The 116136-nt window shown below is 35.0% G+C and overlaps 3 protein-coding genes and 1 pseudogene across 11 annotated transcripts; 1 reads left to right on the forward strand and 3 right to left on the reverse strand.

The window, feature by feature from the left end:
- Positions 1-5829: 5829 nt before the first annotated feature.
- Positions 5830-13160, reverse strand: LOC120085519 (annotated as a pseudogene).
- A 2494-nt stretch (positions 13161-15654) lies between these two features.
- On the reverse strand, positions 15655-36170 carry LOC120085990. The gene is made up of 3 exons (XM_039042359.1): positions 35808-36170; positions 25387-25467; positions 15655-16415 (listed from the first exon to the last, which is right to left on the reverse strand). Exons 1-3 carry the CDS (start codon positions 35964-35966, stop codon positions 16002-16004), a joined length of 654 nt encoding a protein of 217 aa, XP_038898287.1. The 5' UTR covers positions 35967-36170; the 3' UTR covers positions 15655-16001.
- Positions 36171-44559: 8389 nt separating this feature from the next.
- On the reverse strand, positions 44560-92053 carry LOC120087297. Of its 9 annotated transcripts, XM_039044248.1 has the most exons (4): positions 91853-92053; positions 61819-61921; positions 61564-61704; positions 49873-50114 (listed from the first exon to the last, which is right to left on the reverse strand). In XM_039044248.1, exons 1-4 carry the CDS (start codon positions 91870-91872, stop codon positions 50052-50054), a joined length of 327 nt encoding a protein of 108 aa, XP_038900176.1. In that variant the 5' UTR covers positions 91873-92053; the 3' UTR covers positions 49873-50051. The 9 variants fall into 9 exon arrangements, 1 of the variants encoding a protein (XP_038900176.1); XR_005484476.1 differs by lacking the exons at positions 49873-50114; positions 61564-61704; positions 61819-61921 and adding exons at positions 44560-45021; positions 68999-69071; XR_005484473.1 differs by lacking the exons at positions 61564-61704; positions 61819-61921 and adding an exon at positions 68999-69071.
- A 2478-nt stretch (positions 92054-94531) lies between these two features.
- LOC120084902 (40S ribosomal protein S18) lies at positions 94532-97372 on the forward strand. The gene is made up of 4 exons (XM_039040712.1): positions 94532-94690; positions 94841-95001; positions 96631-96819; positions 97005-97372. The coding sequence occupies exons 1-4, from the start codon at positions 94688-94690 to the stop codon at positions 97108-97110; spliced, it is 459 nt and encodes a 152-aa protein (XP_038896640.1). The 5' UTR covers positions 94532-94687; the 3' UTR covers positions 97111-97372.
- The last annotated feature ends 18764 nt before the right edge of the window (positions 97373-116136 follow it).

The raw sequence follows: 116136 nt of genomic DNA on the forward strand, positions 1-116136 counted from the left end.
ACCCATACAAATCAAAGAACTGCCTTTATAGGCAGGGGTTCACAACTCACTCAGGATTCAAGTCATATCACCTATGGTCATCTTGGTGAAATGTAAGTCTACTATTAACGGTGTTATATAATGAGACTATCCATTTCATGGTCTGATCTTATACAAACCTATTTTATAAAGAATACCTCTACTCACATGTCTCTACATGAATGATCAGGATCAGATCATTTGTAGAAGTTTACAACAATTGTAACATCTACAAAGTGGATTGTATTCGTAGTGTCACTAGGATAAGGTACCCACCCTTATCCGTCTACTACAGACCATTCAGGTTATCACTTAAATACAATTCAATCCACTTGTATGTCTCCACATACATGTTTAAGCTAAAGAAGATAATCTTGGGTGTTTGTTTATCGGATTTGTGTGTTAGTGCTACTAAATGTCAAATAAAATATCTCAGTTTTTTTTTTAAATAAATAAACTATTTGTACAATACAATTGCAAACTACAGGACCCACGAGATTTAGGGCATCAATCTCAACAGGTTGCATTGAGTCATTTCGATCTTTATCCTCAAGCTTAAACATCTCTATTAATTTCATTTCTATCTTTACTTTCTTGCATTTTACTTTTATGCAAATTCAAATCTTTATCCACACCAACTCTCTCTCCCTCCATCCCAATTTATCACTTTAACTAAAAATGGACTTTGAAGGACTAATCTTCATGCTTTCTTGTTGTTCGACCCGGACTTGTCACTTGTGCTACCTAGTAGTATAAGTAGTTAGTTCGTGAATTATAAAATTTTATTTGATTTGAATCGAAAAGTGTTTACAATGTCCTTTCAATCTCAATCACTAGTAGAGACGGTTTGATGACATAGACCAAAGTTAGCCTAGAGCACATGGTTGAGATCCTAAACAAAAACATATTGAGTTGGTTTGAGATCCTACCAAGGGAAAAGTCCCATTGAAGGCGCAATCAAACACTTATGATTCTAAAAAACGACAAGCCTTAGAAGAAAAGGATTAAATGAAGTAGTAGAAGAGCCACACTAGGAATCTTGTAAAGCCCAAGTCCATTATGTGCACTATGTGCACCCTGATGAAGGCTCAAGGTTCAACCTTGTTGATGGAAAGTGAACCCATTGTCAAAGGTTCACATGGAGCAACCTGCAATGCTTGATTGAGTAGAAACAGAAGGAAAGACTTTATAACAACCGTATATTACCTAACTCCCTCAATATTAGACTCAACATGGTATGCTAACCTAGATGATCAATCTAATTTATCAATGAGTAATGAAATCAGTAAAAGCAAATGATTTACTATGTGTTGAGCAAACTAAAGGGGACACAAGTGGAACTTTTATTCTTAGCTTCCATAGACTATATATAACGACCCAAGTTTAGGAAGGGTACATGAATGAACCGATATCACGATATCACATCCGAATGAGAGGGATCCTGAGGACATGAAAGTATGGTTAAGAAAGGCTTAAAAGAATTGAAAGTTACTACATATACCAACAAGGTGCACCGTTCTTTTCGATGGCTCAATCATAAGAACTTCAAAGTTAACTGTGCTTAGCTTGGAGTAATTCTATGTTGGGTGACCTCCTGGGAAGTTTCCTCGTTTGAAAAGACTCGTGTTGGCTTATAGGGACATGAATCCTAAGCAAAGTTTTAGCTTATAGTGGAAAATAAGGAACACAAAATAGAAAGAAAAACGTAACTCAAACTAATATGAAATTGAAGAAGTACAAAAATTGTTCTGAGATATATAAATGTAAAGCAATAAGTATAAAAATATAAACTAAAACTTCAAAGAAAAAGAAAAACAACTCTCTAAGTTGCACTCCATAATCTTGCTAGGTTCAATCTCTTTCAAGATGGACAAAGTACTTGCATTTTTTTTTCCGAAGTAGGTGCCCAAAAAAGGGTATACAAATTGTGAAGAGGATCAAAGCAGCAGTTCTCCAAGGATATCAAACAAAAGATGAAGAATGTGCTGGAAATTTTCGAAAATTTCTTTAAGGAGGTGAGACTTAATGATTTGGGAAAGATTTTGTCACTTTTTATTGACCTCTAAGAGTTAGGGTTACCTCCAAATCCACTTGGAGATCTTTCCATATCAACCCTAGTGAAAAAATGGGAGATTTGATCTGATTTGATTTGATTTTGATAAGAAATCTTAAATCCTAAGATTTCTGCAATCTGTTTTTCCAAGGTTGGGTTGCACCTGCAACTTGGCGCATTTTGGGTGCAATGTTGACTCTTTCCAAATGCTCTGCATTTTATACTATCTAATGGATTACAATCGGTGCAACTTTAGCACAACTTTCTACTAATGACATAAAAACATTAATAACAACTACTTTTTACTTTATTTTACTAGTCATTATTAAGAATACGTGCTCGACTTGTTTTTACATAAAACCACTCATAAAGTTGTAGAATATATGTGGCGTCAACCTCATACTTTTCACTCAATAATTTAAACTTTTAGACTAAATAACTCACCTAAGGGAGAGTCATTGTAGAACTTTTTCATTCACCCCACTAGGTCAACTAGAGAAGGTCCATTGGGTTGTTCAAACAACTCACCAGAGCCTTCATAACACAAATTTTGGGAGGGAGAGACAAGAACAAACCCTAGGAGCATATTCTCACCATAAAGCAAAAGCTAGGAGAAACCTTTAGGGAATATATCTTCTGCTTTAATGATGAAGCCTTGCAGGTTGAAAGCTACACACAGATGACACAACATTAATTGTGGTTGTTGCAGGACTTAATGATGAAAGACTCTTGAAATCCATCGACAAAAAAGAACTAACATCTGTGGGGGGAGAGGAAGGAACTTGACAAAGAAAGCCCAACAAAGATATGAAATGACTGTTGGAAAATATATATAGTGTTCTGAAAATATATTATAGCTTATAGATTTCGTTCTTTTATACTCTCGTTCTAAATCCCTCACCAGTCTTCACAGAGTTTGAAATGACTCTTAGAAACGTAAAAAATATTTTGAATCCATTCAAAATACTTTTCAAATTTTGTAGCTTCTAAGTAAATAATCAAAACTAATTTTAAAAATTTCAAGTTAAAGAAACACTTAAATTGTACATCTTACTCAAATGATCATCTCATCTCTAATGAGCCTTAAAAAGTTTTCCCTTTCACTAATGAAAATCAACATCCACATAATTAACTCAAATCAAAATGGATAAAATAGGAGGGGAAATAAGGGAAAGAAAAAGCGGGAAAGAAAAAGAACATCAAGAGAAAGCATGTGTTTTTTAGTATCTCTTACCTGAGTAATAAGCTCACTTCAGCAAAAAGAAGTGTGTTAAACAAGAAAAATAACAAAGTACACGTTATAGATGATACCATACTCGTTTAGTTAGAAAGACTCTTATGATGCTAGTGGGGATTAAGTGGAACAGAATTGACTGGGTGGTAGAGTCGTGAAAATACCTGTTTCTTCCATATTTGTGACCTGAGCTCCCCTTCCAATGATCAATAAACTATTGTTGCAACATGGAAGAATTGAAACCAAGTTATGTATGGATGATATGAATTGCGTAAACAAAGAGATGTCCACGGGGCGGGACAGGGACGGGGAAGCCTTCCCTGTCCCCATCCTCGCCCCCCTATTCCATTCCTCGTCCCCGCAAATTTCTCCCCGGGGATTCCACGGGGATTGGGTTCCCGTGGGGAAAAATTCTCCGCCCTTATTTTTCTCTAACATTTTTTTTAATTTCAATTAAATATATTTTTTTCAATTCTTTAAGCATTTTCAATGAAATTTTCATTTAAATGAAATATTATCAATTTTACTAATTAAAACAATAATACACATGCAATTTTAAAAATATAATTCAAATGTTAAATTCTCATAATTTGTAAAAATTAAAATTTAACATTTAAAGCATCTTATCTTAAATATTAAATATTTAAAGAATTAAAGTAATAAAAATCTTGAACTTAAATAATTAAAACATCCATAATTATCTTCATAAAGTCTACAATATTAATATAAATATATATATATACAAAGTCGGGGTGGGGTGGGAAAACAGGGTGGGTCGGGGACGGGGAATATATTCCCGGTCTCCGGCCCCGAATTGTAAATGGAAAAAGAAATTCTCGACTCCCTCCCTCATTCCACGTGTATTCGGGGATTTTCCATCCCGTTCGGGGCGGGTCCCCGTGGGACCCGACCCCACGGCGAATAACCAGAGTTATTACTCACTACATTAATCAATTTCCATTACCAAGTGGCTTCAAAAAAAATTTCCTTGGGCTAAATTACAAGTTTAAGCTCCAATCTATACAGGTCTTGAACTTTAAAAAATATTTAATAGATTGTTGACTTTTAACTTTGTGTTTAATACTCGAAAATTTAAAAAGAAATGTTTAGTAAACCTTTAAATTTTCAATTTTTCATCCAATATGTTTTTGGATTTTTAATTTTATGTCTAGAAAGTCTTTCGACCAATTTTAGTCTTTTAAACTTTATGGATCTACTAGACATAAAGTTGAAAGTTTATGACTTTATTAAACATAAAATTCGATTTTATATTTAATTAACTGTTTAAATTTTAAAAATTTTAAATACGTCAAAGACCAAATAGACACACGAAATAAAAAGTTTAGGGGAATATTAGACTACAAGTTCAAAAAGCTATCAGATACAATTGAATGTTGAAATACTTATCAGGTACTTTTAAGGTTGAGGAACCTTTTAGACACAAGCTTGGGATTTAACATTTTTTTTTTTCCTTTTTAAATTAAAGAGGAGCCTTTCTTAGGGCAAAAATCTATAAAAATTTTAAAATATTTAGGGTGTTTCGGACGCTAGGTTGGTTATTATAATCTATGAGTTATAATATTATGTAGGTTATAGTAGTATGTGTGTTTAGAGTGTTTTAGTCTAGATTATAATACTATATATTTGAGGTGTAGACTATTTTCGTTTGGGTAGGAAATAGTAAATACTATTACAAATAGAATTTGAAATAGTAATAATGTAGTTAATTGTAGGCTATAATAGTTGAAAGATACAAACTAATTGGAGCCCCAAACATAGAGTGGGATATAATAGTTCACTCCACCTACTTGAAGTTGATAGTCCAAACACCCCTTAAATATGATATAATGAAACAAAATAAATGTAAGGTATTACTCACTAGTTCAATTTGAGGGATTAATTCTATCTACAGTCTAGACACTCTTTATGAACATTATAGTATTGCACAAAAGCCTTTTCTAACTAGATCAAGTTTATTATAAAGTCATAATTCATTTTCTAAGTTATAAAAAAAATAAAAAAAAAAAATAGAATACTCCATTGAGTATTCTCAAATATTATAAGAATATTAAAAATGATAGCCTAACTAACTTGACTCAACTTTTTTATGCATATACCATCAACCAAAAAATTAAAAGTTTGAATATTCACTTTGTAGGATTGTATCAACAGCAGCGGAAGCACAATGATAAGCGCCCACGATGCTTGTTGGATGCAAAGCTAGAGGTCCTTCTAGGATCCTTGCAAACACTCACAAAGAAAGCTACTTAGATCGAACTTAGAATCTATGATGGTCACTCTTAGATCCTAAGACAACTCACTCCAGAATTAGGTTGATCAAGACTAAACTAATGAATTGATTTAAATATCAAATCTAAAGCAAGATTTGAAAGAAAAAGACAACACAGAGGGTTGAATAAGCACAAGTTTTTTACTATTGATAATCTGAGTTTTGAAGAACATTACAAGCCATTTTATAGGCCAAATGGTCGTGGATAGACCAAGAAACTCAAAAGTCATTCAAAGACAATTAATTGCAAATTGTAGAAAATAACACCTAGAAACTTGAAATTTAATTGCATACTAAATTATAAGCCAAAATGCAAAACTAGAAATGTAGAAAGTCTTCAAATTGCCTTAAATATCTCCTCTAGAAGGCGGCAAAGTAGTTATGCACATCACATTTCCCCATGCAGTGCACACTTGACAGCATTTTCTTCACAAAATCTGCACACTTTTTTTTACCACCGTATCATCTTCCAAACTATAGGACTTTTCCCATGTCATCTTCATGTCATTCTCTTCTTGACTCATCGAACTAACATTATATAAGACTTTGGTCTCAAAATTATTTGTTTGTTCTTGTGAATTTGCTAGTTTTTGAAGATGTAGTATGAATGCCTCTTGAATCTTCTTTGCCTTGCTTCTTGTAATTGGTCCTTTAGGTACATGCAATGGTTCAAAGGTTGAATTCACATCATCCCCCCTTTCTTTAAAAAGATTTGTCCTCAAATTAAGGTCTTCATTCCCTACATCAAAAGGAGTCAAATCAGCCACATTGAAAGTAGAACTTACGTTGTACTCACCTCGAAGATCCAATTTATAGGCATTATCATTGATCCGCTCTATCACTTGAAATGGACCATCTCCTTTTGGTTGAAGTTTAGACATCCTTTGATCTAGAAACCTTTGCTTTCGTAGATGAACCCAAACCCAATCACCAGGTTTAAAAATCATTTTCTTTCTCCCTTGGTTCTTACTATTGATAAGCTTTTGATTCTTCTTTTCAATCCTTTCTTTGACTTCTTTATGCAAATTTTTATGTATTCTGCTCTTGAAACAGCTGCATCACTAGTAAACATATTAGGTGGCAAGGGTGACAAATCTAACAGAGTTAATGGATTAAAGGCATACACAACCTCAAAAGGTGAAGAATGAGTGATGTTATGTATTGCCTATTGTAAGCAAATACTACAAAAAGTAGAGTATCCTCCCAAGACTTGAGATTTTTAGACATTAATGACCTAAGCAAAGTTCCCAATGTTCTATTAACCACCTCAGTTTGCCCATCGGTTTGTGGGTGACAAGTTGTTGAAAACAAAAGCTTAGTTCCCAATTTACCCCACAAAACTTTCCAAAAATGACTTAAAAATTTTGCATCTCTATCACTAACAACAGTCTTAGGAATTCCATGCAATCTAACCACTTCCCTAAAGAAAAGATTAACTATATTAGTAGCATCATCTGTTTTATTACATGGTATGAAATGTGCCATTTTACTAAACCTATCAACTACCACAAAAATGCTATCATGATGTCTCCTAGTCTTTGGTAGTTCTAAAACAAAATTCATGCTAATATCAACCCAAGGTTCACTAGAAACATCTAAAGGTGTGTAAAGACCATGTGGTTGTGTCTTAGACTTAGCCTCTTACATTTGAAACATTGTTTGCACACTTTATTCACGTCTTTTCTCATTTTCAACCAATAAAAATGTTCAGCCAATATATTATATGTTTTAAATTCCCCAAAATGTCCCATTAATCCTTCTCCATGAGCTTCCTTCACAAGCAACTCTCGAATGGAACACTTAGGAATATAAAGTTTTCCTTTCCTAAAAAGCATTTCATCAAACACAATATATTCATGCACGTTTTTCCCTTCTAAACATTGAATATACACATCATGAAATTCAAATGTCCCTACTTTGTACAAATCAATCATGTGTTTAAAACCAAGAATTTTTGCACTAAGGGAAGAAAACAATGCATACCTTCTTGATAAAGCATCACCCACCACATTATCCTTACCTTTCTTGTAATGAATGACATATGGAAATGTCTCAATGAACTCTACCCATTTAACATGCTTCTTGTTCAACTTTGTTTGACTTTTGAGGTACTTCAAACTTTCATGATCCGTATGGATAAACTCTTTTGGCCACAAGTAATGTTGCCAAACTTGCAAAGCCCTTACAAGTGCATGTAATTCCTTATCATATGTGGGGTAGCTAAGTTGTGCTCCATTTAGCTTCTCACTAAAGAACATGATTGGCCTCTTTTCTTGCATCAAAACAGCTTCAATCCCTATCCCACTTGTATCACNTAAATTATAAGCCAAAATGCAAAACTAGAAATGTAGAAAGTCTTCAAATTGCCTTAAATATCTCCTCTAGAAGGCGGCAAAGTAGTTATGCACATCACATTTCCCCATGCAGTGCACACTTGACAGCATTTTCTTCACAAAATCTGCACACTTTTTTTTACCACCGTATCATCTTCCAAACTATAGGACTTTTCCCATGTCATCTTCATGTCATTCTCTTCTTGACTCATCGAACTAACATTATATAAGACTTTGGTCTCAAAATTATTTGTTTGTTCTTGTGAATTTGCTAGTTTTTGAAGATGTAGTATGAATGCCTCTTGAATCTTCTTTGCCTTGCTTCTTGTAATTGGTCCTTTAGGTACATGCAATGGTTCAAAGGTTGAATTCACATCATCCCCCCTTTCTTTAAAAAGATTTGTCCTCAAATTAAGGTCTTCATTCCCTACATCAAAAGGAGTCAAATCAGCCACATTGAAAGTAGAACTTACGTTGTACTCACCTCGAAGATCCAATTTATAGGCATTATCATTGATCCGCTCTATCACTTGAAATGGACCATCTCCTTTTGGTTGAAGTTTAGACATCCTTTGATCTAGAAACCTTTGCTTTCGTAGATGAACCCAAACCCAATCACCAGGTTTAAAAATCATTTTCTTTCTCCCTTGGTTCTTACTATTGATAAGCTTTTGATTCTTCTTTTCAATCCTTTCTTTGACTTCTTTATGCAAATTTTTATGTATTCTGCTCTTGAAACAGCTGCATCACTAGTAAACATATTAGGTGGCAAGGGTGACAAATCTAACAGAGTTAATGGATTAAAGGCATACACAACCTCAAAAGGTGAAGAATGAGTGATGTTATGTATTGCCTATTGTAAGCAAATACTACAAAAAGTAGAGTATCCTCCCAAGACTTGAGATTTTTAGACATTAATGACCTAAGCAAAGTTCCCAATGTTCTATTAACCACCTCAGTTTGCCCATCGGTTTGTGGGTGACAAGTTGTTGAAAACAAAAGCTTAGTTCCCAATTTACCCCACAAAACTTTCCAAAAATGACTTAAAAATTTTGCATCTCTATCACTAACAACAGTCTTAGGAATTCCATGCAATCTAACCACTTCCCTAAAGAAAAGATTAACTATATTAGTAGCATCATCTGTTTTATTACATGGTATGAAATGTGCCATTTTACTAAACCTATCAACTACCACAAAAATGCTATCATGATGTCTCCTAGTCTTTGGTAGTTCTAAAACAAAATTCATGCTAATATCAACCCAAGGTTCACTAGAAACATCTAAAGGTGTGTAAAGACCATGTGGTTGTGTCTTAGACTTAGCCTCTTACATTTGAAACATTGTTTGCACACTTTATTCACGTCTTTTCTCATTTTCAACCAATAAAAATGTTCAGCCAATATATTATATGTTTTAAATTCCCCAAAATGTCCCATTAATCCTTCTCCATGAGCTTCCTTCACAAGCAACTCTCGAATGGAACACTTAGGAATATAAAGTTTTCCTTTCCTAAAAAGCATTTCATCAAACACAATATATTCATGCACGTTTTTCCCTTCTAAACATTGAATATACACATCATGAAATTCAAATGTCCCTACTTTGTACAAATCAATCATGTGTTTAAAACCAAGAATTTTTGCACTAAGGGAAGAAAACAATGCATACCTTCTTGATAATGCATCAGCCACCACATTATCCTTACCTTTCTTGTAATGAATGACATATGGAAATGTCTCAATGAACTCTACCCATTTAACATGCTTCTTGTTCAACTTTGTTTGACTTTTGAGGTACTTCAAACTTTCATGATCCGTATGGATAAACTCTTTTGGCCACAAGTAATGTTGCCAAACTTGCAAAGCCCTTACAAGTGCATGTAATTCCTTATCATATGTGGGGTAGCTAAGTTGTGCTCCATTTAGCTTCTCACTAAAGAACATGATTGGCCTCTTTTCTTGCATCAAAACAGCTTCAATCCCTATCCCACTTGTATCACATTCAATTTCAAAAGATTGGTCAAAGTTAGGTCAAGCAAGACAATGTGCATTAGTCAATTTATCTTTCAATTCATTGAATGCATTTTCTTGCTTTTCTTTCCATTCAAATTTCACATTATTTTTAATAAGTTCATTCAAGAGGCTATGCTACTGAAATCCTTTATAAACCTTCTATAAAAACTAGCCAAACCATGAAAAGATCTCACCTTGGTTGCATTAGTGGGTGTTGGTCACTCTCGAATAGCCTTGACCTTTTCTTCATCAACTTTCACCCCATCCTTTCCAACAATGAATCCTAAGAAATTGACTTGGTCTAGACAAAAACTACACTTTTTGAAATTGGCATAAAGCTTTTCTTCTCGAAGTTTAAGCAAAATTGTCTTGAAATGCAATATATGTTCATTCAAATTTTTAGAGTAAATAAGAATATCATCAAAGTATACCACAACAAATTTTCTAATGTATTCTCTCAAAACATGATTCATTAGCCTCATAAAAATACTTGGTGCATTGGTAAGACTAAATGGAATAACAAGCCACTCATAAAGACCAAATTTTGTTTTGAAAGCCGTTTTCCACTCATCTCCCACATGCATTCAAATTTTATGGTAACCACTTTTAAGATCAATTTTTGAAAACAAGTTTGCACCATGTAATTCATCTAGCATGTCATCCAATCTAGGAATAGGATGTCGATACTTTACCGATATTTTGTTGATGGCTTGACAATCAACACACATCCTCCATGTTCCATCTTTCTTGGGTACTAAAATGACTGGAACCGAACAAGGACTCATGCTTTCTCGAACATAACATTTATCCATGAGTTCTTCTACTTGCCTTTGGATTTCCTTGGCCTTGATTGAATTGGTCCTATAGGCTACCATATTTGGAAGCATTGCCCGGGTATGAAGTCAATTTTGTGTTCAATTCCTCTTAAAGGAGGTAGACCCATAGGTACATCTTCATGTGGAAACATGTCATTAAATTCCTGCAAAAGAGATTTAAATGTACTAGGCAAACCATCATTAGAGTTAGGTTCAGTTACTAAACACATTCCTTTGCATATAAGTGCAAAGTTTGGTGCTTCGAATGAAAACATATTCCTTTCTTCCCCCTTTCTCATAACCAAACTCACACTCTTTCTTTTTTCTTGAAAGTCACTATTTTTTCTCTCTTGGTTTTCACTCACCTTTTGCCCCTCACTTTTCTCCTTTTTTTGCTCTTCTCCTTTAACTTACTTTCTTCTCTCCTCTCTTGATCCTCAAATTCTTTTCTTTTCTTTTCTAATTTCACTTTATCGCATTATACATCATATAGAGATAATAGAAGCAAAGTAAACTTCTTCCCATTCAAAGTAAATGTGTACTTGTTCAACAAACCATAATATATGACTTCTCTATCATATTGCCAAGGTCGACCCAATAACATATCACCCGCATGCATAGGTACTACATCGCAAGGAACCTCATCCTTATATCTTCCCAAAGTAAAAGAAATAAGAACTTGGGAGTTTACCTTCAATTCTCCTTTATTTGTTAACCATTGAAGTTTATATGGTTTTGGATGTGGACGAGTAGTGAGCTGCATTCTTTTTACAAGAAAGCTACTTACTATATTTGTGCAACTTCCACTATCAATCACCAAGCTACATGGGGTTCCTTCAATCAAGCATCTTGTGTGAAATAAGTTCTCCCTTTGATCTTCAACTTTCTCTTCCTTGATCTGCACATTAAGTACTCTTCTTGCAACTAAGGATATGGAGTTACCTTCTTCAATGTACTCATCATCAAAGGCTTCGGATTCTTCCTCAAATTGGCCACCTTGTTCATCACATTCATCTTCTGAATCAATAATTCCATTTCTTATGACCATGACTTTTTTATTGACACAATCTTTGCTCATGTGCCTAAATCCTTTGCACTTCCAACATTGAATGGAACTAGATTTCTCTCTTTCCTCCTTTAAAGCTTCATTCTTTTTAGTATAGGTGCTCCCGCTTCCACTCTTTTAGGAGCCACAAACTTCCCTTTTGCTTCATCCCTATTCACAGAACCATCCTTGTTCCAAACATTAGAATTTGAAAAGGTATTAGCTTTAGAATTATACATCTTGGAATATTCCTTTTCTTCTCTCAATTGTTCTTCAATTTTGATTGCATAATGATACATATCTTCCAAGTATAGTTGTGGATATCTATCAACGATATGAGCAATTTCTCGATTTAAACCTCCAAGGAATCTATACATGGTGTCTTCTTCTTCTTCTCGAATATTTGCTCTTTCTATCAAAATTTCCATCTCTTGATAATATTCAGCTACACTTTTTGTTTCCTGCCTCAAAACTTGCAATTTAGTTCTCAAATCTCTTTCATAAAGTTTTGGAACATACCTCTTTCTCATGGCTTCTTTAAGTTCTTCCCAAATTTCAATGGGATCCTCCTCTTTCCTTCTTCTCTCGGATTTGAGATGTTGATACCAATTTCCCGCATGGTTAGTGAATTCGGCAATGCCAAGTCTCATCTTCTTATTCTCCCTGAATGTATTGCAATCAAACACATGTTCTATCTTCCTTTCCCATTCCAAGTATGCCTCTACATCCGACGTTCCACAAAATGGTGGAATTTTGAGCTTGACTCCACTATCTCTATCTTCATGGATTCTTTCTCCTCGTCTAGGGTGCATATTATTTCTTCCTCTTCCTCTCATGTTTCCTCTTCCTCTATTTTTCTTTCTTGTTCAACTAAGTCAATTACTCCCTCGTCTTCTTGTAAGACTCTTTGTTGTTGTGTCCTTCTTTCTTGCCTATCTTCACTCATCATTTCCATCATGCCTTGAATGGCTTGAAGAATAGCCATATTAGTATCTTGTACTTGTGGTACTCTCACCCTGTGACATTTTAAAGTTAGTAATAAAAAGGACCTCACCACACTTCTCACCAATTTCACTCAAGAACACTCGTGTTTATCACTCAAGGGTAGGCTTTTGGTACTAGGTCAAAGATGTAAGGGTTGGCTTATATTTTTAGTGCAATCTCACTAAAAGTTTGATAAAAACCAATTCAAAATGATCAACTCTCACAAGCTAAGACTGGAGTAACTAAACTTAGGCTAAAAATAAAACAAATCAGGATTTTTTTTTCAAATGAATGACAAGAAACTTTCATGTGCTTTGGATTTTTTATTTCTTTTCTTCTTCTTTTTTTTTTTTTTTTTTTTTTTTTCCTAAATTTTTTTCCTTTGATCCAAGAGCTGATTTGAAGAAGTTTTCAAGACAAGTTGTAGTATGTCTTGTTAAAGATGTAAGCAATTACTTTTGGAAAAAAAATTGAAATAAAATTAAATTGAAATAAAGTAAAGATAACATCTTCTAAAGTCGGCCAAGAACGATGAACAAATTGCTCGTATATACAAATGATAAGCGCCCACTGCTTTGTGGATGCAAAGCTTAATCACGTCCTTCTAGGATCCTTGCAAACACTCACAAAGAAAGCTACTTAGATCGAACTTAGAATCTATGATGGTCACTCTTAGATCCTAAGACAACTCACTCCAGAATTAGGTAGATCAAGACTAAACTAATGAATTGATTTAAATATCAAATCTAAAGCAAGATTTGAAAGAAAAAGACAACACCAAAGGGTTGAATAAGCACAAGTTTTTTACTATCGATAATCTGAGTTTTGAAGAACATTATAAGCCATTTTATAGGTCAAATGGTCGTAGATAGACCAAGAAACTCAAAAGTCATTCAAATACAATTAATTGCAAATTGTAGAAAATAACACCTAGAAACTTGAAATTTAATTGCATACTAAATTATAAGTCAAAATGCAAAACTAGAAATGTAGAAAGTCTTCAAATTGCCTTAAATATCTCCTCTAGAAGGCGGCAAAGTAGTTATGCACATTTGACAATGTTTGACATCACATTTTCACATGCATTGCACACTTGACAGCATTTTCTTCACAAAATCTGCACACTTTTTTTTACCACCGTATCATCTTCCAAACTATAGGACTTTTCACGTGCCATCTTCATGTCATTCTCTTCTTAACTCATCGAACTAACATTATATAAAACTTTGGTCTCATTCATGTACCATAGATCATTTTGACTATTTCCATACAATGTGATCCTAATTCATATTATGACATGAGGAGTGGGGACGTCCTATGCAATGAGTTTGCATAAGATCAGGATCAAGAAATAAGTCACTCTTATGTCACTCAGTTTCCAAAGTACCCAACCTCATTCATGTATCATAGATCATTTTGACTATTTACTCGAACCCGATCCACTCTTATGTCCTCACATAAAATTCAAGTACTCATACAATAGTCATAGGTCTTAGTTTATTGGATTTAGACTTTCATACAATTTATATATTTATAATAGAAAATGTTTATCATTTTACAAACTACGAGTTTTAGGACATAAAACTCAACACACTTAACAAGTCAAACTAAATAATAATTAATAAGAGAATTTTTTGTAGATAGAAAAAATGTCAAACTATTTACAGAAATAGCAAAAAGAATACTAATAGATATTGATGAACTTCTATCAATCTCTATTAATGATAGACTTGTATTAGTTTCTATCACTGATAGTATCAATGATAGACTTCTATCAGTTTCCATCACTGATAGTATCAATGATAGACTTCTATCAGTTTCCATCACTGATAGACACGAGTAGACTTTTATTAGCCTCTATCAATGATAGATTTCTATCCGTGATAGACTTGTATCAGTTTCTATCACTGATAGACGTTGATAGACTTCTATCTGCATCTATCCGTGATAGACAACTACCAACCACTAGCAATAACAAAATGATTAATTATTGATAGGCAATTGATAGTAGTTTATCATTGTCTATGATAGACAGTGATAGACTACTATCAATGCCTATCTGTGATTGATAGTAATAAGAATGTATATCACAACTGTCTCAAAGCAACAAAATTTTTATATTCAATGACAATATCTAGTGTATAGTTGATGGTAACAAAATTATTAACTAAATCATTACCTATTGATAGATCATTGATAATAGTCTATCATCACTAATAGACAGTGATAAAAAACTATTATTGTATATCACAAATAGACTTATAGACAATTATTAATGTCTATCTGTGATAGATAACTATAGTATTCTATCACCTGATCCATCACTTGACCTTCAATTGTCTATATTTATCATTCTAATTACTATTTTAATACTAGCAACAAAACTACAAATAATTACTATTTATAATTTAGTCTTCCAACATCTATTATTGTCAATCTAATTAACATTTTTGAACTTAACAACAAAACTATAAATAGTGAAGAAGATTTATAATTAAACTAATTAACATGTTTGAACTAGCAATAAAACTAGAAGAAGAAAGAGGAGAAGAGGAAGGAGATGCCGGAAGATGGAGAAGGAGAAAATAATTAATTTTGCTATTTATGTAAATATTTTTCCTTATTTTTCAACTTTTGAAAATCTTTCTTATAATAATAATAATAAATAAAATAAAGAAAGGGACTTCCAATCCAAAATGGAAGGAGAAAAGCGATTTCCAGAAAGAAAATTTCTTAAAATCTAGGACCATAAATCCCTACTTCCAAAAAAAGAAAAAAGAAAAAAAAAAATGCATCTTCAAAAATGAGAGTTTTGCTGAGAAACTTGAAATAGTGGACTATGGGTTTTGACAATATGAGAGAGCAAATGAAACCTGAACCATATTCTATATTTTCTCATTCAGCAGATCCACACACTTTGCCAATCTACAGAGATAATATTCAGTTCTAAAAAAAGTGGGGAAACAAAGCACTGTTTGAAGCAGCATAATAAATGACAAAAACAACGGTATTGGCAACTTAAAGTTTTCTTTCTTTTTTTTTCTTTTTTTCTTCCTTTTTTTTCCCTTCCAGGTTCTGTTATAAAAGAAACCCTTTACAGATAGAAGACCTAACGAAATTTCCAACAAAGAAAGTAAACGCCATTGGTAGCCAGGAACTTGAGCATGTTTTCACAGGCTAATAAAACTTAGAAACGATTGACGATTCCCTGAAATCAGTAATGTGAATCATGTGCAGGACTGTCGGCATGCATGTCCATCGACGAATCATTAGAGCTGACTGAATTAGGGTCAGCGTTTTGATGCTGAAGAAAGTTGGGTTCATTGTTTCGAGTGACTCCATTTCCTCCCGACATCCCACTGTTTGGGTAGTGAGCTTCCTGAGCAATGTGATACTGTTGCAAACTCCGGCGAACAGGGCTAGACAGAGCATTTGAGAAGACTGAACTTTTGGAATGATTATCAGAGTGCTCGGTTCGACTTCCTTGTCCAGCAGTTGCTTGACCAGAAAGACCCGAGGCTGGAAAGCTTGAGTTTGTGAACTGCATCGTTGGTTGAGCATGTTGATGTTGGTGAACTGCTGGTCTAGGGGACATTGACGGTTCCTCTCCACAGTAATCCAACTCGTTCTGCAGAGTCAGACTAGAATTCAGAAAACTCATACAGCTAAAGATAAAATCAAGCAAAACCCCTCGCTAAATTCATTGAACCCTAGGCAAAATTACAGTTCTATTTTAAAAAAGCAAAACTTTAACACCCATTCAAGACATCTTTTATTAGTTGTGTCCCTCTATATTCCTCCATGAAGGGGGGTTGTTTTTAAGCAACCATAAGATTAGAACTTCTACTAGGTAAAGTAATACTGTTCTTTCAGAATTTTAACACTACTCATTTCTCAGAGTTGAGTTTCGGAAGAATAGGGTTTCGACTTCATACTTTCCTTTTGGTAATGGCCTTTGGGTTTCCCTTTTTGTGCTCGGCTTCAGATAAATTTGATTAAAATTCCCGTGTCTTGTGGCATATCCATCAAATATCCACGTATAAAAAGTTGAGGGGGAAAAACATAAAAGACACATGCAAATTTCATTTCGGACACATGTTTAACACTGATTCTTCCCTTTTAAGTAGAGCATCCATGATTCATAGATAGTAGCCTTAAAAACCAATAGGAAATACAGTGGGAGGCTTGCAAGAACATCCTTAGCCAATGTACTACACCCTTTAGAGTTCTATGATTCATACTCTCTTACATTTCCTTGGGGTTTTTTTTTAAAAAAAAAAAAAAAAAAAAACGAAGCTTCTTAATGAATAAAGGAAAAGAGACTTATGTTCAACTCATACAAGCTCAATCTATGAGGGGGTGAAAGAACTAGTAAAAATAACAAAAGGAAAAAGAAAACAATCCAGCTAGATCCATGCAAGGGCAAGGAAAAAGAAATCCCTCTGAAAATTGGGGAGCTTCCATAAGGCAGCTCCCATATGAAAAAGCAGATTAAAGTCTTAGAGAACAACCAGCAAACAGAAAAACCATGCAATAAAATATGTTTCAACGAGAACTTAAGAAAACCATGAGAAACTGCAGCTCTTCTAGCCACACCCATGGAGCCAATTTTGCAATCACCTCTTAAGCAACCTCCATTATTAATACCAAAACCAACTAATGAAGCAACTTTTTCTTTAAAACGGAAACAGGCCATTTCATTAATATATTGTAACACAAGCCAAGGGAACCAACTTCAGCAATAATGCTAAAGCCAAGAACGCAAATGCCCCAGATCACTAGTCTTTGAAGAATTATAATACTACTGAGGTCATGCATGGCTTTTCTTTGATCCCCTACCAGCCACAAGCTTCTATAAGAGCCAAGAATTTTTCAGATACACGGATGGAGGGGAAGGAATCATGTCCAAATGTAGGTTAGAAGGAGAAGTCCCCTTTCCAGTCTCTTTTTTATCATCTACTTGAGAGATGCCATTGTTGATTAGAATCTTGTGATTATCTGCCATAGAGCGAGGGAGAAAAATTGTATATAAAATAGGACACCCACATCCTCTAGATATGCATCTTCTTCAGGAGTAACATTCTCATATCAATGTGATTAATTGGATCCTCCTTCCTAACTACTCAAACTAATAACAGACCTTATCCAAATCCTCTCAATCACACTAGAATTCATTTCAAATCCTTTAATCGAATTAATAATACCAAAGGATAAGTTAGGAAGCAAAAAAGGAGCATCTTTCTTCAGAAGATTTGAATTGAAAGACTCGCGATCTTGTTTCAAAATTTCCATAAAAGTTGGAGAATTTTTTTTGCAAAAGAACTCAAATAACTCGTGTATGTTTCTTCAAGTCTAAATTTGGAGTTTGCAAGTCTTCTAGAATTGAATTCACAACTCTTTTCACGAGTGTAGAAAAATAGTTAAGCTTTATTATATGATGAATTCTTCCTATCCATAACACTTGAGAATTCAGCCTAATTGTTCTCCAAAGGATGCTTTTCTTGAGCCTTGAAAGCCACCTTATCCTTCTCGTAATTGTTTAGCGAACATCCTTATTCTTCCCACAATAGTTCAATGTTTTTTTTAAAAAAAAAAAAAGGAAACGAGCCTCTTCATTAAGGTAATGAAATGAGACAATATTAAGTGAGTGAAATAGTACAATGAAGAGACAAAACTGAATCCTAAGGATCAACGAGTGCATTAGGACATCTCAACTAGTTTGACACCTCCGTAGCACTCTCATCATATCCGTTACAAGCAAGACCATCCAAAAACTGGGATTCAAGATAAGATAGGATCCGTTACAAGCAACAAGAACAGAAACCAACAGAACAAAACTCATAAACTAAGTCCAACATAACTACAACAGCCAATCCTGTAAAAAAACAAAATTGATCGATAATACTAAGGTGAAGGGAAGATGAAAGCCTTCAAATTGAGGCTGATGTCTTGGATGGAGAAGTCTTTGAAGGTTTTAGCAAGAGAACAACATGGAGAAGCGTTGAGTTGAGCAGCCTCGAAGCGGGACATCCAAGGTGAAGCATTGTCATGAAAAAATGCGCTGATTTCTTTCAAACCACAATTCTGCTAGCAAAGCTTTCACTGCATTGGTCCATATCAATCTTGGTTTTTCTTTGAAAGTGGGGCCGATGAGAAGCTGTTCCATGTTAGCCTTGAATATATTACCAAAACTCCAACTAATATTGAAAAAATCAAATAAGAGATACCAACAGTTTTGAGCATATCGGCAGTTGAAGAAAAGGTGCTGTAGGTCTTCTGAATCTGCCAAACAAATGGGTCAAACATATGGAGAGAGGCAGTGAGAGAAGCTTCGATTGCAGTACAGCTGCACAGTTGAGGAGACCATTAAGCATAATCCAGATTGTGATGTTAATCCTCCTCAGGCTTTTGGTTTTCCATAGTGCAGAATCCAATCTTTTCCCAATAGGGGAAGCTTTAGAGAGATGGTTTACAAAGGATTTCACCGTGAAAATTCCATTATTTTCTAACTCCCAACTTCGCCTATCAGCAATTTGTGTAATTGATTTTGCTGCAACAACTCCAATTAGAGATTGAAATTCAATGCATTCTTCCTCCTTTAACAGCCTTCTGAAATTAATTGACCAAGAAGCGATTAAGGAATCTCAAGAATCGGAGACAGGACCATTAGGATTCGGGGATAAACTAAATAGTCTTGGAAATAGACTCTTTAAAAACAATTCTTGAATGAGGTATTCAACTCCAGGGATGAATCGAAAAAGAAATATTTATTGGTTCTACCTCCTATTTTTTATGAAGAGAATGAATCTTTTTATCGAAGGATCAGAAAAAAATGGGTCCGGACCTCCCCCGGGAATGATTTGTTTTGCCTCCTTTATGTCCTTCCCAAAAAAGTACCTTAATAACCTTTCCACAATTAGGGCTACCTTTTCCGGCATCAAGAAAATTGACATATTAATAAGTAGGGATATGAGAAAGGATGGACTTACAAAGAGTGGCACGGCCACCTCTAGAGAGGGTGTATCTCTACCATTTTTCCAATTTTCCTTGAATTTTTTCAACCACCGGAAGCCAAAAATTATCTTGTTTTGGAAAACCACCTAGAGGTAACCCAAGTACATAAAAGGGAGGTGAATAGCCTTGCAATTTAACTTGGACGCCACTGCATACAGCTTGCTGTCATCAATGTTGATACCACATAAAGCAGATTTTTCCCAATTAACCTTTTGCCCCGCGCACCACTCAAAGAAATCAATAGTCTTTCTTAAAGATTCTAATATTTCATCTTCATATTTACAAAAAATAAGGTATCATTGGCAAATTGAAGGATGGAGACATGAACTCTATCTTTCCCTACCACAAAACCTTCAAATTTGCCTTTTTCATGAACTCTGGCCAATAAAGAACTCAAAACCTCACTGACTAACAGAAAGAGAAAAGGTGAGAGAGGGTCCCCTTGTCTAATGCCCCTTGTAGCTTTGATTCTTCCCCTTGGTCTTCCATTAATAAAAATTGAAAATAATGGACCAGAAACGCATCCCATTATCCATGAAATCCATCTAGGATCAAAGTTTTTTCCAGCAAGAACTTTTTCGAGGACGACCCAATCAATCCGATCAAAGGCTTTTTCTAGATCAAGTTTAAGAATTCATCCTTTTTTTCTTCTTGGAACAATATTCCTCAACCACTTCGTTGGCTACAAGGATTGGATCTAGTATTTCTCTCTCCCCAATGAAATTGAAAGCACTCTATGTAGGAGCAATTATGCTTGGCATAAATATCTTTAAACGCTCGGCTAACATTTTCGCTATAATTTTGTAAGATATTGTGGTTAGACTGATTGGTCTAAAATCCCTTACAAAGATAGTGTCTTCCTTTTTTTAATCAAACAAATGAAGTTCTCCTTAATACAAGAATTTAATCTACCGTAGACATAAAAAATCTCAAAAAATTCCACAAAATTATCTTTGAAGTATTCTCAGAATTTTAGGAAAAAATCTGCCGTAAAACCATCTGGCTGGAAGCTTTATTCTTTCCAAACTTCAGAGCATTTCTGATTTCCACCTGGGTAAATCTAGCAACCAGCAAAGTGTTCTGGATTCAAGAGACAGTGGACCAATTCAGATTGAGGGGAAGAACTCTAATGCCTGGATCTTTAGAGTATAATGAAGCATAAAAGCCCAGAATGAAGTCTTCAACTTCCTTGAATGAATTTGTTGGTAGCCTTTGGTCATTAATCAATTCTGAAATCAGATTCCTCCTCTTCTTTGCTAAAAACTTAGAGTTTTCGTCTCCCAAACTCAACCAATTTAGTTTACTTTTATGTCTTAAATTCCTTTCATCCATACGATAAAGTGATAACAAATCAGCTTTCAAGAAAACTCTCATCACTAGTTCAATTGAACTGCTATAATCTTTTCACAAAATTCTCAGTCATATTAAGTTTATCACAAAGGCAAAGGGTAGAATAGTTTGATTGAAGATCATTAAATTCTGAATACTAACACCTTAAATATCATCTGCCAATTGACCAGTGAGAGAAGAATGTCCACGATCATTTAATTTTTTTTAATCCGGTTGACCTTCTTTGTTTAACGGTTAAAAAGGAGAAATGGGCAACTATTCATCTTCCAAAATTCCTGAGTCGAAGATAGTCCAAATAGTTAAAATCCTTATTTAAATCCAGATCAGAGGAAGTTAAGGACAAAAGTGAAGGCACGTACGAACAAAAACACTCTATCTGTAATTTCAATAAAAGCTGGAAATAAACAGCAAACATTTCCTCTAACTGCATTCCTTTAAGGCTGCCACAATGATAACCAATGGCTTCAAAACATCCACGAGTCCAAAAATCTAGAGGTAAGTCCGGAATTTCAACCCAACCCCCAAAACTGATAGGAAATGAAGGCCTACCATGCTTCTCAACAGCCCATCTTGAATTTTCTCGTGGAAAGATCCAAATTTCTTCTATTGTCCAATATCTCTAATAATCCTCATATCTTCCTTTCAAAGTAAGGATATTATCATCCATAAGATTGATCAAGTTCCACATCAAAGGATTTTTCTAATTCCAAAGTGACTTTTTTTTGTAATCATCATGTAAGAAACCATTATAGACCTCCTTTTTTTCTTTTCTTTTTTTTTTTCTTTTCCCTTTTTTGACAAGAAACAACACTTGTCATTGAATAAATGAAAAAAAAGACTAAAAAACCAAGCTTCCATAGAGAAGAGAAGAGAAGAGAAAAGAAAAAGAAAATATATGTACATATATACAAACAAGGGTATAAAAGAGATTTTCCTTTTCTATTGATAGTATAAAAGAGATTTTCCTTTTCTATTGATAGCATACAAAAAATGCTCCACAAAAGACGAAGGCAGCCTAAAGGAATAACCTCAAAATCAAGCAAAATAATACCAAACAAGTAATTACAAAAAGGACAGTAATTGAAGCGCACAATGAAACATGGAACCTAGCAAAGGACCAAAAATCGTTAGGATGATCCTTCATTCCTCCAAACGTTCTATAGTTCCTCTCTCCTCAAAGCCCCAACAAAATAGCACACACAACCATTGCCCAGAAAAATTTCCTCTCCTTTCTTTTGCCACATCAATGTAAAAATCTAAATCCATAATAATTTTTTGACAAATCCCATCAACACGATGTTTAATCAAAGCATCATGAATCATATCCCAAAATACAGTCCATCCCCATACCAATTAGAACCAATAAAAAGTTTCTCTTACCAAAAGAACTAATGGAAATACATTAAAAAGGCCAACCAAACAGATTCCACTTCTTCATTAATCTACAAATCCCAAATTCTCCATTAGCTTGTCTAAAAAATGATCTCGCATAGGATACTCCATAAGGTCAACTAAATCTTCTTCGAACCAAGCAAGTTGCCAACAATGGACAGAAATGGACAAGAAGCGACAACCAACCTTTTATTTGATCTGGAAAAAAAAAAAAAAAAATCCTTGTCTAATCTAATCAAAAAAGTAGGGAAAAAACCTTTTCCCCACACATCTACTTAACACATACCTCAGATGGGACACCGAACACCAAGAATTAACAATGAAAAAATGAGCTTTACAATAACCAAACAATTGATCAACAATGAAAACCAAAACATAAACGTGAGTGGACAGTATACGGCACCCTGGAAGCTCAAAAAATTGAGAACACAATGCCACAGGATGGTGAAGGGACCAAGTAGACAATGGACACCCTGAGGCTGCAAAACTTGAGCGACAGAGGCGGAGACTCTAAGCAATGTGTTGACATCAGTGAAAAATGTTGTGACAATGATGATGATGACGATGGCGGCTAAGAGGGCACACAACAACGCTGACGAATAATATGACTGACGGCTGAAGGCCAGTTAGGTTTCGAGTTGGGGGTTTTGGGGACTAACCGAGTGACAGCGAACGAACAGTAGCAACAACATCAAAGACGACTAGGTTGAGGTTGAAGAGAGGAGAAGAGATGTGAGGAGTTGATCAACTCCAAGTGTGCGGTTCTTGTATATTGCACAAATTTATGCCCCTTGTTAATTTATTAAGTTCTCGACAATGGGTCTTATTGTTAATTTGTTATGCAAAACTTAAGTCCCATATAGGTTGCAAGCCAAGCTCCCACTTTACAACTAGCTAGGCCCACAAAACACGTTGATGAACAATACCTCCTAAAACCTAATTTAGTGAAGTTAGCAAGCCTAGTCAATTCAAAACTTTGCCCACATACGAGGAAGCTGCTAATGACAAAGTGTCATCCATTGAAGATGCATTAAAGGGGCATAAATTTGTGCAATATACAAGAACTTAATAAACGAATATTGTAGCCTTTTATCTAAAAAAACCACCAAAACGATCTTCTACTAACATCAATAGTCTTCTATCATAGCCATTTTGTTGGTTTGGGCTCCTTGCATCCATCTGATGTTATATTTCTAAACCCTTCAGTAATTATGATATTGTTCATATTAGACCAACTGGGAGTCCTCTTTATAACCCTTTAGAGCTTGAAGGGATATCTCATCCCCTTGTTTGTTTTGATTAATCTGCATTAATATATTCTAAAGTTTCCTTTAAAAAAGTTCTTTTACAAGACACAAACTTCTTATTGATATAATAAAAAGATATCACAAATGTTCAAAGAAATTCCTGAACGAATGAAATAAAGCAAAGAAAAAAAACAAAGAAAGGCTACAACTCTAGGAAGGGGAACACAAACTTCTTATTGATATAATAAAAAGATACCACAAATGTTCAAAGAAATTCCTGAAGGAATGAAATAAAGCAAAGAAAAAAAAAAACAAAGTAAGGCTACAACTCTAGGAAGGAGAAACAAAAGCAATCTAAATCATACAAAGATTGCTTGGAGAATAATGAATACACAAATTACAAAGAGGACATCACTTTGAAGCTGAAAAGAATTCAGTTAGTGATATATAATTAAATTGGCCTTTACCCACCAGCTTAGGCTTTTGGGTCAATTGGTGATTTAAGATTTTTCTTTTCTACTTAATTGACCCAAAAGCTTAAGCGAGTGGGTAAAGGCAAATTTAATCATATATCATTAACAAATTCATTTGAGAAAAATACATCTAATTTGGGAGGATGTGAACCAAAAAGGGAGCTTACCTCAGTGGTCACGGGATTGAACTTAAGTATCCAGGCGACCAGAGTTCGATTCCTAGAACACAGGTTTGTTTTTTTAAAAAAACTTGGGAGTAAAGCGGATCATCAAATAGTTTATGACATTTTTGGTCTACATTCTCTAAATTGTGTTAGACTTATGTTATCAATTCTAGTTGAGGTGCCTTTTAGTTATTTTCTATTCAAGTTCTATTGAGCTTCTAAAGGGAGGATGTGATTTTTTTCTATAAGAAACTAGATTACACGTTAACAAAAAAGTGGGAAAAGCTTAAGGGCTGGGGAAAAGGGAGGATGTAATAGAAGAACCTTTGAAGATACGTCCCTGCTCTTTGTTAATAGTTGTAATATTGTACAAATTAGTTCCTCTTTATGGACTCCTAGACACAAGGTTCCTTTTTTGTAATCAGTGTTGCTCAAATCCTCTACAATTGGGGGGCTTTGTTAGTTCTTTTGAGAAGGGGCTTCTAGCCTCTCAGCCCTAAGCTGTTCCTTTTGTGATTAATACATCACTTTCTGTTTCTTGTCAAACAAACAAACAAAAAGTTTCCAGTCTTGTTTAAAGAAAACTTTAAATATATGTTAAATTACCGATTAACCCAAAAGCATAAGCTGATGGCTAGAGGTGAATTTAATATAATATCAACACTCTAGCACTCCTCACTTGTGGATTTGAAATATGTAGAAGACTCAACAAGTGGGAATTAATATTAATTAGGGAAGAAATAACATTGTAGGGGTTTGAACACATGACCTCCTTCTCTGTTTTTTTTTTTTTTCAAAAACACATATCTCAAAACCAATCGGTAATAAGAGGAGTAGTTCATATATCTTATAAACATAAGGAGGACCTTTGATTTTTTCAATGTGGGATCCTCGACATGAAGATAAACTAACTCAAATGTTCAAACAAAGACGAAAACAAAAGAAAAATGCAAACCAACCCGTATGTAATTCAGTACATCAGCGGTTGTCACTCTAGATCCACCTTCTTGTTGTCTAAACATCCACTGATAAAGCTTTTCCTGAAAACAGCATCAGGTAAGGTTACAAATGTTTATAAAGCAGATTAACGACCTAATTTGTATAGATATTATCACACTAACAAAACTAGAACTAAAGAAGACAATGCAATTTTGTAAATTCCTTTAAACAAGAAACAACCTTTTCATTGTAGATAAAAAGAAGCAAATGCTCAAGAATAAAACTCCCCAAAGGAAGAGAGAATAGTAAAGCAAATAAAACAAGGGAGATAAAACATCCCAATAAATCCAGAAGACATGGCCCATGATAAACCCAAACTAAAAAGAAAAGAAAATAAATAAGGCCATATAGCCACCAAGAGCCTCAAGACCAAATTTTGACGAGAGCACATCTCCACCAACAAAACAACAAACCAGCCTACGAATAAAAGTGCTAATCCCAGCACTTGGTCCGCACTAGTCCACTTACAACTAATAAGTAACTACGGGGATTCCCAATTGAGAAACATGAAAGAAGATATGAGGATATACAAAAAAACAGCTCAACAAGGAGTCTAAACCTACAAAAATGGGTTCCACTCCAGACGAATAACACCTACCTGATAATTACAAAAAATCTTAAAGAAGCAAAAACTCACAAAGAGGTGTTGAATCCAATATCCAAAGTTACTTCCAAGACCTCTCAAGGCTCAACCCCCTAAAAATTAAATTTTCTATTGCTTCTCTCAAGCCAAATACCCCATAAAAACGCATAGAAACAAGCATTCCAAAAAACTTTTCCCTTAGCTCATAAGGGAGGGAACAACACAACCTCCTCCATCAAATCTTTGTTCTGAGCCAAAGAAACCTCAAAGGACTCCAAATAGTGAACCCAAATGGATGGCAGGGATTGACATCTCCAAATGGTACAAGGCAGACCAAATAAGGGTAAAAAACATTATAGCCACTTAGACAAACATCTACGAACATTGAAGACTTTCATCTTTCACAATCAATCAACTTTGTTCTGATTTCTACATCTAAACAAAGATTTGTGGTCTACATCTAAACAAAGATTTGTCCACATGAAATAGGCTAAGCGTATGTTTCTCATCAATTACATCCCTTGAAGCATCAACAATTGCAATTCAATTTATCATAAAGATTCATTCTAGAAATTATTAACAAGTTTTTCCAACACCCCCTTTTTCAATCCCAATGTTAAACATTTTTTTAAAAAAAAATAATAATAACTTTTATTGAGAAAAAATGAAAGAATACACGAGCATACAAAAACCATGCACACAAAAAAGAGGGACTCCTATTACAAGAAAGGACTCCAACTATGCAAAATCACACCTATAGAATAATTACAAAAGGTCTTCAAAGTAGGGAAACATGAAAACGGATAAGGGACCAAAGTTCCCTATGATCCCTCTCCACTCCCCCTAAACACCCTATTGTTCCGCTCACCCCACAAAATCAATAAAACCGCACACACTCCAACAAGCCAAAGAAATCAACCTTTCTCACCAAATGGCGGATTGAGGAGGAACTACTCAATCATAGCACTGATATCTCTATGACAAACACTCATCATACCAACATTCCAAACGTCTGGAAAAAGGAATCCCAGATACCACTCACAAAGTCACAGTGTCAAAGAACATGGTCCAGGTCTTCCTCCATCTTCTGACAAAGAATACAACAAAAAGACCCAAAAAGCAAAGGCATCTTCCCGACAAGCCTGTCCAATGTATTAGCATGGCCGTAAAGAACCTGCCAAGTAAAGAACCTAACCTTTCTAGGGATATTAATCCTCCAAAGCACCGAAAAGACCGACTCACCTAAGGGTGAAGGATCAACCAAACAATGAAAGAAAGACTTGCATTAGATCTCTTCCAAAGGATTGGGGCTCCAAAATTTGACATCCCTTCTCCCCAACCTAAATGGCTCTATCAGAAAGAGAATACAGAACCCAAAAGAAAAGGAACAAGAGCTCCCATACCACACTAAAAATTGACAACAAAATGATTTTTGAGAGACGACAAGTGATACAATCGAGGAAACATAACACAAAAAGGTCTCTCCTCCACCCAATGATCTTCCCAAAAGTAAGTATTGCTCCCATCCCCCACCACACAACGAACCAAATGAATAAAAGAAGGGAGCTCTTTCGAAATATCTTTCCATAAACTCCGACGTGTACTTTAATCCCTTTAGACAACCACCCAAAAAAAATGAGGAAGCGATAGAATCACTTGAACCATAGGGAGCCTAAGAGAGTCTCTCTAAGTTAAATAAATCTTTGGAAAGTAGTAAAAACGGGGAGTTTTAATTGGTTTGGTTTGACAGGAAAACTAAATGCAAGATTTTAAAATGCGGAAAGTAAAATAGATTGAGAAAGAGAGAAAGCGAACATGAGATTACCTTCACCAATTAAGAGATCGTTGAGCTATCTATGGACCAATTCATTGATTAATCATGTAAATATTCATGGGTTATCTACTTCTCAAGACCAATCGAATGTACAGAAATTCAGACAAACTCCCTAAGGGAAACCAACATGATATTGATTCCTAAATTAACTAAGTAGTCACACAAGTCTATTTACTTAGCTAATCGCATTAAGCTCTTGGATTGATTAGTGTTAAATTGGTCAAATCTAACCTAACATATTTTCATTCCTTAGATTTCGTTATCTTTTGCTACCAAGTGATCCTAGAATCCTAGCAATCGAACCATAGCATAACTAAAACCTATTGCTACTCAAATTAAGCATGCTTCAGATGTAATTACGGATATCTAAAACATACATAGCATGGGCGAACGAACATACAAGTATTAATGATTAAGTCGTCAATTTAATCTACCCGCATGCTCATTCTAGATATTCAAATGAGGAAGAGAAAAGAAGAAACAGAAAAACCCAAAAAGATACATCAAAATCTCATAAAATCCATAGAAAATGCCCAACAAACCTCAAATGACGTTTGGGCCTTCAACCATCCATTGATGCCAAAATATACAACATCCATTGAATCAAGCTTGGAGCTTTCAAAATTGGCTCTCTCCTCCTCTCTAACCTAGAAACTAAAATTCGCTTATATACAATCGCGGCAGCGCCGCAAGGGACAGCGTCATAGCGCTCATGGCCCTTGCCACAGTGCAGGACTCACACGCAACGGCGCTAACACACGGGCACCTTTCTCTTCCATCAAAATTTGGAGCGCTGCAGTGCTACACCGAAATTGATGCTTCTGGAAAAAGCGTTGGTCGTTGGCACTACTGCGCCTCCAAGGGCATTTTCATCACTTTTGCTCCTTTGAAGCCCAGTTGCTCATTCGCTCCTAATTGCTCCAAATTAGTCCTGAATGGCTCATAATGGTCGATTCTACCTTCTAGGTGCCCGAAACCTATAAAAACACTAAATAAATACATTAAACACACTAACAACTTAAGCAGAGCGAGATAGCACATTTTTTGGGCTATCATACCTTTAATCTCTTTAGACAACCACTCAAAAAAATGAGGGCCACGTTTACTTGCAATGATCCTACGCTACAGAGAATTGGGCTCACAGGAAAACTGCCATAACCATTTGACTAAAAGGGTTTTGTTATGCATACTAAGATTCCCAATTTCTAAACCCCCCAAGGAAACCAATCTCTCGATAATCTCCCACCCAATCAAGTGCAAACCTTCGCCTTTACCTTCATCAACCCCTTCCCAGAGGAAGTCACGCATCAACCTCTCCAAACCCTAACACACCTCGCATGGGGCCCTGAAAGGGAAAAGTAATAAATAGGAATACCACTTAAGACAGATATGATCCAGGTAAGTTTGTCTGCTTTAGGGGGGAAAACTACTAACATCACACCCAACCCACTCGGCCCATCTCCTAAGCTTTTACCCCTCTCAGTTGATTTCCATAAAACCACATTTCCGTCTATTGATGTTTATTCTTTTTGAAAGGGAAACAAGCCTTTATTATTCATTAAAAGAGAGTACAGGCTTGCTCCACAAACCATTTTAGTTGCATTCTTGAGAGGGGAAGGATCATACGAGCCTCCAAATCCTCAATGTAGAACTGACCGGATTCAGATCAAATACAAAAGAAATATCCATTCACTTTACAGCTTTCAACTTCCATGGAATGGCACTAATGGTAGTAAATTTCCAGAGGATGGCAGGGTAGGGGGAAGGCCACCGGAGAGTGGTCGGAGCGAGGAGGGAAGAGGGGAGAGAGGAGGGAGGAGAGAGAGTGGAGAGAGACTTACCTCGAGTAGTTTCCTCCCCTCTATTGATGTTGAACCCCAACATTTCCTTGAAAAAGGCAAGGATATGATTCAACAATAAGAACGAGCTCTTCTTACCAAAGCGAAAGAAGAGCGTATCATCAGCAAATTGAAGATGGGAAAGGGGAACCTTATCCACCCCCACCTTAAAGGCTCAATGACCTTGCCTTCGATGCACTTACTCACAATCCTACTTAGGACTATGGTACAAAGGATTTTCTCCCAGTTTTGTTTGGTTTTTTTTCCAGATCTCAACTTTGTCACTATGAAAACGAGAAGTTGTTGCATTTGAAACATCTTCTACAGTATTTAGGGTGATAATGGCATAATTTTTATGGAAGAGATGGAAAATAACATGTTCCTATTTCAATTCCTCTTCTTTGTAGGTTGGTATGTGCTATGGTTGAATTACTTCATCTTCCCGTTCATGGCTCCTTTCAAAAAGAAATTTAAGGATGATTTCAATGTCATTCACTAGTCCAAATATAAATCATCTTCTGACTGACATTTTGAATGCTCTATTTGGCCTTCCACGGGAGGAAGAAAGACTGGGCAAGTTCCTGCTAGCATCAATAAAATAAAAGGTTGAATGGTTTTAGGGAAATGATAAATGACAATGACTTTCTCCCAACTCTTCAGAACAAGATGCATCCAGACTCCAGAGTTCATAAGTTGAAAGTAGTAGAAAATTCTCAAGATCCTTTCTTCTTTTGGATATGAAAAGACAGTGATGTTATTGATCTGAATTTTCAGCCACTTTTTGTGACTTCTAGATTGTTAGCTCATTATGGATGATAAAGCATTATTGAAACAGAAGGATGAACTTCTAGATTTGGAGTTTGATGGTAAGTGGAGACAAAGTGGGAATTTTCACCTAAAATTTGAAAATTGGTCTCAAGAAGAGCCTTCTCGCCTGAAGCTAATTGAAGGATATGGTGGATGAATTTCTTTGAAAAATTTTCTTTTGCCTTATTGGAAAAGATCTTGCTTTGAAGCTATTGGCCAACATTAAGGATAGGTTCACATTTCTTCCAATACCTCAATTTCGTTGACTATCACATGACTAAAATTGAAGTTAAAAATTTGTGGGTTTATAATTTATTTCACCTGAAGTTGAGATTTTTTATGCAAAGTTTGGTGATTTTTCTCTTCTTTTTGGTGTTATATCTTCATTAGATCCTCCAAATATTATTCAAGGTGATTTATCTGCTTCACATTTTTTAAAACCCTATGGATTTAAAAAGGATAAATCAGGTCATAGAAGATGAAGGGTTCAATTTGTTCACTGCCAAGTATTTGAAGGATGTTACTTTTCATTGATAAAATGAAAAGAGACAAATGCTCAAAGATACAATAATCTTCAAGAGGATAGAAAAATACAGAGAAACAAAAGGAGTAAAAATACTATTGAGATACAAAGAGGAGAAGATATCAAAAAGCTAACTCTTAAAACTTAACAAACCAGCTCCAAAAAGGAAAGCAAAACTAGAGAGCACATAAATTGAAAAGCCAAAGCTGACAAAAGTCTGATGAGCGAACGAGGTAAGATGTCCAATAAGGCCAGAAGTGCAAGGCTCAAACCACAAAACAAACCAACTTTTAAACTGTCGGTTCCAAGAATACAACTACTAGGAGAAAAAACGCAACTTTCTTAAGGACAAAACAATAAGGCTTGGGCACATAAACACGAGAAATCCACAAAAATAGTTCAGTTTTTTTTTTTAAAAAAAAAAAAGGAAACGAGCATCTTCATTGAGATAATGAAATGAGACAATACATAGTGAACAATAATACAATGAAGAGACAAATCTAAAATGAAAGGATGAATGAGTGTACCCGAACATCTCAACTAGGTTGACACACCTTTAGAACTCGTCATTTCCAATAAAGTAAAGAACTAACCAAGACCAAGGTTCCAAGAACAACTAGGAACCAGTACAAAGCCAGTACAAAGCCAAAATCAAAACAATATAAGAGCTTGAACTAATACAGGATAACTACAACTGAGTACAACCAGCAATAAAAAGACTATACAAGACTTCAATGGAGGGAAGATGAAGGCCTTCCAATTAAGACTGATGTCTTGGATGAGAAATCTTCAAAGGCTTTGGAAAGGGAACACAAAAATAGTTCAATTCCTAGACAAAACCACCAAGCTATGCTTTAGCTGAAGGAGAACGAGGAGGAATTGATTCCATCCGAAAACCACATCTTTCAATCAAAGCGGAGAACTTGGCTGGAATTAAGCATGACAATTCGGCTTGAAATTTTCACCCTTGATGTTCTTTTATCTCCTAATCCAGCTTTTCAGCACAATGACCAGCCAACAAGTGGTGAAGATATGGATTTTATACAGCCTGCTGATTTGAATTCCAGTGTTCTACATGCTTCTATTAATGAGTTTGTTGCATCAAATGAGGTTTTTGATAATTTGCCAGCCAAACAGTCTTTGTCAAACAAGCAATCTCAACCTTTAATTCCCAATGCCCCTCGGGTTTCCATAGTTTCTCATAAGGTTGAACCATTTCCTCTTTTTCATGCACAAAATAGGGTTCCCTCTCTACTTCATGAAAACTTGGATTTTAATGTTGATATTTTGGAAGAATCTTGTGTAAGATTGTCAGTGTCTTTGAAGCAAGAGATATTGTCACGAGACCATGAGTCGAATCAACAAGCATTTTGTTCCTCTCAATCCTTCCATCAGCCTGTTCTAACGTTAACTTGATTGTAGGCGTTATTAGCTCTCCTCCTATGGAAGTTATTCCTTCTACATTACATGTACTCACGTTGTTTATTCCAAAGGAGATTCTAAAATTAGTACGAGTAATTTGGAGCCTAAAGCTTTTTTGGAGTGTTTGAAGATCTTTATATGGTGGACTCATTTACTAAGCTTTTACGGCATTATTTAAGGATGATGTCCAAGATTCAACCATTACTCTCAGATATAATGCTTTCCCAGTTCCTCCAAAGTTTTCATCTTTAATTAAGGTTTGTGGAATACAACTCAAAGAGATTCATCCTTTATCCCCTTTAGTAAGATCTAAGAGGTTGTGGCAATTTGATGACTAGTCAGAGTTGGAATGTTTTCTTCAATCACTAAAGATCTTGGGGGGTCATTCCAAAGGGTGTCTTTTTTTTTAATAGACAAGACTTTCATTGAGATAAAAGTGAAAGAATATAAAGGCATACAAAAAACCAAGTCAACAAAAGAGAGAGAGGAATCCCTCCAAAGGAAGAGACTCCAACTATGCAAAATAAAACCTATAGAATAGTTATAAAGGTCACTGAAATTGAAGCCTAGAGAGAAACATGATATCTAACAAGGGATCAAACATCAAAAGAGTCCCACACTTACCTCTTAAACACCCTGTTATTACATTCTCCCAACAAGACCCAAAGAACAACACACACCCTAGCCATCCATAAAAAGTAACCATGCAAGACTTGTCAAGTAAAAAACTTCACTTTTCTCAAGATCTTAATCCTCCAAGGTATTGAAAAGACTGACTGACCTAGGGGAGATGGGTCAAACAAACAACGAGAAAAAGAATTGCACGAGAATCCTCCAAAGGATTGGGATTCCAGACCCTTAAATCCCTTCTCCCACACCTAAAAGAGTGGCGCTCAAGCAAAGACAAGAAAAAAGGCCACAGAGCCACTTCCTTATCAGAAAGAGAACGACTAAACCCGAAATAAAACAAACAAGAGCTCCCATACCAAACCAAGAAATAAGACACAAGACAGTTGTTAAGAGAAGATAAATGGTAAAGATGAGAAAATAGAGAGTTAAGGGGTCTACCCCCTGATCTTCTCAAAAATTCATGTCATTCTCTCCCCCCACCACATAATGGACCAAGTGAACAAAAGATGGGAGCTTCTTAGAAATATTCTTCCACAAAATGTGGTTGGTGCCTTTAACCTCCTTTTCATCAACAATTTAAATGGATGGGGTCCATGTTTACTAGCAATGATCCTATGCCAAAGGGAATTAGAATCAAGGTGGAACTTCTCCAACCATTTGGCTAACAAAACCTTAAATTCCTAATTTGTAGCCACCACCCCAAAATCAGCATCACAATGATCTCCCACCTAACCAGATGGGACCCGACCCCTTACCTTTTCCTTCCTCCTCACCTTCCAAAAGGAAATTCCACATCATCCTCTCCAAAAGCTTGCAAACCTCCCTCAGAGCTCTGAAGAGAGAAAAATAATAAACTACAATGCCACTCAACACAGACCTGATTAAGGTAAGTCTACCAGCTTTAGAAAAGAAACCTTTCTTCCAAGAGGCAAGTCTTCATTTTACTTTATCCACTGCCTGATTCCAAAAAGATAAGGACTTAGGATTACTTCTCAGAAGAAGACCAACATAGGATGCAGGGAGGCAACCAACGCCACAACCCACCATCTCCGCCCACCTCTTAAGCTTTTCGGCCTCACAGTTGAGCCACATAACACAACATTTGCTCCTATTGATCTCAACCTAGACATATCTTTAGAAAAGCCTAAGGTGTGGTTTAAGATTAAGAAAGAATCCTCTTTACCAAAGCAGAAAAACATCAAATCATCGGCAAATTGAAGGTGGGATAAGGCCACCCTGTCCTTCCCCACCTTGAAGGGCTCAAAAATATTACCATCAACACAGTTATAAACGAATCTACGAAGGACATCCACCACCAGAAGGAATAGAAAGAGGGATAGAGGGTCTCCCTGTCTAAGACCTCTTGAGGCCACCACTTTACTCGAATAATGTTGTCATACTCTTGTTCCTTCTCATTCAATATCTTGTAATGCTTCTCAATCATTAGCCAAAGCCTTCAAAATATTGATCTGAAGAACCTTGGCATTGAGAATGTCAAAGGTAGAAAAGTAAGAGAGAAAAGCTATAGGAAATCCATTTATGTTCTCTTAATTTGATCCTCTCATAACAAAAAGCCAAACAAGTTCATCAACTATGGTTTTTTCCTGGTATTCCTATGATATTCAATCCCATTGTCTTTGGTTGTTTGACTTATCTTTTTTTTCCCTTATAAGAAACGACCTTTCATTGATTGTTTGTATCTTCCTAAAGTACTTCCATTAAAAGGACTAGAATCACCGTCACACAGAAAGACAAAAAATAACCAAACCAGAAAAAATCCAATGCACAAAATACTAAGTTCAATTTTTTGTAGGGTTTCTAAGAAAGTTGAGAATATGGTTTTAAAAACTATAAAATGTTTGTTTTTCTTAGGTAAAAGAAACATTTCATTGGAAAATGAAATTAGGAGAGAACCCTAAACACCAAAAGGTGATCACATGAGCGAGCACCAATTACTGACGAGAAAAGATAAGCTAAACTGAATGAAAAGGTGCTTTGTTTTATACCAAGAAAAAGCAGTAGACAACCAATGCCATAAAACGATTAAAAGAGGAAAAAAAGTCAAACTATTATCCCCCATAAGTTCGTTGATCAGGAGATGTCAATTCACCCATTCAACTATAAGCATTAGTAGTAGCAATTATCCCCCATAAGTTTTCTAAACAGACCTTGATTTTTCTTTACATGAAATCAAAGTTTGGTTTTATTTCACATTATATAATCATCCAACAATGTCTTGCTCTTGCATCCATAAGAGTGTATACAATAGCATCCCTGTTCTGCTAGCCTAACCATCAAACATCCTTAAAAACAAAGGATAAATGCAAAACATTCAAATTTGAAATAAAAGGACAGCATAGAACATTCGATTCTAGCCATCCCTTTAGCAAAGTTAATCATAAACAGACCCCCTCATCGCAATGCACAAGCGATATAAATTCTCCATCGAGAATCAAATTGTACAAGGCAGAACAAATAACGATAAAAAAAAATTAGTGTAGCCAAATAGACAGACAAATACGGGCATTCTATACTTCCATCGTATTTCACGATTTAAATTATATAAATTCTCAGACTGCATGAAACCCAGAATCGTCAAAACAATAACTCATAACAAATAGAGATGGAAGAACGAACAACCAAAAACCACGTCTAAAAAAATCAATTTCATGCACACAAAAGAAAACATAAAATCGTGATAAAATCCAAAAGGGGGAAAGGAGGGGACAGATGAAATTCCACACCATGGCGTGACGTTCTCCGGCCTGGAAAGAAAGCTTCTGGTGGTTCATAGCCTGGGTGTAAAGCTGGGAGAGAGAGTTGGCCGCACTGCAAAAAGAGGCGTACATGGTCCGATCTACCTCGTCGAGGCTGGTAGCGATAGATTTCCGCTTCTTGGCCATGATGAAGGGATTAATCCTCTTCTCCGATGAGTGAGGGCTCTGATTCCGGCGGGGTGAGACGGATTCTTCTCTCTCACAGTGAAGAAGATTTTGGGAGAATTGGGATTAGGGGCAGGCCGAAGGGGGACTGATGAGAGACTCGGGAGGCTTGCATTCCTATAGAAGGGAGTTGTCAGGTTGAGTGGAGGAAAAGGACTTATGGTAGCTATCGTGGCAATGCCATACATATGATTATTTCTTTAAAATCTATCATCTATAATCTATATAATCCATATAAATTATTATGGAATGTATTAAGAAAATGTTTATTAGGGAAGAAAATCAAAATATATTTAGAAAAAAAAATCTAAAAAAATTATTTTAAATGATAAACTGCTAAAAATATTTATCAAGATTATGATACTTTGCTATTGTAAATATTTTTGTTCATTTTTCTCCATTTGAAATTAGTCCCAAAATCTATATATAAATAGAGCTATTGAAAAAAATATTTACTTTTTCTCTTTTCCTCCTATATTTTCAGTAAATGTGTATTTTACCATTCAATCTTTGAGACGTCATTATTCGAATTTCAGTGGTCGTTAGGTAGGGGTGGTCATTCAAACGGCAAAAAACCGAACCATTTCTAAAAACCAAACTGAAAACTCAGTGAAACCGAAAAATGTGGTTTAATCCGGTTTGAAGAAATTTTGAAACCAAATTAATTCGGTTCAATTCGGTTTCACTTTCGAAACCGAATTTGAAACTGAACCGAACCGTTTTTAACTAATATATATATATATATATATATAAAGTAAAACCGAATTTAAAATCGAACCACTTTTATTTCAAAGAACAAAACCGAATTTAAAACCAAACCGAATCGACCCATTTTTTAATTAAAAAATAATATAACATGGATTTTTTAAAATGCCAAAACCGAATTTAAAATCGAACCGCATATATGTGGTTCGATTTGTCAAATCGAATCGAACTGAACCGTTTCCACCCCTATCGCTAGAAGATGTTAAGACAGTAGACATGACTTTTTGGATTAAGGTCGTTACATATTAAATCGTTGCAATCATTCATATATGGATGGATTCTAGGAAAATGCACACATGTTTATCATGGGAAGTCATAGAAAATACATACGAGCTAACTCTTATTCTATTATGATTAATTACGACAACTACAAATCCTGCATCATCTATAACATAGGATTAAGCAATCAATAAAACTGAGACATCAATTCAATTGATGAAACCTATACATAATAAAAACAAGACGAATACTTGATTAGACTATTGAAATTATATAAAAGTTCAAAGCCTCACTCACAATCTTACAATTGAACTTAAATCGACTCTTGAATTAGAACATGAACTCTAGTGAATCATCAAAACAATATGACTAAAAATCTTCATGGAATAAATTTGTAAAAAAGTGAAACATGAAATGAGGAAAAAACCTCGGAAGACTACCTAAAAACTGTGCAAAAGACCAACTATGAGATGCCTTAAAATCTTTTTTATATATATATATAATATTTCAAATGATAAAATTGTTGAAAATATTTACAAGATATAGTAAATTTTTCGAATTATTAATGATAGATGTTGATAGACACTGATAGACTTCTATCAACGTCTACCATTGATAGTTCTAAAATTTTATCATATTTTATAAATAATTTAGTTTATTTTTCTATATTTAAAAATAACCCTAAAAAATGTCTTAAAATCAGATACAAAAAGATGCATAGATAAAAATTATCAAGGTAACATCGAAACACTACCTTATTATCCTTGATTAAAAGAAAAAAAAAATTGGACGTGCGTGCATATTTTGTTCCCAGTCAAGATGTTGTCGACTTGAAAGTTTTGGCTTAAGTAATGTATGCAACCGCGCTTTGATGCCTTAATTAGCGTTCAAACGCTTCCTCCTTATATTTTTTTGGCTTGGACTTCTATTTGCATGACTCAGTTGCTCGATTTCGATCCAATTAATTTCATTTAATCTTGATTCTTCTAAAATGCGATAAACAGCTCTGAATTGCTCGATCTCTAGAAAATAAACAATAAAGTGCATAGTAGTAACAAAACTAGCCTAAATTGAAGACATAAAATAACACTTGGAAGGTGCTATTAATTATTTTCAATGAAACCTAGTAAACAAAGTTCATTTTTCCCTTCTTCAAGAAACTTTCTATTTGTTCACACGAGGTTTCAGGATAAACGTATTCATGGAGTTGAACTTGTATTTATGTTGATTTATATAGATGTGTTTCGATCTCTAATATTTAATATTCTAATTCTTTCTGTAGAATGTGTATGCTTGGTTTGAAAAAGTAGAGCGTGTGGATGTTCTTTGTTGATGCCATGATCAGGAAAAAGCATTTGACCTTCATGTGACAATAACGTAATTTGAGGAAGAAAGGACATACATAACAAAGAAAGATAACTCCAATGCTTAAGTCAGTAAGAGAATTTAAGAATAGAGATGAAGTCAGAAATATAAGTTCTAGATTAAAATCTAGATCCCATATTCAATTAGTTCCCTCACATAGAGTTATAATGATATTATATGGAGAATAAGATAGAGTTTACCTTTTACTTTTATGATAAGGATGAGATGGATCTTTCCTAATCCTAATAAGTTAGGATTAGATATTAGTGACTTTTATTCTAGATCACTGAAGTATCATAGTAATAGAAATTTTAAGTTAATATGAATAAGATTCATATTAAAACTATTGGGTTCTTTTTAATTTCTATGATGAATTGTAATGGATAAAAGAATAAATATAGTATAATAACATGTTTTATATATTTCAAAGTTAGTTAATTTTTTCTTAGGAGTTTTAATTACCGATATAAGTGAGAAGTTTTGATAAATAAGTTGCTTGGAAAAATGTCAGTAACACCTAATGCAATGTAATTTTAAATTTGCCTTTCAATTGGGAAATGTTCTCAAAAGGTTGTTGCCAATTCACGAAGTGTTCATGAATTATAAATGAAAAGATAACTTATTTTTATCCTTTTATCATCTAGCTAACACATGATGTGTCTGGATTAAAAGACACAATCATGACAAAAACATATTCTATGTTAGAGTCATTGGAAGCTAAATGACCTCAAAAGTTGAGTATTATCTAAGTCTAAAAAAAAAATTTGTGACTAGAGCCAATAAGGAAAAAGTTTTCAAATTAGCTTGGGATGTCACATGATGAGGAATTTTAGAAATACCTCAAAAAAGAAGAAAAATAAGAATAAAGTAAATTTGATTTACTAAGTTCTTAGTGGAGAATAAAGATTTACATCTTGATAGTTGAATAAAAATTCAGTATCATAAAATTTTTCTTCGTTATAATTAAATTATGTTTCTTGGCAAATACTTAAAGCAGGAGAATGCCTTCGACAGTTGACAACATAAAGTTCATTTCAATTAAAGTAGTAGGAGACATTAAAATGTCGTTTATTTATGCTGAATATGATGTTTTTATTGCCATAAGAAAAATTCAATTTCTTTAGACTTTATTACTAAATAATTCATATATGAATGGTTTTTAGTGATAAGGCATGTTTTCAAAAGTTGTTTGAAAATATATTCAATTTAAAATAAATACATTTTTCTGTGTGTTTAAAGTTAACACATCTAAATACCAAAGCGAGGGATAGTAAGGATTAATGAGTCCAGAAAGAAAGACAAATTATTTTCTCCTAAAAGTATACTTGTCTTTGGCATTTAAATGACAGTTACATATAATTCTCTAAGAGTTAGAGTTCAATTACTATTATCTGTCAAAAATATTGCTTTTCATGCAAAACTGTCATTGAACCTTATTAGATAAGGCTACTTGACCAAAGAATTCGTTGGACTTTTGCCTTTTGACCTAAGTGGTCTAGTGACTTAAAGAGTAAGTTTGACATTGTAAACATGTCATTAATATGATTGATGAGTATTTAGGAAGAAAAGTATCTTAATTTAATGCAAATTAAGTTTTTTTTTAATGTTCAAAGAAATTAGATTAAAGTTTAAGTCATTTTGGCAAGTCTATTGTGGTATTAAGATCAAATCATAATGATTGGTACAAAAAGATTACTGTATTATGCCTAACTGATAGAAATGAGATTATATCTCAACTTCAAGTACTAGGTACAATTTGGATGAAATTTTGCTACAACATGAGAAATGTGGTCTTATTAAACTTCGTACATATGGAGTATTTTGTTAAACATACTTTTAATATTTTTAAAGTTAAATTGATGTCAAACTCCATTAAGTACATGCAATAGAGATTGCAATTTTGAATATTATTTCCTCTAAAAATGTTTAAGAAACAATTTTGGATTATGAAAGTGTTGTAAAATTAGTTTACAACATTTCAGTATTTGCGTATGTTGAGATACTATAGTCAAAACGAACGCTTAACAAATACGTTTGGCAAACCAAAAGTTCAAAAATATATCTAAATATAGGTAGTCCTTAAGGAGTTATAAAATGATATTTTGTACAGTCCAAAATAAAAAAATGTATTTGTGTGACAAATATTGGTTTTATTAGGAATGTCAAATAAAATGTTACAAACCTGTAAAAAGGTTAAGTTGTGTTGATGAACTAGTTCCAAGTAAAACCACTTAGTTAACAAGTGTTGTTAACCATTTATTTTCATTTGATAGTCAAATTCTAATTGCCAACCAAGTAAGTCTTCATCGTAGTGGAAAAGTTATGAGATAACTCAACTTTACAAAGGCTTACTTGAAGTCTACATTGTCATATTAGATAACAAGATGAAAACTTATAAATCTTAAAAGTAGTGGGAGAGTTATGAGATGACTCAACCTTTACTATGACTTATTGGAAGTCAAAGTTATCATACTAGATGACAAGAATTGAAGGGTGTTAACAAAAGACATTATGTCAAAATCATAAAACTTAGATAAAGTATGTGTACTTAATCTCAGCCTATTTTTGTAGATTTTCTTGATGGGGTAAAACCCATAGAATATTAGATTGTGAGTCAATTTTCTCATTTGTTGCTTTAATAGAGTCTTTATGCATTTTTTGATTCATCATTGCATATGAAATATGTAAAAATGAATTAATTCTTTTATGAAAAAAAATTCAATGCATCTACACAAATCAAGAAAAATTTCAAAGATTGAATTGCAAAAGGTTTGCAAAATTATGATGTTAATTTAATAAATGAATTTCACAATTAGGATCTTTGAGTATAAGGGTTTGATATAGTATCATAACCCATGACTTTGAACAATGACAATGTTCTTCTACAGACAAGAAAATGAAATGTGAGTATTTATCTGTTTTATATTGTTATTTACTCATTATGAAAAGTAAAAAACAGTATGAAAATTTGATTATTTAACCAATTTCAATTAGTTGATTTGAAGTGATATTGTATATTAAATGTCCACATAGGGATGTTGAGAATATGATGTTAAGTTTATTTCATGCATATTACATTTACAAAGTTGTTGTTGAGTGTTCAATGCAATAACTTTAGCCAAATGATAGTGTATCATTTTAAAGTGCAGATGATATATCTAAAGAAAAATTTCTTAAGACACTCCAAATGTTGAGGGGGTGTAATTCTTACGTTAGACTTAATTAACATTTAATACACAATTTTTTAGTTATATTGTTAAATCAATAGTAGGACCATTAAGTTTGAAAATTAAAACTTATGAATAATGAAACGTTGTTGTATAAAGTCCAAGATTTGATCCTTCACGAGATACACTATCTCATACGAGGTTTAGAGAAATCCATGTTATATCCTAAGTGTTGTAAATTAGATTACAAGGCGATATTTTTGCTTGTAAAGCAATAATTTGCATAGCCATGGTATATCCTTCAATATTTGAAAGTTGTTTCAGATATGAAAAAATCTATCCACTTTATGAGATAGTGTGGTGCAAAGATTAAGTATGAGGATATTTGTGTACCAAAGTTGTAGGAATAAAAATAGATTGAGAGAAACATCATGGTGGTGACCAAATGGTAGTTCTTAACATAACAATTTGAATTATATAACAGGATTCTCTAGGCTAAAGTGTGAGAGGATCTCTTAGTATGTCTAGGACTAAGAAACATGTCTCTAGTGCACTAAGGCAAGTGGGAGAGCATGTTTGGTATAGAGTATGCCCTAGGATATATGTCTCATCAACTTATCTCTCACCGACTTTAGTGCAAGTGGGAGATTGTTGGGATATATGCCTTAAAGCCTCATAGTTAACAAGTTAATTGAAATAATGATTGATTATTTTATATATGCAATTATCCATTAAGGAAAGATCCAAGGTTATTTTATGTAACTTGAACAGTATATGGTAGACATACAGGTGGATCATATTCAAGTAATAACCTAAATGGTCTATAGCATATGGATAAGATTTGGTGTCTTATCTCGGTGACACTATGGATATGGCCCACTTTGTAAATGTTACAAAAGTTGTAAGTGTTACAAATGATTTGATCCAAATCGTTCATGTGGTGACATGAGAGTAGGAGTATCTTAGACAAAGAGTCTATATAAGACCAGACCGCGAAATGATTAATCTCTCTTTATAACACCGTTGACTGAAGAGATTAACATTTCATAAGATGACCATAGGTAACTCGACCTCAATTCTGAGTGAGTTATGAACTCTTGCCTATAAAAGCAGTCATTTGATCTGTATGGGGGAGAGTGGTTCGATTCGCCAACTCAATAAGCCTACCACTTTGGGGATTTGTCCGAGTCGGGAGTTGAGAACATAGCTACACAAGATGAAACTCACTTCTTCCCGTCTTTAGGGTAAGTAGATGAATTGCTCCCTTAAAGACTAATTCTAAGTCTTGAACAATGAGGTCTCACTCTCTCACTGCCCCAAGAGGAATTTAATTTATAGTTGGACTATAAACTAATTGTTCATTAGAGAGATCAATGGTACTTAAGAAGTAAGTGGTAATTATAGGGGTAAAATGGTAATTTGACCCAACCGTAATCACGAGCAATTCTTGAAGAGTTGAATTATTGATAATTGGTTATGTCCATGGCTACAAAAATATTCTACAGTGTGAAGAGTGCAACTGTGGACTTTATAAAGTGAGTCATAGTAAAGATTTTAATTAACTAATCTCAAATCATTGGAGCTTCTAATATGTAGGTTCGTTAGATCCCTCTGTTAATTCACTAAGGATAAAATAAGAAATATTTATTTTTGAAAGAATTGAACTATTCGAATTATAGGGGAATTTAAATTAATGTATATGATACAATTAATACAATAAACGTAGATACATTATATCATGTAGTTAATTTCGAATAAGATTTAAAATTAAACTATGTAATATGAGAGAATATTTTATTTGAATATGATTCAAATATTAAATAATATGAATGAGATTCATATTATAACTATGGTTAAATTTAATTTGAATGGGATACATATTAAAACTATATGCTAAATTTAATATGAATGAGATTCATATTAAAACTATAGTATATGAGAGAAAAATACATTTGAATATGGTTTAAATGTAACATTAATTAAATATATGATATTTAATTGATCAATATTAATTAATTAGATTAATTTATATTTATTAAATTAAATATGATTTAGTTTAACTAAAAATGAACTCCTCTATAGTTACTAGGGAGTAAACACAAAATAAATAAATAAATAAATAAATAATACATAAGTGTTATATATTATCAAGAAAAAAGAAGTTGTTCTTCTTGTTGTCTGAATTTCACTAAAGAATTCTCTCAAAATTCTCTTAATCTCTCATCACTCATAACTCACAAAGAAAAGGTTTCTTTATAGATTTGTGTTCTTAATCTTCCAAAAAGGTTTCCACAAATCTATTCCTCGTCAAAGAATAGTGGGGAAGATTTGGTGGTGGTGTCTTATTCGAGATCCAAGAAGATTGAAGAGTTCGTGAATCTTAGTAAATAATTGGAGAAGATTGAAGAGTTGTCTTCAAAGGATTTTTTTTCTCATTGAATTTCTTCACAATAAAACATTCTTAGTTAAATATGTTTGAAGTTCTCTGTATGTTTCGTAATTCAAAACATAAGCACAGACATTTTCGCCGTGCATTTTGATCCCATCAACCGGTATCCTATGCAATTTTGATCTTCAAATTCTATTGATTAAACATGCACTTGATTCATGTGTGCACAACGACTTACTCTGCCTAACCAAACTCATCAACGCTACAAGTGGCCAAATCATTGGATTAAACAAAGTAAGCACCATAATTATAAATTAAAGCCTAAACCCTATTTAAACTATATCCTTTAGTTCTATTGGGTTCGAAAGCGTCCATCTAAGACTAAGAATATGAGCATTAAGATTAAAGGTTCCATTTTGTGATTAACTAATTAGGTAGTTTAATTAATTAATCAAATTTATCTTTGAACCAGTTAAAGAATGTATTCTAAGGCCAGCAATGAAACACATGATTCAACTATTGCTATTTTAAATTATTCAAGCCAAATGAACAACGAAATACATCAAACAAGCCTAAATCAATTAAAAAGGCGACACGCATCTATGCAGGGATAGTCATACATAGACATGCATCTAGAAGTTAAACAAGATTCAAAGAAAACACAAACCAAAATGCATAGATAATTCATTAAGAAATCTCACAAAACAACATAGAACTTGCTCTAAAAAACTAGCAAACCTTAGCTTAACATCTCATAGACAAGAGGAAGAGGGGGAGCTATAAATCTTTGATTACACCCAAAAGAAATTAAAAATCTAACCTAAAGATGATAGAAATACGAAGAGAAAGAGAAATTTTGAAGAATTCCTCAGCCTCCATGCCTTCAACCATCATCAAACCCTGAAAGAAAAATTTCTTTTTATAAAAAGTGAGGCAGTGTCACGGCATTGACACCCCTTGTCGAAGCGCTGGGCCTCGCATAGGGCGAGGCACCGCGGTGCCCATCACATGGTCATGTGTGTGACCTTCCCATTTTTTGTCAATATCCGGAGCATTGTGGCGCTGTACCAAAACGGGGCATTCTACCTTTTGGCGCCACTACGCCAGCTCCCTGAGGGCAAAATAGTCATTTTATTGGGTTTTGTGTCCTAAAACTCATGGTTTGTAAACAATAAACTTATTTTGTTAATCAATATAGATGTTATTGAAGTGTAATTCAATAAAGTTGTTATTAAATACATGAATTGCTCATTTCATTTTACAAATAACCTAAATCCAATAAACTAAGATCAATGACTATTACATGAGTACTTGAAGTGGAGGCATAAGAGTGGATCAAGTTGGAGTAAATAGCCAAAATGGTCTATAGTATACGGATAAGGCTGGGTACCTTATTCTGGGGACACTATCAGATGCAACCCACTTTATAGATGTTGCAATTATTGTAAAGTGCTACAAATGAAGTGATCCTGATTCATTCATGTGAAAACATGCGAGTGGGGGTGTCCTATGTAAAGAGTTTATATAAGATCGGACCAAGAAATAAGTTAATCTTACTCTATAACTGATAGGATATAGAAGCATGCAACAGAAGCAATCAGAATCAATGAGCACTCTAATTACATTTAATTTGAGTCCTAAAAGTATGCAAAACCAAATTTAACTTAGAAAGGGTTTCAAGAACATCATACTTTTGTAGAATCCTCCAAATCCAAGTTGCTCTCTTCAAATTCTCAGCTTCAAAACCTCAGTGAACCACCAAGAGATATTCTCTACTATTCTCAACCTTGAATTTGAGTAGTAGAACTCAAGATTGAAGTGAAATGTGAAGGGATTAGAGAGGGTTTTTGAGGAAAAAAACAATTCTCTGCGGAAAACCAGTTTTTCAACCAAAAAATCTCTTCCTCTCAAATCAAATTGAGGTGTTTTATGTATTAGATACATGCAACTAAACATCTCTAATGCTGATTGACACCTCCTACTTGCTTGTTAATGGGCTAGATGTTAAAATTAAGTGAATCCAACTCAAGTTTTCCTAAAAAATGGAAAAGTTCAATATCAATCTTTATTTTTCAATTTTCAATTTGATTAATTTCAAAATTAAATCAATTTTAAACTTCAATTTCTAAAACTGAATTAAAGTTGAAAAATTAAATTCATTTTAATTTAATTAAATAATAATTTAATATCAAATATTAAATTAATCAAACACCTAATTTTGAACATGAATCTTATTCATGTATTTAATATTTAAATATTATAAACTCTTCAATTTCGTTTAATTTCAATAAATTAAACGTTAATTATATCAAATATAATTATACAAACCCAAATTTGAAATTGACCAATTCAAATTCAAATCCTAATTTACAATTTGAACATTTCAAATTGAAACCCTAAATTCAATTTAAACACTTCAAATTGAAATCATTTCAAATTTACTCAATTTACTAATTCAAGATGTTCATGTTTTACGAGCTAGTAGAGGGACCTTATGGACCTACAGATCATAAGCTCCAACGATTTGAGATTAATTGGCTAAAACTCTTTAGATTGAATTAATCAATATTCATTAACTACCGAGCCATACAACTATAGCTCAATAGTTGCACTCTCCCCACTTTAGATATATTTGTGTCCACTTGATTTAACCATAATCAGTAAGTCGACTATTCACAGGTTGTTCGTAATAACAGTTGGGTCAAATGTTGTTTTACCCCCAAACTACATCTTGTTCCTTAAGTTCCATTCATCCTCTAATGAACAATTGATTTTTGATCCAATCACTAAACCAGATCTCTCTCAGGTCAATGAGAGAGTGAGACCCCTTGTTCAAGACCTGAATTCAGCACTTAAGAGAACAATCTTCCCCTTATCCCTAAATTGGGTAGGCATGAATTCTATCTTGCACCCTATGTCCCCAGCTATCTACCCGGCCTTACTCCAAATATGGGAGGCTTATTGAGCCGGCGCTATTTAGCCAACCCTCACCTATGCAAATTTATAGATAATCCTGAATAAACAAGAGTTCATAGTTAACTCAGTATTAAGATCAAATTACCTAGGTCATCTAAGCGAAATAGTCAATCTTAAACAGTAAGCAACGTTATAAAGTAAGAGTGACTTATTTCATGGTCCGATCTTATGCAAACTCATTGTATAGGACATCCCTACTCCTCAAGTCAATACATGAACAAATCAGGATCACTTCATTTGTAGCACCTTACAACAAATTGTAACAACTACAAAGTAGACCGTATCCGATAGCGTTACTAGAATAAGGCTCCCAACCTTATTCATATACTATAGACCGTTTTGGCTATTTACTCGAACTTGATTCATCTTTATGTCTCCACATAAAGTTCAAGTATTCATATAATAGCCATGAATTTTAGTTTATTGGATTTAGTCTTTAGAAGTGAAATTTACAAATTCAATAACAACTTTATTGAATAAATGACAAATAACATCTTTATTAATAATAAAAAATGTTTAATTTTACAAACTGTGAGTTTTAGGACATACAATCCAACAATAACATTGTTTACTGTTTAAGACTGACTATTTCAAAGCGATAACCTGGGTAACTTGACCTTAATCCTAAGCTAATTATGAACTCTTGTTTATTCGGGATTATCCTTAAATTTGCATGGGTGAGGGTTGGCTCAACGACGCCAACTCAATAAGCCTCCTATTTCAGGGGTAAGACTTGGTAGATAACTGGGCACATAGAGTGCAAGATAAAATTCACTCCTACCCGCTTTTAGAGATAGTAGAGAGGTTATTCCCTTAAGTGTTGACTTCGGGTCTTGAACAAGGGGCTCCACCCTCTCATTGGCCCGAAAGGGACTCAGTTTAGTGATTGGATCACAAACTAATTATTCATTAGAGAACCACTGGGACTTAAAAAACAAGATGTAATCTCGAGGGTAAAATAGCTTTTTGACCCAACCGATATTACGAGCAACTTGTGAAGGATTGACTTACTGATTATGGTTATATCGAGTGGATACAAATATATTTACAGTGAGGAGAGTACAACTACTAGGTTTTAGTAGAGTGACTCGGTAGTTAACGAATTTTGGTTAATCTGGGTTAAAGAGTATAGTTGATTAATCTTGATCGTTGAAGCCCATGATCTATAAGTCCATTAGGTCTCCCTACTAACTCACAAACGGATTAAACCTTAGAATAACATGATGAGAGAATTTGAAACGTTCAAATTCAAATTGAGGGAATCAATAATTATATATGTTATAATTACAAGTTTAATTGACGAATTAAACAAAATTAGAGAATTGGATAATATTTAATTTGATTTAAATATTAATTACATGAATAGAGATTCATGATAGTGGAATTGGTGTTATATTAATTTAATATTGGATATTAAATTATTTTAAATTAATTAAATTATTTAATTAATTAAATTATTTAATTAATTAGATTTAAAATTGATTCTTTGAATTAATTTTATTTAAAATTAGAAATTAGAGTTTTTGGAGAATTCAAATATTAAATTCAATTTTAGTTTTAATTTAAATATTCTGAAAATTTAATTAAAGAAAATTGGATCTAAATTAAAAGAATGGAAAAACCCAATTTAGTGGGTTTTTCCCACTTTAGACACTCAATTCCCACTCAAATTCAACTTGTTTTGGTGTCTAGTGGAGAAGCAATCTGATTGCATGGAACTTTTTAACAAAATTAAGTTCAATTGGCTAAGAAATTCATTCATACAATTCCAGAAATTTGTGAGAGACGAGTTCTCTCTAAGTCTTGACATTCAGTCTGAAATTCCCTCAAATTTTAGCTCATTTTGGGCTCCACCACCCAATCTAAGGTCCTAGAGAATAGTAAAGAAGATCAAGTGGTGGTCTGAAGCTTTTTGGAGTCAAGAATCAAGTTGAATTCGAAGTTGAAGAAGAGTTCTTCAAAGGTATATAATCAAACCCTATTTTTTGTTATGAACATGCTTTCTTAGGTGCTAAAATTGATGAATTAGAGTGTTTAATGATTCTGTCTGTTTCCGCTTATTGCTTGCTAAATCTAACAATTGGTATCAGCATCAGGTTTAAACACTCAATTCATGTTAATTTTAGCTTGGTGGGTGATTTTTATAGGTTATATGAAAATGGTTGTTGATATAGATAATTTCAGTTTTGGCATTTAAATTCTCTTCAATTAAGTGTTAATTGTTATAATTGGCTATTTGTTTATAGACCTTAATATGTGATTAAGAGTCTGTAAATTTGTTAGAGTCAATAGAGTTGCAATTAGGTTGTAATTGAAGAAAGAAGCAAGAATGGTCAATTGAAGAAAACATGCTATGAAGCTATTACCAGGTAGAGTTACAACGTTGCTCATCAAATTGCCCTAAATTGAAGAGTTCAACCTATGGCATTGCAACGCTGGGATGAAGCATTGCGATGTTATTCATCCCAACTCAGAAAGAATGTGCTCATCCTGACCGACGGTTCAAGTGAACTGGTTCGGCTGGTTCAGGTCTTTGAGGTCTAGTTAAGTCTCTTTTGGTCGGTTCAACCTCTTTTGGTGCTTCGAAGATCCAATCCGAGTGGTTTGAGTCTGGATCAAGTCGGTTCATGAAGTTTAAAAGCTATTGGAAGCCGACTTTGTTTATTATTGTAATAATTTAGGCTAATTGTTTGATTAAAATGCCAAAACTGGTCCATATCAGTGTGTGTTCAATTATTTATGCATTGTGAATGTATGTTATAATTAAATAAATCTTATATGTGCATATAGTATGCCACATGGATTTAAAATCCTACCATAGGAAGCATGTAGCATGCGTTGAAAGTGTCACACCCCTTCCCAGATTACCCTCTTAATCTAGAAGAGAATGTGATGATAGTAGTTACCAACCCTTTTATGGCACTTGTTGTGTTACCTACATTCTTAACCTGCTTAGAAATCCCTGGAATACATAAATAACAGTTTAAGATACTTAATCTCAGATATACATACTTAATCTCAGATGTCACTACCAAGATTAAGCACACAAAACATTTATATCATTAACAGATACAAAGTTCAGTGAGTCCCAACACTTGGCCCTTGTCCCTAACATGAACAACACTTATGTATAGACATTTACAAGTAAACACCTAAAACTTTTCTTTAAACTGGAGTCTTTAAATGGTAGAGCAGCAGTGCAGTTAACCTCTGAGAACTGACCACTACCTAGGAATGAGAAAACATTTAAAACGAGTGAGCTACTAGCCCAGTGAGTGACTAATAAATCATAAACATCATGCTTAAAACTAAAAACTGTCGAGCAAACTCATACTTAAAACTTTTAAAGCATAACATAGCTTAGCATGATCCTTAGTTGAGAGAGAGCCTTTTTTCTCAATCCCTCAACGTCAAGCCTTAGTTGGTTTGGAGTATTCTCAACACAACCAACATCAACTCTACTTATGTGTACATGGTAATAACTAAGTACCTCATACCTTAGGTACTACTGCCCAGATACCTTCACAATGTCTTTTAGTATCAGGTTTTAGTAATCATCATAAAACTCATACTTTGAAGTAAAACATAATAAGCAATATAAATCATATGCTTAAACATCTTTACTATAAAGCATAAAACTTCCAATGCATGCTTCCTGAAAATTAAGTATAGAAATACTTAAATCATGCTTTCATAAACTTCTTTAAACTAGCATGTGTCAATAGGTTCATGAAAACTAGTTTGCTTGGAAACTATCTCAAACATTCTTTAAACATAAGCAAGCATGAGTCGAAACATTTCAGTAAAGCATGTGTACTAAAACATTGGGAAAACATTAGTTTTGTCACTCACAGCCTTGGACGTTCCTCCTAGGGTTGATAAGCCTTTCCTATTGTCATTAACCCTATGAAAATGATAACCATGTTTAGCCATTGCCTTTAATCCTTATGTGAGACCAACTCACCTAAATAAGCTTAACATTTAACTTAAAGTGTCACATTTCAGCTCAACACATACCTTCCTTATACGTTCAACACTTAGAAAATCCTTGGTCATGGTACTAGCCTATGCAGCCAACAATCATCAGCTCATGCACTAACGCATGCCCCATGAGTTCACTTAGCCATACGCCAACACATTCCCAACACAACCTTGCATTCAGCGCCTCGCGTGCCTGCTTGCACAACTTCTCGCCTACATAGTGCCTCCTTGCGCTTACGGCTTTAACACATGCCTACACGGTCTACGCATACTAATGCATCCTTGCGCGTAGCCCAGCACATGCCTTGCGTTCAATCTGCCCTTCGCGCGCACCTGCAACCTGCCCTTCAATGATTGTAGCTGCCTGCTTGTTTAACCAAAATTCTAGATTAAAATTTGAGCTCAAATAATTAATTTTCCAGGCCTTTTCTTAGAAAAAATTCCTTCTACAAACTTGCGTAAAAACATCTTAGCTTTCTTACCTTCAAATTTGAGCACTAAATTCCTCTTGGTTTAGCTGGAAACCTTCAATCTTCACCACTGGCCTAGATTCATCCGAGAGCCTGACCTTCTGGAGGATTTCTTCAGTTTTCACCTTGATTCCTTTGGAAATTCCTTTCGGTAGCCCTGGAACTTCAACTATACTCCACCCTCGTTCAAACAGCTCTGAAATCACCTCAATAACATGAGTAATTTGCTTAAACCGGCCCTTTGAACTGAGGCCTTCCTTTCTATAGTTGAGACTACATGCCCACAAATCATCCTTAGGCTGATAACTCATTTACTAAGTGGGTTTAGTTCTCCTAACCTTGATAGCTGGCACACTCAAGTTGGTGATTAAGCTGTGATCACCTCTTAAACCAATGCATGGTTCAACATCCTCTAACTATCGCATGGCACATCGGAACGCACACCCTTTTAACCAATGCACTCAACACAAAGCCCAATCTTCAAACGTTTACCAACACATGGCAGAACTTCAACGCATACCTTGGTGTCTCTTGCACACATCACTTGAGTTGGTGACCATACCATGGTCCTGCCTGCACACGTAACTCATCTGATCAATGCATGCAGCCTCACCTAGCCAATGCATATTACAACCCCATCGCCTAGTCGCTCTTGCCATGTCACGCGCATCCTTGCCCCTTTAACCTTACATGGGCTTTGGTTGGCACATTGCCCACACCCATCGTATGGTAACTCACGACCAACACTTAGTCCTTTTCTCCATGCAACACGCCCATCATGCGCTCAACTAACCTTTTAGGAACATGGCTGTCGCACACCTCAAGAACCTTCCATGCATGGACTTCCAATGCATGGCACATCTAGCTTCCACACATAACCAAAATTTCCTTACTAAGTGTCATTAATACCTTGCTACCTAAGAACCTTGTTTGTCAATACTTAGAACTTTTACTTCTTCTTCATCATCCTCAAGCTTTTCCCTACAAACATTACATTAACTTATACTTAATTCTAATTAACATACTAATTATCATACTTAAGTAGGGAAAATAGGGTTCGAACTTCACAAAATGTAAGTTATAAAGAGTTATAATATATAGTATGCATGTTTAGGGTTCAAGTATTTAATATAAAGTTTTATATTAAATCTCGAAATGCTTGATGAATGTTATGGATGATCAACATGTCTATTATTTTATAATTGTTATAAAATTGGATTAGACATTTAAAATCCATAACAAAGATAAGATGCATGCCCACCTAGGGTTAACAAATAATAATTTATTTTAAATAGTTAAAATAGGTCATTATCTTATAAAATTTGGTTACAAACTCAACCGGTTTGTAATCCTGTCTAAGACTGGAGGTATTTAAATTGACGGTGTAGAGATGAAAACTCTAAGGCACAACGGAAGCCATAACATACAAAACCCAAAACGTATTTCAAAATGCCACTTAAAATCTTTTTTTTTTTTGGAATAAAAAATACAAATCCAAATCGATTAAGCATGCAACTAGAAATAAAACCTACAAAGAAAAGAAACCCTACCTAACAAAGCTTTTGGGAATTTGTGGAATTCTTCCGTATGAATTGGAAATTGGCACCATCACTTAGAGTCCTCCCTATTCTTGTAGGGAAATTGAGGATTTGAGAATTGTGGGATTCTCTTTAGAAATTGGGAGAAGTTTGGGCAGAGAGTTTTTTGCTTCTACAAAAAAAGAAAAGAAAAAAGAAAAAAGAAAAAAAGGAGAGAGATTAAAAAAAAAAATGCTCTCCTCTGTATCTCTCTCTCTTTTTTTTTTTTTTTTTAATATAGAGAGAATGAGAGAGAAGTGAGGATCCCACGTCTCTAGTCACTCCCCTACGTAGGGAGTTAGATTTTTATTTAATTAAAATTAAATAAAACTATTTATTTAATTTAACTAAATAAATAAAAACGAATAACCATTTAAATCATATTTAAATGGTTCCTTATCACATAACCTATAGTTTTAATGCACTATATGCATTAATTTTAACTTTAGTTTTGATTTAATCAGTTTAATTAAATTCAAAATTAATTAATTAATTAATTATTCTTCAATTAATTAACCATCCAATTAAATATCACATATTTAATTTAATTTTCCATTTGAATCATATTAAAAAAAACTTCTCTCACTTAACCTATAATTTTAATGCACATTATTTTTAATTTATAGTTTTCAATATGAATCTTATTCATATTAGATTAATATTTGAACTCCTTTCAAATATTTTGTTATCTCATTTATTAATTTTGAATCATATCCAAAATTAATACTAAAGTCTAAATTTAAACTTTATATTAAAATGTATCAACATATATTAAAAAAATTCCAATTCTGAATTTGAACATTTCAAATTTAATTTAATGACAAATCACCTCAATACCCTTTATAAGTTAGGAAGGGGACCTAATGGACCTATAGATCTGAAGCTCTAACGATGTGAGATTAATTGGCTAAACTCATTAACCAAATTAATCAATATTCATTAACTATGGGTATACTCCACTAAAGACCTACAGCTACACTCTTCTCACTACAAATATGTTTTTTTTTTTTGTCTAGAGATATAGATCAATAACAAGTTAGTCTTTCACGAGTGTTCATAACACCAGCTGGGTCAAATTACCGCTTTACTTCTGGGTTACTTCTACATCCTTCAGTACCAGTGCTCCTTTAATGAACAACCTGTTTATGGTCCAACCATTAAACAAAAACCCTTCTCGGGCCAGTGAGAGGNTTTATGGTCCAACCATTAAACAAAAACCCTTCTCGGGCCAGTGAGAGGGTAGGGCCCTTTGTTCAAGTCTTGGAGACACCATTTAAGGGAACACTAATCTACTTACTTTGAAGTAAAAAAGGAGTGAAATCTATCTTGTATGATTATGTTCCCAGTTACCCACTCGATCTTATCCCCAAAATGATAGGCATATTGAGTCGGTGAACTGGCCACTCTCACCCATACAAATCAAAGGATAATCCCTCATGAATAGGAGTTCATAATATATTCAAGAGTAAGACTAAGTTGCTTAGATAATCCTATTAAAATAGAAACCTAACTAGTCAACGGAGTTACATCTAGTGGTTATTATTTCGTAGTTCGGTCTTGTGCAAACTCATTGTCCAGGATACCCTCACTCGCGTGTCTCCTACACGAACGCGTTTGATCACTACATTTGTATCAAATACAAAGTAGGCCATATCCATAGTGTTACCAGGATAAGGTGTCCAACCTTATCCCTATATTATAGACCCTTTAGGTTGTATCTTGAACATTGATCCCTATATGTCTCTACATACAGTTCAAGACTCATAAGACAACCTAGGATGTTAATTTATTGAATTTTAGGGTTAATAAGACAAAATTAAATAAAACATCAATAACACTTATTGAGAAAAACATTAATAACTATTTATTAGTTACGGTCATTTAATTACATTCACTATCTACGAGTTTTAAGGCATAAAACTCAACAGACGGTTTATGGAATACCTCCTATCTGGGGATTATAACCGAATAATTGAGCGTCATTAATTTTGCTTTATGATCATGCGTGAGCGATGTGAGGTCGTAAAATTGGTTTATCACCTAAACATCGTATGTTAAATTCAAATATAAACGTTATACATGGATAATCACCTAGACTTACGTTGTTCTGTTAGCCAGAATAAACCTGTAAACCCCGAACTTAGGTTCCTTAGATAAGCATGTTTAGCCAAAGGGATGTTATATTAAATATTTATTTAGTAGAAATTCATGTTATTTATAGGGATTATGAAGGAAGAGAAGGAAAATATATTTAATGAAGAAACTCAATCATTAGTCTGGCTGGAGGCACTAAGTGAGGGGTGATGTGGCAATCTACTCCTTGAATTCAGGAAGCGGCAGAAAGATTAAAAGAGGAAGTGAAACTTCAAAACATGGTTTTGGCAATTGACAAGAGAAGATCTAGCGAATTTGGTGCTATTTGAAAGCTGGGAGAATCTAGTTTTTAAGGTTGTCCTGCTGAAGAAATATTGCAAGAGAAGAAGAACAAAAGTGGAGAATTTACAGAAGAGGCAGAACCACGGATTAATCAAGGCTCAAGGTGAAGTTTGGAAGTTCCAAGCGAAACTATAAGGAATTCTAGGCTGAAATTTTAAGGTAAGAAAGTTAACTCAAATCTAAACAAGTTTGTAGAAGGAAGTTTCTTGAAAAGTGCTATGGATTTTGAGTTATGAATTTTTGAAATTATAATAGGGGATTGGTGCATAAGCAGACAGCTGCTTGTGAAGAGCAAGCAAGCAGTTCATCGTGGAGAATTATAGCGAGATTTGAGCATGAGGATCTCGCTTATAAAGGAAATCTCACTGATTTTGTAAGGAGGATCTCGCTCTAGGGGAAATCTCGCTAGGAATTGAGGTGAGTATCGCTAAGAATTTCACAGGAAAAGCTTAATCTCGCTCTAAAGGATCTCGCTGGCATCGCTCTAGAGGATCTCGCTAGCATCGCTTAGAGGGATCTCGCTGACTTCGCTCAGGGGGATCTCGCTAGTAAAGCTGTCTGTATTGATGGAAGTTCCTTTAATAAATGAATTATTTAAGGTATTTTATTAGGAATTCTAAGTAGTTTATAAGAGAATGAGTTCTCTGTAAATGAGTGACAATGGAACAGCTCTTATGTAAATACTAGGCAATGGAACTTAAGTTGATGTTACAAAATACACATTTAATACCGAAGGACGTTGAGAAGGTATCTAACCAATTAGGTACCGAAGGACATTTGAGAAGGTACCTGGCCAATTTGATATCGAAGGACATTTGAGAAGGTATCTGAGTGAAAGTACCTAAAATATGATGGTACTTAGTGTGGCCACGTGCACATAAGCAGTTATGAATGAGGGACCGAAGTATGGGTCTCTTGGTCGGTAATAAACATTTGGGAGCTAGAGCGTTTAGGCTCGTTCTCAACTAGGAATAATATTGTTTAATGATGTTTGAGAATGGTTTACAGCAACATGTAGAGACATTTGCTTGAGTTTACTCATTGGCATATTTACATGTTTATAGTGATGCTATGCTTGTTGCTTTACGATTCTATAGTCACTCACTGAGCTTTTAACTCACAAAATTTTTGTGTTTTCCCTTTTCAAGTAGCGGTCAGTTTCCTCAAGGTTAATCCTGCTGCTGCTTGCCACCGAAAGACTCGGCTTATCAAAAGACTTAGGTTGATGATCTGTTTATGTACACATGTTTTGTGAGGGACTAGGGCTTCTGTAGGAATGTTTAGGCCACCTGTGAATATTTTTTTTTATCCTATAAAAGTAATGTCTTGGCTGTATGCATGTATTTATGTAACCTTTGTAGAACCTTAAGAGAGGTTAGTTGTTTGCATATATTACTAGTCAGATGAATAAGTTAGTATTTAGATTAGAAGGCTTGGGTGGTGAGTGCTGGCAGTAGGGCTAGTAACTACCATGGTCATATCCTCTTCTAGAATAAAAAGGTAATCTGGGAGGGGGTTGTTCCATCGAGTACCACCCTGGTAAGGCTAATGTTGTGGCAGATGCACTAAGTAGGAAATCCTCGGGACCCAAGACCATTATTGGTTTAATAAGAGGAATCCTATTGCAAGAGTTTAGGAATTCCAGAACCGCCTTATCAGTGGAACCGTCAGGAGGAATGATAGCTACTTTTCAGATAAGGCCGACCTTAGTAGAAAACCTTAAGCGGGATCAATTAGAAGACCCTGATTTTCAGAAGATTGCTGATGATGTGAGTAAGGGCATCAGGGTTGACTTTCAACTAAGAACAGATAGTGTACTAGAAAAGGAGGGGAGAATGTGTGTGCCTAACAAGCTACAGCTTAAACAAGCCATTCTAGAGGAAGCACATAGTTTCGCTTATGCCATGCATCCAGGTAGCACCAAGATGTATAGAACTTTGAAGAAATCTTACTGGTGGCCTGGGATGAAGAGAAATATAGCAGAATATGTGGACCGATGTATAGTCTGCCAACAAGTCAAACCTGAGAGACAAAGACCAGCAGGATTACTCAATCCACTTCCAGTGCTTGAGTGGAAGTGGGAGCATGTGACAATGGACTTTCTATTTTGTTTGCCTAAGACACCCTCAGAATTTGATGACATTTGGGTAATAGTCGATAGACTAACTAAGACGGCCAAGTTCATACCAGTAAAAGTTACTTTTACACTAGACCGTCTAGCTAAGATTTATGTGGATAGGATAATCAGTCAATATGGAGCTTCAGTGTCGATAGTGTCGGATCGGGACTCGAGGTTCACTTCAAAATTTTGGCCTAGTTTACAGAAGGCTATGGGCACTAAATTGCATTTCAGTATGACTTTTCATCTGCAAACAGATGGACACTCGGAAAGAACTATACAGACACTGGAAGACATGTTAAGAGCTTATGTACTACAATTCAAAGGAAGTTGGGATACACACCGACCATTGATTGAATTTGCCTACAACAATAGCTACCATTCTAGTATCGAAATGGCTCCCTATGAAGCATTGTACGGCTGACCTTGCAGGACTCTAGTATGCTGGAACGAAGTCGGAGAACGACAATTATTGGGTCTAGAATTAGTTCAAAAAACAACGGAGAATGTGAAACTTATCAGGGATCATCTTAAAGCGGCTTGCAATAGACAGAAGAGCTACGCCGATAAACGAAGAAGAAAACTAGAATTTAAAGTTGGAGAACAGGTATTTCTCTGGCTATCTCCATGGAAAGGAATTCTTCGGTTTGGGAGGAAAGGGAAGTTAAGTCCACGATACATTGGACCATATGAAATTGTGGAATGAGTTGGTCCAGCAGCTTATAGGTTGCAGTTGCTGATGAAGCTAGCTTGTATTCACCACGTATTTCATGTGTCGATGCTAAGGAAATACGTGTCTGATCCTATGTACATACTAGCAACACAACCGGTACAGGTCAAAGAAGATTTATCTTATGAGGAAGAGGCCATCAAGATTTTGGACTGGAAAGATCAGGTACTCAGAAATAAGACGATTCCTTTGGTGAAGGTGTTATGGCATAATCATAGGATCGAGGAAGCAACCTGGGAACCTGAAGAGAAAATGAGGAAGAGATACCCTCAACTTTTCAAATGATATATCAGGTAAATTTCGAGGATGAAATTTCTTTTAAGGGGGAGATGATTGTAAACCCCAAACTTAGGTTCCTTAGATAAGCATGTTTAGCCAAAGGGATGTTATATTAAATATTTATTAAGTAGAAATTCATGTTGTTTATAGAGATTATGAAGGAAGGGAAGGAAAATATATTTAATGAAGAAACTCAATCATTAGTCTAGCTGGAGGCACTAAGTGAGGGGTGATGTGGCAATCTACTCCTTGAATTCAAGAAGCGGCAGAAAGATTAAAAGAGGAAGTGAAATTTCAAAAGCATGGTTTTGGCAATTGATAAGAGAAGATCTAGCGAATTCGATGCGATTTGAAAGCTGGCAGAATCTAGTTTTCAAGGTTGTCCTGCTAGAGAAAGATTGCAAGAGGAGAAGAACAAAAGTGGAGAATTTGCAGAAGAGGCAGAACCACAGATTAATCAGGGCCCGAGGTTAAATTTGGAAGTTTCAAGCCAAACTATAAGAAATTCTGGGCTGAAATTTTAAGGTAAGGAAGTTCATTAAATTTAAACAAGTTTGTAGAAGGAAGTTTCAGAAAAGAGCTATGGATTTTAAGTTATGAATTTTTGATGTTATAATAGGGGATTGGTGCATAAGCAGACAGCTGCTTATGAAGAGCAAGTAAGCAGTTCATCGTGGAGAATTATAGCGAGATTTGGGCATGAGGATCTCGCTTATAAAGTAAATCTCGCTGATTTTGTAAGGAGGATCTCGCTCTAGAAGAAATATCGCTAGGAATTGAGGTGAGTATCGCTAAGAATTTCATAGGAAAAGCTTGATCTCACTCTAGAGGATCTCGCTGGTATCGCTCTAGACGATCTCGCTGGCATCGCTCTAGAGGATCTTGCTGGCATCGCTCTAGAGGATCTTGCTAGCATCACTCTAGAGGATCTCGCTAGCATCAGTCAGGGGGATCTCGCTAGCATTAGTCAGGGGGATCTCGCTGACTTTGCTCAGAGGGATCTTGCTAGTAAAGCTGTCTGTATTGATGGAAGTTCCTTTAATAAATGAATTATTTGAGGTATTTTATTAGGAATTCTAAGTAGTTTAATCGAGAATTATATCTTTTTAGGCCAAGAAGAGCTAGGGGAAGCGTATAAACCAATAAGAGCCTGAAGAACTATGAGTGACTAAGTAAACTTAAGATTTCTAATACTCATGCACATATGATCAAGTAAAGCACAGTGACATTAATGATGTATTTATACTTCCTCAAGCAACAAATGGTTGGAGAATAACTTAATGCATGTTTCTTGACTTGTATGTTTGTAGCATAGGCCAAGGTATACCGTGTAACCATTACAAAAGCTATGTTCTGATTTTGATATATGCTTCCTAGAGGAAGGTTATGAGAGAATGAGTTCTTGTGTAAATGAGTGACAATGGAACAACTCTTGTGTAAATACTAGGCAATGGAACTTAAGTTGATGTTACAAAATACATATTTGATACCAAAGGACGTTGAGAAGGTATCTAACCAATTAGGTACCGAAGGAGATTTGAAAAGGTACCTAGCCAATTTGATACCGAAGGACATTTGAGAAGGTATCTGGCCAATTTGATACCAAAGGACATATGTCATAGTAGCTCGATACTGAAGGACAAATTTGAGAAGGTATCTGAGCGGAAGTATCTAAAATATGATGGTACTTAGTGTGGCCACGTGCACGTAGGCAGTTATAAATGAGAGATCGAAGTATGGGTCTCTTGGTCGGTAATAAACATTTGGGAGCTAGAGCGTTTAGGCTCGTTCTCAACTAGGAATAATAATGTTTAATGATGTTTGAGAATGGTTTACAGCAACATGTAGAGACATTTGCTTGAGTTTACTCATTGGCATATTTTCATGTTTATAGTGATGCTACGCTTATTGCTTTACGATTTTATAGTCACTCACTGAGCTTTTAACTCATAAAATTTTTGTGTTTTCCTTTTTCAGGTAGCAGTCAGTTTCCTCAAGGTTGATCCTACTGCTGCTTGCCACCGAAAGACTCGGCTTATCAAAAGACTTAGGTTGATGATCTGTTTATGTACACATGTTTTGTGAGGGACTAGGGCTTCTATAAGAATGTTTGGGCCACCAGTGAATATTTTTTTTTCCTATAAAAGTAATGTCTTGGCTGTATGCATGTATTTATGTAACCTTTGTAGAACCTTAAGAGTGGTTAGTTGTTTGCATATATTACTAGTCAGATGAATAAGTTAGTATTTAGATTAGAAGGCTTGGGTGGTGAGTGCTGGTAGTAGGGCTAGTAACTACCACGATCATATCCTCTTCTAGAATAAAAGGGTAATCTGGGAAGGGGTTGTGATAAAACCTTAGTAAAAATTTACCCAAAACAAATGGAACACTTCAATAGGAGATTAACAACATATACGATGGTTGGTCATTTTACGATGGCTATCCCCTCGGTGGGTTGTAACATGGGATTCAGATCAACTTAAACTCCAGAAGTGGATAGGATTTCTTAGTTCGATTCCCAACCTTGAATCTCAAATTCAGTAGCATCATTAGGGCCAACCTCTGAGGTCTGGAAATTGAGGGTTACACTTATGAGAATTACAAAGTGTTAGTAAGTTTTTTTACCAAAAATGGTTACTAAATAACTATAGGAATAATATGAGTTATTCTGGAATTAGTATTTAGTAAAAAATGTCTTGCTTGAGTGAAGAAGTATTTGACTACCCCTCGGTAGCATCTATTCTGACTCACTAAAGTATTGTTACAAATAAAATAATGAAATTTGGGTACATTGTTACTTTGCTAAAACATGATTTGATTTAAAAGCAATTCATTAATAGAATTTGTTTATACTTTCAGAGATGACTAGCTCATTAATATAGCTACAGGCTTCTGAGAAACTTATTGGGGACAATTACGCTACATGGAAATAAAACCTAAATACAATACTGGTAATAAATGATCTGAGATTCGTTTTAACTGAGGAGTGTCCTCATAACCCCGACTCAAATGCAAACCAAACTATTTGAAAAGCAGATGACAAGTGGACAAGGGCAAATGAAAAAGCCCGAGCCTATATTCTTACCAGTATATCTGATGTTTTGGCGAAGAAACACCTGATAGCATGCATACCACAAAAAAGATTATGGAATCTCTGCAGGGGATGTTTGTGAAGGATCCCATCGAAGGGTCCTTGAGCGGAAGCAACGGATCGTCCCAAATCCAACTTTACAAAATTCGATTTTACGAAAAAAAATAATTATACATTTAATTCAAACAATACAACATGTATATAATATGAAATTGCAGAAAAATAAATTTTGGTTTCAAAAACTTTTACCTTTGAAGATGTTTCTTCAATTTGAAACCCTGATCTCCAATCGGACACTACGAAGAACGCAATCTCGATAATCTCAGGTGAGAATCCAAGAGTGTGTGGTGCTCTGGTGATTTTGGCGAAGGAAGGGAGAATTGAAAGGAAGAGACGAACAATGAATTTTTCCTTTTCTCACTCACAGAACTACTCTTTGTTTTTGTAGGATGATCAAAAAGAAGAAGAAAATCATCTTTTCCCACTTACATGAAATGGAGAGAAAAGTTGGGGGAGGGGGAGAAAGGAGTTACAACTCCCTCCCATTAATTAATTTAAAAATAAATAAATATATAATTAATCAATTAATTTAATATATATTAATATGACTACCACCTTATCATATAATATATATTAAACTATATGTTATATCAAATATAACATATAATCTATAGTTTTCATATTGTATCTTATACAATATAACTTATAGTTTCTTTTCTCTCACTAATGACATTTAATATAAATCAGATTTACATTAAATTTAACAATATGAATCCAATTCATAAAAATAATATTTGAATCATATTTAAATATTTATTTCCTCTCATGAATAGTTAATATTATAATGTATCAAATACATTATAGTAATTATATCACATATAATTTAAAATTTAATTAATTATATCATATATAATTAATTCCCTCAATTAATTTAAATTAATCCAAAAACTTATTGCTCATTTAATCCCGTTGAGCTACCGAGGAGACCTTATAGACCTGTAGCTTGAAGCTCTAATGGTACGTGAATAATTAATTAAACTCTTTAATTATTCACCATCCATTAACTGTCGGGCGCTCCACTAAAGACCGACAGACGCACTTTTCGCACTACAGATATATTTCTGCATCCATTGGATATAAGTAATCAATAGTATGATGACCCTTCACAAATTGCTCATAAGTACAACTAGGGCAAAATTATTGTTTTGCTCCTGTAGATACATCTTACTCCTTAAGTACCACTGATCCTTCTAACAAATAATAAATCATAGTCCAATTATGATCAAACCCTTCTCGAGATGGGAGAGGGTGTGGCGCCACATTGTTCAAGCTCCGACATTGGGAAATGAGTGAATTCTTTCTTATGTAGTTGTGTTCCCAGTTCCTCAGTCAGACGAATCCCCAAAATGGTAGGCTTGTTGAGTCGACGATTTGACCACTCTCACCCGTACAAATCAAAGGATGGTCTTCATAGGTAGGAGTTCATAACTTACTCAGGATTCAGGTCATGCTACTTATGGTCATCCTTGTGAAATGTAAGTTTCTATTATGAACGACATTATATAATGAGACTAAACATTTCGTGGTCGTATCTTATACAAACTCCATTGTATAGAATATTCTCGCTCACATGTCTCCACATGAATTATCAAGATCAAATCATGTGTAACACTTTATAACAATTGTAACATCTATAAAGTGGGCCATACTCATAGTATCACCAGGATAAAGTATCCAACCTTATCCATCTACTACAAACCATTTAGGTTATCATTTAAACATGATCCACCCGTATGTCTCTACATACATGTTTAAGCTACAAGATAACTTTGGATGTTAGTTTATTACTTTGTGGTTAATGCAACTAATTTTGAAACAAAACAACACATATTTTATTACATAAATAAAATGTTTGTACATTACAATTATAAATTATAAGACCCTACGAGATTTAGAGCATCAACCCCAATGGTTTGGACAATCGTACTTCTCCCTTAGACATGATGCCATCAAGTACATTTATAACCGTCGTATGAAAGAAGGGGGCTTTGTTAGAGAATATGTCCTGGACATGATGATCCATTTCAACGTGGCAGAAGTAAATGGAGCTGTCATAGACGAGAAAATTCAGGTCTTTTTTATTCTAGAATCTCTTATGAAGAGCTTCTTACAATTTCGCACAAATGCAATGATGAACAAGATAGAATATAACTTGACCACTCTTCTAAATGAGTTATAGACTTATTAATACCTCTCAAAAACTAAGAGATAGAAAGCAGAGGTAAGTGTAAACCCTGTACTCCATTTTTCCTACATGAGTGAGTAACAAGCGTGTTAAGTAAAGTTATGAAAGAAGGTAAAGAAAGTAGGAAGATGGAGGAAGAAAATTCTAAGTGTTAGAAATACTTAGTCATGAGTGAGTTTAGATAGTATAACAAGTGAAAATTTGACTAAGTATGGAAGCCAAGTGTAGGCATGCGTTGATGGAGAAATGTGGACGCATGAGGTTGTGTGTGTGATAACGGACAGAAATTCATGTTATTACAATGCTAAGTTATTAAACAATGAAGGTTTGCATTGATAAAATATGTTAGATTGTGTCCAAAAAGCATTAAGTTCATAACATTGTGGTCGCATGCGTTCATCGCATAAGAACAGTTCGCTTTGATATTTTTATGCAGAATATGCGTCAACGCAGGGCGGAAAACGCGATCACAAGAAATTAATGGTCGAGTGCAGCATTACCGCAAGGCTTTGCGGGGATTTGTGCTCGCAAACATCTGCTTAAGATGGATTGCCGTATAGAGCCGACGTAACTTGATCGGCGCATCTAGATGAAAAGCATAATTAATCATGATGGGAAGAAAGCTGATGACGGTCGAATCCGAATTAAATTGACAAGCCGCTAACGATAACAATACACTCAGCTTTTCGGTGACAAATATTCGGCGCATCAATCAGAGAATTAAAGCTATCCCATCTGTGCAATCATAAGAGAAAAACCTCCTTTCACCCTGAAGCTCTATAAATACCGAAGGCATCTTTCAGAAAAGGGGTTCGGTTCAGCTAGTTCAGCAAGTTCAGATACTTAGATAATTTTCTTAATAGTTAGAATAGCCTTGTCCATATTTTCCTTTTTATTTTAAGGCAGAGCGAGAGAAGGAAAGAGACGCCGGAAGATCACTCAGGGCAACTCGAGAGAGAACCAGGAGGCATAGAATGCAGAGAGCAGGTCGACTTTTGCGAGAGCGAGACTATCTTTTGAACAAGAGTAGAAAAGACAGTGTAAAAGCCTGGGAAGCAAGAGATTGCTACCAGGCTCTTTATTCTCTTCTTACATTGTTAATGTGTATTTCAACTTTATATTTATATGATGGAAGTTCTTATTCTACATCTGTTCACTCTCTTAGCATGCATGAGTAGCTAAACTTATCGAATGGGTTGAGAAGAACTAAGCTAACATGACCTAGGATCTTCATCGCATGCGATTATCTTGTTTTATGCTGTGCCCCACATCACTTTAGAGCTACTTGCGAGAGAGTATGAAGAAAGAACCTAAGACTTGAGAGAGGTAGGTTAGAATCTAGACTCGAGAGAGCAAGATTAGATATGCATATACAAGAGATAGGGACTTAGAGATAAGCTCTATTTGCCAACTTGTATCGCATGCACCCTAGAGATAGATTATGATATTATGTGGTCGCCTTATTTGTGTGTGTGTCATTTTGTCATCGCATGGATAAGAATAGAGGCTTATGTGTAGGTCTTATAGACTTATCGCATATATCGCATGTGTTCTAGCATTAGAAGTCGTAGCATTCGCATCGAGAGATGGTTTACTATTGTATGTGTGTTGCATGGTCGCATAGCATGAACGCATCCTAGGAAGTGTTAGCCAAACCCTTTTCAACCCGTTCACCGTATACTCATCGCATCTTCTGCTTTATCAACTCCTTTCGAAACTCCGCCGCATTTGTTTATTTTTATTACCGCAAACAACAAACCAATTAACTATTTGAGTTACCGGTTACCGCAAAGTCTTTCTGAAAATTACCATCGCATACCGTTTTCCCAAGTCCCTGAGTTCGACCCTAGACTTACCAGCTCAGTGGGGTTTATACTTGGATTCCACTGAGAAAACTTGTTGCTCAACGCAATTCCATCACTGCATTTCATTCCATATCTCCACCTCATAAAATAATGCATCACGCATGCTACACAATCGTGTAGACTATCATGTTCATCACATAGTCTTTAACAACAAGAGAGAACCCCAAGAATAGCGGAACAACCGGAAGAAAGGGCCACAAACGCAAACAATATAATGGCCAACCCCATCCTTCTGGCGAATGACCACAATAGACCCATTCGGGACTATGCGTCGCCCAACCTCTATGATTTCTCTCCATAAATCATGAGGCCAGCATTAGATGGATAGAGGTTTGAAATGAAGCCGGTAATGTTGCAGATGATCCAGGTTGCAGGTCAGTTTGGAGGGAGGCGTGGAAAAGACGCACGCCCACCTCTGGAGCTTCATAGAAATCTGAAACACTTTTGTATTCCCGAATATCTCTACCAAAGAAGTTCGTCTAACTCTGTTTCCATTTTCTTTCTATGATCAGGCAAGAAATGAGCATATTCTCTCAAACCGGGAGAGATAACCTCGTGGGAATAAGTCATCAAAAAGCTTATGAAGAAGTATTTCCCACCAACCGAGAATGCCAGGAGAAGGAAATTAATAACAAATTGTGAACAAGAAGATGACGAATCACTCAGCGATGCTTGGGCGACGTTTAAGCGGCTGGTAAGAGACTGCCCACATAATGGCTTATCAGACTACCTGCAAATGGAGATTTTTTACCAAGGACTGAACCCTGCTTCGTAAACTGCTGCTAGTGCGATAACAGCTGGTGGTCTGCTAGACAAAATATATGAAAGGCCAAGAGTATACTTGATTGCATTTTCAAAAATCACGAGGATTGGTGGGAAAGTGATCAAAGATTAAGAATTAAAGATAGTAACGCAAACAATGGGGCCATCACATCCCTACAGAATCAAATGACTGCGATGATGAGTTTGATACAAGGCATCGCAATTAATAGCATGGGAGTGAAGAAAGGGCAGGTCAGCGCAATTGCTCAAACGACCGCAAGTTGTGTCATCTATGGAGATGTTCATTCGATAAAAGAATGCCCAGTAAACCCGCGTCAGTATGCTTCATAAAGAATAATCCCTATTCCGATACGTACCACCCCGAGTGCCCAAATTTTGCGTGAAAAATCAACAACAAAGCTTTCAACCAGTGGTGCAAAAAGGAGGGCCACTCGAATTTTTCCCGCAAAACAACGGTCCAACGCATAGTCAAGCTAGCAACTTGCAAACACCGCAATCTTCGCCCTTAGAGAGCTTATTGAAGCGGTACATTGAGAAAAACGAATCAGTGCTTCAGAATCAAGCAACATCCATTCGAAATCTCGAAATTCAACTAGGACAAATTGTGGACGAGCTAAAAAATAGACCGCAAGGAGCGTTGTCGAGCTCAACTGAACTAGTCAACATAGCCTCTAAGGGAGCTATGCGTTAGCCAGATTTGGCCATGCATTGTGTGGAAGAGGCATGCAGCCATTTGGTTGGAAGCCTTGGCTTTGTAGCTGACCCTTGCATCGATAACCAAGAGGAAGGATCATCTTAGTGAATGATCAGCTAAGCTAGTTGTCATACTCAGATTTGATATTATCCTTTAAGGATGAGGTGGCAACTTGATGTTAAAAGGAGAACATACAGCTGTTAGTTTAAAAAAGAAGCTTGATTTCAAAGAAAGGGTTTGAGAAATTCGTTCGTGCAATGAAGTAATTCTAGAGCCGTTCAAACCCTCAGTATGTCTAGTTTTGAGGTTGAAATGCCGGAAGGAGATTCTAGCGAAATCGATCTAGAGAATGAAGAATCCGTCTGAAGGTTGAATTCTTGGGTAAGTTGGGCCAATCTTGATGATCTGAGGATTTCAGCTCAACTATAAGAAATTCTTTGCTGAAATTTTAAGTTAAGCTTGCTAGACATTTTAGGGAATGTTTGTAGAAGGAAATTATGTGAGAAAAGGCCTGAAAAATTGGTTATTAAAATTGTAAGTTAAATTTGGAATCTTGAACAAGCAGGCAGCTGCTTAGGTTAAACAAGCAAGCAGCTTTAAGGGCTTAACGATGATGTTGAGCGCATGCGTTGGAGGCTGAATTGATGCAAGGACGCGCTAAGAAGCATTAGACCATGCAACGCATATTGAAGCCGTAAGCACAAGTGCTGTGTGGGCATTGGATCCTACAGGCAGGAGCACAGGGTATTAAGGTAAGGTTGCTATGTGATTGTCCATGGGCGCGACCAGACGAACGCATGGGGCATGCATTAATATGCCATGAGATGGGCGCATGAGCTAAACAATGGGTGCAAAGGTTGCTATGTGATGAGCCATGTGATGGACAGTAGGCGTGGGCTGAAAGCATGGTCGCATAGGAGGCTTGAACGCCTAAAGCAAGGCATGGATGCATGGTAATGAAGTTGTTGCTTAGTCAAGTTAAGGCCTAAGAATTTGGCTAAGTGTTCAATGCACTGTGAGCATTTACATGAAGAGGATTGCCAAGACTGTGAGTGACTCTAAATGCTTTAAATGTTTTAAGTAAATTGCTAATGCTTATGAATGTCTAGTAATGCATGTTTACTGAAAGCTATTTATGATAACTATTCTTAAATAGTTACCAAGCAACGCATCTCACATTAATGTTATGTTTATACTATGCTTTTCAATGAACATGAGGATGCGTTAGTATAGAATACTTTGAGGCAACTAAGTCACTAAGAGATAAAAATATGCAAGTTCAGTATGAATAGCTCAGTACTGAAGGACTAGATGAGAAGGTACTGAAGCTCAGTCTTAGATTTGAATAGCTTAGTACTGAAGGACTAGATGAGAAGATACTGAAGCTTTGTCTTAGAATTTGAATAGCTCAATACTGAAGGACACGAAGAAGATATTTGAGCAGTAGTACCTAAGGTATGACGATACTTAAACTAGAATCACACGAAAGAAAAGTTGTCATTGGTAGTGTTGAGATCACTCCACACTAGCTACGGATTGATGTTGAGGAATTGAGTAAAGGTTCTCTCTCAACTAAGGTTGAAATTATGTTTTTAGGAAGTGAACAAAAGGGTTCCTTCCCAGTTAAGTAGTAATGTAGTAAAGAATGATAAAGAGTGAGCAAAAGAGCCACTCTAGACTAATAGACTAAGACATAGTCCAGCAAAGCATGAAAAAGTGCTATGTGATGTTAATGATGATGACATGAATAATAGTTGCCAAGTTTATGTTTTCAGTTAAAGCTTTCAGTTTTAATATCAAAATTTATGTACGAAAGTTATGCTTTAAATATTAGTCACTCACTGGGCATTCTAGCTCATGTTTTCAAATGTTTTCCTTTCAGGTAGCGATCAGTTCCCAAAAGACTTCTCTGCTGCTGCTCTGCCACTCAAAGAGTTAGGCTAAAGGAAGCTTAATTGAAGACCTGTATTAGTTAGTACACTTATGTCTATCAGATAAGGACTAGTATTTTAGATGGGGCTCAATAAGTTGTAATATGCATGTATGAATAATGCTATGAAACCCTGTAATGTAAATGTATTAGGTTCTGAGTTAATTTGTTTAGTATATTAATGAAATGTATGTATTCAAGGTTTGAGAAAACTTAATAGGTTAGATAGGCAATAAGTGCCGGCAAAAGGGTTGGTAACTGCTGCAATCACCACTCCATCCAGGTTAAGAGGGTAATCTGGAGTGGGGTATGACAGTAAATGTTTTCATTGCAGACAAAAGATGATCGTCATCTAAGATAAAGTCTGATTCTTCTTCTTCCAAGAACAAAAGTGTTCAGATGAAAAAGTGTAAGGGGAAAAGAAAGGCTCCTACTGACCGCAAAGGTAAGGCTAAAGTTGCAGACAAAGGAAAGTATTTCTACTACAACGAAGACGGGAACTGGAATAGAAACTGCCCGAAGTACCTTGTAGAAAAGAAAACGAAAAAAGAAAAAACAAGAAATTAGTTTCTAAAGAATGCTTGCAGAAGAAGAGATAACTCTTATGGTTGTCAACAAAGGAGGCTATCTTAGAAAAATTAGTGGGAGTTCCCGAAGTTGTTATCAAAAGATAAATCCATTATATTAGATAATGTAGTTCTTGTTTATGAACTGAAAAGTTTTATATCTATCATTTATAAGAACAATTGTTTAAAAGTATCATTTTGACATAAATGAAGTGTTCATTAGCAAAAGAAGTATTTTTATATGTTCTACTATGAAACAACTTCTATATTATAACTGAACAAAGCGAAGGCCATTTCAAACATTTAGATATTTAGCACGGTTGAAAAACAAAAGGCATAGGTTTCTTCAAGTACTTATCTTTGGGAATTAAAATTTGATCAAATAAGTCTTAATAGGATTAAGAAAATGGCTAAAAGTGGTCATCTAAATTAGTTAGAAGACAACCTTTTAACACTATATGTGTCTTGTTTTGAAGATAAGATGACCAAAAGATCTTTTATAATAAAAGGTCTTAGAGCCAAAGAACCCTTAGGGTTTGCACATTCAGACCTATATGGTTCGATGAATGTCAAAGTACTGTTACATTTACCTAACTTGATCATAAGTTTAAAACACTTAAAAAGTTCAAGGTATATGAAAACTTGTTAGGTAAAACAATTAAGACACTTCGATCATATCGAGGTGGAGAGTACATAAAATTTGAGATTTCCAGGACTATTTAATAGAACAGGGAATCTAGTCACAACTCTCTACACCTGGCGCCTTAGCAGAACGGTGTATCGGGAAGAAAAATAGAACCTTGTTAGACATGGTTCGGTTGAAAGATGAGTTATGCTCAATTGCCTAAATTGTTTTAGGAGTATATAGTAATGATTGTTATACTATTTTGAACATCATTCCATTAAAAGTGTTTATGACAAGTAAAGGATGTTTACATATTTCAGAATTTAGGAAAAACCAGCACATTTGTTGGTGTCAAACCCTAAGGAATTGGAACATCATTCAAAATAGTATGCCTATCCATAGGCTATCCAAAAATAGTATACTTGTTCAACCCATAAGAAAATTAAGTATTTGTATCGACAAATGTTACTTTAATTGACTAAGTATACATGAGAGATCATAAAATATTGTATCAAGTTTCCATAGTAGTTATAGAAAATCAACAAGAGTTTTTGATTAAGTTGACCATGAAACAAGATTTGTTAAGACTGGTAAGATGCATCTTTCTCAAAGAGTTGAGAGTGCCTCGATGTAGTAGAAGGGTTGTGTGACATCCTAGCCATAACATGGGTTTAGTAGAAACTCTAGTCACCAATAGTTGGTGATGGCGTCAAGAATCAAGAAGTTGAGGTTATAAGATGCATTCCCTATTTGTTAATTAATTAGAAGTATATCGTATACTGATGTGTTTACAGAGGTCCTCTCGGTTAAAGTGTTTGAGGGTCACCTAGTGAGTTTAGGATTATGTTTTGTATAATATAGGGCAACATGGAGAAAAACCCATAGGTATATGATACTCAGTAAAGGCAAACTATGGGTATGTGATGCCCTAGTTTGTTGTATTTCTCTCTAAAAACTCAAAAATTCAACATTATGTATACATATGTGATTTACAAGTGGAGTTTTAGTCCAAGTGAGAATTTGTTGGTTTTATGTTCTAAAACTCGTGGTTTGTAAATAATAAACTTATTCTGTTAATCAATATAGATGTTATTGAAGTGTAATTCAATAAAGTTGTTATTGAATGCATGAATTACTCATTTCATTTTACAAATAACCTAAATCTAATAAACTAAGATCCATGGCTATTACATGAGTACTTGAACTTTATGTGGAGACATAAGAATGGGTCGAGTTCGATTAAATAGCCAGAATGGTCTATAGTATATGGATAAAGTTGTGCCCTTATTTCGGAGACACTATCGAATGCAGCCCACTTTGTAGATGTTGCAATTGTTGTAAAGTGCTACAAATGAAGTGATTTTGATTCGTTCATGTGGAGACATGCGAGTGGGGGCGTCTTATGTAAAGAGTTTGTATGAGATCGGACCAAGAAGTAAGTTACTCTTACTTTATAACATTGTTTACTGTTTAAGACTGACTATTTTAAAGCGATGACCTAGATAACCTTAATCCTAAGCTAACTATGAACCCTAATTTATTTGAGATTATACTTAGATTTGCATGGGGATGTGGGTTGGCTCAACAACGTCGGCTCAATAAGCCTTCTATTTTAGGGGTAAGACTAGGGTTGGCAAAAATCCTTGCGGAGTCGGGTCCCCGCCTCGACCAGGGATGGAGGTCAAACCAGGGATTATAACTGGGTCCCTAGTTAGGGACGGGGAAGGTATCCCCACCTCGTCCTCGTCTCCAACCCCGTCCCTAGTTAATTCTTTTTAATATATATATATATATATTAAAAAAGGGGGAAATACCCCCTCAGGGATGGGGATGGAGATTCCCCCGCCCTGACCCCGTTGTCAACCCTAGGTAAGACCGGATAGATAGTTGGGGACATAGGTTGCAAGAAGAAATTCACTCCTATCCACTTTTAGAGATAGTAGAGAGGTTGTTCTCTTAAGTTTTGATTTTGAGTCTTGAACATGGGGCCCCATCCTCTCATTGACCAGAGAGGGACTCGTTTTAGTGATTGGATCACAAACCAATTATTCATTAGAGGTTCAACGAGACTTAAGGAACGAGATATAATGTCGGGGATAAAATAGCTTTTTGACCCAGTCGTTATTATGAATAACCTGTGAAAGGTTGACTTACCGATTATGATTATATCGAGTAGATACAAATATATTTACAGTGAGCGGAGCGCAACTACTAGGCTTTAGTGGAGACTCGGTAGTTAACGAATGTTGGTTAATTCGGGTTAACGAGTTTAACTAGTTAATCTCTTATTGTTGAAGCCCATGATCCATAAGTCCATTAGGTCCCCCTACTAGCTCACAAATAGATTAAATCTTAGAATAGCGTGATGAGAGAATTTGGAACGTTCAAATTCAAATTGAGGGATTCAGTAATTATATACGATATAATTACACATTTAATTAATGAATTAAACAAAATTCGAGAATTAGATAATATTTAGATTTGATTTAAATATTAATTACATGAATAGAGATTTATGATAGTGGACTTGGTGTTTTATTAATTTAATATTGGATATTAAATTATTTTAATTAGTTATTTAAATTAAGTTTATTTAAATTTAATTATTTGAATTAATTTTATTTAAATTTAGAAATTTAAATTTTTAGAAATTCAAATATTAAATTAAATTTTAGTTTTAATTTAAATTTTCTAAAAACTTAATTAAAGAAAATTGGATTTAAATTTAAAAATTTGAAAAACCCCCAATTTAGTGGGTTTTTCCCACTTTATACATTCAATTCCCACTCAAATTCAACTTGTTTTAGTGTCAAATGGAGAAGCAATCTGATTGCATGGAACTTTTTAACAAAATTCAGTTCAATTGGCTGAGAAATTCATTCATGCAATTCCATAAATTTGAGAGAGAAGGGTTCTCTGTAAGTATTGACATTTAATTTAAAGTTTCCTCAAAATTTCCTCAAATTTCAGCTCATTTTGGATTCCATTATTCAGTGCTAAAAATAGGTATCGTTAATTCTATCTAACCCAAAATAAATAAAATTTATAAAACACGCGCAACTACTAATACTAACATGTAGTAATAGTGGAAGCACGAAATCGATCCACAGAGAACCTCTATTAGTTGGCAAAATTGAACCTTGAATTTGAAAAGATAACAATTGGGGGGGTTTGTTTTTAAAGAAACTAACTAAAATCGAAGTAAGGCAAGAATTGATAGGAAAATTTTAGTAATGAGAAAAATGAGAGAGATTATGTAATAAATTTCAATGGAAAAATGAATCTTGGGGATTTTTGTAGATTTAGCAAATTCTATCATGGACTTAATAAAATTCATGCAATTAAGTTGTTCCATAGTTCATTAAGGGAGTATCCTAATACCCTAATTAGTCAATTAAACAATTAACTCTAATTTAGTTCTTACTTGCTTCCTAAAGACATTCTACAATTAGTCCCTAAATTGCATTAGACTCATGAATTTTTTTAACTATGAAAATTCTTGAAATTGAAAGACTGAAAATTCAAGATTGATTGTATGAATGTTCTGAATTAGTAGGTTTTTTCAAGAAAATAGGAAAAGAAGTCCAAGTTTCTATCAAGATTACAAATTCTTGCAACCTAGTAATAATTTTGTTATAGAACCATGTAACTTTGCATACAAAAATCAATTAAAATTGAGTTATCAATTCATTTTTAATCAATTGTATTCAAAATCTCAGCAAGAACATTCAAGAACAAGTAATTGCATGAAAAATCTCAAAGAAAAATCTCAAGAAAATGATAATCTACATAATTCCCCAAGAAAAAGACTTACGTACTCGTGGAGATGTAAATTTTTCAAGAAATCCATTGAGAATTACACAATTGGTACAAAGAATGAAGTAATTTTGAAAAAATCTCTCTAAAATTTACAAAGAATAGCTTTTTGTGTTAGTAGAAATCGAAATCTCTCTAAAAAAATGAAATTCTTCTCTCCTGTGAAGTTTGAAACTGAAGCTTTTTGTACTGACGAGGGTCATAGCGTTGCAACGCTATGAATTTGCAGGTCCAACACTGGTTTGTGCAGGCATGCGCATGCGCTTTTTTATTTTTTCGTCATTCTTTGGAGTGTTGCAACGCTGCGTAGAGCATTACGATGCTGCCCTATTTTGTAGCAAAATGATGCATTTTGTCCTTCAGCATCGAGCTAGCATTAAGCTGTGTTGTGGAGGGAGTGTTGCGACACTTCGAGCATTGCTGAAGTGTGTAAATTTGATTCTTTTGACGGGTAGTGTGGTAATTGGTAATTGCTCTTCTTTTGGTCCATTTTTTGCTTGATTTAGCTCCATGTTCGTTGTGATGTTCCAGTGTTGTCGAGATTTGATTTTACCTATAAAATATACATTTTAAGCAAAGAATTGAAGTAGATTTAAGGGAATTAACATAGAAAACATGTTCTTTTCAAAACCTAACATCCACCACTCAATCTAAGGTCATAGAGAATAGTAGAGAAGATCAAGTGTTTTAAAAGCTTTTTGGAGTCAAGAATCAAGTTGAATTCGAAGTTGAAGAAGAGTTCTTCAAAGATATATCATCAAACCCTATTTTCTGTTATGAACATGCTTGCTTAGGTGCTAAAATTGATGAATTAGAACGCTTAATGATTCTGTTTGCTTCCGCTTATTGCTTGCTAAACCCAACGCATTTCACGTCCTTTGAAGCTTTAAGTGCTGGATATCACTCTCAATATCTCAAAATAAACCTCAAACAACAAGCAAAGCTTTGAATGCAAGATTTGCTCGAGAACCCGCAAAAATAGATATTTAAACACATTAATCTTAACATGCAAGTGAGATTAAAAACATGAAATTAGTTCTTTTTTAAAAGCTAACAAAATTGTTTATTCATCTTCACCCAAATTGTAATGTTCCTTGGCGGTAGGTAATATAGCCAGTCTTTAGCATTGTCCTTCTGCGGAAAGAAAATGCTCTCATATTTATCTGCTCTTCTATTACTCCATGTAGACTCATTCCAACATAGACAATGTGGAATTTCTTTAAATGTTTATGTGGGTCTTCACATGCACGCCCATGAAAACTTGGCAGTAAATGGATTAAATCATTTTTCAACTCAAAAGTACCTATAATTTTATGTATAAAAGTTGTTGAATTGTGTATGGCGCTGTTAACTCTCTCAATGTGTGCTCAGGTTCCACCATTGTTGCCTTTTCCTCTTCCAATTCTTCCACTAGCCCTTACTCTGGTGTGTCTTCTACATGATTGGGTTAGTCTATGCTACTCATGCCCTCGCTTCTCTTCTTAGTCTCCTCTTTTCCCAATTTCTCAAGCTTTAATTTTTCCATATTTTTCAGTTGTTTTTTTAAATTTTTATTTAGAAGTTTATATTATGGTTTATTTGCAGGATGAGTATGAAAAAAAAAGGAGAAAGCTATCAATACAACAGAGAAGATAAATGAAGCTACCATTAATGTGTATGAACATGAAGAGGAAGTCAATGAGAATCCAATAAAAAAGCATAAGAACGTGAAAACATCCATAGTTGGGAACATTTTAAGCAGTTGAAAGGTGATTCTGATGACCCTTATGCTAGTGTAAATATCGTGGAGCTATTTATGTATGTTATTTAAAGCATAATGGTATTGGGACGATGATTAATGACTTAGATAATTATAAGAAATATGCTTACTAAAGGAAGAGAGCTCCATCTCAAAAGACTTTAGCTTTCAAACCTAAAGAAGGTGTTAGGGATGGTCTTTCACAATTTGTATGTGAATCATTTAATTTACAGAGTTCTTATGAAGCTTTGTGATAGCTCTGAAAAAGAGTTATAACTTCTAGCTTAATTTAGATTCTTTAATGGATTTTTAATGGTAATTATCCTATGTTGTAGGTATTGAACCTGAAGAGGTAGAACCGAGCAATTGAAGTCAAACATGGTTAATTTGAAGCAATTTGGAGGTGATTTGAACATATGGGCTTCAAAGGAGGAGAAATGACCAAAATGCCTCTGACCAGAGCATCGCAACACTTGCTCTATGCTCTAACACAACGCTAAAAGGAAGAACGCATGGATACATGTGGCATTGCAACACTACCCAAGAGCATTGCAATGCTACAACTTTTAACAGAATGTCACCAATGCGCACATAAGGCAACATCGCACCAAAGTTGCAACGCCACTCCAACGCTCGAGGGTTGCTGTCGGCAAGAGCGTTGCAACGCTCTTCTTAGCGTTGCAATGTTGTGCTTATTGTATAAAAGTATTCTTTCGGAATTAGGTAGGGGGAGGATGCAAAATCTGATGAAGCTCGATGAATGGCTACTAATTCTTTCCTCTTTTTTATATTTTTTGTATATGTAGGTTAGATTTTTATTTTCTCATTGTTTGGGTATAGCGTCCTATTAAAGAGACCGGGGGAATGTCCACAGGGATTTGAGGAACATAAAAGTCTATGTTGTTGGTGTAATTGTTTATAGAATAAGACGAATCATCACAAAACACCACCTCTACAAAATTTAGTTGATCGAGCTCTAGCTCATGACGTAAAACCAAACTCACAAAAAAGAGATAGAGCCATGACAAAATATGGGAAACGGACTTTCTTAAGAGAAGAGAGAGACCAATCCATGAGATAAAAGACTAAAGCAAAGAGTAAATGATAAGATCCTTTTTGGATTGTAAACGATGGATTAGATCTTCCTCTTCGATTTTGTTTATGGATTGCTCGAGGTAACTATTTTCTATCTAGTTTTTGGAGTTTTAATTCTTTGTTAATTTCTTGAGAATTTCGAGTTCTTAAATAAATTGCATGTTGAATTGTCTTCTTCAAATCCATTATAATTTCTAAAAGCATGATTTTGAGGTTGACTGTTCATGCATAATCGCGTATGGCTAATTGGTTTTTAGTTATGTCATGTTCTTACCTGAATGTCTAGCTAAAATCAATTAAGTAGCGTTAGTTAATTCTGCATTTGATGGCTATTCCTAGGATGCATGAATTGCTAGGTTTGAAGATAAAATTGGCTAATTGAACATGGATTTCCTGACAATTAATCGACATAATTGAATCCTAAATTGTATTGCATGTGCTTTTAGTTCTATATGATCGTTATCAAATCCAATAGAATTTATAAACATATAGATTAGTTGGGGTATGACCTTTCCGACCTTAATTGAACTTGCTAGTTGTCCGTCTTTGTAGAGGCTAGTTAGATTGCATCGAGCGAGTAATTGTGCATACATGAATCAGTTGCATGTTTAAGCTTCAGAAATCGAGGATATGAATTGCATTGAATGGATCTATAAACTAGATAGATCAATCCTAGTTTACATTTATCCCTTACATTTTAACTCCTTGCATGTTTTCATTTTATACAAATCCAAACCCCCGTTTTTACTGCTTTTCATAATTAAATTTAGCTTAAGAGAATATTAAATCCTAGCCTCCTTGTGCTTCGACCCCGTACTTGCCACTTATGCTACTTGTTAGTATAAGAAGTAAGTTTAGGGTGATATAAAAATATTTTTGTTTTGGTTTGGAGTCAAATCAACGACATTGATTTTTGAATTCAAATAAAATGGTGCTGTTGTCGAGAAGGCAAGCAAATTAATCTCTTTTAGTTGAATTTGACTTGTAAACTTTAAAAACCCAAAAATATTTTTCTTTTCTTGTGTCCACTTTTTCTTTTTCTCGTGGTGGATGATATGAATATCTACTATGCGCTTCGTGTGAAGCAAGCGGCTCAATGTAGAGAACAAGAGGTAAGAGAATTTAATGAGCTTAGAAATCAAATATCTAAACTAAGATCTCTTGTTCAAGTTTTGGCTACTAGGAAATTGCAAAAGCTTGAGACATGTCAAATATGTTCATTTCAAGGTCATCCATTCGAAGCATGTCCTTAGCTTTCCCGTGGTCCTGACCATGATTATTGTTCCCTTTAGGAGATTCTTAGCCCATGCTTGACGTCGATGTGTACTTATTCTGCCAATTTAGGTATGTCATTAGAAGATTTGGTTAGAGAACTTTCTAACAGCTTTGGTGAGTTTGTGCAGGAATCCTTCTTTAGGCAACAAGAATTCTCGAAGTTTCCAGCAGGATAGCTTCCTTTCCGGATTAGAAGCTCGAGCTGAGTTTCAGAGTATGAGTGACCTCATTGCTCAAATCACTAAATCAGTTGGAAGACTTGAGGAGTCCTTGTTGCAATCTTCTAAGACTACCAAGGTAAGCAGTGAAGTCGATCATCACGTTAAGCAGCTGGTTCCTCATAACACTGGTCAAGGTTACTTTGGGTTTTATAATGCGTGAACTTATTGATCGTTCTTCTCAGTGTGTATAGGATTCTATTGAGTCTCACCTAGAGACTCAAGCCCCCATACTGGTTGAGGTAGGTATTGTTCCCCAGCTTGCAAATTCCATACAAACATCGGAGAACAGTTTAGAGCTCCCCATTGTTCATACCACTGAGATTGAGTTCGTGGAGAAATTCTACCCTTTTAGTGATGAAGAAGATGTTTATCCCATGCCATGTCAGAAACAAGTTAGTAAGGTTAAGTTTAAGCCTGTACTCCACTTCGAGGAGTCTCAGGTAAAAGAGTTAGAGGCTTCCAAGCCTCGATCTGTTCTTTCTCCTGACATTTCTTACATTTTTTAATATTACCCATCTTTTCCTTGTGAGTTAGTTGATTCGAGTCATATTCTGTTGAGTCTTTTCTTTATTTTGACTCTTTAGGGTCATTTGAGTCTTTTGGTTTTTTCTTTTTGCATTTTTTTGCCTAAAATTAAAAATACCAAATTCGACCTATCTGGTTTCTTCAAAAGACGAAGAGCCTTATAGCCTTACCAGATTATATTGACTCATCTAAGAAGGGACCGGAGAAATACGAGAATTTTTTTCTACCTTGACAGGGGACAGGTCACGTCGAGAAACTGACGTTAAAAATTTGCCCTTCCTAGATGGAGCTAGGTGAAAAAAAAATTACTACTTTCTTTATTTTCTTTCTAGATTAGCTTTCTTTTTTATTTTGTTTTGTAGGTTCCTCTCTTTGGTCCTTAAAAGAGGAAACAAACATCTTTTGAGAGGCGAGCCTTCCTACCATACCTCAAAGACCGTGCACAAAAACACCTACAGGGGAGGTTTTCTATTCCCTTGTCTTTATTTTCATTAGGTTTAGATTAGAGATATATTGGGGACAATTTATCATTTTAAGTTGGGGGTAGTGGTTAGATATGCATGTTTGGTAAGTCCTTGAGCACCTGAGCTCGGACTTTGTGGTCAAGCTTCAGTTGTTTAGGATTTACAAAATGTATGCATGATTTTGGACCAAATTAAAAAAATTTCTTTGATTCCCTTGCATATTTTGAGCACATAGCTGTCTTATTTGTGGTATTGAATGCTTAAGATTGGGTTATTTGGTCCATATGTTTGTTTTCCCTTGAAAGGCCTAAGTGATATTTGTTAAGTAACTGAAGTTCAACATAGTAATGCATGCTTAGGTTTTTGCCAACTCTTGTTTTGTAAAGTAAAAGCTTGTTGTATGCTAAATAAAGTCAAGCATGTTGTAGAGAAAAAGTAAGTTTGTATGATATTTTTGAAGAGGATTACTCCTCTTTCTTAGGGGTGTGATTAACCTAGAGCGATTATGACACCCGTAGTTTCCCTTTGAGCTCAAGTGCCCTTGAAGAATGAGTAAGTTTCGACATCTTTAAATGATACGTTGCTCATAGTTGGATGTCTTTCACGTAGCCCGTTTAGGCAAGCCAAACAAAGGTAGCGTAGTCTGGATAAGCGTTCCCCTTTTGTGTAAAAAAAGGAAAAAAAGTATAATAAAAGTTTGCTTCCCTTAAGTTTTACATTGCCACTTTGGGTCTAGGAAGCTTAATACTTGATCCTTCAAGCCAGAGTGGAGGAAAATGAGTTAAAGGTTGTATAAAACCTTCTCGAGCCAGTAAAGACCTAGATAGAATTGATTAAGCGCGCACACACACACACGTAGGGGATAGAGAATTAGTTTTAAAATTCTTGATTTAGTTCATGTGTTTGAATAACACTATCTTTGTGAAGAGTTTGTTATCTTTAGGCTTAAGGTTAGAGTCATTCATTTGCATCACATGTTTCATGTCTATATTTCGTTTTACCTTGCTCGGGATGAGCAAGAATTAAGTTGGGGTGTTTGATAGCTCTCAATAAGAGCTATAATTCCTAACTTAATTTAGGATCGTTAATGGGTTTTTAATGTTAATTATCTTATTTTGTAGGTATTGAATGTCGAAGAGGTTGAACCGAGCAATTGGAGTCAAACGGGGTTAATTTGAAGCAATTTTGAGGTGATTTGAGCATCCGGGCTTCAAAGGACAAGAAATGACAAAAATTTCCCAGACTAGAGCATCGCAATGCTCACTCAATGCTCTAACACAATGCTAAAAAGTAGAACGTATGGATGCAGGGTAGCGTTGCAATGGTACCTAAGAGCATTGCAACGCTACAACTTTTAATGGAATGTCATCAATGCGGCACACAAGGCAGGGGAGCATTGCACACATATTAAACCTTATTGTATATGATGCTTTTGAGGAGCATAATGAGAGGATTAATAGTATTCGAAATATTGTTAAATATTTGAGATCTTTCCCTGCACGTAGGATAAATTTAAAAAGTGTTCTAAAAATGAAAGAATATCCTACAATAATATCGTATGTCTTGACGTTCTCACTAGATAGAACTCTACGTATGATGCTTAAGGCAGCTATTAAGTTTGCAAGAGCATTTGACAGATTAGAGGATGATGAAGATGCTTATAAGAATGATTCATCACTCATTAAAGATGATTGGGTAAATGCTAGGATGTTGATAATGTTTTTTAAAGTGTTTTACACTGTCACATTGAAAGTTTTTAGATCTTTGTTTATAACTTCAAATGTCACCAATGCGCACATGCAAGGCAGGGGACTATTGCACACATATTAAACCTTGTTGTATATGATGCTTTTGAGGAGCATAATGAGAGCATTAGTAGAATTCGAAATGTTGTTAAATATTTGAGATCTTTCCCTACACGTAGGATAAATTTAAAAAGTGTTCTGAAAATGAAAGAATATCCTACAACAATATTGTATGTCTTGACGATCTCACTAGATAGAACTCTATGTATATGATGCTCAAGGCAGCTATTAAGTTTGCAAGAGCATTTGACAGATTAGAGGATGATGAAGGTGCTTATAAGAATGATTCGTCACTCATTAAAGATGATTGGGTAAATGCTAGGATGTTGATAATATTTTTAAAGTATTTTACACTGTCACATTGAAAGTTCTTGGATCTTTGTTTACAACTTCAAATTTGGTTTCTCACGAGATATATAAAATTCAAAATTGCATACAAGTGAATGCTAATAGTGAAACTAAAATACTTTTTACTATGGCTAATAATATGAAGGTAAAATTTGACAAGTATCTGTGTAATGATGAGAGGAAGAACAATATACTCTTATGCATTGTTGTGGAGTTAGATCCTTGTTATAAGATGAAGTGCCTAACTTATTGTTGGAATGACCTTTTTGGGCTAGACATTACCAAGACCAAGCTAAGAATAGTCGAAAATATTATGAGGCATCTTTTTCACGGATACAACAATGGACAAACTAGTGGTAGTTGTGCTAGTTGTAGTGCTATTTGTAGTGCTAGTGTTGCTGTTAATACGGGTGCTAGTTGTAATGTTGGTGCTAGTTCATGTGAATCCACTAGTGATCCTCATATTCGTGGTTGTAATTTTCCAACTCTTTTGGATACCATTATGGATGTGGATTTGGAGATAAAGTGAAAGTGGGAGTGGAAAAGAATTATGGCTACATATATGTGTTGGGTTTTATTTCCTAAAAACTCGTGGTTTGTAAACAATTAAATTTATTTTATTATCAATAAAGTTGTTATTAAGGTTTATTCAATAAAGTTGTTATTGAATATATGAATTGCTTATTTTGTTTTGGAAAGAACCTAAAACCAAGCTCAATAGTAGATTTGGAAATTTGAAGCTTCTACCAAGCAGCGTTGCAATGCTGCCGTTAGAGCATTGCAACACTTTATTCAAATAACCCAGCAAAAAGGAGAAACACCTAGAAGTGTTGCAAGGCTGTGCTTCTTTCAGCCCAGAACACACACGCACGAACAGGCCTGCAGTTCAATTGGACCGATTCAGTCAGTTCGGGTCAAGGAGGTTTGGTTCAGCTAGTTTTAGACCAGTTCAACCCATTTTGGAGCCTTGGAAGTCCAGTTCAAGTCCGATTCGGGTCAGTTGGTGTGATCCATAGGCTTTTTTAGGCTGTTTTTAATTATTATTGTAATATTTTAGTCTGTTTGTTTGTTAAAATGCCAAAAATTGGTCCATATTGGTGTGTTTAATTATTTGTGCATTATAAATGTATGTTATAATTAAATAAATCTTGTATGTGCATATTGTATGCCTTGTACATTTAAAATCCAAGCATAGGACGCATGCGACATGCATTGAAAGTATGTTATAAATGGTTATAATATATAGTTTGCATGTATTAGGGTTTCGTGTTTTAATAAAAAGTGTTATATTAAATTATGAAATGCTTGATGTATGTTATGGATGAAAAGCATGTCTATAGTTCTATAATTTGTTATAAAAGTGGATTAGACATTTAAAATCCATAACAAAGATAAGATGCATGCTCACCTAGGGTTAACAAATAACAACTTGTTTTAAATAGTTAAAATAGGTGGTTATCTTGTAAAACTTTAGTTACAAATTCACTCGGGCTAAAATCTTGTCTAAGGTTGAAGGTACTTAAGATGACGGTTTAAAAAACACCTGCTACCTGGGGATTTTAGATGATTCTTGAGCGTTGTTAACCTAGTTTTATGAGCATGCATGAGTGGTGTGAGGTAATAAAATGGTTTATCACTTAGACATCGTAGGTTAAATCCAAATATAAACGTTATACTTAGATAAACACCTAGACTTAGGTTGTTTATTAGTCGGAATATACCTAAGTAAATATTTACCCAAAATAAATAGAACACTTCACTAGGAGATTAATAATATATACGATATGTTATTCTTAGCTCTCATGTCCCTAAGAGTTCACACCGTGAGATTCATGCTCGGCTTCGTGTCACCCTGAAAGTGACCTCCATTTGGAAAGTGTTTACATGGGTCAATAACAAGGTGAAAAGGGGAAGTAGTTCATAGTAAGTGGGTGAAGGTTGTGTGTGAACATATCCTGTGATCTCTTCTATTAGTTTGGACCGTGAGATTTCTATATTGCGCCTGCTTGTCATTTTTAGCAACATAAACTAGTCGTTTTTCCCAGAGGGTTGTAACATGGGATTCAAAACAAATCAAATTCCAGAAATGGATAGGATTTCTTAGGTTCATTCCCAACCTTGAGTCTCTAATTCGGAAGCATCGTTAGGGCCGATCTCTGAGGTCTGAAAATGGAGGGTTACACTTACAAGAGTTACTAAGTGTTAGAAAGCTTTTGACCAAAAACGGTAACTAAATGATTATAGGAATAAGAGTGATTTTAGAATTAGTATTTAGTCAAGAATGTCTTGCTTCAATGAAGGAGTATTTGACTGCCCCTTAGTAGCATCTATTATGACATACTAAAGTATTGTTGTAAATAAATAATGAAATTTGGGTACATTATTACTTTTGCTAAAATTTAATTGGATTTAAAAGCAATTTACTTATTAGAATTTGTTTATCTTTCAACATGTCAAAATCTTCTAAATTACTCGCTTTTTGATAAATTTAACGGTATTAATTTTTCAACATGGAAATAAAATATAAATGCGATACTAGCAGATGATGATTTAAAGTTTGTTTTAACAAAGGAATTTCCTCCATCTCCCATGTAATCTGCAAACCAAAGAGTTTGGAATGCATATGACAAATGGATTAAGGAAAATGAAAAGGCTCAAATCCATATCTTAGTAAATATATCCGATATACTAGCTAAGAAATTCGAGAACATGGTTTCTGCTAAAAAATTCATGGATTCGTTACGGACATTGTTTGGACAATTTTTCAAGAACGATATTCTCGAAGAAGTTTATTACCATAACATAAAAGATAGAACCTCTGTTAATGAACAAGTTCTAGATACGTTAGAAGTAATAAACACGAATGTCATACATGAGAAAATTAAGAAAGCACAACAAAGTAAATATGATTTGTTTGTCATTGAGATGTGTTTAGTGAAAAATGATAAATTGGATATTAGATTCAGGTACCGCTAATCATATTTGCGCTTTTGCTCAGGAAACTAGTTCCTGGAGACAGATTGCAGAAGTCGAAATAATCTTTAAGGTAGAGACTGGGAAGGTTGTCTCAGCTAAAGCAGTGGGAGATATAAAGTTATTTATTGAAGATAGATTCATTTTACTTGAAAATGTTTATTACATTCATGCCATGAGGAGGAATTTAATATCTATCTCATGTTTGCTAGAACAAAAGTATAAAGTCTCTTTTGAAGATAATGAAGTGTTCATTATTTCAAAAGGTATTAAAATATGTTCTGCAAAACTGGAAAATAACTTATATGTTTTAAAACCAACTGAGGTAAAAGTTGTTTTGAATATAGAGATGTTTAAAACAGCTGAAACTCAAAATAAGAAATGAAAAATTTCTCCTAATGCTTATCTTTGGGACTTAAGATTTGGTCACATTAATCTCAATAGAATTGGGAGATTGGTTAAGAATGAACTCCTAAACCAGTTAGAAAACAACTCTCTACCACCTTGTGAGTCTTGTCTTGAGGGTAAAATGACCAAAATATCTTTTGCAGGAAAAGGTCTTATAGCCAAAGAACCTTTAGAGTTCGTACGTTCAGACCTCTGTGGTCTGATGAATGTCAAAGTACGAGAAGGATATGAATATTTCATCAACTTTATTGATGATTATTCTAGATATGACTATATTTACCTATGCATCATAAGTCCGAAACCCTTGAAAAGTTCAAGGAATATAAAGCAGAGGTTGAGCACCAATTAGGTAAAAATATTAAAACACTTCGATCAGATTGAGGTGGCGAGTATATGGACCTAAAATTCCAGGATTATTTGATAGAACACAGAATTCAATCTCAACTCATACCACCTAAAATACCTCAATATAATGGTGTAGTGGAAGGGAGAAATAGAATCCTATTGGATATGGTTCGTTCAATGATGAGTTATGCTCAGTTGCCTAATTCATTTTGGGGACATGCAGTAGAGATTGTTGTATATATTTTGAACATGGTTCCCTCGAAAAGTGTTTTAGAAACACCTTAAGAGTTATGACGAGGGTGTAAAGGTAGTTTACGCACTTCAAGATTTGGGAATGTCCAACACATGTACTTGTACAGAACTGAAAGAAACTAGAACACCATTAAAAAATATGCCTATTTGTAGGCCACCCCAAAGAGACAAAAGATGGTCTATTTTATGATCTTCAAGATGACAAAGTATTTGTATCGATAAATGCAATATTCTTAGAGGAAGACCACATAAAAAATCATCAACCTCGCAGTAAGCTAGTATTAAATGAAATATCCACAGAAGCTACAAACAAATCAACAAAGGTTGTTGATCAAGTGGTTCCTTCAACAAGAGTTGTTGATGAAACTGGTTTTCACACCGTTTTCAACAGTTGAGAGGCCTCGACATAGTGGGAGGGTTATTCAACAACCTGACCGTTACATGGGTTTGAAAGAAACTCAAGTCATCATACTTGATGATGGCTTAGAGGATCCATTAACCTTTAAACAAGCAATGGAATATATGTATAGAGACTAATGGATAAAAGCCATGAACCTCGAAATGGAGTCCATGTACTTCAATTCAGTCTAAAAACTTATAGATCAACCAGAAGAGGTAAAACCTATTGGTTGCAAATGGATCTATAAGAGAAAACAAGACCAAGCCAGTAAAGTACAAACCTACAAGGCTAAACTCATGACAAAAGGGTTTACCCAAGGAGAGGGGGTGGACTATGAAGAAACCTTCTCTTCAATTGCCATGATCAAGTCCATTAGAATACTCTTATCCATTGTTGCTTTTTATGATTATGAAATATGGTAAATGGATGCCAAGACAATATTTCTGAATGACTATCTTGAAAAGAGTATCTATATGTCTCAACCAGAGGGGTTTATAGAATAGGATCAAGAGCAAAAGATTTGCAAGCTTAAAAGATCCGTTTATGGGTTGAAACAAGCATCTCGATCCTGAAATATGAGATTTGACACTACAGTCAAATCTTGTGGCTTTGAACAGAACGTTAACGAATCTAGTGTTTCCAAGAAGATTGTCAACATGACTGTAGCTTTTCTAGTTTTATATGTTAATGATATTCTACTTATTGGAAATAAAGTAGAATTCCTAGCTGACGTTAAGAGATGGTTAGTTTTGCTATTCGAAATGAAAGATTTGGGAGATGAATCCATATAGTTTGAAATCACAAGAACAGAACACTAGCATTATCTTAGGCATCTTATATAGACAAGATGTTATTTAGATATAAAATACAAAATTCCAAGAGAGGTATGTTACCTTTAAGGCATGGAATTCATTTATCTAAGGAACAATGTCCTAAGACACCTCAAGAGGTTGAGGTTATGAAACGAATTCCCTATGCATTAGCAGTTGGAAGTTTGATGTATGTCATATTGTGTATACGCCCAGACATATGCTATGTAGTTGGAATAGTCAGCAGATATCAGTCCAATCCTGGATATGATCATTGGACTATTGTTAAGAACATTCTCAAGTATCTTCAGAGAATGGGAGACTATATGCTCGTGTATGGTGCTAAGGATTTGATCTTTATTGGATACATTGATTCTAATTTTCAAAACGATGTGGATTCTAGGAAATCAACTTCGGGATCAGTATTCACTCTAAATGGAGGAGCTATAATATGGAGGAACATAAAGCAAAGCTGTATTGCTGACTCTACTATGGAAGCGGAGTATATAGCTGCATGTAAAGTAGCCAAGAAAGCAGTATGGCTTAGAAAGTTCTTGTCCGATTTAGAAGTAGTTCCAAATATACATCTGTCAATCACATTCTATTGTGATAACAATGGAACACTTGCAAATTCCAAAGAACCGAGAAGCCATAAGCGTGGGAAACACATCGAGTGCAAGTACCATCTCATCAGGGAGATCGTACATCGATGAGACATGATCGTCATGTAGATAGCCTCAGAAGACAATTTAGCTGGTTCATTTACAAAGGTCCTCACGACCACCTAATCAGACTAGGACTAGAGACAGATAAATCTGGAGAACTAATGGGTATCCGATGCCCTAGTTTATTGTATCTATTCTCTCATACTCGACATTGTATATATTTGTATATATTTGTATATATGTAAACCCAATGAAGTTTTAGTCCAAGTGGGATTTGTTGGGTTTTATATCCTAAAACTTGTGGTTTGTAAACAATTAAACCTATTTTGTTATCAATAAAGTTGTTATTGAGGTTTATTCAACAAAGTTGTTATTGAATGCATAAATTGCTCATTTAATTTTAGAAAGAACCTAAATCCAAAAAACTAAGATCCATGGCTATTACATGAGTACTTGAACTTTATGTGAAGACATAAGAGTGGATCAAGTTCGAGTAGATGGCCAAAATGATATACAGATAAGACTGGGTACCTTATTCTGGAAATACTATCAGATGCGGCCCACTTTATATTTAGTACAAATGATGTGATCCTGAATTGTTCATGTGGAGACATACAAGTGAAGGCGTTCTGTGCAAAGAGTTTGTATAAGACTGGGCCAATAAATATGTCACTCTTACTTTATAATGTTATTTGTTGTATAAGACTGGCAATTTCAAAGCGAAGACCTAGGTAACTTAACCTTAATCCTGAGTTAACTATAAACTCCTGTTTATTCTAAATTATCCTTAGTTTTTCATGGGCGGTAGTTGGCTCAACATCGTCGGCTCAATAAATTCCCCATTTTAGGGGTAAAATTGGGTAGATAGTTGGGGACATAGGGTACAAGATAGAATTCACTCCTACCCGCTTTTAGGGATAGTAGAGAGGTTGTTCCCTTAAGTGCTGACTCTGGGTCTTGAACAAGGGGCTCACCCTCTCATTGGCTCGAGATAGACTCGGTTTGATGATAGGATCACAAACCAATTATTCATTAGAGGGTCAGTGAAACTTAAGGAGTAAGATATAATCTTAGGGGTAAAACAGCTTTTGACCCAACCGTTATTACGAATAACCTGTAAAGGGTTGACTTACTGATTATGGTTATATCGAATAGACAGAAATATATCTACAGTGAGGGGAATGCAACTATTGGGCTTTAGTGAAGTGACCCGGTAGTTAACAAATATTGATTAATTCGGTTTAAAGAGTCTAGCCAATTAATCTTAGATCGTTGGAGCTCATGATTTGTAGGTCCATTAGGCCCCCTATTAGCTCACAAATATATTAGACCTTAGAATAAAGTGATGAGAAAATTTGAAATGCTCAAATTCGAATTAAGGGAATTATTAATTATATGTGATATAATTAGACGTTTAATTATCGAATTAAACGAAATTAGAGAATTGAAAAATACTTAAATGTGATTTAAATATTAATTATATAAATGGGGATTCATGTATTAGGAATTGGTGGTTTAATACTTTGATATTTGATATCAATTTTTGATTAAATGGTTTTATTAATTATTAGGAATTAATTTTATTAAAAATTAATTATTGGAACTAATTTTGGTTAAAATAATTTTATAAAATTTTCCAATTTTTTTTTTTAAATTGGATTTTAAATTGATTTTAGTAAAGAATCCATTAATCTGAAATTAAAATTTCAAATTTGAAAATTGATTTTAAATCAATTTAAAATGAAAAAAAAAAAAAACATATTTAGTGGGTTTTTTTTTTTTTTTTTTTTATTGAACACCTCTTATTCCACCTCAAAATACCACTTACAATTTTGATTGCTTTGCGGCAATTCCTTATGCAATATGATTGCATGTAGGGAAGTATTAAAATAGATGAAGTTTGGAGAATGGAGTGTGGTTGCATGCTGGAATTATGAAGAATAAAGGTTCCTTTTCAATGCTACACAAAAACTGAAATCCTCCATTATTCTCTTAAAAATTCTAACTCATTTTGGATCCTACAATCCAATAGCTTTAGAGGATAGTAAGAAAAATCAAGTGGTAGTCTACAAGCCACTGAAGAGAAAATTCGAGCAAGGAGTTATTGAATTGTGGAGGATTCTTCAAAGGTATGAATTCTAAAAGCCCTATTTCTTCAATACGTACATGCTTACTTGATTGCTAAAATTGATGAAATTAGAGTGTTTAAGATCTAAATTGCTTCCGCTTGTTGATTGTCAACACCAACAATATGAGTTTCGAACTGTTGAGACTACAACTTTTGGTGGAGAGTTAAAGATTGATGTATACTTGTTGGAATTCCTTGAGGAGTGTGCTAATAGTAGTTTTGATATTCTTTATTGCTGGAAGCAGATTGAGCATCAATTTGTGATTCTTAGACATATTGTTAGAGACATTTTGGCTATTACAATATTTATTATAGTGTCTGAGTCAGTTTTTAGTACTAGAGGACGTGTGGTAAATTCAAATCATTGCTCATTGGCTCCAAGAATGGTGACGGCTCTTATATGTACTCATAATTGGTTAAATTCAAACGCAATCAATCTTGACCTTCAAAATGAAGACTTGGAACAAGATTTAGAATTTGAAGAAGGTATTCAATTTATTTTTTATTTCTTCTTTTCAAATTATGATTTTATTAAATTCTAATTTTATAAGATTTTGAGCTATCTCATGGATGGAGAAAACGACGTCGAAAATATGGGATAGGAAAATTTTGTATTATGTTTAAACCTAGATGAATTATGTTTATTTGTTTTGGAACTTTCAAATCTATATGGATTATGTTATCAAGACATTAATTAGATAGTGAACACTACTTATTAATTATGAATTATTTTGGAGCTTTGCTTTGGAACTCTCTATTAATTATTAATTATGTTGGGATTTTATAATTTGTATGACTAGTTTAGTTCAAGTATTATTCCATGGATACTTGTTTGAATATTTGATTAAACTAACTAAAATAAGGGGAAAGAAGGAATTAAAACAAAAGTGGAGTAGCAAGTATATTGAGTAACCGAGTCAGTCAATTTTATGTGCTATTAATTAATTTTGCCAACTAACTATGTGCTATTAATTAATTTTGCCAACTAACTTTAAAATTGAATTTAAGACTCCCAAATTATGAAATAATATTAAAAAATCACACAAATCGCAAAACTGTTGAATCTAAAAGTAGCTGGTCGGTTTGCGCTGAAATTGACTGCCCCGCTAGATTGACGGGTGTTCAGTTTAGTCTTAGGGTGTAGGAAGCTCGATATCATTTTTTTAAAAACCAATATGGTTGATTTTGGGGTCGATTTTCATGGAAAACTAATCCATCTGACCGATTCTCACCATTATTTTTAAATATACCAAATCACATGATCTGATTCATCCCAAGATGGGTGATATTCTTATATTATGATTATAGATTACTTGGGACACACACCATATATTTTCGTTAACTTTACAATGGTTACCCTTTCTCTCTCAATTGGTTTTTTTTTTTAATTATTTATCATTATTTGACCTCTCCCTTAAGGTTGGCAATGGGGTCAGGGTGAGACGAGGGTGGGTTCCCCATTCCCGTTCCCGTTGGAGGATTTTTCCCCATCCCTGCCTCCATCGGGGAAACGGGTCCCCCGTTTTCCCTTTCGATTCCTCATGGGGACTTTTCTTTTCTTTTTCTTTTTTTTTTTCTTTCTATTTTTTCCCTAAAATTCTCTTTGGTTTAGGTTTGGACACTTTAATTAGGCTTAAATTGGGCTAAATTAAAAACTAGGCTAAATGCAAAAAGTTAAATACCTAATATACACACACACACACACACATATATATCTGTCTCTTATACACATCTAGATGTGTAAATCTAATTGAGGCAGGGATACCTCCCATCCCCGCCCTGTCTCCGATCAAATCGGGGATTCCCCGTCCCGATCGGGGTGGGACCCCATGGGGACCCGATCTCGCGGAGAATTTTGCCAACCCTACTCTCCCTCTTGCTTCTCCTTCCATTCTCACACTTCCCCTCTCCCTTTCTCGCTTTCACTCTTCCCCTCTTTCGTACCAATTTTTTCAACCAAACTCACTCTCTCTTTACTCTCTCTTTTCAAGAAAACTAGGAACACACAACTCTCTCTCAATTTGAGTACCAAAAAAACCAAGATTTTTCAAACTCTATATGAATTTTTCTCTTCATCCTGACATTTTCCATGAATCCACCATTTTCTTCCTTTTCAATCCTTACACTAAACTACTCCTTCTTCTATCTTTTTTGAAGAGATTAAGTTCCAGTGGAAGCGTTTGATCGCCTTTTATGTTTTGATTTTTGTTTAGATAAAAGAAAATACATAAAAAATGAACTAAATTATAGACATCATCATGTGTGAATTATTTAGGCTAAGCATGAATTAAAAGTAAAGAAAAATTACCTTTGAAGACTCTCTTCCATCAATTTTCAGTAGTACTTTCCTATTCGAATCTCCTCCAAAAAAGTCTTCTCCTTGACTATGACTCTGGGCAAGAATCCATTAGTGTGTTCTTTTGAAAGGGTTACGGAATTGAGAGGAAGAATTTGAAGATGCAAATAACAATTCTCTTATCTTTTTCTTGTGGTGCAGAGTAAAAGGAGAAATATATATATATATATACTTCAACACTCCTACACAGAGCAAAAGCTTCTGTATTTAACTAAGAAGGAAAGAGATAACTTCCCATTACCCCACTCCCTTGGTGGGAGTTAATTATTTTCATTAATTAATCAATTGATTAAATAAGTTAATTAATTAATTATTTAAATCAAATTAAATATCTTATATTTACATATTTATTTTATTAAATATATCATATTTAATTAAATAAATATTTGAATCATATTCAAATGCATATTTATTTTTTAACATATAGTTTTAAAATGAATCTCATTCATACTAATTTTTAGTTTATAATCTTAATATAAATCTCATTCATATTAATTTATGATTTGAATAATATATATATATATAACCTCCCATATTATATAGTTTAAATTTGAATCCTATTCATTATTAGCTTAATAATGTATCTATATAAATTCCATATCATATACAATTAATATATGTTTTCCTAAACTAATTTGAACACTTCAAATTATTCTTTCAAAGCTCTAGTTATTGTTAATTCGTTGTGGATAGCAAGGGGACATAATGGACCTACATATTATAAGCTCTAATGATCCGAGATATTACTTAAACTCTTTAATTAATTAACTAACATTCATTAACTATATGGTAAACCACTATAGATCTATAATTGCACTCTTGTGCACTATAGGACATATGTGCGTCCCTGGATATAATCGTTACACGTAAGTCAATCCTTCCTGAGTCGTTTGTAATTACAACTGGATCAAATGTCTGTTTTACCCTTGTAATTACCCCTATATCCTTAAGTACCACTGATCCTCTAATGAACAATTTGTTTGTGGTCCAATCATAAACCAAGTTCTTCTCGAGCCAATGAGAGGGTGCATCCCCATTGTTCAAGTTCTAGAGTCAGCATTTAAGAGAATTACTCATCTACTTACTTTATATGGGAATGAGTGAATTCCATATTGTGAAATTACGTTCCTAGCTCTTTATTCGGTCAAGTCCCCAAAATGATAGGCATATTTGAGTCGACGACTTAGGCCACTTTCACCCATGCAAATCAAATTAAGGATGAGCCCTCACATACAAGAGTTTATAATTCACTTAGGATTAAGATTGAGTTACTTATAATCATTTTATAAAATATTAATCTCTTCAATTAACGAATTTATAAAGAGAGATTAATTATTTTGTAGTCTAGTCTTTGTTTGTAACATCTATAAAGTGAGCCGTATTCATAGTGTTACTAGGATAAGACACTGAACCTTATCCATATACTATAGACCCTTTAGGTTATTACTTAAACATAATCTATTATGTGTCAACTATATACTGTTCAAGCCTCATATAAATAACCTTGGATTTTTCTCTATTGGATAGAGTTATACAACTCTAAAATACAAAATAAAATAACAAATTATTTTAAAAATAATCAATAAATAGTTTATTTCTTTAAAACTATGCATTTAGGGCATAAAACCTGACATCTTTACCATCCAAATTCCACATCAACACTAACTACTAATTTAATTTTTGGATCACATCACAAGAATGAGGTTATGGTCATGCACGATTTGAACACCATTAACAAACCCATAAAAAACCATGAAGTTTGGGCTTCCAATCTTAAGTACGAGTTCTAGTTGATTTGCAATTTCATCAATCAATTCTTCTCTCGCTCTCCATCTTGCTCCACTCATGTTTGATCTCGCTCTTGTTCGCTCTAACTTTTGTTTGTAGCCAAAACCAGACACGTTTACAAATGATACTTTTTTTTTAAACCATACGTATACTTCTCGATATAATTTAAGAATGCAAAATGAGATTGTTGTTATTTTTTAAACAAAAAATAATATATGTTAGAAATGTTCATATCAATATAATTCTGAGAATAAATCTACAACCAAATTAAAATTTTAATTAGATTAGCAAAATTTAAAATAATTACTATTTTCTTAAATTATACAGTTTTACTCGTTTAGATATTAAATTTTGTTAAATAAAAGTTCTATTACCAAATAAAATAAAAAACAAATAAGTATAAAGAATTAAACACCACCAATAAACCATTCAACTCATTTCATCACACTCAGTAACGCGTAAACACACACTAATTCATTATATAAATTGTGAATTAATATCATTATAGAATACAATTTCCTATAAATGGTTAAAATTGATATAAGTCAACCGCTATATGACATAATATTTGTACGATTAACCTCAAAGTTATTGTAAAAAAAAAAATTGATACTTTGTAAAATGAATCAAAATATTTATAAATATAATAAAATATTATTATTAATAGTGATAAACACTAATAAATGTCGATAGAAAGTGACATTTTTCCAATATTTATAAGTTTTTTTTTAGTAGTTTTATCCTTCTAAACAAATTTTCGAAAACATACCTATAAACTTTAGTACTTTTGTTTCTCTAAAATTGTCCACACAACGAAGAGAAAATTAAGGTTTGAGGAGGGTATAATGGTCAATTTGGTATAGTCGGAAACCCTAGAATCTGATTGACAATATATAAAATCCTTCTCTACTCACTACCCAACGATCTCCTCTGGTTTTCTCCTGCCTTTGCTGCCGCCGGGAATTCTACCAACTCCTTGCTTCTATATCTACATTCGCCATGGTAACTGCACTTTCTTCTTTCCTGTTCTCCCACTTGTTCTTCTATTTTCGGTTCTTGAATACCCTAATTTATTCGTTAGGGTTTCATATTCTTCTCCGAATAATCGATTTTTGTTGATTTGGGGATTTTTTATTTTTATTTTGCATCTAGTCGCTGGTAGCAAACGAGGATTTTCAGCACATTCTGCGTGTTCTCAACACCAACGTGGATGGGAAGCAGAAGATTATGTTTGCTCTCACTTCAATTAAAGGTATTGGAAGGCGTTTTGCTAACATCGTCTGCAAGAAGGCTGATGTCGACATGAACAAGAGGTACCCATTGCTTTATCTTTCCCTTTTTTAATTTCCCCTTTTTGCCGTTTGTCGTCTATCTAGTTTGATGGAAAAATTCGACCATTAGATTTGTTAAATGGGTTTTGTCCGTTGTTTTTCTTTCTGCCTGCTACTGGTTTAGTGTACCCGTTCCTTAGTATTTGTTAATAAATTTAAGCTTTAAGTTCTACATAAGAAAACTCAAGTTGTGTGTGAGATATTTGGGAAGATGTGGGAATTTAACAGGGTATTCCTTTTGGTTGAATCGTTGAAAATTTTAAAATATTTGAAGGAGCTTATTTGTGTTACAACAGTAACACTTTAGTATACTGGTATGGTATTTTTCTGCATGATCACGTCAACTACTGTAGAACATGTTTTCTGCAGTATTTCTAACGTCCTCTTTTGGTCAATATTATTGTAAGATTTAGGGTTTTTCTAGAAGTTGATTCATGTCTGCAGCTGAAATATGAAAGTAGTATGTAGGTTATTGTTGGGAAGAACAAGAAAAAATACAATGAAAACAACAGGTGGAGTACAGGACCTTCAATCATGAGTCTTCACTTAGGAAAAACCTTTGCCAGGATAAGGATGTCAAAATATTAGTTAACTTTTCTGACAACTGGGTCTTGTTGACGAAAAAAGACTATAATCTGATTTAAGTTATAAGAGGAAGAAAAAGGAACAGAAATATGAACTGCACCTAAATTTCCGGTTGCTGGAGTTATCTGCTGCAGCTTTGTTTCTTCCTTCTTTGATATGATTTATTGACATATATTTCTATATGCAAATATCCCTGCAATTCTATTTTGATGTGTAGCTTTCATGAGAGTAAATGTGTTTCTTCTAATAACAAAACTGACAGTAACCCAAATACAAACTCGCTAACCCCACGCTGAATGATCATAGGGACTGAGCACCTAAATACAGCTTAATATAAATATTGTCTTAAAGATTACTGCAAACTGAGAAATAAACCAAGTGCCTCTAGTGCACTGAATGAAATGAGGCCAAAATCTTAGTGAAGACTTGATGGATATTGCCAATAATCAGGAATTCATGAGTCCATGACTGAGGCCAAACACAATTCTTCCTCTTCAACATCGACTTTTGCAGGCAACTGAAACACCTATTTGTTAAGATCCTGTTTTTATGATGATCTTTATCAACTCCTCTAGAAATTTGTCAAAAACTGATAAGTACTAGACAATTTGAATTTGAACCATTTATTTGATGATAATCCTTCACAAAGACTTTGAAGAAATTAGATTTGTAGCTTAGCCTTAGGGTTTTCTTTTAGTATGAGAGATACTGGTGCAACTGTATTGTTGGTATTTGTAATTTCTCATGAGAGACCGGGGTAGGAGCAATTAACTCTCATTTGTTGCTTGCTGGAGTAGTTCATTTAGAAAGTACATGGTTTTGGAGTATGTTTTTTTAGCACATCTAACCTAGTAGATTTTAATCTGTTCTTTGTTATTTGTTTATTGACCTCAAATGAATTTGGTTTTGAATAATTGTTCCTTTTATTATCATCTTAGAGGATGTTACAATTCAGGGTTTGGGGAAAAACTCATATGGCTTGTCTAATTTACATCTTTGTTTTCATTTGTTATTTTTGCAAAACAGGGCTGGTGAACTAACTGCTGCTGAGTTGGACAATCTCATGGTGGTTGTTGCCAATCCACGACAATTTAAAATTCCCGACTGGTTTTTGAATCGGCAGAAAGACTACAAGGACGGGAAGTATTCTCAAGTAGTTTCAAATGCATTGGACATGAAGTTGAGAGATGATTTGGAGCGGTTGAAGAAGATTAGGTAACATCTGTTTTTGGTGTCATATCATTCTATGCATTATGTTGACTCTAATAATATTCTTGAAGCGTTTCTGCTAATGGCTGATATATATTTTTTTTCTTGGAATAATCCTGGATATCGAACACCACACGTTGCATTACGAAAATTCGTAGTTCACTGATTAATCTTCGGCATGTTGAATGCAGGAACCACCGAGGTCTAAGGCATTACTGGGGCCTCCGAGTCCGTGGTCAGCACACTAAGACCACTGGTCGCCGAGGGAAAACTGTTGGTGTCTCCAAGAAGCGTTGATCGAGTCAAGTATGTTGTGGTTGGGCAAATCAAGTTCTTTGGCCTTCTAGTTGAACATTTGAGCTGTACTTTCTTTTTGGAATTTTTATTTCAGGATGTGGTATTTTTGTTTAAGTTTTCCCCCTTTTTGCTATTGTCTTTTAGGCTAGAAAAGGAAGGTTGAGAATGACAAATAGTAAAGCTTATGAATCCATCCATATTGATCTTTTTGGTGTGAAAAAGTGTCGAAAGATTTTATTTATAGAAATCTTGTTTGGCGCAATCAGGTTTTGCTTGAAACCAGGGTGCAATTTAATTAATTGGGTTGATAATCGTCTTCATTTTGTTGATTTTCAGAAAAATGTTTGTTTGTTTGTTTGTTTTTTAAATTAATTGAATTTATAAACTCTAGGTAAGTTCAGGCGCCAATGATACTGTTTTAGGGAGCAACATGAAATTGGTTGCTAAAGGCACAGATTAGAAAATGAAGAAAAATTTATATGTAAAGAGGTAATTCTTTTTTTAAAAATAAACAGGTCTAATTATAAGTTCAAAATTTCAAATTTCAAGGTTGCCTAATCTAATTGGTGAAGTCTAAACAATTTTTCAATAGGTTATCGAACTTAATTCTTGTAATCTCAATTTTAAAAGGTGTTTTGAACCTTAATTTAGTTGTCTTGTAAATAGCTAATTAGACATCATATTTGATATGTTCTCAAATAGCTTAACGGATTAAGGTCATAAGTGTGGTGGATTCATCTTTTACATGACAGACTTGACAGTCAACTAGCAAACAAGAATTAAGTGGTTTTGTATTAGATTAAAAGGGAGTTAACATAAATGAGTTTAAATTAGGGTGACATAAGAGCTACATTAGTGAGAGTGTGGTTAATAGGAGGTTTATACACTTAATTATTAGTCCTAAAAGTACCACCATGATAATTATCCTAATATTTAACATCTTTTAACATTCCCGCGTCCATCTTAAAAAATCACTCAAACTAATCTAAAACTAAAAACTTTATAAAAAAAGGGAAGCTACTTAAAGGGTTGATTGTGAAGTTCAACTTTAACATGTGAATTTTCTTCCAAAATAAAAGGTTAAGAGAGAGAATCTAAAGTAGAATTGTTAGTGATAATAGTTTTTTGGAAAACTATTGAAGTAGAAAAGTTGAAGTTTTACCAGTAAAAAGGTAAATCATGGAAAGTGCTAGCAAAACTCAAGAGATTTCGACTTGGTGTGCAAGTTGAAAACATAAACTAGCAAAGCTATTAATTTAATGGAAAAAGGAAAATGCTTTGGCTTGAAGTAGACGGAAAGTTGAACAAATGTTAAAGTAAGAAAGTTAGATCTTCTAGGATCACCATTGACACAAGAGATAGACTTAATAACATAGCTAAGTTGATAGCAAAAAGTTGCTATAGATGGGATGGAGTAGCTCAAGTCATAGAAACATGAACTATTCAGCAAACTTCTTCATATGCCTTAATATTTCGCCTTGGAGCACACCGATTTTGTTAAGAAGAGAGATGAAATCCATGCATTTATGTGTCAACTTTTACGAGTTGAGTATGGTAGTGTAGCCAGGTCGCAGGGATGCAGGTGAGGGGCCATCAGTTGCCGAATCCGAATTTCAAATCCTGATCCAAATCCTGGGCTTGAGACATTATGAGAGGGATGATAAGTTTTCTCTTGTATGGACAACGAGTTAATTAACTCTAAGGATTATGGACATTCTCAAGATAGATGTACGAATTAGGAAGGTTTGCATCTTTTTTTATAAAAAAATGATGTCAGATCAGTTACAGTTATTGTGAGTTTATACTAATATGTTTTAATTGACTGATGCTCTAGTATCCAGGGAATTTAGGAACCTCACTATTAGAGGGATTTCTCATTTGTAGCAAGGTCGAAATAGTGATATGTGATTGTGTAAAACCTCCCATTATATTCACATACAAGAGGAGGGAAGAGGAGGGACAAAAAGGGAAAAACACCACAAGAGTTAGTTAGAGGGATAGTGGAGTATGAAAATATGGGGGAAAAGGGAAAATCTGTTGAGAAATCCGTTGGGGGTGGGACCACAGGGGGCTAAACAAATAGGAAGAGAAAGAGAGGAAGAGGCGGAGAAGATTTTGGGTGAAAGACGTTTCATCCTTTAGGAGGGGGTCCAACACCTCTCGAATTTGAGGCTGGAGGATACCGTTCTGCATTTCTAGTTTTTCCATTGAGTATTTTTAATTGCTCTCTTGTTTAGTTTTATTTCTTATTTCCTCTGTAATTCTGGATTGAGAGGATTGCTGATAAGTTGATAAATAAAGGGTGGAGGAGTTTGTTGATTGCCATTGTTTCTATCCCTTATCTTATTTACCTTGATTTCGAATTGGGAGAAGGGTAGGAAGAATCCGGGGCTTAACACTTTGGTATCAGAGCCGCTACCCTGGGGAAAACGCGCGCCATGGCACAAAAACAATTGGAAGAGAGAATTGAGGCTACGGAGAAGGAAATGGCAGGGCTGAAGGATCTTTTGTTTGGCTTGTGCAAGAACCTGGAGAAGCTGACCGAGGAGGTGAGAGAGAACAACGTGGCTCGAAAGAAGGAAGAGTCAATACTAACCGAAGGGAGTAATCTCAAATCGAAAGGGAAGGCAGAGGAAGCTGAATCTTCTCATACTTCCAGTGGAGGCAGCTTGGACAGAGGTAAGTATAAACGTTTGGAAATGCCCTTGTTTACAGGTGACAATCCGGAATCGTGGGTCTATCGAGCAGAGAATTTCTTTGAAATTCATGAGCTCTCTGATGCTGAGAAGGTGAAGGTTGCTATGATTAGCTTCGCCCCTGATGAAGTCGATTGGTTCCGGTGGAGTAACAACCGGAGAGCCATTACTACCTGGGAAGAGCTAAAACGCAGGTTGTTTGAGCCCTACCGGAGGGTTGGAGAAGGAAGCTTATGCATGAGGTTATTAAAAATCTGTCAAGAAGGTTCATACCAAGAATATGTGAAGAAATTCGTCAACTATTCTGCGCCATTGACGGACTTATCAGATGAAGTACTGAAGGATGCATTCTTGAACGGATTGGAACCGGAGCTGCAAGCTGAGGTGGTTAGTCGGAATCCCAAAACTCTTGACGAGTGTATGAAGGAAGCCCAGTTAGTGAATGACCGGAACATCGCACTCAGGCTGGCCTTGAAGGAGTTGGGCCGAAATGGGCTGAACTAGAAGATGGGCCAAAATGACAAAGGGGAATTAAGTGATAAAAGTCAGGGGAGGCCTATGGACAAACCAACCATGAAACAAATTGCATTGCCTGTGAAGTCGTTAGTTCCCATTCCTGCAAAACAAAATCCTCCCATCAAGAAGGAGGCCCCAATGAAGAGACTAAATGACCTTGAGTTCAGAGAACGAATTGACTTCCGTTGTAATGAAAAGTACGCACTGGGACACCGCTGTAAGTTCAAGGAAAATAGACAACTAATGTTATTTATAGCTAATGAAAAGGAGGAAATGGAGGAAAAAGAGTTAGTCGAAGGAGAAGAACTAGTTGAATTGAAGAATGTGGAAGTGTAAGAGAAGGTTGAACTATCATTGAACTTCTTACTTGGTTTCTCAGCAAAGGGAACAATGAAACTCAAGGGAAAAATCAGAGGCAAGGAAGTGGTAGTCCTCATTGACTCGGGAGTTACTCACAACTTTATCCATCAAGAAACGGTAAGGGAGCTGGAATTACCATTGGAACAACAGAAAAGGTTCGGGGTGGTGATAGGAAATGGAAGTGAAATTGAGGGAAAATGTATTTGCAGGGGGGTAGAGCTCACACTCCCAAATTTAATGGTGAAGGCTGATTTCTTGGCTATGGAGTTAGGAAGGATGAATGTGGTTCTTGGAATGCCATGGCTATATACCACCGAGTTCATGGGAATCTACTGGCATTCATTAACAATGGCTTTTTGGTCGAATGGAGCACCTATCATGTTGAAAGGGGATCCCTCCCTCACTAAGGTTGAAGTTTCTTTTAAAATGCTGAGTAAGCAGTGGAATGATGATGATATGGGCTTCTTGGTAGATTTCCAGCATCTTGAGTTTGAAGACCTTGATGGCACGGAGGAAGGAAGGAAGGAAGAAGGCCAACCAGCATTACCTGTCATAATTTAAGAATTATTAGATCAAAACCAAGATGTTTTCAGCTTACCTTCTTCATTTCCCCCTGGAAGGGCAGTCGACCACCAAATAACCATTAAGGATGGTACCAATCCAATCAATGTCAGGCCCTACAAGTATGGATATGTGCAGAAGGAGGAGATAGAGAAACTAGTTCATGAAATGTTGCAAGCTGGTTTCATTAGACCTAGTAGAAGTACTTATTCAAGCCCGGTTTTGCTGGTGAAGAAGAAGGATGGGGGTTGGCGATTTTGTGTAGACTAAAGAAGGCTGAATCAAGCTACAATAGCTGATAAATTTCCTATTCCGGTCATTGAGGAGTTACTTGATGAGTTACACCTGGCTGTTGTATTCTCCAAGCTTGATTTAAAATCAGGTTACCACCAAATCTGCATGAGAGAGGAAGACATCGAGAAGACAGTATTTAGAACCCACGAAGGGCATTACGAATTCTTAGTCATGCCTTTTAGGCTCACAAATGCACCTGCAACTTTCCAATCACTTATGAACCAAGTTTTTAAACCATTTCTACGTCGCTTTATACTTGTGTTTTTTGATGATATTTTGGTTTATAGTCTAGATGTTTCCACTCATGAGACTCACTTAGGGTTGGTGTTCAACATTCTAAGAGACAACCAACTCTTTGCTAACCAAAATAAATGTGTGTTCTGCCGGGAAAAGATTCAATATTTGGGGCACTGGATATCACACCAAGGGGTTGAAGCTGATGGGGGAAAAGATCCAAGCTATGGTCAACTGGCCATGCCCCACAAATGTTCTGAATTGAGGGGTTTCTTGGGTTTAACCGGATATTACCAGCGTTTTGTGCAAGGTTACAGTATCAAGGCAGCCCTACTAACATGTTTGCTAAGAAAAATAGTTTCAAATGGGATGAGGCTGCCACTCAAGCATTTGAAGACTTGAAGCAGCAGATGGTGTCTTGTCCGGTTCTAGCATTACCAGACTTCAACCAACCTTTCATTATAGAAACAGATGCCTCGGCAATAGGGGTGGGGGTTGTTTTGACTCAAGGAAACAAACCAATAGCCTTTTTCAGCCTAAAGCTCTCACAGCGTGCTCAAAACAAGTCCATATATGAAAGGGAATTAATGGCAGTCGTGTTGGCTGTCCAAAGGTGGCGTCATTACTTGTTAGGAGGAAGATTCACTGTGATTTCAGATAAAAAAAGCCTTGAAATTCTTGGTGGAACAGAGGGAAGTACAACCACAATTTCAACGATGGTTAACCAAGCTTCTTGGATATGATTTTGAAATACTTTACCAGCCTGGATTGATGAACAAGGCAGCAGATGCCCTGTCTAGAGTACAATTACCGTCTGAACTTATTAGCTTGTACTCATCAGCCGTGGTAGATGTGGAACTCATACTAAAGGAGGTGGGGGAATATGAGAAACTACAACAAATCATTGCCTTATTGAAAGATAATCCGAAGGGCAAACCTAACTACAAATGGACAAATGGAAGGCTACTCTATAAGGGAAGGTTAGTAATTCCTAAACAATCGACTTTGATTCCCTCCTTACTGCACACTTACCATGATTCCATACTTGGAGGGCATTCGAGGTTCTTAAGGACCTACAAACACATGAGTGGGGAGTTATATTGGCTGGGAATGAAGAGTGATATCAAACAATATGTGGCAGGTTGTGATATTTGCCAAAGAAACAAAACAGAATCTCTAATCCCTGCAGAACTACTACAATCGTTACCTATTCCCGAGCTAACCTTGGAAGAGTGGACCATGGATTTTGTTGAAGGCCTTCCTAGGGCAGGGGGCTTTGATTCCATCTTAGTAGTGGTTGATAGATTGAGCAAATGTGGGCATTTTATTCCTCTAAAGCATCCATTTTCAGCAAAGCAAGTAGCAGAAATCTTCATACAAGAGATTATCAAGCTTCATGGCATTCCCAAGTCGATTACCACGGATAAGGATAAGATCTTTTTGAGTGATTTCTGGAGAGAAGTCTTTGCAACTTTGGGAACTAAATTAAGGAGAAGTATGAACTTCCATCCTCAAACTGATGGACAAACTGAGCGAGTAAATCGGTGCTTGGAGACTTACTTAAGGTGTTTCTGCAATGAGCAACCTAATAGATGGAATAAATGGCTGGCTTGGGCAGAGTATTGGTATAACACCACCTTTCATGCGTCAATAAGGACCACCCCATTCCAAGCTATCTATGGAAGGACTCCCCTGCTGTTGATCCATTATGGGGAAATAAAATCAAGAAATGATTTGGCTTTGAATGCACTTAAGAAGAATATGGAAATTGCACAAAATAGAATGAAGAAGCAGGCTGACCAACATAGACGTGAGCTGAAATTTGAGGTAGGAGATGAAGTTTTCCTCAAACTAAGACCCTACAGACAAAGGTCTCTAGAAAAAAGGAAAATTGAGAAATTATCTCCAAGGTTCTATGGTCCGTATCAAATAACTGAAAAGATAGAAGAAGTGGCATATCGACTGAATTTGCCACCAGAGGCAGTTATACATGATGTATTTTATGTGTCTCAACTTAAGAAAAAATTGGGTAAGTCGTAATATATACAGCCATTACCTCCTATGCTAACTGAAAAATTTGAGCTACAGGTTGCCCCTGAAGTGGTGCTTGGAGTAAGGTGGAATGGAGAACTAAACATACAAGAATGGCTTATTAGATGGAAGGGCCTTTCGGATATTGAGGCCACTTGGGAGTCGGTAATGAATATCAAGCAACAATTTCCATCCTTCCACCTTGAGGACAAGGTGCATTTTGAGAGGAGCGGTAATGTAAAACTTCCCATTATATTCACATACAAGAGGAGGGACAAAAAGGGAAAAACATCACAAGAGTTAGTTAGAGGGATAGTGAAGTATGAAAATATGGGGGAAAAGGGAAAATCTGTTGAGAAATTCGTTGGGGGTGGGACCACAGGGGGCTAAACAAATAGAAAAAGAAAGAGAGGAAGAGGCAGAGAAGATTTTGGGTGAAAGACGTTTCGTCCTTCAGGAGGGGGTCCAACACCTCTCGAATTTGAGGCTGGAGAATACTGTTCTGCATTTCTAGTTTTTCCATTGAGTATTTTTAATTGCTCTCTTGTTTAGTTTTATTTCTTATTTCCTCTATAATTCTGGACCGAGAGGATTGTTGATAAGTTGATAAATAAAGAGTTGAAGAGTTTGTTGATTGCCATTGTTTCTATCCCTTATCTTATTTACCTTGATTTCGAATTGGGAGAAGGGTAGGAAGAATCCAGGGCTTAACCGATTGTTTTCGGACTAAAGAGTAACAGATGGATTGTCCCAAGCAAGGTTTTTTTTCCCCAATAGTCTTTAGCCATAGGAAGCCTCATGTCGAGTTTCTAACGAGTACGAGACTTAATTGGACAAAGTTGTTCCTCAGGCATGTAGCTATTAAGAAGGCACTACAGTCGACCCTACTAGAGTACAAACCATTTTTAGTTGACTAGATTCGCTCTACTAGGTATCTAGAGATTACATCATATGTTAGTATTGGTGATTGCATGGTCACATGTATGGAAATCTCTATATGCCAGTATGACAGTTTTTTGAGTGAATGTGTTAAAGTACTGACGATTGTTAGTAGCTTAAGTTTTATAGTGGTTTTCACCCATAGACTGATGGTCAAGTAGAGTATTTGAACCAAATTCTAGGAGGTATGTTATGTAGTTGTGGCGTTAGTTTGGTAGGAAGTAGGGACTTTCACTTGTATCCTATGGAGTTTGAGTACATTAAGGGGGTGTTTGAATTGAGGGAATTAGAATGAAAATAAGTGTGGATATGGGCAAGGGATACCCATCCCCTTGTTTGGTACAAGTTTTGAAGCTTTAGGCATGAGAATATGCTTTTTCCATGCATCATTTATACCCTTGAATGACACCCATCCAAAAAGGTGAGTTGTCTTCATTCCTACTCTCTTCTCTTTTAATACATTTATTTATTCTTTTATTTTTATATATTATTAAAACTGATTAATTTAAATTATTTATTATATGAAAATTAAATTTATATTTTATAAAATTATATTAAATTTAAAATTATTGTGTATGAATTTAACTACTACTATTTAATAAATAAAATATATATATATATATATATAATATATTAAAAAAATTTAACATTTATAATTTTTATTTTAGTTTAATAAACTAGTTTATATATACACACATATATACCTATTCTTATTTTTCAATAAATTGTCAAGAACTGAAGCAATAATATTATCAATCAATTAACTAATTAGTTATATTTATAGTTAGTTAATGATCATTAGGATAAATATAATATCATTTGTTGTTTCTTTAATTAATACATCATAATTATATAGATTCATCAAATCGATCCTATCAAGTTATGTAATCAAGTAGCTTTAATTGTAAATTTTTCATTTTACAAATACTTGTAATTAATAATTTAATTAATATTATTATTTGATTGTTAAATAATTAATTTTCTCAAAATTTTGAATTGAATTTGTTGTTTATCAATAAATCTATTAAAATTTTAGAGAGTTTTCATGATTAATTTTACAAATTAAGTACCAAAAAAATTATTCCCATAAAATCTTGATAACATTCCCATGTACAACCAAGCACAGTCATCATTCATTCCCATCAATCTTATTCTCAGGCTTATTATTCCCAGGCATCCTTAATTCCTAGGCATATATAAAACCTTAAACCAAACGACCCCTAATAGTTATCAAAGTGGTTTTGGCATGATGCCATTTTGAGGCTTTTTATGGAAGAGTTGAAGGTTTCCTGTTTAGTGGGATGAAGTTGGGGAGCAGAAATTGTTGGGACCTGAGTTAGTATATAGTACCAATGATCCTATCCAAAAGAATAAAACCAAAATGCAAACAACACGAAGCAATCATAAAAGTTACGTTGGTATGAGATGCAGAGACTTGGAGTTTGAAGTAAGTGGTTTAAGTGTTCTTAAAAGTAGTACATATGAAGGGTGTTTTGGGTTTGGAAAGAAAGGGAGCTAAGCCTATATTTTCATTGAGCCATTTGAAATATTAGAGCAAGTGGGCTTTAGGATATATTGTTAGTGTCACTTTTTACAGTTTACAGTGTTTTCTTTGTTCCTATGTCAAATAGGTGGCTGTTAAATCAATTTCATATGGTGGACTTTGAGTCCTTGTATTTGCATGAGAACCAAAGTTATGAAGCAAAGACTAAGCAGATTCTTGCAAGAGAAGTGAAAACTTTGCGCAATTGGGAGATGACATTAGTAAAAGCTCTATGGAAAAATACATAGTTTGCAGAGACAACTTGGGAATGAGAGGATGAGATGAGGACAGAGTACCTAGAGCTCGTTCAAGATTAGACCTTCTGAGAACAAAAGTTTTTAAAGGAGGGAAAAATGTAACATCCCAAATCTCAGGTGAATTTAATTTGCTTATCTTAAATTGTTTGGATTTTATGGTTCTTTAATTTTGGATTTTGAAACCAAATTTGAGAAAATAGTTAATTATTGATAAGAGAAATATGAAATTTTAATGGTGAAAGGTTTAATATATGGATTGGATTGATAAGATTTGGAAATTTGAGATTTAATTTTGTAGGAGAAGTAAAGGGATGTCAATGATATATATATATATATATATAAACTGTAACTAAAAAAGAAAGGAAGACAAAAAAAAAAAAGGAAATCCCTCGTCCTCACACGTGCAGCCACTTAGGCCCCCTCGCTCTTTTAGCCCTTTTTTTCCATGGGTAGAACCAAATTGGAAGTCAGCTGCTACTGGGAAAAATTTCACGAAATGACTCGAAACCCAAAAACTTTTCTACCAATGATCTCTTTCTAAAAACTTTTCTACCACTGACCTTTTGCCCATGTGAAATTTTAAAATTACCCTCAGTTTTTAAAAAGCCTTCAGACCGCATGGTGAATGCATCTCTACAAATACTTTAAGCGATCAAATAAATATTACTAAGCGATCAGAGAGATATTACTAAACGATCGGATAAATAACTAAGCGATTGGAGACATATTACTAAGCGATCAGAGAGATATTACTAAGCGATCAAAGAGATATTACTAAGTGATCAAATAGATATTACTAAGCGATCATTTAGCTAAATGTTACACGATCATGTAGAGAATACTAAGCGATCGTTTAGCTATCCACTATAGTTTTTATTAAATGATCGTTTAAAGAATACTAAGCGATCGTTTAGCTAACTGTTCCGCGATCGTTTAGATATCCATTATGCGATCGTTTGGCTAATATTATGCGATCGTTTAGGTTTTGTTATGCGATCATTTAGATAATACTAAGCGATCGTTTAGCTAACTGTTACGCGATCATTTAGATATCCATTACGCGATCGTGTAGTAATTTATGAAGCGATCGTTTGGCTAATACTAAGAGATCATTTAGGTTTTGTTAAGCGATAGTTTAGATAATACTAAGCAATCATTTAGGTTTTGTTATGCGATCGTTTAGATAATTCTAAGCGATTTTTTAGCTAACTGTTACACAATCGTTTAGTTTTCGTTTAGATAAATTCATGCTAAATTTGTAGAATACAATTGGTGTTGTACATTTAACTAAGCAAATAAATAAATAAGCGATCGTTTAGATAAATTTGTGCTAAAATTACATATTGTACAGTATAATTGGTGTTCTACAGAATATAATTGGTGCTAAAATTACATATTGTATAGTATAATTGGTGTTGTATAAAAAAATTGAAGCGAAAGCAAAAATTACATATTGTTTAGTCTAGATGGGCCAGTACCAGGTGTTATCAACATTTGTCTGCACGTTTTCTTCTTATGTCTTGTCTGACCACATTGTGTACACCTGTATATTTGTCGTGGCTCCTCTCCAATTGAAGGTATCCTGATGGTTTGACGTCGACCTACATTTACTACCTTTTGCGGTGGTAGAATTGGTTCAAAATCTCTAACCCATTCTTAACTGTGTCTGACTGGGAAGATTGGTCCGGCTTAAGCAGCAAACACACACTCAACCATAAACCATTTTGCACATAATGTTTGAACATTAATGTTTCTCAGGGTCGTTGTAGATATTGTATGGGAGTATGGGATCTCGAGGAAATTAAACTCCGTACACGTACATGTCCGTGAACGAAGATCAACCAACCCCCCCAAATATCCATCGTCCACATTAATTATGCATATCCATCAGAGAAACACGATATGTTCTAGACGTCAATTCTGATTCCTTAAGAATACTCATTGCGTAATCAGTTACAATGTTTGTGCATGCCATTGCGTGTGTACGTCGAATATAGAACCAACTTTGTAGCCACTCCCAGATATGCTCTAATAGCTTTGTTATTGGAAGTTCTCGGGCATCTTTCAACATTCCATTGAGGCATTCTACTATATTTGTCGTCATCTTGGCATACCTATAGTGGACTTGATAAATCCTTGCCCACCATTGTAATCCAACCTCCTATGAAGGTGGATTTGTGTAAAATTAATTTAATATTTGATATCAAATTAATTAGAATTATTTAAATTGTCTAAATAATTATTTATTAATTTTATTAGAAAAATTAATTTATGAAATTAATAATTTTGATTTTTGAAATCAAACTGTTTTTCTAAAATCAAATTTGGATTTTCAAAATAGAAAAATATACAAAATGGAAAAATGGTTTTTCCATTATCATCTTCAAGTAGCTCATCCATAACTACCATCTTTAAGCTTCAACTCCAAGCATGAGCTACATCTCATGCAGCTATCTTTCTTGCATGATGGTTTGCAATATATTGAGAAGATTGGAGTGAATTTGGGGTATGCAATCGATAGAATTTTTGCTTAAAAATTCGGTTGAAGGAGTTCTTCAAGTGGGTTGCTGTTGTGAGTTATCTTCCAAGTTCCCTTGATTCAAGCTTATTTTGTGTCCCACAATTCAATCTAGAGTACCAAGAGAATATTGAGAAAGATCTTGTGGTGGTCTACAATGAGATTTGGAGAGATTTGCAGCTGAAAATCGAGATTTCAATATGACTACAAAGGTATGACTTGAAACCCATTTATTTCTGCAAGAGCATGCTTTATATTCTGCCAAAATTAATGAATTAGAGTGCTTAATGATCCTCGTTACTTCCGCTTCGTGTTGATACATTCCGACAGCTTATAGTTACAGTTGGGCCAAATTATCGTTTTACCCCTATAGTTACATCTAACTTCTTAAGTACCATTGATTTCTCTAATGAACAAACAGTTTATAGTCCAACTATAAATTGACATCTCTCGAGCCAGTGAGAGGTCGAGGCCTCATTGTTCAAGACTCAGAACCAGCTATTAAAGGAGCAATTTATCTACTTTCCCTAAGGTCTAGAAGGAGTAAATTCCATCTTGCGTAGTTGAGTTCCTAGCTCCCTACTCGGACAAATCCCTAAAATTGTAGGCTTGTTGAGTTGGCTAACATGACCACTCTCACTTGTACAAATCAGAGGATTGCCCTCATAAACAGGAGTTCATAACTCACTCAGGATTAATGCCAAGTCATCTATGGTCATCCTAATGAAATGTAAGTCTCTTCTAGTAACGGTGTTATATAGAGAGAGTATTCATTTCGTGATCTGATCTTATAAAAACTCTTTGTATAGAATACTCCTGCTCACATGTCTCCACACGAATGATCAGATCATTTGTAGCACTTTACAACAATTGTAATAGCTACAAAATGGGTTGTATTTGTAGTGTCACCAGGATAAGGTACCTAGCCTTATCCATCTACTACAGACCATTTAGGTTATTACTTAAACATGATCTACCTGTATGTCGACCACATACATGTTTTAAGTTATATAAAATAACCCTGGATCTTAGTTTATTGGATTGAATTAATACAATCTAAATTTTAATAAAATACCTCTTATTTTATTAAATAATTTATTTTTACAAACTACAAGATATATGAGATTTAGGACACCAAATCTAATAGGATTAGTCTTTTCAATGCATGAGTTGTATGTTTTTTCCATCTATGTTGGGATTCGTAATGAAAAAATTCTTTATTTGAGTGACAAATAGGTAGAGTTACAATTATAGTTTGATTTCTATCATTACTAGGGTCATCGGTAACGAAAGATAATGAAACCTAAGGAATGGAAAGACGTTAAGTTAGATTAGGTCAGTTTAATTTAATGTACCAATCAATCCAAGAGTTTAATGTGATTAACCAAGGCCTCGTCGTTTTTTGTTTTTAGTTTCTGAAAATTAAGTCTATGGACACTACTTCTACCTCTAAATTTCTCCTTTTGTTTTCTACTTTTTCCAATGGTTTAAAAAACAAGGCCATATTTTGAAAACTAAAAAAAAGAGCTTTTAAAAACTTATTTTTATTTTTGGAATTTGGCTAAGAATTCAACAATTCTTCTTAAGAAAGACGCAAATCATTGTAAGAAATGAGGAAGAAATATGCTTAATTTTCAAAAACCAAAAACAAAAATTGAAGTGGTTATCAAACAAGGCCCAAGTAAATAAGCTTGCATGACAACTACTTTTTTAGTTTAGGAATTGACATCCGCGTTGATTTTCTATTAAGGGAGTTGATCGAACATTACTGTATAGTCGATTAACTTGATAGTTAGATCACCCATGAACTAAATTCTTATGATAAATCAATGGATTAATCCATAAATAGCCCAATAATCTTTTAATTGGAAAAGGTAATCTCGTGCATCTCTCTCTCTCTCTCAAACTATCTTACTTTTTGCACTTTAGTTTTCCTATCGAAACTAAAACCAACCCCCCCATTTTTACTGCTTTCCAAACATATATTTAGCTTAGAGAGATTTTATCTTAGACTTCCTGTGGTTCAACCCGATCTTGCTACTAAGACTATTAGTTAGTTGAAGTTCTAGATTAGTATTATAAATATTATTTGTTCAATTGAAGGACTTAACAACCTTTGGTCCATTAAATTGGCGCCACTACCAGGGAGCCAATTAATTTCTCTTTGTTAAATTTTTCTTTTTTAAACTTAAAAAACCCCTTAAAATATTTTCCGTTTTCTTTGTGTCTACTTGTTTAGTCATGGCAGATGACGCGCTTTGTATCTACTATTCACTTTGTGCAAGGCAAGCCGCTCAACGAAAAGAAGAGGTATGTGAGCTTAAGAGTCAAATTTCTAAGCTAACCTCTCTTGTTCGAAATTTGGTTGTTAGGCATGACGATCCATACCGTTGTGCCCAACATGTCGATGCAAGCTTGCTTTACCGACTCAGGTATGTCTTTAGAGAAAATGATTATGAAGGTTGATAATTTCTCTTTTTAGTTTGAGTAGGAAAATTTTCATAGGCAGCAAGAGTTCTCAAGCTTCTAGTAGGAAAGTCTTTGTTCTGGAGCAGAGACTAAAACTGACCTTCAGAGTTTGAGTGACCTGATCACTCAATTATTGAATTAGTTAGGATGCAAGATGAGCCCTTGTTATAACCATCTTTTGAGATCATCAAAGTGTGCAACTGGGATGTAACCCATATCGAGAACCAAGTTGAGCAGCTCATTTCTCAACCTTCAAGCCAAGGTATGACATTGGAAAATATTATTTGTGAACTTGCAAATAGTTCTTTTCAATTTTGCAGGAATATCTTGTTTCAATTGAAGTTCCAAGCCCATTTTCAAATCATGGTTGACTGTGCCTCCCGGCTTGCAAATTCCATGCAGAGATTAGAGAGCACGTCAAAGCCACCCATCGTTCATACTATTGAGGCCGAGTGTGAGGACCGTATTTCTTAAGCACTAGCACAATTGATGAACCCTTGCAAACAACTGTGTCAGGGCATGTGCATGGGCAACACATGTAACATGGGCAAGTGTGCTCGACACTAGAGTGCGGATTGTACAAGCGCCTATGAGGTGTAGACGCAACACATTGGCAACATACACACGCATGCATGCGTAGCCCATATGGGCAATGACGCACAGAGCGAAGGCATTCGACACATGCAAGGCTAGGTAGACGCACAAGCGTCATAGGTACGCACCAGGTGTCATAATCACAAACTTTCATATACAGAACAAACGATTGTACAACACTTGCTCTAATTCGGCGAGCAAGTCAGTTGTGTAAAAATGGAAAGTCACGGATAGCATCGGTATATGATGTAGCCTCTACTGGCATTTTGAGAGAAAATGGTTTTATAAAACGTGAGAGAGGAAAAGCATTGAAAACATCATTAAAGAATCCATTGAAGATTTACGGTTGCAAGAAAGGTTTGATTGCAAAGAGTACATCAATACATTGGTCGGGGAGTTGACTAGTGGGTTTCCCCTATACTGCATTCTAAGCAATTTCTAATATGTCTAGTTTTCATATCAAAAATGGCAACCCGTCACTTGCATAGAAAACAACATGAAATCAAAAACAACTTTTTAAACTAATTACAAGACTTAAAGATAGGATGGTTGTGAAGAAAATCGGAACATGAGGATTTCCATGAGCAGCGGAAGGATCGTTCCAAATTTCAATTGTATATAAACAACACAATTACAATCACAAAACGGAAACAACAGGCTATGCATAAAACGAAATTATAACATGCTTTCTATACAATCAAGGGACGAAATTCATATACCTTTGAAGACTCATCTTCAACACCCTTGATCACGAACGCTCGAACAACCAGCAAGACTGCAACATGAACGCTTGAACACTTCGACCGCTACACTACATGATCACAGCGAACTTGAACACGACGATCACCCCGATCACGAACACAGTGGACTCCACATGAACACCACGAACAACCTCCAAATAACCTCAACTAGTGTCGAGTTGAGTAAGACACCACCACAAAGGTTACCTTGATATTCTCGGTGTGAGAAACCAGAGTGTGGGCTCTGTGTGGACTTGGTTAGAGGATGAGACTGGAGGAGAACAATCGTGTAAACGATTGAGCAAGTGGGAGATAACAGTGTCTATCGTATAGACGATGCCCAATCATTTAACAAACGTTATGCAATCGTTTAGCTGAAGCTGCATGATCGTTTAGCTCATCAGTCAGCTGAGTGTCTATTGTATAGAAACACTCCATGATTGTCTAGTCTCCTCAAGCTGTCGTTTAGTGGATCTAATTTACTTGACAAACCTTTCGTTAGTAATTTTCGAGAGTGGAATTCTCAAATCAGTAACTTCTAAATTTAGGAAAACAGTTTTCCTTTTATCTTACGACTACCATGAAACCACTAATAACCTCCCACTCAATTGGTTATTAGAGAAAAAAGAGATAATTATCCAATAATTAATATTATTATAAATATATATGATAACCAACTTACCATACTATATTTATAACCTATAGTTTTAATATTTCATCTCATGAAACATATAAACTATTACTCTTTTCCTATTTCATGATCCTTAATGTAAATCTCATTTACATTAATTCTTCACTAGATGTATCTCATACATCACACCGATCATATCATATATAATCAAATTACCTCTTGTCAATTTGAACATTTCAAATCAACACCAAGAACTGATTCTCAACTTGAATCCATTGAGCTACCAAGGGGACCTTATGGACTTGTAGCTCGAAGCTCCAACGGTACGTGAATAACTAACTAAATTCTTTTGTCACGGGATTCATCAGTTGTTAACTTCTAGGCACTTCACTAATGACCGACAGCTGAACTCTTCTTACTGCAGATATATTATGTGTCCATCTTAACTAATCAACAGTGCGACAACCCTTCACTGATCGCTCGTAAGTATAGTTCGGTCAATAACCGTTATGCCCCTATAGTTATATCTAACTCCTTAAGTACCACTGATTCCTCTAATGAACATAAGTCATAGTCCTACTATGACTAAGCCCTCTCTTCCAAAGAGAAGTTGTGGCACTATGTTCAAGTCCCGGAATCAGCCCTTAAGGGAGCAATCTATCTACTTACCCCTGCTTCGGGAAAGTAGTGAATTCCATCCTGTGTAATTGAGTTCCCAACTTCCAAATTAGACAAGTCCTCAAAAAGGTAGGCATGTTGAGTTGGCAATTTTGCCACTCTCATTCATACTAATTAAAAGACCGCCTTTAAAGGCAGGAGTTCCCAAAACACTAAGGATTGAGGTCATGTCACCTATGGTTGTTTAGGTGAGATGTAAGTCTCCAGTATGAATGGCGTTATATACAGAGACAAATCATCTCGTGGTCCGATCTTATACAAACTCTTTGTATAGGACACCCCGCTCGCATGTCTCCACATGAATGGTCAGAATCTACCATCTGTAGTAGTTCACAATCACTTGTAAACTTCTACAAAGCGAGCCGTATCCGTAGTGTCACAAGGATTAGGTATCCCACCTTAATCCTTATACTACAAACCTATTTAGGTTATCACTTAAGGCATGATCCACTTGTATATTTCATATACATGCTTAAGTTTACATAAAATAACCATGGAGCTTTGTTTATTGGATATGAGTAAATTCTAGAATGAAATAACTCTTATTTTATTCATAAACAATGTGTATAAATTACAAACAACGAGACTCTGGAAGAATTAGGACACCAATCCTAACAAGTTGAGGATGGTTTGGACATGTCACGATGGGCTAACATTACCCTAGACAAGCATACCCAAGACATTCTCCCCCACTTAAATAGTTGACGTCCCTGTTGACTGGCGTAGCTTGAACTCAACGATCTTCTGCTTCCAAGCTTTTAAATCTTCGACACGCTCCTAACTTGTTTCTTCCACTTATCCAGATATTCGTGGACTCTCCGAGTGGGTCTTTTGGCCTTTCTAACTCTGTCGACAAGGATCTCTTCTACTTCTTTGTCTTTCTTCTGCTTCAGGTCAATGCTCGATGGGATAGTCTCATTGCAAAAATCATCTTTAGGATCAGGATGATAGTGCTTTAAGTTGCTTACATAAAGTACTCGATGAATTTTCACCCATGCAGGCAACGCCACCCTATATGAGGTATTCCCAATCTTTTTTAGAATTTCCATTGAATCTTTGTACTTTCTGACAAGACGTTGGTCCTTGCGGCTTCGAAATTGGATCTTTCTGGTCTCAACTTTATGAGGACCTGGTCTTTGGCTCGAAATTTGAGAGAGCGACACTTTTTATCAGCCTACTTATTCATATATTTGGAGGCTTTCTCCAAGTATGCTCGAGCCATGTCGATAGTCTGCTTCCACTCTTTGGTAAAGTTATGGGCTTGAATATTTTTCCTTACATACGATGATCAGCAATATGAGGCAACAAAGGTTTCCTCCCACTTACAACTTCAAAGGGGCTCATTCCTGTTGACGAGCTTGTTTGACAATTGAAACAAAATCCAGCTACATCAAGTAACTGGACCCAATTCTTTTGGCGACCATCGACAACGTGACGTAAATATTCTTCTAGCAAGCAATTGAATCTCTATGTTTGGCTGTCAGTTTGTAGTTGGTAACTTGAGGATATGTTCAAACTTGTTCCTATGAATGCAAACAGTTCAGTCCAAATCATGCTAATGAATCTGCCATCTCTGTTGTTAACAATACTCATCAGGACTCCCTACAACTTCACCATATGTCTGAAGAACAATTGGGTTGTTAGCTCAGCAGAACATTGTTTTGGAGTAGGTACGAAGGTGGCATATTTCAAGAACCTGCCAATGATAACCAAGATGGCCTCATGATCGCCCACCTTCGGGAGATGGTAATAAAATCCATGGATACACCTTCCCAAGGTTTGGTTGGTACAAGCAGGGGCTCCAAGAGCCCAGAAAATTTCGCTTTCTCGATCTTGTCTTATTGACAAATAAGACAAGTCTTGATATACTGCATAACATCGTCTCTTATATTGGGCCAAAAATAGCCCTTCTTCAACAATGCGTAAGTTCTCTACCAACTTGGGTCACTAGCCCACAAGGTATCA

Source organism: Benincasa hispida, chromosome 9 (genome assembly GCF_009727055.1).
Source record: "Benincasa hispida cultivar B227 chromosome 9, ASM972705v1, whole genome shotgun sequence".
NCBI lineage: Eukaryota > Viridiplantae > Streptophyta > Magnoliopsida > Cucurbitales > Cucurbitaceae > Benincasa > Benincasa hispida.

Coding starts and splice junctions, on each gene's coding strand:
- LOC120085990 (XM_039042359.1), bottom strand. CDS start 35,966: ATGGCCAAGAAGCGGAAATCTATCGCTACCAGCCTCGACGAGGTAGAT. Junction 25,468..35,807: donor CCGGAGAACGTCACGCCATG/GTGTGGAATTTC, acceptor TGCTGTTTTCAG/GAAAAGCTTTATCAGTGGAT. Junction 16,416..25,386: donor ATGTACTGAATTACATACGG/GTTGGTTTGCAT, acceptor CTGACTCTGCAG/AACGAGTTGGATTACTGTGG.
- LOC120087297 (XM_039044248.1), bottom strand. CDS start 91,872: ATGGAAGAGAGTCTTCAAAG. Junction 61,705..61,818: donor TTGAAGAAACATCTTCAAAG/GTAAAAGTTTTT, acceptor AATTTTGTAAAG/TTGGATTTGGGACGATCCGT. Junction 50,115..61,563: donor CCAAAACATCAGATATACTG/GTAAGAATATAG, acceptor TCTCATTCCTAG/GTAGTGGTCAGTTCTCAGAG.
- LOC120084902 (XM_039040712.1), top strand. Junction 95,002..96,630: donor GATGTCGACATGAACAAGAG/GTACCCATTGCT, acceptor TTTGCAAAACAG/GGCTGGTGAACTAACTGCTG. Junction 96,820..97,004: donor GAGCGGTTGAAGAAGATTAG/GTAACATCTGTT, acceptor TGTTGAATGCAG/GAACCACCGAGGTCTAAGGC.